The 144,179-nt window shown below is 37.5% G+C and overlaps 2 long non-coding RNA genes across 3 annotated transcripts; one reads left to right on the forward strand and one right to left on the reverse strand.

Moving 5' to 3' along the window:
* The first annotated feature begins 12,208 nt into the window (after nucleotides 1–12,208).
* Nucleotides 12,209–57,180, forward strand: LOC125102575 (uncharacterized). Of its 2 annotated transcripts, none has more exons than XR_007128155.1 (3): nucleotides 12,209–12,321; nucleotides 22,110–22,219; nucleotides 57,026–57,180. It is a non-coding gene; the product is annotated as an uncharacterized LOC125102575 (long non-coding RNA). The 2 variants fall into 2 exon arrangements; XR_007128154.1 differs by lacking the exon at nucleotides 57,026–57,180 and adding an exon at nucleotides 23,103–23,894.
* A 21,125-nt stretch (nucleotides 57,181–78,305) lies between these two features.
* On the reverse strand, nucleotides 78,306–90,103 carry LOC125102576 (uncharacterized). The gene is made up of 3 exons (XR_007128156.1): nucleotides 90,021–90,103; nucleotides 81,984–82,081; nucleotides 78,306–78,412 (listed from the first exon to the last, which is right to left on the reverse strand). It is a non-coding gene; the product is annotated as an uncharacterized LOC125102576 (long non-coding RNA).
* Between the last annotated feature and the right edge of the window lie 54,076 nt (nucleotides 90,104–144,179).

The following is a 144,179-nucleotide window of genomic DNA, read 5'->3' on the forward strand; positions in this document are numbered from 1 at the left end:
AAAATAGTACCTGTCAGTGTTTATAAAGTCATTAGGTTCTAACATTATTCCAAATAAATTTTAGGTGACAAAATACTGCAAAACAGTCCTAGTAAAGAGAAGAAAAACATTAACTGATCTACTTGGTTGTTCTTGTTAAGTAAAAAATACAGAATTATTCTGATTAAGAAGTGGTCCAAAAAAAAAAAAAAAAAAAAAAAAAGAAGTGGTCCATGATTCCTACAATAAAATCTACAATACTAATGTCCAACGCTAGGACTGTGTAAAATTCTAGGAAGTTGGAAGTTCCTGTTTTCCTCCCTTCTTGAGGCCAGTGCAACTACTAACTGCAAACCCTAGCAGAGCAGCTGCTGCCTTCCTCCCCACTACCCACCCATTGCCCATAACACATACCAGCAGCCAGAGAGAGACCAAAGAGACATGTGCCACTTTGTGAAAAAGCACTTTGAAATATTTCACTTTGTGAAATAGCACTGCCAGAGGAAAAAAGAACAAGACATAAGAAGACTGAAATTCAACATGACAAAAGACATAACCACCATGATTTTCAAATTAAGAATTTAAGAATTTAAGAAAAAGAATTTAAGAAATTTAAGAAAAAGATGAAACCCCCCTTTTCTTAATCTCTTGGGCCACTAACTAGGCTCCCAGAAGGACAAATATCTAAAAACAAATATCTTCAGGGAAAAGTTAAGGGTCTTCAGCGCAGATCACAAAGGATAATTGGTTTCAGAAGAAGGAAAAATGGAATTTCTCTGAGCTGAAGAAAAACCTGAGTCTCCTAATTAAAAGAGCTCAGCAAATCCTGTAAATGTTTGACATACATTTAACCACATCCTAGTAGAGTTATCAATTTTTTTTATGAATGATTCAAATTTTCAAAAATGAAGGAAAAAACCTTAAAATCTCCTAGGCAGAGAGTACCTGACTCCTACAATACAAAGTAAAACACCCAAATCAGAACATATACTTCAAGATAGGAGAAGATGAAAAGCCGAGGAAACAACAGTGGGAGTGGGAGAACATATTTATGTTATATAACAATATAATTACACATATATATCTCAATATAGTAATTACATTGGAAGACAAATAATAGTAAGCCACTAAAAGTATTAGGTATTCTCATTAAAACTTAGGAGTTAGGTCTCACATATGCAAGTGTATCCCTTTCTAAAATACATGCCATGGTGGTGGTACTGAGTTAACACCACATTCATGGACTTATTATAATACTGTATAATGTTATCCTTCATCCACTGTTGGGATCTGTACACTCTGAACCATTAGCCTTTAGAAAATCTGAAGGTATTAATTTCATTCCAGAACATGCCAAAATGGATAGTCAATGAAGGAAAGACAAACCTCAAAGGCACATGGGTGGCTCAGTTGGTTAAGCATCTGCCTTTGGCTTGGGTCATCACCTCCTGGGATGGAGCCCCATGTCAGGGTCCCTGCTCAGCAGGGAGCCTGCTTCTTCCTCACCCGTCTGCTCTTGCTCTCTCTCTCACACACTCTCTCTCAAATAAATAAAATCTTAAAAAAAAAAAGGATAAACCTCAATTTCTCTATATTCTCTATGTCTCAGATTAAGTGCATCTTTTCCTTGGTATGAAAATGAGATATCATTGCAATACACATTGTATTATTATTGACCATTTGGAATGTATGTTGGCCCTGGATATACCTCTCCTTTTAAAAGACAAGGGGGGAAATGGTGGAACAAATAAAAATATCTGGTAGTATACAATAAAAAGATGAGCATGTCACAGAAAACCGAAGTATGTGTATGTCATACATTTTTTATGTATGACCTCAATTTTTTAAAAATGTAAATGACTTCAAAAAGAAAGGAGGCTAAAGATTAATTGATCGGGGGAAAAAAAGTCTAAAACTGAAAGGCTATTTTTCTGAAAGGCAGAAGAGCTGGATGAGATAAAGATTTTAAGAACACAAAAATCACAGTCATTGAATTTAAAGTAAATGTCTTAGAAGCACTAAAGATCAGAACCAACAATGCAGAAAATCTAATTGGAAAAAGCTTTAGAATTTTACCTACAGTGCAGAAAGAATAATGAAGAGATTAAAAAAAAATCGTAAGAGAAAATAGTAGATATATAGGAAAGTGACTCATCAGTACATATAAACAGAATTACTACAGATGGGAAAAGAACAAATGGAAGCAAAATAGTACAAAAAGTTGTAATACAAGAAAATTTCCCTAAACTTACAGAAAACACATATAAATCTACATATTTAAAAGTACTCATCATAATTAAAGCAAAAACAATGAATAAAGGCCAACATCTGAACTTTTTTTTTTCACTTTTAAGAATAAATAATTCTTGGTAAATTTTTCACTTTTAAGAATAAATAATGATTCATATATACCAAATGAGGAAAAAAAAACCCTAGATTTCATATACAAAGTTTCAAAAAAAGGAGAATCAAGCCATCTTCATTAAAGAGTGAGACACAATGGAGCAATGTCTACAAAACTTTGGGTGAAAAAAGTTGAACCCAGAGATCTATACTTAATCCTGCTAGCATTCATGAAGTCAACAGAAATGTATTCTTCAGTAATGCCATGGACTCAAAAAATATTTTACTACATACACCAAAATCAATTTCCAGTATATTAAAAAAATGTACAACAATGAAATTTAAAAAGTACTAGAAGAAAATATTAGTTGTTATTCTCATTTCATGATAAGAAAAACTTTTTAAGCATAAATACAAAGGCAGAAAACATAATTAAAGAGGATAATAGATTTTGCTTGCAAAAATTAACTTGAACACATAAATATCCAAAGCCAAAAGCATATAAACAGAAAAAAATTAAGCCCTGGTGTAAGATAGCTAGAGGGCTATCATTCTTAATATAATAGGAAATTTCTCACAGTAGTGTGAAGAATAACTCAATTTGAAAAAATAGGCACAAAATATGATCAATTAAATCACTAAAAGAAAATTTAAATTAATGCACTAAACATGAAAAAATAGAAATAATCAGCCATGCTTTTATACACACACACACACACACACACACACGGGCAATTTTTTTTTTTTATTGGCAATGTTGACTAGAGTAGTGGGAAATGAACACTTTCATACACTATTTCATATAATACAATGTAACACAACTTTCCTAGAGAGCTTTTAGGCAACATATGCTATTATCTTTAAAATATGTGCAGACTTTAACAGAAATTCCAATTTCAGAAAATCACCCAGCAATAGTTATTGTGGTCCGAAGTGTAATCACCAAAAATGACCAACGGTACTTGATTGTTTCACATGCTTCCAGAAAATGGAATACCATGCAGCTACTAAAGATGTAGAAGAATACCTAAGCCCATGATTATTTTTAATAAATACTCAGCAAATTAATAAGCAAATGACTGATTCAGTGAAAAACAGAATACAGTTTCATTTACAGAATACTAATTTCATTAAAATTATCAATATATGTATAGAATATACATTGAAAAAGCAATTTAAATATCCAGCCAAAATATTTATCATGACTATCTTTGAATGATGAAGTTATTGGTGATTTTGTGATCTTCATTATACTTCCACAAAAATTTTCATGATTATAGTAAGTATGCATTAGCTGATATAAGAGAAAAAAGTAAAAAATTTTATGTAAAGTACTGAGCACAAAGTAAGAAATCGATAAATTACAGGTATTTTTAAGCATTAAAGTGATTTCTCTCTTTAATGAAAAGGAGCTCATCAGGGTGCCTGGGTAGCTCAGTTGGTTAAGTGTCTGCCTTTGGCTCAGCTCATGATCTTAGGGTTCCAGGACTGCTCAGCAGGGAGTCCGCTTCTTCCTCTCCCTCTACCCCCCCCTCTGCTTGAGCTCTCTCTCTCTCAAATGAATAAACAAAATAAAATTTAAAAAAAAGAAAAAAAGAAAAGCAGCTCCTCAAATCTAAAGATGAAGACTATATTATAAAAAATATTTAGTGAGAATCTACCTTATATTAAACCTTATATTACTATTTTAGAGTCCTTTCTCTCTGGTATAGACTTATCACATTATATATAAGATAGTGCCTAGTGTGTTTGAAACCACTATTACAGAGTTTCTCAAGAATTTGGATGCCAGTACATTTTGGGGGATATTTGCAGGGCATAGTACAATACCTTTGGTTCATAATCCACAGGGGTGATCAAAAAATATTATTTTAAAAGAATATAAATTTATCACAGTCATATGATGGCACAGGAATTGATTTTTATATAAATTATTACCTTAAACTAACAGAAATGAAGCCTTTATTATTAAAAAATTTCTTTAGGCTATTAACCAGAGATGAGGAGAAAGTGAAGAGAACATCTTTGCTTTCCATCAACAGCTGAACACCCTTAAAATTCATGCTTTCTATGTACTACGACCATTTCTTCCCTATACAGACACTATTTATTTTCAGGGTAGGCATGCAATCATACTATTCAAGTGTGTTCTGAGGGTTATAATCCAACTTCCTAGGCAGAACTGGTATAAAAATAATTAGTTTTACAGAGCAAGGAATATCTACTACTAAAATTATATGGTGGCAATAATAGTAATCACAGTGATCACAAACGCAAGCATACATCAGACCCAACATAAAACATAAAGTCAGCCCCACCTTGACAGATTTATCTAAACTTTATAGACAAGACAAATGAAAAGGAAGAGTAAGGAAAAATTATAAGTGGGAACTGAATATCCATCACAGAAAAATATCTGGAAATAGGTACATGTGGTTAAAATAAACAGATAATGATCTTTCAGTACCATAAAAACATCCCTTATCTTCCTTATTCGTGAACTCATACCATTACATCAAAACTGATATAATCTGTGTTCTTCCATTCAAGGTTGAAGTCTGTATATGCTGTACTGCTAGCCTGGAGACATTTCAGGAACTGGGGGAATGTCAGACAGGATGAATGCATCTGTCATGAAAGGAAGAAAAATCCCAGTCTCTCCCCGTCTCTTGAGTTTTAAAGTGGATTTCTTCATTCAACTGTGCTTGAAACATCATTACTGTACATACTGCATTATCCTATAATGTGTATATTTACAAATAAACACTTCAACCAACATGTAACCCATGACCTAAAACAATGACATACAAACACAAAGGTGGTTGGTTTTTTTTTTTTTAAGATTTCATTTATTCATTTGAAAGAGAGAAAGACAGAGACAGAGAGAGCACAAGCAGGGGGAGAGGCAGAGGGAGAAGGAGAAGCAGACTCCCTGCTCAGCTGGGAGCCTGACATGGGCTTGATCCCAGGACCTGAAGATCATGACCTGAGCTGAAGGCAGACGCTTAACTATCTGGGCCACCCAGGCACCCCTAAACACAAAATTTTTAAAGTAACAATCAAAATGTCAATCTGTATAGGCATTTCACATAAACTTAAGAATAGATGCATTCATTTTTCTACGTAAATTATGATCTGTGATCATTTTATGAAAACAAAGTTTATGAAAAGCATTTTTTAAACAAATTCAAGAAACCTTAAAGTACTTTTATAATATTAATCCCAAGCAATGTGATTTTATCAAGCCTGAGGTAGGTGTTACTATCTATAATCATCCCTCAATTTTTAGATAAAAATGTAATATCACTGTAATATATTATCCCTTTTCTGTGTACCTAAATGAGTTATAATTTTCCAAATTACATACCTTTGGATAACACAAAAGGTTTTGTATTTGTAAGGAATTTTTTGCAATGGTAAAAATTAAATCAACACTAAACATTAAAGAACATCTGAATTTCAACTATAAAAATAAAACATATATGCATTCAATAAAAAACAGAAAAGAAATATCCCTCCAACTCTAATTGTTAATATATGAGTAATAGAATTATAGCCGGTTTGTTCTCTTCTCCAAAGTTAATCTGCTGTCATCTTACTGTTTTGTGAGTAGCAATAAGAATAACAATAATAATAATTCAAGTAATTCGGAACAATTTGTAAGGAGAGATAAAATAGGTAGAGGCCTCAGTAAGACAGTTGAAAAGAATCTCAAATTCATTTATCTCAAAACAAGGAAGATAAAATTTGATGCCATGCGGTCTGAGAATATTTTAATCAATGCAACAACATACAAAGTAGAAGTAGGTGGTATGTTTATTAGAAAGATAACTCCTTATTTTAATTGTTTCAGAAGTTCCAGCCAATACAACAAAGCTGGAAACTCTTCACTTTTTCAAAAAAGACAAAGTGATCACTAATTTTAAATATTTTGGTGTTCTCTCCAGATAGCATAAGAAAATGAACTGGAAAATTATTAGAACTATTTAAATTATTTAATACAAATACTTGAATTCCAATAGCTTTCATATAGTCTTATGAAATAATTTAAAAACAAGATAGAAAAAGATCCCACTAACAGAATGATATATAAAACTAACAAGAAATTCCCAGAATTTATATAAAGAAAACTATGAAACTTTATTGGGAGAGGTAGATAAGACATAGACAAATGGATACACATAACCATGTTCTTGAATGAAAAATACATTACAAAGATTACAAATCTCCCTAAATTAATGTACAAACTTAGAACTTCACCAAATGATTTTGAAACTTAGCTGAGAGATCAAATGACCCAGAAAAAAACAGCCAGGACTAATTTGAACACAAAAATAATCAGCGGAAGTAGAAATTATCAGATATTAAAGCATATTAACAAATTCTAATAAAATTAAAAGCAAATTAGTGAAATATCCCAAAAGGTTCTAAATTACCTATTATTACTGGAAGTATTCAACTAAGAGATGTAATGGAAACAGTATAATAAAGAGAATCTTCTTAATTGGGCCAAAGCTGTTCTACGTCATTTTCAGTTTCCTTCAATGTTATATTCTGTGCCTCCATGCATGAACAATGATACATCAGATACCTCTGAAATACACAGCATTTTGTAGTTAGAATTTCATAGTTTACCAGACAGTATTATAGTCATAGTAAGTACGTAACTGCTGAGCCTGCCTGCCTGTAACTCAGGTGCCCCAACATAGCATAAAATGCAACCTACACATCTTCAGAGGGTACCCACCCAGTAAGAGCATGTATCCCCTTCATGGCTCCCATCACTTCTATATTATAGCCCAGGGTTCCCTTATTGCACATAAATATATTGGTAAGAGGGTTGGAGTCAAGCCTCCCAAGTTTAATCCAGCTCCTTCATGACTGAATGTTGTGTTAGGAAGGAGCTGAAGCAAACCCTTTCTGAAGCACGGAATCAGCATAGTCATGGGGCAGCTGCAGGTGCTAAGATGCTGGCCACCCTCACAGTGAAGCATCTTTAAGGGTACTGCCCAAGCCCCTTCTATTAGTTTGTTCAGTTCTGTCCTCTAATTGGTATGGGTCAGCAGCAATAGCAACTGCAATGAAAAACATAAGCTCTGTGGAGGTGAGATCCTGCCATACCATAAAGCTGTTCCTGAAGACTGTGCCAAGCACAAAATGGCAAAATTCTGTCCCCTGCTCTGGAGCCAGTGTTGGTGCTGATACAGAGCTCACCGGCACATACCCAGTGTCATCTCAGAAACTTAGCCCTCACCTTACCAGACTAAAGCACAAGGTGCTATACTATCAGTGTTAGCCCTTCAGTTTACTTCCCAGACATATTTGGGGGTCCAAGCCCATTCCCAAAGTCCTGGATCCAGACACCCTCTGTCATCTTCCACCTCAGAGTTCCAAAGCCTCACTTTCTCTAGTTTCCCAGATGAGCAGAGCTTCATTCTAGGTCTAGAAACTTCTTTCTCCCAGAATAGTCAGGGCTTCTCCCTTCGTGTGGCTACAAAATGTCCTCCACCTACCCTCCTAAAGGAGTCAGTGCTCCATGAAACCAGCAGGATTGTAAATTCCCAATTTCACTGTGACACAGAAGCACTTTTCTCACTGAAGAAAATAAAACTGATGCAAATTTCATCTCTGGGAGAATTTCCATTCTCATCTCCCACAAATCCCACCATACTATACCATTCCAGGTGACCCTATCACAAATTCAAATTCCGGGACCCTGACCTCAATCTACTGAATCAAACACTTAAAGAAAGAGTCTAGGACTAGACATTAGTTAAAAGTATCTGTGGAGGGACGCCTAGGTGGCTCAGTCGGTTAAGCAGCTGCCTTCGGCTCAGGTCATGATCCCAGGGCCCTGGGATCGAGTTCCGCATCAGGCTCCTTTCTCAGCGGGGAGCCTGCCTCTCTCTCTCTGCCTCAGCCTGCCTCTCTGCCTACTTGTGATATCTGCCTGTCAAATAAATAAATAAAATCTTAAAAAAAAATGTCTCTGTGGAATTTAGATATTAAAGTTTGAGAATCACCACTCTGGGCTTTAATTACTTTACCTTTACTTCTTTCCCATTTCCTCAGCATAAAACAATACTACACAGTTTTCATTATACTTTCTATTTCTGTGGCCCAGCAAGAACATCTTATCCAACTTGAAAGAAGAGGATGGAATAGAAAGGCAAACAGAAATGACAGCAGTGGTGATGGATATAACTATCAGAAAGAGAAACAGCAAATTGTAGAGATTCCTTTTCATACAAAAAAAAGTTAGCAACAAGTTGAAAGAAGAGAAGATGTATCCAGAAACCATAGAGGCACACTAACATCTTCTGCATCATTCCCTTCACTCTCACAAACAAAGAAAAAAACTGCATCTCCTGCTCCTGCCTCCATGCACAGTCTTTTCGCTGACGACTCTGCTTAGCAGGTTAGGCCAAGTGCTGTTTCACATTCTGCTTCAACAATGAACAAAACAGACAAGGTCACATCATTATGGAAGTCACTTATCTAATAGGGGACATCAGCACTAAAGAAGCAAACGCACTTAATTTTTAAAAGGGCAATAACTTCTAAAAGGAAAAGAGGAGATATGATAAGAGGGAATAATGGGATGGTACAAGAGAAGGCCTCCATGAAGAAGTGACATTTAAACATTGTTGTTAGACTGCTGAACTATGCAGGGAATGGGGAGGCAGGGGCTCCAGGTATTAGGGAAGAGTGACGCAGGCAGAAAGTAAATCAAGTGCAAAGGCCCTGAGGTGGAAATAAGCTTAGTATCTTAGGTGGACAGAGTAGTTGAAGAAAATGCACAAGGGGAAAGAATGAAGAGTCAATTTGAATAAATACTCAGAGATCAAATCATGCACGGCCTTAAGGCCACTGTCAAGCTACTTGGTTTTATTTTTATGTACCACTGGAAGTCATTAACAAGTTTTAAGCCAGAATAGTTCATCTTTTTTAGAGATCACTCCAATTGCTATGTGAAAAATGGATGGAGGTAGCCAAGGAAGGAAATAAGATGAGCATTATAGGCAAGAGATGATGGTTGGTTGGTTGGTTGCTTTTTATAAGGGTATTTTCTTTTGTGAAACCTGGGAAGAGAGATAGTACCAATTACTAAATGGAAGTAGAACATGTTTGAGAGATGGCACTCAGGGGTTCAGTCTTGAATGCATTATATGTGAGATACTTGCATAAAATATGAAAAATGCAGGCAGTGTAATATAAGCATCAGGAGCATGGAACTATGAACTGAGCTGGATAATAAGAATTTGAGATATTTGCCTAGAAATGGTATTGAAAACTATAAAAACACATAGGATGACCCAAGAAGAGTGCATAGTGAAAGGAAGGAAGGAAGGAAGCAAGCAAGCAAGCTAAATATATATATATATATATATATATATATATATATATACATATATATATATATGTAAGTAATTAAGACTGAGATGAAGCATGGATCCTTGGTAACTCCAACAACACAAGTCTGTGAACAAATAGCCACGTCTATTTAACTAGTCCCAGAGAACTAATATCAGTGAGCAATGCCAACTCCATCAACCAGATGAGAAGACTGAGAGCCCCCACTGTAGGACAAACTCTAAACCCTTCAGTTACATGTCCCATACTATCAACAGATGTAATTACAGCTCTATGTGCATCATAGTCCAATAAATGTGGCTCAAGAAGTTACTAGTTACTATCATGTATCAGACATTATAACAGGCCACTTGCACACATTAGGAGAAGTCAGGGTTCTGGAAAATAATGACTAAGTACAGAGCCCAAAGTTTAAAAAAGATCTATAATCTTGGTGCCAGGCAGCAGCACACCAACCTTGAGAAACAAAGACAGCAGGGGATGCCAGACTCCAAATCTCTCTCTGTTCAATGCGTAGAAGACAGAGTCCTCCCATTTCCTACTCAACTAAAAAAGATCCCAGGGTTCTCTGGAAACCTCAAGAAGAAAATGCTAGATTTTGGCTGATAGGATAGAAGGGTACTCAAATGAGATATTATAATAGATGTAGCCAGATCAGATAGAGTGAGTCATATGAGTTAAATATATATAACAAGTGTTAAATAAGCTTATTCAGTAGGGTACAACCTAAAAATAGTCTTTTTTCCCTCCTTACTGTTGTCTTTCAATCTGTTCTTCACATCTTCCATCCCTGTTGGTGGGTTACAGTGGAGACAAGCTTCTATTTTACAAACAGCCTCCTAATAACCAGGGCTAACATGCAGGAGGTAAGACAGAACCATTTAAAACCACCTGTCAGGATAAGGTCACCACATCAGGGAGAACTTATATGGGATGTACTGAAACAGAAAGCCAGGATCATGCCTTTGAAGGTAACAAACCCCTTCAAATAAATCTTTTATTCTGATCAGTCTAGCCCACAGATTTTCTTTTTATATGTGGCCCTTGTGTCTCTGTGGCTTTGGCCACTACTTAGCAAGTCATTCTCGTTAGAATATTTGCGATCTTGTCACCTATTATCTTTAGCATTGAGGATCCATCCAAGACTCTTAAGCAACAAGATTGTAACCCATTAAACAAATCCTTTGTCATAAATGATATCATCCCCATTTTCCAAATGAGAAAACAGAAGCTCAGAGAGACTAAGTGACTTGTCCAAGATGCAAAGAGGCAGAGCGAGATTTGTTCCAAGTCCTGTCCAGCCCCTAATTTTAATTATACTACAATGATACATGTTTGAGAAATCAAGCCAGATGTAAGTTAGAATCTACCCACCATATTAGTTAATCTGTACATAACAAATTAGTGATTTTTTTTCAACCTGGGCATGGACTAAAACTACTTTTTAAAACTATAGATGCCAAAATCCCAATCCCAACACTCTGATTCAAAAGTCTGTGATAGAGTTTATTAACTCTATCTATCTATCTATCTATCTATCTCTCTATATATATATGTATCTATATTCATTTTTTTAATGGAAGCCCCTGGGTTAAACTCTCAGCTTTTATTTAAAATGTTATTTGAAGTTGTCTTAGAGCCTACTGGAACTCCTAGTGAATAAACCTGTTAAGAAATCTATAAACCTAGGAATGGAAGCAAATAAAGGATATTTGTTTCAAGTAAAGTGAAGAAGCAAATTATACTGTTGAAGTACATGTCACTCAGGCACACAAAGAATAAGGAGGGTTCCTTCTATGAGCAAATTACAAAGCCAGCACAGAGGCAAGTAAAGCAGTGATTATCAACTAACTTGACATCTGCCTGAATTCTGTCTGAATCTGATCAAAGTATATATAGCACAGGTAAATTCCTAATTTACCTTGCTCATAACTTCATCTCTTCAAAAACATTGGAAAAACCAGGATTTCTTAATTAAAATGGCATCTGTTAACATCCCCTAATGCTGCCTCTCCTAATTTTTCACTAAAGTACTTATAAACACGGAGGAAAAGATGAAAACCCACCACTATCTAAAAGTTAGAACTCACAGACAACTTAAAACAAACATCTGGAAAGAATCTCCACAAAGCACAGGAAAGATTAATCACTTTGCCCTCAAATGGAAGAATGAGTAGTGACTGCCATTTCTCACCAGAGAAGAGGTGTTTCTGCACTAATCATTGCCAGCTGCCATTACCATCCTGGAATAAGTTCATCTGAAAATAAGATACACACTCACACTTTTACCTGAACAGAAGATTGTTATGGGTTGAACTGTGTGCCCCTCAAAATTCATATGCTGAAATCCTAACCCCTTCACAATGTTACAAACTTTCTTTAAACAGGATCATTACAGATGTAATAAGTTAAGATGAGGTCATAATGGAGTAGTGTGGGTCCAATCCCACATCACTAGAGATCTTGAAAGAAAGAAAGAAAGAAAGAAAGAAAGAAAGAAAGAAAGAAAGAAAGAAGACTATGTGAAAAGATAGGCATGGGAAGGATGCCATGGGAAGATGGAGAACTAGAATGATGCATCTACAAGTCAAGGAACACCAAAGATTGTCAGAAAACCACCAGAAGGTAGGAACAGTTTCGAAAGAAAGGATTCCACTACAGACTGCAGAGAGAAGATAGTCTACCAATACCTTAGGACTTGGGAATTCCAGCCCCTACAACAAGACAATAAATTTCTGTTGTTCTAAGCTACCTAGATTGTGGTATTTTGTTGCATCAGTCCTGGGAAACTAATACACAAATGTCTGCAGATATTTCTTAGTGAGCCTGATGAAGAGTTTGTAATAACATCACAGTGTAGGAAATTCAAAGTAATATTTGTTTTAATTAAAGCAGGATAAAAATCTAACTGGAAACAAGAATGAATATCTAGGTCTTTCACTGAGTGAAAACCGAGAAACTATTTGCATTCATTTTGCAATGCTCATTCCTAAAAAGTCAATGTCTAGAATAATATTGCAGCATTTTTAAATTCCTAAATTAAACATACTAGAATAAAAATTTAGCAATTAGCCTTTGTCTGATTTGTGCCTGTATTAAATGGTCTTCAAAATCTCTAATGCATTAAGCATGAGTGGTGCTCTAATGCAATCTTAAACAACCTCATGAGACAATATATATGTATATGTAACCACATGAATCTTGAGGAAGGTTAACCAAACTTTTCCTTTGGATATCAAGTCTATGATTTATTTTATTCCATCCAGTAATGAAGTTGAGCAAGGGATAATTAGTAGTGTGGAAGATTTCAGCAATCACTTTTTCAAAGGAAGAAAATAAAATTCAGAAATAGGAAATGACTATTACAACACACTGAACAGTAACATTCCTTTTTAGTAGTATATAAAAACATGTACATCATTAACCCATGCTATGATAACATTTCAATGAATTGAACTCGTTTCTTTGGACTAACCTTTCAAGATTATGAACTGCCCGTTATCAGTTTAATGGCTTTTTAAAATATATAATTACATACGCTTATAATATGTATAATGACAGAGTTCAAATGTTATCAGTTTAGTCTTTTTTTGCTCTCCTATTTACTGAATGGCAGAAAAGAAACTCTAATGTTTTCAAATAAAAAACTGCAAATGGCAATTTCACTCTTTACAGTAAATGAATTCATACAAGTTAAAACTCATTACACTACAAAAAACTAATATATAACATACTTCAGTGAAATTGGTTGTGTTCTAAGATACCACCTCCCAGCACTCCCACTAGCCTATGCCCAATCCAGCCAGCCAGCCAGCCTACAAAGTCAGCCTAGGTCCATGTGTCTGGAAAAACCGTGGCCTATACCTGATCCAGAAGTCCTACCAAAATGTCATGGTTTAGAGCACACCCAGCTGGCTGCACATGATTTAGTCACCCTGCCAAGGCATACCCAGGGTTGCACACCTATGACCCCCTACCCCAGACAAACTTACCTGCTCCAGTTCTTACCATCCTGCCAAGGAGGCAATGGCATGATTTACTCTAAGACCTCCTGGCCATTGCGTGCTCCAGCTCCAGCCATTCTGCCAAACCCACCCCAGGCACATGCAGTCTACACAGCAGATGCTCCTATACAGGGTCACTGCTTCAATACTAGAAGAGGGAGCTGTTCCACTTAACTTATAGAAATAAACACAAAATGTCAAACAAAATTAGGAGACAGCGAAATATGTTCCACATAAAAGAGAAAGATGCCGTGGGAAGATGGAGAACTAGAATGATGCATCTACAATTCAAGGAACACCAAATTTTATCAGAAAACCACCAGAAGGTAAGAACAGGAAAGAAAGGATTCTGCTACAGACTGCAGAGAGAAGATAGTCTACCAATACCTTAGGACTTGGGAATTCCAGCCCCTACAAAAAGACAATAAATTTCTCTTGTTCTAAGACAAAACAACATAACCCTAGAAAAGAAAAGAAAAGAAAAATAACCCTAATTAGGAAAGATAAGTAATTTACCTGATAAAGAGTTCAAAGTAAGTCATAAAAGATGCTCACTGAACTTGGGAACAAAACAGATAAACACAGTAAGAATTTCAGCAAGAGTTTAACAAATTAAAAAAAGAAGAAGAAGAAGAATCTGAGCTAAAGAATATAATAACTGAAATAAAAAACACACTAGAAGGAATCAACACCAGATTGGATGTTAGAGCCTGGGTGGCTCAGTCACTTGGGCATCCAACTCTTGATTTTGGCTTGGATCAGTCTCAGGGTCATGGGATCAAGCCCTGCATGAGGCTCCATGCTCAGTGGGGAGTCTGCTTGAGATTCTTTCCTTCTCCCTCTGCCCCTCCTCCCATTCATGCACATGCTCACTCTCTCTCTTTCTCTAAAATAGATAAGTAAATATTTTTTTAAAAGAACAGAAAAAAATTTTTAAAAATGAGGATAAGTTAAAGGACCTCTGGGACAACATCAAGCATACCAACATTTCTAATCAACGGGAGGAAACAAATACCCAGTTCCAAGAAGTACAGAGTCCTAAACAAGATACACCTAAAGAGATCCATACAAAAACATTACAATTATAATGAAAGATAAAGAATAAAATGAAAGATAAATAGGACCTTAAAGGCAGCAAGTGAAAAACAGTCATGCCCACTGGACATCTCATAAGCTTATGAGTCGATTTTTCAGCAAAAATTTTTCAGACCAAGCTGTACCTGGGTGGCTAAACATCTGCCTTCTGCTCAAATCATGATCCCAGGGTCCTGGAATCAAGCTCTGCATTGTGCTCCCTGTTCAGCAAGAAGCCTGCTTCTCCCTGTCCCACCCCCCTTGCTTGCGTTCCCTCTCTCACTGTCTCTCTCTGTCAAATAAATAAATAAAATCTTTTTAAAAAAATTTTTTTCAGGCCAACAAGGTTATATTTAAAGTGCTAAAAGGTAAAAACTGACAACCAAGAATACTCTACCTGGCAAGGTTATCATTCAGAATTGAAGGAGAAATAAAGAGTTTCCAAAAATGCAAAAAACTAAAGGAGTTCACCACCACTAAACTGGTTTACAAGAAATGTTAAAGGGTCTTCCTTAACCATAAAAAAAAGGCCATAACTGAAAATAAGGAAATATGTGAAAAAGAAAATCTCACTGGTAATGTTGTGGAAGTTCTGAGGCAACCAAGAAACTCAAGCGGCACGTGGAAAGCTGGGAGGACACAGTTTTATTAACGTCGGCGGGCTCAGCAGGATCACTCCTACAGTCTGAGCACCCGGCCTTTGCTGGGACAGATATTTGTAGGCAAACTAGGGATTTTTCGCGGTTTCTCACAGCTGATTGGCTTGGGGGTCACACAGCAGTTCTTAAAGCTATGTGGAAGTGACTTCATGGAGAAGTGGCAAGTTATCCTCAGTGGTTCCTCATTTCAGTGAGGTGGCCATTTTGGGCTTTTCCGCCTCAGTAATGGCAAATGTATAGTAAAGGCAGTGGATCAGACAATTAAAAAGCTAGAATGAAAATTAAAAGAAAAAAATGCTGAAATCGACTATAACTACAATAAGTAGTTAAGGATAGCCAAAATAAAAAGATGTACAATATGACATGACAAATGTAAAATGTGGAGGAGGAGAGTAAAAATGTAGTGCTTTCGGAACACAGCCAAACTTAAGTGACTATCAGCTTAAAACAGGTTGATAAATGTGAAACCAATGGTAACCACAAACCAAACCTACAACAGATACACAAAAGAATAGGGAAAAGAACCCAAACATCATGCTAAAGAAAACTATCAAACATAAGAAAAGAGACCAAGAGTAGAAGAAAGGAAAGAGAAGAACTACAAAAACAACCAGAAAACAATTAACAAAATGGCAGTGTGTACCTACTAATAACTACTTTAAATGTAAATGGACTAAATGCTCGCATCAAGAGACACTAGGTGGCTGAACAGATTAAAAAAAACAAAAACTAAAACTAAAACTCAAACAAAAAAACAAGGCCTATCTACTTGCTGCCTACAAAAGACTCACTTCAGATTTAAGGGCATACACAGACTGAAAGTGAAGGCATGAAAAAAATCATTCCATGCAAATAGAAACAAAAAGGGAACTGGAAAAACAATACTCCTATCAGACAAAACAGACTATAACAAAAGACAAAGGAGGGCATTACATAACAATAAAAAGATCAACCAAACAAGAAGATATAGCATTCATAAACATGTATGCACCCAACATAGGAGCACCTAAATAAAGCAAATAGTAAGAGATATAAAGAAAGAAACTGACAATACAATGAGTAGGGAACTTTATACCCCACTTACAGCAATGGTTAACTCATCTAAACAGAAAATCAATAAGGAAACACTGGCCTTAAATAACACATCAGACCAGATGGACTTAATATATGTATACAAAACGTTTTGTCCAAAAACTGAAGAATACACATTTTTTTCAAGTATACATGGAGCATCCTCTAGGATAGATTAGAAATTGGGCCACAAAACAAGTCTCAATAAGTTTAAGACTGAAATCACATCAAGCATCTTTTGCAACTACAAAGATATGAAACTAGAAGTCAATTATAAGAGGAATTTCAGAAAAAAACACAAACACAAGGGGACTAAACACCATTTTACCAAACAGTCAATGGGTCAATGAAGAAATCAAAGAGGAAATAAAAAATACCTTAAGACAAATGAAAATGAAAATATAACTTTCCAAAATCTGTGGAACACAGCAAAAGTATTCTAAGAAAGAAGTTCATAGCAATATAGGTCTGCTTTAAGCAGCAAGAAAAATCCCAAATAAAGAATCTAACTGTACACCTAAAGGAATGAGAAAAAGAAGAATAAACAAAAATCCAAAGTTGGAGGAAGTCTATTCAACAAACGGTGCTGGAAAAACTGGACAGCTACATGCAAAAGAATAAAATTGGACTGCTATTTTATACCATATACAAAAATAAATTCAAAATGAATTGAAGACATGAAGACCTGAAACCATAAAACTCTTAGAGAAAACATAAGCTGTAAGCTCTATGACACCAGTCTTAGCAATATTTTTTAGAACTGGTCAGGTCACATCAAGCAAGAGCACCAAAAGCTAAGATAAACAAAAGGGATTACATCAAATTAAAAATCTATTGCACAGGGACAGCTGGGTGGCTCAGTTGGTTAAGTGGCTGCCTTTGGCTCGGGTCATGATCCTGGAGTCCTGGGATAGAGTCCCACATCTGGCTCCTTGCTCGGCAGGGAGCCTGCTTCTCCCTCTGCCTTGGCCTGCCGCTCTGTCTGCCTGTGCTCGCTCTCTCTCTCTCTCACTCTCACTCTCTCTCTGACAAATAAATAAATAAAATCTTAAAAAAAAAAACTATTGCACAGCAAGGGAAATTATCAACAAAACAAAAGTTTAACCTACTCAATGGAAGAAGATATTTGCAAATCATACATTTGATAAGGGGTTAATACAAAAAATACATAAAGAACTTACACAACTTAATATCAAAAAAACTAAACAATCTGATTTTTGAAAAATGGGCAGACAACTTGAACAGACATTTTTCTGAAGATCTACAGATGACCAAAAGACACACGGAAAGGTGTTCAACATCACTAATCATCAGGAAAATGCAAATCAAAACCACAATGAAATACCATGGTACATCTGTCAGGTATAACTGGCTATTACCAAAAAGTCAAAAAATAACAAGTGTTGGCAAGGATATGAAGGAAAGGCTACCTTCATACATTATTGGTGGGAATATAAATTGGTGTATTCTCTATGGAAAGGAATATGTAGGTTCCTCAAAAAATTAAAAATAGAACTACCATATGATCCAACAATTCCACTACTAGGTACTTACCCAAAAAATACAAAAACACTAATTTGAAGGGATAGATGCACCCTTACACTTATTACAGCATTATTTACAGTAGCCAAATTATGGAAGTAGCCCAAGTGTCCCTTGATAGATAAAGAAGATGGGGTGTGTGTGTGTATGATCAAATATTACTCAGTCACAAAAAGGAATGAAATCTTGCCATCTGCAGTAATGTGGATGGATCTAGAGAGTATTATGCTGAGTGAAAGAAGTCAAATACTGTATGATTTCACCTGCATGTGGAATCTAAAAAACAAAATAATCAAAACAGAAACAGACTCATAGATACATGAAACAAATTTGGTTATCAGAGGGGGAATGGGTTGGGGGACAGAGGTGGGCAGGCAAAATAGATGAAAAGGATTAAGAAATACATACTTCTAGTCAAAAAATAAGTAAGTCATAGGGATATAAAATACAGCATAGGGAACACAGTCAATAATGTAATAATAAATTTGTATGGTGACAGATTGTAGTAACTAGACCTATTGTGAGGATCATTTTATAATGTATAAAAACATCAAATCACTATGGCATGCACCTGAAACTAATAGGATATATGTCAATTATACTTCAATAAAAACATACTGCACAAAGTTATGAGGAAGAGGTCAAATTTACTTTTCTCATTAAAAATGAAGAGAAACAAAACATAAGACTGGTATCTTGGTATCTACATTATGATGGCTTTACTGTCACTCATATCAGGATTAAGATTATTGAAATATAATTTCAAGAATATTTCAATTAAGGTATTCTTCAAATATTTTAAATATTACTTGGAAGCTACATGTCATTACTAGTCATTTTCTTGACTAGGAGCCTGTGATGATAAGTTTTATCCACATCTGTCATGTGCTGTTTAAAGCCTACCAGGACTCAGCTCTAAGCCTTGGTTTGTCTTTATTCGTGGAATGTTTGTATCTCTCTGAAAAATCCCTACTCACCTCTTTCAGGATTTAGTACAAACATCACCTCCATGTAAACTTTCCATGTTTATTTCTTATCTAAGAGCTCCCCGTTAAGGAATGAATAAAATAAGTTGTAAATTATAGAAAGAGTGGAACATTACACAATTGTTCAAGTGAATAGCGTCAAGTATATCATGAATAAATTTCAAAACCCAATGTCAAAGCAAAACAAATTTCTATGTATTTTTAAGTACCCAAACAATAGTATCTACTTCATTCACATATACTTGCATTTATAAACAGTAAAAAATATGCATTGGGATGATATACATCAACTTCACAAATGTCATGACCCCTACAGAAAAAGGAAGGAGTATGAGAGCATGTATGAAGCTTTAGCTATGGTTGCAAAGTTTTTATTAAGAGTGGAATAATGATGATAAAGATGAGGAGGAGAAGAAAAGGGAAGAAAAAAGAGAGGGAAAGCAGAGGGAGAACAGAGGTGAGAGATGGGAGGTAGGAGAGGAAGAAAGAAGAAGGGAGGGAAAATGAGGAAGCAAAGGGGGACAAATTGTTAATATATGTTTAATTTCAATGGTGTATACATAAGTGTCTGTAATATTTTCTCTATTTTTTATTATGATTTGAATATTGTTATTTAAAATTTTAATCGTAATGTAAAAAATAACTGTAATCCCTCTGTTAAATTTCAGGAGAAAAAATCTTTACATGTACAGTGGTAATATTTAATAGTTTCCACTAATTTTATCCAATATATACTGACAATGGCATCATAAAAATTATCAAAACATGCACTGTGTTTATTTCTTATGTGTTTGGTTTTCATAGCAATCTCTGTGTGATAGGAACCTGGGATATCTTTGGCTACATGATTCCAACATCTCAGTCTAATGAATAAGATAAAAGTAGAATGCAGCAGAATATGTAGATCAAAAGGTGAAGGGAAAATCTCGGGTAACAATAAATAGGAAGGTAGATAATTAAGTGTGTGGATGGATGGATGGATGAACAGATGGATGAATGGACAGAACAAATTTAAGGGAAAAATTCACATTCTGTTATAAAGATGCCTAGAAATTATTTTCACCTGAGACATATATATAGACTGTCATCATTTGTTAAATGACTTAATGTATAAAGCCTATATATCATAAAATCATTTTATCAAGAAAAATATGAATTCTCTGTAGTATTGACAAATCATTCATTCATTCTTTCATTTAGTCATGACTATTGCCTACTAAAAACTTAATCATTGATTAGTTTGAACACAGTTTCCAAATGCGGAAGTTGATTTTATTCAAGTGATTTAATGAAGATTTATTCTACCCGATGGAGATGTTATTTGGGGAAAAAAATTTCTATATTGTTTTACTGAAGAAGTTTACTCTCCTCAGGTGTTAGCGTACTGAATGAGAAGGATACTCTTCCTAAACATTTTTATATGCTCCATTAACAAGGTCTCTAAATGACAATAATAATATCCATCAAAATAAACTTAAATGGACAGACTAAGCTTTTATTTGGGAACTATTCATCAGTCAACCACTATATGCTAGTCACTGTTAGAAACTCAACTAAAAAAAATGAAGCCAATCCTTTCCCTAGAGAACTTTACTGTCATTTTCACCAAATCTAAATTAATGGAATTTCCTTTTTTCCCTTCATACTAGAAGTCAATAGTTAGATTAAATAGATAATTGAATTGTTTACAAAATAACTACATCAACACAAATATCTTTGCCCTCAAAAGAGTGTCTATACCACAGAAGTTCTCAACTTTGGCTGTACGCTGAAATCATTTGTGGGACACTGAATAACATATATAAAAAGCCTGGATCCCACCCTCAGAGTTTCTGATTTAATTGTTCTTAGGTGCAACATGGGCACTAGGGTAAGGAAGTTCCCACATGCCAAGGCTGCCTAGTGGCAGGCCCTCCTGCCTGAGGGCATAGCCTTCCATAACCATGGGGCTAAATGCAAAGAATGTTAAAAAAAAATTTTAAATGAGAATATTCACTAGATATAATGTATTTAGCTATGTTTCACCCTTTCTTTTTCACATCAACTCTAAAATAAGAGCTGTTCTTTTCATTTTAATCCTCAGATACAATAACAATTCCAGAATTATAAACTTTCAACACATTTGTCCTTTCATTAACTCATCCAATCAATCCAACATCCTAAAAACCTAGAAACTTCAAACCTCTCCCTCTTCTACAAAGAATCCAGCATTTCTTCTTTCCTCAAGAGAGCTACGCAGTTAATTATAAAAACTGCTTTCTTCCTTTAGCATTTTCATATGCCAAACTGTGAAGAAGTAAGATGGTGCATGTTTCAAACTGCCTCTAGCTATAAAGGGGAGAAAAAAAGTGAAATAGGCCTTGTTAAGGGCTTAAAAGGCTTGAAAAATTCACACAATAAGCCACAGTTCTTTGATTTCCACTTTCCTCTATAGGAATGAATATTAGGTACAATAGTAAGTATGTCAAGGTCATATTTACCTAAGTCTAATGAAGCAAAGCATAAATTTCAAATTGTTAACCAATTGCAGGGAATGAGTGGATCTTTTTTTCTCCAGAAGGCAAGTAATTAAAATGGAAAAATGTGTTTAGTGTTAAAAAGAAACTAGAATGTTACTATATTAGATAAGGGAGCAGTCCATGACCACATAATGTCATTAAAGTGATCGGAAATTATGTGGTCCCGTAAATTGCTTTATTTCCCTCAGCAGAATATTAATTTCAGGTGAGTAATTTAAATTGCATTAGCAGTGGACTCCTTAAGATGACACTTCATTTAGTCTTGAAAGTTGCTGCTGTTTAAGATATCCCCCCAGCCTGCCATTTCACACTGGTGCTAACTTGTGCCAGATTGTATATTGTTTTTCCAAAATACCATGGGGGTGTCAAATGCTTTATTGCAAACCTGCTGCTTTATGGGAATATGCAATGTAAATAAACCAGAGAGACACTTCTGTAAATTGCCCTATTTTAGATGGAAAATGTTTCAATTAGATGTATGAAATCAACTGACAGTTTTATGAGCCAAATCATTTTGGAAATATCCTTCACATACACTGGATATCATCGTATTTTCAGAGACCATATGGTATAAAGTAGATCCACAAGCTCTTCAAGGACAGGCAAACTTAAACTCATCATGAATCTTGATTCCAGTACCTGTGTCCCTTTCGCTATCAAATATCCAGGTAAGACAATTTTCAAAGTTGCTACTTTGGTGAAAAGTATCAAAAAAAGTTTAATTATATGTCATGGCTATTTTCTTATAAAAACAAGGTAAATGCATATCCCTCTATACTTCTATGGACCACAAATCTAGTAATTCAAATAGAGACAGACCATGAGAACCTGGGCTAAATAGATAACAAGGGCTACAGGGTAAAGGATGAGTTTGTATAACTGCTGCTTTGTGAGGACCCTTGAACATCAATTTATGACATGAATCATCTTTTGTGTGAAAACAAAATTTTCATGAATGGCTGAATGACATATTTAAAAGGTTCAAGATACTTTAACCTAGTATCAAATATATTATACAATTGAAATTTACCTTTGACCTCCCAAGCCCTCCTTGAAAAAAGGAAATGTTATAAATCGGATACCAAGTCATTGGTTCAATCCCTCCTCTCTAACAGATAACTCTTCCTCTTCCACGCCTTCTTTTCTATTATTAAAGAAGGTTTACAACTGCCTTCAGAGAAATATAATGTTTTTTTTTAACAGCACCAGGTCTTTGCTTTCTCAATCAAAAATCCTGTAATTTGCTTTCCTTTTCCCCTATAAATTTCCTTTTCTATTCAGCAACACCTCTCTCTTAACGCTTGTACCTGAACTCCTGGATTTGCTATCTGGCTGCTGCTTTCCTTGCCCAACCGCTCTCTTCTTCTAAGCTATACCCATGCTGTTCAACTCAGCTGCCATGCTACTTCACTGTCCCTGACTGTTGGATGCCTCCTGAATCAACTTCATATTCCAAGGCCATCTTCCAAGTAAGGAATTTCAGGTTGTGGATTCACCACAGCCAACGACTGATTTGGCTGAACACTTCTCTCTCATTCTCATTTTCTACAGGATGGAAGAGATTTTCTCTCTAAAAACCCTAGCTTTTGGAAAGAAGAAAAATGCAGCCTTCCCAGAAGACCACCTGCAGGAGTAACCCTTCTAAACTTATTTTACCATGCTTCACGTTTACTTCCCTGAGAATTATCCCTGCCACCACTATGAAACCACTGAGCTACATGAGGTAGCAAAGCTGCCTGCCACCCAAGGGGTGATAAAGGGTCAAAACACATTCTCTAACACACTCAAGAGGAGAGATTTGAAAACTCAAATAAGTGATGACAAAGAAAGATTTCAGTTATACATCAGGAGACCAATATCCAAGCAAATTACATATAGCTATCTGAAACCATCCTTAAATTATGGATAATCCAAAGTCAGTTTCTGTTAAAAATACAAGAAAAAAAATAATCTAAAAAAAAGAACACATTCTCTTTCTTATGAAGGGGATCAGAATATGCCCCCCACATATGGCACTTTGGCATGATTATTTTGAGCTGAAGTCAATTAAGAAAGAACAGATACAAGAACTCTCTGCCTCCCCCTTTCTGCCTAAAAACAGGGTATAAACTTTCCTTTGTAAAGATGTCCCCCACCTTTCCCTTACAAGAAGACATGACTCATTATGGTGACAGCACTGACTTAAACCTGGATAAACAAACCTTCCTCAAATAACCCTTGCCTTTCATTAGTTTCCTCCATATGCCTTCCCACAATTTACTATGCCTAGAATCTCAAATCCCTTTTCCTTTGTCTTATCACTTTTCCACAATTCATCACCCTGTATATTAAAATGGTATATAAGTCCTGGGCCTAATCATGTTTCTAGAGTTTTTACTTCTTTTCTGTGACACTCCTGTATGCATGCATAACAACCTTTTTTTTTTTTTCACATGAAATTTTCATTTGTTGTTTAATCCACAAGCTTCATTCACTGAACTTTAGAGGGTATGAGAAAAGCTTCTTCCCTTTCCTACACTTATAGTAATCATAATTACAATCATATTTTTTAATCCTTCATCAAAAACTAGCAAAATGCTCCAGAAACCTGGCATTTTTCTTTTATAATAATGAAATGATGCAAGAAAATGGAAGGAAAACATGAATAATTTTAAAACTGCCTTTGCTATGACATCTTTACTGTACTTTCTACCATGTGTATGTTGCTTTTATGATGCTTCTTTAAAAAAAATGTAGAGATAAGGACTACTCTAAATGAAAAAGTTTTTAGCCCCAACTCTTGATAAATATCATCTGGGTCATAGGTCACCGTTGTCTTGACACACTGTGTAGTAAACAGCAGCAGGAACCTAATGACTGATGTTCTACTCGCAGGGGCTGAGGAGCTGACAGAAGTAACACCACTTAGTCTCTGAGGAACTAAAGGCAATTTATAGGCTTATTTAATTTAGGCTATGTTGAAATGACATTATAAAGTTGTAGGGGAACAGACTGTCACCTTATCACGACAAATATGGAAAACAAGGCTCCAAAAGAACAGAGGAACTCAGTTATATGCCAGAAGAGAAGAAGCTACTGCTTTAATATGCACCCCAAGCTGACAGAGTAAACTGTCAAGTCAGCCTTCATTTCGACATGAATCTCCCTTGCCCTTTATATATAATGCCTTTAGCCCGAGGTGATACCTAAAGTGATATGTGCTCACCCCTTCAAATATGGTCAGTCTATAACCAAGCTTTCAGAAAATTATTTTCCCAACAGAATACAGCTTCTTTTCCCAGGACATCTTCTAATTCTTAAAAATCATCAGGTTTAGACACAAAAATATGTGTGCTCCTTAGGGATCCTACTTGATAGAGCAGAAATGTTTAATTTGGGGGGGGATAAAGTAAACATAACATAAAATTTACCATTTCTTATTTTTGAGTGTTGAGTGGCATTATATACGTTCACACTGTTGTGCAACCGTCACCACTATCCAAATCCAGAAATTTTTCATCTTCTCAAAATGAAATGCTGTACCCATCAAACAATAATTCCCCATCCTCCTCCTCCCAACAGTCCTTGGTAACCATTATTCTACTTATTTTCTCTATGAAATTGACTATTCTAGCTCATACAAATTGAATCATAAATATTTGTTTTTATATCACTAATGTCCTCAAGTTTCCTCCATTTTGCAGCATGTAAAAGAATTTAATTTCCTGTTAAGGCTAATAATATTCCATCATATGTATATATGCCACATTATGTTTATCCATTCATCCGTTAATTAATCGATCCCAGGATCCTGAGATCATGACCTGAGATAAAGGCAGACACTTAGTTAACCAACTGAGCCATCCAGGTGCCCCAATATACCAGTCTTTAAATAGACATATGCTTTCTGTTTCTTAGGTAAAAATATAGAGGTGGAAGGGTGGACCATAGTAAGCATATGTTAAATTTAAAAAAAAAATGGTTCAACTATTTCTCAAAGTGGGATACATTACTACACTTTACACTACACCAGCAATGTACAAGAGTCTCAGTTCTTCCACAATATTGTCAGCACTTAGTATAGTCAGTCTTAAATTTTAGCCATCCTAGTGTATTATACTATCTCATTGTGGTTTAATTTGCATTTCTCTGGGACTAATAATGCTGAGTGAGTGTCTTTTCATGTACTCATTTTCCATCTGCAAATCTTCTTCAGGGAAGTACCTGTTGAAATCTTTTGTGAATTGTTTGGATAGGTTATTTCTCTTCTTATCATTAAGTTGTAAGAATAATGCATGGTTTTTACGGCCATATGACATATATCATAAAATGGACATATGTCATATATTGTCAGACTAGTTTTACAAGTATTTTCTACCAGTCTGTAGCTCAACTTTTCATTTTAACAGTGTCTTTTAAAGAGCAAATGTCTGAACATTGATGAAATCCAATGTATTGATTTTTTTCTTCTGTAGCTTGTGCTTTTTGTGTTATAGTTAAGAAATCTGCTAAACCCAAGGCTGCTAATATTTTCCATTTTCTCTTATGCATAATTAATAAATTATTTTTAAAATTTATATAAATAAGATACACCAAAACAGGAGGAAGATCTTAGCTATCCAAACCCTACCTCAAATTAGTGCTACAGAATCTCCATCCTTAAACTCCCTATCCCTGATGGTCCTGTTGGCCTAAACAACTGCACTCTGAAGAAGGCTGACAATTTCATACATTCACGAAGTCTAAGAATGGGCTAACAGAAATTGGTGTCTTCAATAAAAATTTTCCTTCAGTAATACCTCTTCCATCAGCCCATCTTTCACCCAAACTTGTTCTTCTTTTTCAAAGACTGTCATCATTGTGTATAACTACTTTACTATTTAATGACTTCCTTCCTCAGGACAGCAGAACTAGAAAGTCCATTGACTCAAACTGCAAAGAAGTTTCTTGGGGAAGAGAAACTCATAATTCAACAATTTTAGTCAAAAAGTCAGAAATGTGTAATTCATTAACTAACAAATCTTTACAAATAGGAAGTAGAGTTAATCACTGAATCCAAAAGAATCAAATCAATTTGCCATCTTAATCTTAAAATACTGAATGGAAGCCACATGGAATAAAATAAAACTTTTACTTATATCTTTATTCCAAAGGACCAGTATTATTTAATAATTAATAAAAACATCCAAACATGACTGGGTGCCTTTGCAGTTCTAAAGGGTAATATTCAAACAAGTATGAAAGTTTCCTTCCTTCTTTGAAATTAATTCTCATTCTCATTATCACTGTCTTTTCAATAACCCCTGGCAATAAGTAAAAAATAGGCCTTTAAGCTAGTTTAGACAATAGTGACCAATTTATTATAAGAAAATACGGGTATCACATAGAGCCCAAGACAGACATAGAATGTTATTGATACCCAAGGCTCTTACCCTTTATATCTCTACCTCAGGCTATATGATTTCACACATCAGCTTCTCTTAGAATGTCCATTTCTTCACTAAATACATTTCTCTGATTCAGCATGTACACTGCAGATGATGTCTGCCTGACAACTGTTTACTTATCTTTAAGTCAACTGACCAACCTATGGTGTTTTGGTATCTCTCAATCCCAGTTCTTAATTAGTAGGAGAAAGTACCCAATTGGTTCAGCTTTGTTCATCTAAAGTAACTATGACCTAGAAGACAGGATCACAAGATACATACCTGACCAACAGAGCCCTTCCCTGTGTGTAAGGGGTAGGGAGGAGAGAGTTCTCCTTTGATGAGCAGATGATGAACTGAGGAAATATCACATAATGTGTCCACTACACACATGAATAAATAGAATTATAAAGTAGAAGTTTGAATGTTTCTAGGGATCAATAATTAATCTAGAGATGAGGGCTTCTAGATATCCATAATTAATGAGTATTAAAAAACTTGAAGCACTATTCATGTACTCTTGGTGGTTTCATCCTTTAATTATACCAAAAGATGTTATATATAGGATACAAAAATAATGACCACACCATAACTGGGTAAATATTGGTTTTCCTAGCTATTGACTTACAAAGACAACCAGAAAATTTAAAATATTCTAGAAATGTTGGCAAGATAAGACTTCAAAGGAATTCAGCAGGGGACTTCTGGTTTCACTTCTGACATGCAAAATCTTGAAAGTGGTCACTCTCATCCTTTCAACAATAAAAAAATTGAACAAACTAAAAATGAGTAATTTTTCTTGGACCCTTCAGAGAACTACAGTTACAGAGAAAAACCACCCCAAAACCCAGAGTAACAGGCATATCCAAAGATATAAAGCAACTGAGATCTATTCCTAGATCAGAAGCCACTGAAACTACAAATGGCTAGGAGTACTTACATGGTAATTCTGAAGAATTGCTGGAGACTCAATGTGGACTAGTGGGAGAATAAGAAAGTCCCCACACTTTCATAGGCTTTCTCTCTAGGAATCCATATGCCCCCACAGTAAGGATTCAAGAAAGATCCCCTCTTGGCTTGGGCAGTTAGAGAGGAGGAATAACTACAATGCCTTCTTTATAAAATAGACCTGTTCTCTAAGGAAAAGGGCTTTTCATAACTCATTTCTAATACCTTATCCCATTGAGGAAAATCAAATGCCTCTTCACCCCAGGCCTTCCAGCCAGTTCAAGCCTTCCTCTTTCACGTGGTTGGGGGGGGGGTTGGGTGGGGAACAAGCCATGGTTAATAGGGGTCAGGACTTCAAGGATATAGACTGGAAACATCTAATTCTGAGATGGGGTAGTGGACAAGTTCTGCTTTATACAAGAAAAACAGTGTAAGACCCCAAGACATACATCTTCAAAAAGACTGAGTTTACAGAATGCTCCCTTTACACAGACCTTACCACCATCACAAAAGGGCTCCAATAATAGCAGTGGATTATAGGTGAAAAAAAATAAAACTATGAAACTCAGACTATCTGAGGAGTTCTTAGGAAAACCTAAACACAACAGGAGAGACAAAAATGAGGACACATCCAGTTTTCAAGAGAAAAATTATATGCCAAAAACAAGGAAAGAATGTACACTGACAAGCAAAGCAATCATCAGGATTAAATTCAGAAGGCATGCATGTGTTGGAATTTTTAGACAGGAAATTTTAAATAACCATGATTAATATGAAAGGGGACTAATAGAAAAATTAGACAACATGCAAGAACACATGGGTAATGTAAGCAAAAAGACTGAAATTTAAAAAGGATCTAAAGGAAATTCTAAAAATGAAAAATAACACAGTAACTGAAATGAAAAACACCTTCAGTGACTTCAATGTAAACTTTAAATGACTGAGAAAAGAATTAGAGAACTTGAAGATAGGTTAACAGAAACTTCCCAAACTGAAATACAAAAAGAAAAGAAGAAAATGACAAGACACAAAAGAATCAGAGGACAGTATCAAAGATATAATATATGCATAATTTAAATACCTGAAGGAAAAAAAAGAGAACAAAGCAGAAAAATATTTGAGGTAATGATAGCTGAGAACTTTCAAAAATTTAATGACAGACACCAAACCACAGATACAGGAGGCTGAGAGAACACCAAGCAGGATAAATGCCACAAAAAAAAAAGGATACCTCAGCATATCATATTCCAACTACAGAAAACCAAAGCCAAAGAGAAAATCTTGATGGAAACCAGAAGGAATGGGGGAAAGGGTGTCTTAACCTACAGAGTAATAAAGGATAAGAATTACAATAGGCTTCTGTCAGAAGCCAGCAAGTAAAAGTAAAGTAGAATGAGTTAAAGTGTTCAAAGAAAACCACAAATCTAGAATTCCATATCCAGCAAAATTATCCTACAAAAGTAAAAAAGACATAAAGAATTTCTCAAACAAAAAGTGAAGAAATTTGTCATAAGCAGACCAGCCCTAAAAGAAAAGATAAAAGAAGTTATTCAGGCATGAAAAAATGACGTGTCAATATCTACATAAAGAAAAGAAGCATCTTAGAGAAGAAATGAATGAAAGTAAAATCAAATCTTTTATTTTTCCTTTAACTTAATTGACCTATAAGATCTCTTTCTTTAAAGCAATAATAGTGAGGGAGGAGCAAGATGGCAGAGGAGTAAGAAACATAAATATCATCAGGTCCCAGCTGTTCAGCTAGATAGTTATCAAACCATTCTGAACAGCTACAAACTCAACAGGAGACAGAAGAAAATAAAAGCAATTATAGGAAAAGAAAATCAACCACTTTCTGGAGGGTTGGACATGGGGAGAAGTAAATCTGAGGCAACATAGGAGAAGATAGACTGTTGGGGAAGGGGTCAGCTCCCAGCAAGTAGATAGAGCAGCAGCACAAAATCGGAAGATCAGCAAGAACATCCAGCCAAGACCAAGTTCACTTATTAATGAGAACTGCAGAACTCCAGAGCTATGGGAAAGCAACACATAGAACTCAAGGCTTTTTCCCCATGATCCTTTATTCTTTCAAATTTAAAATTATTTTATTTTATTTTTTCTTATTCTATTTTTTTAATTTCTCTTTTTTCCTATTTTAATGTTTTTAACTATTTTATCTTATCAATACCTTTTTAAAAATCATCAATTTTCATTGTTATACTCATATTTTATCCCTTCATTGTATTTAACCTTATTTCATGGTATACATATAGGGTTTTTTTTTTCTCTTTAAAATTGTGGGATACAATTTCTTCCAAGAGAGCAAAATATACCCTAAATCTAACACATGGATTTGTTCTAGTCTCCAGCCTGATAACATTCTTTCCTCTTTTTTTTCTTTTCTTTCTTCAACCAACTTCTTACCTTATCAATTCTTTCTTTAGAATTTTTAAAATTTTCATCTTCACAGTCATATTTCATCCTTTCATCATGTTTACCCATATATATATATATATATATATATATGTATATATGTTTTTCTTTCTTTGAAATTTTGGGAGGTAGTTTCTTCTGACAGACCAAAATACACCCAAAATCAAGTGTGGGGCTCTGTTCTATTTACCAGTCTAATAAACATTTTATACACGCATACTTTTTTTCACACATTCTTCTCCCCCCAGTTCTGTGTCTCTTCTGATTTGGTTAGTGTAAATTTCTCTGGTGTATATTTTCATTGCTCCCCTTTTAGTATTTTCTTCTCTCATTCATCTATTATTATCTAGATAAAATGATAAGGTGGAAAAACTCACCACAAAAAAAAGAACAACAGGCAATACCAGTGGCTAGGGACCTAATCAATACAGACATTAGTAATATGTCAGAACTAGAGTTCAGAATGGCAATTATGAAGGTGCTAGCTGGGCTTAAAAAAAGCATGGACAATACTAGAGAATCCCTTTCTGGAGAAATAAAAGAATAAAAATCCAACCAAGTTGACATTTACAAAAGCTAATATTGATGTACAATCAAAAATGGAGGCTCTTAGTGCTAGGATAAATGAGGCAGAAGAGAGAATCAGTGATATAGAAGACCAAATAATAGAAAATAAAGAAGCTCAGCAAAAAAGAGAAAAAAACTACTGGACCATGAAGGAAGAATTCGAGAGAGAAGTGATACCAGAAGACAAAACAATATTAGAATAACTGGGATCCCAGAAGAAGGGGGGTAGGAGCAGAAGGTATATTGGAGGAAATTATACCAGAGAATTTCCCTGATTTGGTGACGGGAACAAGCATCAAAATCCAGGAGGCACAGAGAACCCCCCCAAAATGAATAAAATAGGTCCACAATGCATCATCTAATAGTAAAACTTACAAGTCTCAGTGACAAAGAGAAAATCCTGAAAGTAGCTCGGACAAGAGGTCTGTAACATACAATGGTAGAAAGATTAGCAGCTGACCTATCCACAGAGACCCAGTAGGCCAGAAAGGACCGGCATGATATATTCAGAGTATTAAATGAGAAAAATATGCAGCCAAGAATACTATATCAAGCTAGAGTGTCACTGAAAATAGAAGGAGACATAGAAAGCTCCAAGGACAAACAAAAACTAAAAGTATTTGCAAACACCAAACCAGCCCTACAGGAAATATTGAAAGGGGTCCTCCAAGCAAAGAGAGAGCCTAAAAGTTACAGACCAGAAAGGAACAGAGACAACATACAGTAACAGTCACCTTACAGGCAATACAATGGCACTAAATTTATATCTTTCAAGAGTTACCCTAAATGTAAATGGGTTAAATGCCCCAATCCAAAGACACAGGGTATCAGAATGGATTTTTTTAAAAAGACCCATTGATATGCTGTCTACAAGAAGCTAATTTTAGACCCAAAGACACTTCCATATTTAAAGAGAGGGGATGGAAAAAAATTTACCATGCTAATAGACATCCAAAGAAAGCTGGGGTGGCAATCTTTATAACAGACAAATTACATTTTAAGCCAAAGACTATAATAAGAGATGAGGAAGGACACTATATCATATTCAAAGGGTCTGTCCAACAAGATCTAACAATTGTAAATATCTATACCCCTAATGGGAGCAGCCAATCATATAAACCAATTAATAACAAAATCAAAGAAACACATCGACAATAATACAATAACAGTAGGGGACTTTAACATCCCCCCTCCCTAAAATAGACAGATCATCTAAGCAAAAGATCACAAAGAAACAAAGACTTTAAATGACTCACTGGACCAGATGGACAGGCAAATATATTTGGAACATTCCATTCCAAAGCAACAGAATACATAATCTTCTCTACTGCACATGGAACATTCTCCAGAATAGATCACATCCTGGGTCATAAATCAGGTCTCAAACAGTACCAAAATATTGGGATCATTCCCTGCATATTTTCAGACCAAAATGCTTTGAAACTAACACTCAACCACAAGAGGAAAGTTGGAAAGAACTCAAATACATGGAGGCTAAAGAGCATCCTACTACAGAATGAATGGGTCAACCAGGAAATTTAAGAAGAATTGAAAAAATTCATGGAAACAAATGAAAATGAAAACACAACTGTTCCAAATCTTTAGGATACAGCAAAAGTGGTCCTGAGAGGAAAGTATATAGCAAAACAACCCTTTCTCAAGAAACAAGAAAGGTCTCAAGTATACATCCTAACCTTCCACCTAAAGGAGCTGGAGAAAGAAAAACAAAGGAAGCCTAAACACAGCAGGAGAAGAGAAATCATAAAGATCAGAGCAGAAATCAATGAAACAGAAACCAAAAGAACAGTGGAACACATCAACAAAACTAGAAGCTGGCTCTTTGAAAGAATTAATAAGATTCATAAACCCCTGGCCACACTTATCAGAAAGAAAAGAGAAAGGATACAAATTAAAAATAATGAATGAAAGAGGAGAGATCACAACCAACACTAAAGAAATTCAAACAATTATAAGACCATATTATGAGCAACTATACACCAGCAAATTTGACAATCTGAAAGAAATGGATGCATTCCTAGAGAGACATATAAACTACCACAACTGAACCAGGAAGAAATAGAAAACCTGAAGAGACCCATAATCAGTAAGGAGATTGAAGCAGTCATCAAAACTCTCCCAACAAATAAGAGCCCAGGGCCAGACGGCTTCCCAGGGGAATTCTACCAAACATTTAAAGAAGAATTAATACCTACTCTCTTGAAACTGCTCCAAAAAATAGAAATGGATGGAAAACTTCCAAAATCATTTTATGAGGCCTCCATTTTTTGATGGTTCGATTCCAAAACAAGACAAAAAGCCTATAAAAAAAGAAGAATTAGAGTCCAATATCCTTGATGAAACCAGATGCAACAATTTTTCACCAAAATACTAGCCAACAGGATCCAACAGTACATTATATGATTATTCACCATGACCAAGTGGGATTTATTTCTGGACTGCAAGGCTGCTTCAACATCCACAAATCAATCAATGAGATAAAACACATTAATAAAAGAAAGAACAAAAACCATATGATACTCTCAATAGATGCTAAAAAAGCATTTGACAAAGTATGGTATCCTTTCTTGATAAAAACTCTTCAAAGTATAGGGATAGAGGCTACATACCTCAATATCGTCAAAGCCATCTATGAAAAAACCACCGCGAATATCATTCTCAATGGGGAAAAACTGAGAGTTTTTCCCAAGATCAGGAACACAGCAGGGCTGTCCACGATCACCACTGCTATTCAACATAGTACTAGGAGTCCTAGCTTCAGCAATCAAACAATAAAAGAAATAAAAGGCATCGAAATTGGCAAAGAAGAACTCAAACTCTCACTCTTTACAGATGATATGATACTTTATGTGGAAAACCAAAAAGACTCCACTCCAAAACTGCTAGAACTTGTACAGGAATTTTGTAAAATGTCAGAATACAAAATCAATGCACAGAAATCAGTTGCATTTCTATACACCAACAGCAAGACAGAAGAAAGAGAAATTAAGGAGTCAATCCCATCTACAATTGCACCCAAAACCGTAAGATACCTAGGAATAAACCTAACCAAAGAGGCAAAGAATCTGTACTCAGAAATCTACAAAGTACTCATGAAAGAAATTGAGGAAGACACAAAGAAATGGAAAAGCATTCCATGCTCATAGATTTGAAGAACAAATATTGTGAAAATGTCCATGCTACCTAAAGCAATCTATACATTTATGCAACCCTTATCAAAATACCATCAATTTTTTCAAAGAAATGGAACAAATAATCCTAAAATTTATATGGAACCAGAAAAAACCCTGAATAGCCAGAGGAATGTTGAAAAAGAAAGCCAAAGTTGGTAGCATCACAATTCTGGACCTCAAGCTCTATTACAAAGCTGTCATCATCAAGACAGGATGGTACTGGCACAGAAACAGACACATAGATCAATGGAACAGAATAGAGAGCCCAGAAATAGACCCTCAACTCTATGGTCAACTCATCTTCGACAAAGCAGGAAAGAATGTCCAATGGAAAAAAGACAGCTTCTTCAACAAATGGTGTTGGGAAAATTGGACGGCCACATGCAGAACAATGAAACTGGACCATTTCCTTACACCATACATGAAAATAGACTCAAAATGGATGAAGGACCTCAATGTGAGAAAGGAATCCATCAAAATCCTTGAGGAGAACATAGGCAGCAACCTCTTTGACTTCAGCCACAGCAGTTTCTTCCTAGGAACATCGCCAAAGTCAAGGGAAGCAAGGGCAAAAATGAACTATTGGGATTTCATCAAGATCAAATGCTTTTGCACAGCAAAGGAAACAGTCAACAAAACCAAAAGACAACAGACAGAATGGGAGAAGATATTTGCAAATGATATATCAGATAAAGGCCTATCATCAAAAATCTATAAAGAGCTTAGCAAACTCAACACCCAAAGAACAAATAATCCAATCAAGAAATGGGCAGAAGATATGAACAGATATTTCTGCAAGGAAGACATCCAAATGGTCAACAGACACATGGAAAAGGGCTCAACATTACCGCCATCAGGGAAATACAAATCAAAACCACAGTGAGATACCAGTCAGAATGGCTAAAACTAACAAGTCAGGAAATAGCAGATGTTGGCGAGGATGCACAGAAAAGGGAACCCTCCTACACTGTTGGTGGGAATGCAAGCTGGTGCAGCCACTCTAGAAAACAGTATGGAGATTCCTCAAAAAGTTGAAAATAGAGCTACCCTATAACCCAGCAATCGTACTACTGGGTATTTACCCTAAAGATACAAACATAGTGATCCAAAGGGGCACGTGCACCCGAATGTTTATAGCAGCAATGTCTACAATAACCAAACTATGGAAAGAACCTAGATGTCCATCAACAAATGAACGGATAAAGAAGATGTGGTATATATATATACAATGGAATACTGTGTAGCCATCAAAAAAACTTGCCATTTGCAACAACGTAGATGGAACTAGAGGGTATTATGCTGAGTGAAATAAGTCATTCAGAGAAAGACAATTATCATATGATCTCTCTAATATGAGGAATTTGAGAGTCAGGGCGGAGGGTTGTAGGGGATAGGGAGGGAAAAAATGAACAAGATGGGATCGGGAGGGAGACAAACCATAAGAGATTCTTAATCTCACAAAACAAACTGAGGGTTGCTGGGGGTTAGGGGGGTAGGGAGAGGGTGGCTGGGTTATGGACATTGGGGAGGGTATGTGCTATGTTGAGTGCTGTGAAATGTGTAAGCCTGATGATTCACAGACCTGTATCCCTAGGGCAAATACTACATTATATGTTAATTTTTAAAAAGCAATAACAGTGTACTGATTATTGGTTTTAACATATGAATAAATGAAATGAATGACAGCAATGCCACAACAGAAGGAATTAAGAATACTCTGTTAAAAGGTAACTATAGGGGCGCCTGGGTGGCTCAGTGGGTTAAGCCTCTGCCTTCGGCTCAGGTCATGATCTCAGGGTCCTGGGATCGAGCCCCGCATCGGGCTCTCTGCTCAGCGGGGAGCCTGCTTCCCTCTCTCTCTCTCTCTCTCTGCCTGCCTCTCTGTCTACTTGTGATCTCTCTCTGTCAAATAAATAAATAAAATCTTTAAAAAAAAAATAAATAAAATAAATAAAAGGTAACTATACTCCATACAAAATGGTGGTGTTATTTGAAGATAGATTTTGATCAGTTTAAACATATGTACTATAAACCATAAGATAGGCACTAAAGTTTTTTAAAATAAATTACTGACATGCTAAAAGAAATAAAATGAAATTATATAAAATGCTCAATTAAAACCAGAAAATGAAATTAAATTAAAAAATGAAAAGTTAAAAAATAAATAAATAAATAGAATAAGACCAGAAAATGCAGGAAAAAGAGGGAGGGAGAGGAAACAGAAAAATGCAAAGAAAATAGTTACAATCATGATAGATATTAATCCAACTATACTAATAATCATTTCAAATGTGAATAGTTTGACTAGATATTCATCTAGATATTCATTCTCTTACCTGCTGATTGAACTGAAAAAAATTTTAAAAGGGTTATATGGCAAATATTTATACCAACTCTGCAACTTTTCTGTAGATTTTTAAATATTCTAAAGTATTTTGTTTATTCAAAAATTAAAAGATTTTAAAAAGAAACCCAGATAAAACCAAGAGTCCATCATCTTAGATACTTTTAAATCCTCCTCCCAAAATACACTGCATTAAAAACCAATAATTTTGAGTTCATCGGCAAATGGAGGTTTAAAGATGGTGTTGTACAGAACAGCACCGTCCAAGAAAACTTTTTGTAAAGACAAAAATGTTCTGTATCTATGCAGTCCAATATAGTAACCACTAACCACATGTGGATATTGACCATCTGAAATTTAGCTAATGTGACTGAGGAATTAATTTTTTTAATTTTCTCAATAATTAATTAAATTTTAAACTTATATGGGCACATGTGCCTAGGGACCAGCACATAAGCATAAGTCTCTTATACAAATCAAATGCAACTCTTCATTTACACAAGCAACTTACTCTCCTATCTAGTTCTAGTATCTGTTTTCTCATATTTTATAGGTTCTAATATTTCAAGTTGGAATTCAGTGACATCATACATTTCAAAAAGTTTTTGTCAGTCTCTACCAGCTTATCTATATAAGTATAATTTTGTAAGTATGGTATCCAAAGAGCAAAAAATAAAATTAATCCCAATTTTAGAAACACCTAATTTTCCCCAAATTATAGACTTTATTTTCCTAGATACTCTCCAAGACCAACTTTCAGCTCAAAAACTGTCTATGAACTGGGGCGCCTGGGTGGCTCAGTGGGTTAAGCCTCTGCCTTCGGCTCAGGTCATGATCCCAGGGTCCTGGGATCGAGCCCCACATCGGGCTCTCTGCTCAGTGGGAAGCCTGCTTCCTCCTCTCTCTCTCTGCCTGACTCTCTGCCTACTTGTGATCTCGCTCTCTGTCAAGTAAATAAATAAAATCTTTAAAAAAAAAAAACCGTCTATGAACTAAACTGTTTGCAGAGTGGATTCTGAGTATTATCACATCTTTAAAGCCTATACCATAGTACTACTAGTTTTCAGTTAAAACAGAACCTCTTGGTCAAAAGCTGCTGAAATGGGGTAATCCAAATTTCCACTAAATTATCTCCCTAGAGGCACCTAGTTGGCTCAATCATTAAGCGTCTTCCTTTGGCTCAGGTCATGATCTCAGGGTCCTGGGATCAAACCCTCCATCATGCTCCCTGCTCAGCAGGAAGCCTGTTCTCCCTCTTCACTCCCCCTGCTAATGTTCCCTCTCTCGCTGTGTCTCTGTCAATTATTAATTAAAATATTAAAAACAAACAAATAAATCATCTCCCTGAAGGAGAGACAACGACTATGCTCAGTAGCACTGAAAGCTAGGACCAACTTCATGGAAGAATCTTCATTAGTCATCAGGTCAATGGACTAACGGACTAGACTGGGAAATACAGGTTGTCTTACATCAACTTAGCCATTAGAAATGGGCAATTTATCTGCCTGAAACAGTGATAAAAGGCTATTTGTTCTCCAAGCATCATCTTCTACTTCATGAAACAAGATCTTTATCTACCTGAAAATTGGAGAACTATTCCTCTACCTCAAAGGAGTACTTGCTGAGGTAACTCCAGTGAATACTTGTCTTTCTCTGCATGCTAAGAAGCCGAATTTTTCAACAAGAAATTTGGCCACAAATGAAAACCCTATAGGTGACACTGACCCCAAGAAGTACTATCTCCAGGAGGCAGAAGCCAGGAAAGCTCTGGTGACACACAGTGGATGGTCTTACCCAATTCAGCTTCAGGTGATGTGGGAAAAGAAATTTCTATATAACAGACACACTCAATGTCATTGCATCATTGTCAGAAAGGGAATATCTACCCACTCACTTCAGATGACGGTCCCTGGCATCAAATGGAAAATGAATTAGAAGTACAGAAACTGTATTGACCACAGACTTGATCAAAAAGAAGATGATTTGAAACTCATAAAAATGACAAGAGAGAAAGCAATAAAAGTATGATAGATGTGGAGCTCAATCAATGAGGAACAATTAAGAATTAGTTTTCCCCAAGCTGTAACTAGAAAACCTATAACAGAAATAGTCAGAGACAGAATTGAAGAAAACTTGTCTAATCTGATAAAAGATCTTATAACTTAGTATAAAAGCCCAATAATTTTCAAGCAACTCTCAACCAATAAGCCAAATATCTACTATTTTGTTAACGTGCCCAATTAACAGCCTAAAACAAAGTCCATAAAGCTCTACACAGAAATAACAAACAAAATGTCTTCTCTACCAAGGAATATCAGTCTGGCCTGAGGTTTTTCCCTTTAAAACACTTAGTAACCAAACAATGTCATTTTTAGGGAGAAAAAGCTATAACCCAAAACTATAACTCTGCCAAGATGTCATTCACATGTGAAGATAGTAAAAAGATATCTTCAGATACAGAGGGGATTTATATGTTCAGAAAACATACCACTATCATACCATTATTTTTTAAAAGATCAAGGGCAGTTACACTGGTAGAACACTTTCCTTCACTTTCACATTCCCATCTCAAACTACAAAAACCATATTCCTGCTTTAGCTCAATACCATCTTTCCAGGGAAGGCTGTGGGACAATTCATTTTGCCTCAAAGCAATAAATGGGCTCTGACCATTCTCTCTGATCTTCCTCTCTGACTCTGCTTTAACTGCCTGATTATGTGGCACATGCTCTCCTCTTCCTCTTGGACTCAAGTGGTAGACCGCCAGTATGAACCTCCAGGCTTGGGCAAAGAATGCATGCAGTACATCTGTGCTTGCGACTGAATGGATAAATTCATTTCTGGGAGATAACCTCAGCATTTTCAGCTATAATACTGTTGTAAATAAGATTTTGACTTTGGGCATTGATTCTATCCTCTTTGCAGAGAATACTCCTGTAAAGTTGGGACTAAAAAAATTAACAATTGGTACGCTCTTTGCGGCTTGAGTTTCCAGTGTGATTTAGGTTTGGACTATCAAATACACTCAGCAAAGATGTGAAAAAGCACTAGTGTTGCAGAAGCCATCTTCTCCAGCTGCTGCTGCTATTTCTGCTAACAAGCATAATCATGGAAGTTCTTGGTTTTTCTGCGGGTAGCATTTGCAGTCCAGTCCCTAGCTGGACATGGGCCCTCCATTTTGCTGGCACATTGTGTAACAAGTGAGATCTAGTTGTATAGTTAGCAGCAAGAAAAGCAGTTTCCTGATCATGGCCATGAGAGGATCACTCTGGAGCTGCATGCTTCCTGATCATAACAGAGGGAGAAGCTTCCTAGGTTGCCAGATTCTGGACAATAGCCTAGGAGCTCCTCTCTTATGCTCAACGCAGAATCTGCTTCTTCAGTCTTTCTGATAATTTCACAAATTATTTACCACATTATAATTTTTTCCTGCTGAAACTAGCAGGAATAGATTCATTTTTCTACCACTGAATTCCCTAGAACTAAACTCTAACCAATACAGCCAAAAAGCCATGTACTTTAGACATTACTGATCCCACTTGGCTCCCTGTGTCTGTTATCAATTCTTTAGAACTTGGGAGAGAAAAAGATGGAAGGTTAGGCTCTCCTAAACCTCCAAAGGCAGTCAACTACGAATGACATCAAAACTAAAAACTTAACATTTCAAACAATGTTGTTGCATAAAAGAACTGATAGTAAACACTAAAATCAAATCATTGACTATACAAAATTATTATAAACATGATAACAAAATGAGGTAAAAATCTCAAAAACATTACATAAAATATATGTGATATAAGAAGTATTAATTATTAAATCTAACCATTCATATGACCTTCAACTCAAGATAAAATTGATAAAAATCAGAAATTTAATAATGGGTGAAAAATAAAAGTGACATAGAGACATTAAAAAATACTATACAATTCTTACCAAAATAAAGATTTGAAATGTAGCTGGAAAGTTGTCTTTAAAAACACAGTGAATATCTTGTATGTCTCCTAATCATTAAAGGAAAAAAAATGAAATAAATAAAACAAAGGCCATCTATAGAAAAAGTCACAAAAGTAAGAAAATATTAGCCATAGTAAGGAAAAGTAAATCATAAAATAAGATGATAACAGATCAAACACTTCAGATCACAAATGTGAAAAGTATAAATTTCTCAATTAAATAATAAAGCCACTATATACTGCTTACAAAAGAAACAATAAAATTAGAATGATTAAAATGGGTTAAAAATAAAAGCCTTATGGGAAATATGTCAAATTCAAACCAAAACAAAAAAACGGAAACAGAAACAAAAAACACCAGGAACAGCATATGAATCTTAGACGAAGTCACATTTAAGGTTCAAATTAAATAGGCAGAAATGGTCATTTAAAAATCTAACCCACGAGAAGGGGATATATACTTTCTTTCTTTTTTTTTTTTAACTGTGGATATGTATTTGGTAGCAGCTCGTTAGCATTTACTTTTTTTTTTTTAATTTAAATTTTGTTAGTTAACATACAGTTCAATATTGGTTTCAGGAACAGAATTTAGTGATTTGTCACCTACATACAAACACCCAGTGCTCATGACAACAGGTGCCCTCCTTAATATCCATCATCCATCTAGCCCATCCCCTGCCCACTTCCCTCCATCAACTCTCAGTTTGTTCTCTGTCATTAAGAGTCACTTATGGCTCATTTCCCTCTTTCTTTGTTACTGTCCTTTGATAAGACACATTCAATAAAAACTAAGAAGTACCAGGAGAAACGTAGGCACACAATCATTTGTGAAGCTCATAAAATCAAGTTCTGGCAGACCATATTACTGTTAACATAAAAAACACAGACATTTTAAATAATACATAGAGGGAAAAAGAATATTTGTTCCTTGTAAAAAGAGAATAAACTTTCTAAAAATATCAATTCCTGGTTATAGTGTAAAAAGAAAGATACCTTTTTTTGAAAAAAGTTGACAACTTGTGTTAAGAATACTAAAATGCTTGTAATTCTACGTCCAAAGACTTTACACAAATAAAGGCAATTTTAGATACAGAGATATGCGTAAAGTTACCATTTGAGTGCTAACTATGTCCCAGGCCTTATGAGGGGAGTTTTACATATGTTTATATGCAGCAATGATATAAATAATAAAAATAGGGAATGAAGAATTTTTGCTAACATGGAACAATCACATAATGTAGGAGGATGCCAAACTAAGTAACAAGAATGTGAGTTTTTGTGTACCCATATGTATCCATAAAAATAGCATGATCAACTGTGGCAATGTTGACGGTATAGTTTAGTACTCTAACTAGGAGTTGACTTGAGAAAACCTATTAGCTCGTTATGAAGAAGAAAGAAATGGCAGTTCAGCAGAAAATTTAATAAAGCCAGAATATCACCATGACTTGTTTCTATCATACAAGGGACTGTTAACAATTATGGCCAAGACAATTAAAATTTATGTAACAGGCCAATCAGAAACACTGAAAAGGAAGAACTATATGATGTTTGAATGTATATGAGAGGGGAAAAACTACCCAAACTGGTTGAAACTGATTAAAGTATTAAACTATCATACCTCAGAGAAGAATTATTAGTACAAGACAAAAATGAATAAAGGCTTACTTGGAAAACACAAAATCTACAAGGTTTATCATGAGATAAGCACACATATACTGTTTTTGTAAAATCCAAAATGAAAAAGAATCATCATCAGTAAATTAAGAGAGTAAATTGAGAGAGTAGGATTATACTGAGAAGAATCCACATCAAAATTGACTAGTGTCATTTAAAACTCTTGCCTTCGGCAGCTCCTCTATGAAATTTGAAATTTTGTTTTGAAATAACAAAAACTCATGCATGCTTGCAATTTGCTGTTCACTATGTTAAGTCCAACACATCTGTTTAATTCTTTCATCAACTCTATGTAGTAGATCTGACTAGCATTTCCCTTTCACAGATGATGCAACTACAGCTTAGAGAAAATTTTTTAGTTGTCCAACTAGAAGATGTGAAGCCAGAACTTTCAACTCAGGTCCATCTAACTCTAAGCCCCTGCCTTTAACCATTATGCAATTTCTTTGCATCAGTGTTTCTTTACTGTAACCGCCTTTTGCACAACACTTCAATTAACTCAAATCCAAATTAATCATAAAATGTTAAGAGCAAATATGGAGATAAAGCTAGAAATTATGCTTCCCTAAATTCTCTTCCCTGTTTGTTTCCAGACTGGAGCTGGCTTAAAGAAGAACTTTTTCAAGCAGACAGTGGAAGTGAGGTTTAGCTGAAAGCCACTGTGGTGAAATGCAAGGATAGACTGCTACAGAGTTAGCAGGAGGTTCCAGTTTGCCCTGGCTGTCCTCAGTCCCCCATACACTTTCCCTCAACAGCAGCCCCAGGCCCATCCACAGGTCTTTGACAGTGGACACAGGGAGGCATTAGCTACCCAGAGTTCTGGCTCTCCATAGGTTCTTCCATGACCTTTCCCTTCCCAGTCTTACTCTGGCAGCTGGATGTCTTTGGATTTTCATATTAACTGGTTGATGATTTTTATTTTCTGATCCTTCAATTTCCTTTTTGGACCCTCTCTTTTCCAGCTCCTCCCACAGTTCTGTAAGTTCTAACTCTTAATAAATCGCTTCTCTCACATTCCATAATGGTTCTGCTTCTATCACTGAAGCTTAACTAATTATAAAAAATACATAACTTTTAAATATAAACTTATTAGAATATTTTAAATTAAATGTATTTTCAAAGACAAAATATTAAGCATGCAGGTATAAATCCTAATAAACAATCTTTGACTGAGGAATAAGAAAATGCTAAGAAAGGTTAAGTTAGGGGCACCTAGGTGGCTCAGTCGTTAAGCATCTGCCTTTCACTCAGGTCATGATCCCAGGGTCCTGGGATCGAGCCCCAAATTGGGCTCCCTGTGGGGATCCTGCTTCTCCCTCTCCCACTCCCCTTGTCTGTGTTACCTCTCTTGCTGTCTCTCTGTCAAATAAATAAAATCTTTTAAAAAATAAATTAAAAATAAATTTAAAAAAGGATTCGTACATCCTATCTTTTATTTATGTCAAAGCACAAAAAAATATTCTGATAGTGTTGACACTGAATTTCATTTCACTAATAATATGTTTCTTCCCAGAGATAAGAAAATAAGTCATATTTTGGGGCGCCTGGGTGGCTCAGTGGGTTAAAGCCGCTGCCTTCGGCTCGGGTCATGTTCCCAGGGTCCTGGGATCGAGCCCCACGTCGGGCTCTCTGCTCACCAGGGAGCCTGCTTCCTCCTCTCTCTCTCTGCCTGCCTCTCTGCCTACTTGTGATCTCTGTCTGTGAAATGAATAAATAAAATCTTTAAAAAAAAAAAAAGAAAATAAGTCATATTTTAATTAACAGGAACAAATGAAAAATAATTCATATATTTATGGATTTCTTACTGTCTTAGTCCACTTGAGCTGTTAAAACAAAATACCATAGATTATGTGGCTTCAACAACAATAATTTATTTCTCACAGTTCTGGGGGCTGGGAAGTCCAAGATCAAGGTGCCCACAGGTTCAGTGTCTGCCCAATTCCTGGTTAACAGAAGGCTGTCTTCTTACCTTGCCCTCACGCGGCAGAAGGAATAACAGAGATCTCTGCCATCTCTCTTATAAGTACATTAACCCATTCGTGAGGGCTCTATCTCCCAAATTTGGCCCATACTTCCTAATACCATCATACTGCAGGTTAGGATTCCAATAATATGAATTTGCAGAGTACATAGACATTTAGTCCCTAACACTTACTATCTACAAAGGTATGATATGCCCAAGGATAGGACATAAGAACAGCTTACATTTGAGGCCCCTGGCTGGCTCAGTTCATTAAGCTGCTGTCTTTGGCTCAAGACACGATCTCTGGGTCTTGGGATTGAGCCCCACATTGGGTTTCCTGCTCTGCAGGGAGTCTGCTTCTCTATCTCTCTCTCTCCCCCTCTGTCCTTCGCATCGTCTGTTCTCTCTCTCTCTCAATCTCTCTCTCTAATAAATAAATAAAAATATTTTTTAAAAAATTTTTTAAATAAAAAATAAATTTTAAAAAAGAACATCCTAGTTTTGTATGAGACCCAAAAATAAAGGCTGTACTTACTTAATTTGTTACTAAATGAAAACTATATAGATTAAAGTTACATCAGGACACTATTACCAAGGCACCATGTCATTTTTCCAGATAAAATACCTACTCCCAGGGTGCTGGGGTGGCTCACGCAGCTAAGCATCTGACTCTTGATTTCAGCTCAGGTCATGATCTTGAGGTTGTGAGATTGAGGCCCCCTGCCCCACCCCAGCCTCTGCACTGGGTGTGCAGAGATTCCTGCTTAAGATTCTCTCTCTCTCCTTCTGTCTCTACCCCACCCCCCAAACAAATAAAATCTACCCCCAAATATTCAGATGAAATAATATACCTAATTGTATACCTAGCAGTAAAAGATTTACATATGATCAGGACTGTGCTATAAAGCCCATCGTATGTAGCCTTGGTGTGTAAGTATGTGTATGGATCTTTAGTTGGGGAGCTGGTAAAGGTCAATTAAATTAAAAGTTATCTCAACAAATCAGTCAGTATGCTCTGGTTGCAAGGAAGAGACTAACTCAAATAGGTTTTTTAAAAAAAAAGTCATATGGGGGCATTTATTGGCTCATAGAACTTAAGAGTCAAAGGACAAGGATGATTTTGAACACTCCTAGATCTAAGGGCTGAAACCATGTCTCCAGGACCCAGTCTCTCCCCAGTCCTTTTCTGCTTCCCTCTGTGTTCTTTCCACCTCCAGGAATCCACTCCTGTCACTGTGACAACAGAGAGGACAAAATGGCTGTCAGCAGCCTCAGATTTACACATTCTTTTCTTCTCAACCAAAGCAGAAAAGAAGGGCTTCTCTTACCCAAGAAACTGGACAAAAGTGCTAGACCCTGATTCCACTGGCTCAAACTGGGTCATATACCTATTCCTAAATTGATGCCTGTGGCCCGAAGGATATAAGCTATACTGATTGGCTCAAGCTACCTGCCAAACTCAGCCACACCCAGACAGCATTAAAAATTAAAATAACAATAACAACAACAAAAATAATAATAATTAAAGGAATGGGGGCTTGCCAGATTCACAATAATGTTCACTACTGTTAGATTTCCCATTTGAAAAACCATGTGGGAAATGAACTGAGATAAAGAAATGAATTTGGGGAACCATCACCCAGCTTCGCTTTTTTAAAATCTTGGTAACTGCTAAATACTCTGTTTCTCTTTAGCCGTGCAGCACACACTATAACTTCAACCCAGTTGTCTATGAAGTTGGGAAACAATCTCCCAGAAAAATCTACTATTACTCAAAGAATTCTGACTAGATCTGGCCTTGCTGAATGTCCTTAAAATTTTCAACTTTTACAAATTCTTGTACTAACCCACAAATTTCCAATCATTCTTCTTGACAGATCAGTATTTGTGACAGAAACTATTCTTAATTTTTATTAAAAATCTCATTTGCCAGTAGCCTCATATATTTTTAAAATGTCTAGCCTAATTTCCTCAAATCTGCACATATCCCATATTTTTCTTGGCTATAACTAGTCACTAAGACTTATTAGCAAAGGAATTCTCCAAGAAACTCTAAAATACAAGTCAGCACAGATTTTTGTTTTCATGTTTTTCTTGACTCTCAGAAAAGGTATTTGTTTTTTCCTCCCAGAATAAGCCACCACCTTAAGTTTCCTCTTTTCACCCTTTGGAAATAGCTATTATTGTTAGAAGGGAGCATTAGTATAAATTCTTGAAGTAACACATCAGAAAAACTAGGTTGAGTTTAGGCGGTCTCTCAATTCTATGACTCGCAGCAAAACTTCTAAACATCAGGAGAAAAGCAAGTTAAAACAAACCCTTTACCAGCTGCTACATGTGAGGTGGATCAATAACACTAACTGACAACTTTTCATATGAAATTCAAGCAGTCTGAAGTTTCCTTTTTCTATTCCCTGAATATCTGTTCCTCTACTTCAAAGGACCGTCTGCTGCAGAGCAAGGAGAGGTGGTTCATACACAACAGCACCCGTCTTCTGTTTAAATCGTAACATCCGGCAGTTCTGGAGCTGCCAGGCAATGATAAAAGGGCACAGGGCTTTGATTGTTTATACTTCAATAGCAAAGGCAGAGGAGCACTGTGAATAAGGGCACAAGCTTAGTAGACAAGCATTGCTGGGTTCCAGCTGCAGCTCTGCCCCCTACCTCTCCTGTGTGTGACCTTGAACAAATTACTTAACTCTCTGAGCTCTTCCTTTTCTCATCTGTAAAATTAATATTATAATAACAATATTTCTCTTTCTTGGTTGGTAGGAGAATTAAGTGAGTATCCACTATAAAGTGCTTAACCAAAAACTTGCACTTTAAAATAACAGCTAACACTTACTGAGCATTTATTATGTGCCAGGTATAAAAAGCATTCGATTCATCTATTTATCCATTTAACGAATATCTGTGAGTATTTACTATGTACCAGGTACTGTTCTAAACACTAGGATATCAATGACCAAAAAATAGATTCCTTCCTGTAGTTTAATACTTCTTAAATAGCTATTAATATTATAATACAATTAATAAGCATAATACATCTAATATATAAAAACAATAATAATCAAAACAAAATAAAATTCCTCAAAGTTAATGATATGATAAAAACTTGCCTAAAGTCCTGAAGAGCTGCTGGCCTCTGCAAACACTTCAGGGATAATGGCCCAATGAAGTCAGCCAAGCAAACTTGAGGAAACAGAGACTCTCCTGCACCAGGGGTTCTGATATCATTTCACAGTTGAGTTCCTTCTGACTGGAGATAAATGAAAATGAAAGCAGTATGAAGATTTTCTGCAATGCTGAAATGCTACTAATGTTCTGAAGATCTAAGAAAATAGAGTAGACTATTCATCTTTCTCGGTTCCTACAAGAGTTTTAGGATAGTCACTGCTCTCCCAAAATTTCAAATATCAGCGAAGGGCCATTTAGCAATATGCTAAGATTGAAGTGACATGTCGAGCAAAACCGTGATTTCAGTTTCTATTCACTGGTATCTGCCCCTTTCACACACAAAGTTAGATTTTCATATCTGGACAGCATTCCTGTTCTTGACCTGAATTTAAAATATTTTACATATATATATATATATGTATGTATGTATATATAAAATTTTTAATAATATTGTTTTGGTCTTTTACATTTTAAGTAATTTCTACATCCAACATGGGGCTCAAACTTACAACCCTGACATTAAGAGTCACATGCTCTACAGACAAAGCCAGCCAGGTTCCCCATGAATGTATCCTGAGTATCAATCATCCAAATCATAAAGATCAGTTTCATTTAAAGCAAAGTCACCATCCATTGTGTTAATCTCTATCAGTCATTAGCTAGAAAAGAGAAAAAAAAGAAATTTCACTTGAAAAAAACAATGGGACCATGTCCATCAGGGCTAAAGGAGGATACGAAAGGTGTTGGGCAAGCCATCAGGAAAATACAAATCAAAACCACAATGAGATAGTACTTCACAACCACCAATGTGACTATACTCAAAAACCAAGATAAAAACAAGTATTGGTGAGAATGTGGAGGAACTGGAAGTCTCACACATTGCTGGTGGAAATTTAAAATGGTGCAGCTGCTTTGGAAAATGGTCTGCCAGTTCATCAAAAGAGTTAGTAAACTTAGAGTTACCATAGGACCTAGCAATTCCACTCCTAGGTATATACCTAAGAGAAATGAAACCACATGTCCACACAAAAACCTGTACATGAATGTTCATAGTAACATGATTCATAATAGCCAAACAGTGGAAACAACCCGTGTGACCTCCAGCTGATGAATGTGTAAACCAAATAGAACATCCATACAATAGAATATTACTTAACAGTAGAAAGGAATGAAATAGGGACAGATGCCATAACGTGGATGAACTTCAAAAACATTCTGCTAAGTGAAATGAGGCAGTCCAAAAAGATTACACATTGTATGACTGCATTTATATGAAATGGTCAGAATATGGAAAATCCATACAGACAAAGTAGATTACTGCTTGCCCAGAGCTGGAAGGACGAAGAATGGGGAATGACTATTAATTGGTACAGCATTTCTCTTTGAGGTGAAGAAAATGTCCTAAAATTAGAAAGGGATAGTGGTTGCAGAACTCTGTGAATACACTAAAAACCACTGAAATGTACATAAGTTATATCTCAATAAAGCCATTTTTAAAAGTACTGACACTGCAGAAAGAATAAATTGCCTTTACCCAAAATACTACTCTTTTTGTTGTTACTCAGTATTTCGCTCCATGGTATGATTGCACAGACTTGGGGGAGAGCTCACTGTCCCTGAAATATCTCTTTTCCTTGCCCTACTCCTACTTCACTACCTTGTGAAATTATACCTTATTAACTTCATTGAACCTTCAGCTTAAATCTTTGCTTCTAACAAATATTCACAATAGATCAAGGAAAGATTTCTCATTGAACCTTATCAATCATGTGCTGTTTAGCGTGAATGAGTTTGGCAAATCTTCTGCTGACAGAGGGATTTGGTTGAGGAACAGAATGATAAAGTGCTAAGGGATGGAGGAGAGGAGTCAAGATGGCAGAGAAGTAGCAAGCTGAGATGACATCAGGTAGCAGGAGATCAGCTAGATAGCTTATCAAACCATTGCGAACACCTACAAATCTAACAGGAGATCAAAGAGAAGAAGTGCAACAATTCTAGAAACAGAAAATCAACAACTTTCTGAAAGGTAGGACCAGTGGAGAAGTAAATCTAAAGTGATGGGAAGATAGACCACGGGGGGAGGGGCCAACTCCAGCAAGCGGCAGAACAACGGAGCACAAAATCTGAACTTTTAAAAGTCTGCTCCACTGAGGGACATCACTCCAGAAGCTAAACCAGGGTGAAGCCCACGTGGGGTCAATGCAACCCCAGGTCCCACGGGGTCACAGAAGGATGGGGTGTCTGAGTGTCACAGAGCGCACAGGTATTAGAGCAGGGAAACCAGCTACAGAGACAGGGCCAAGGAGTGAGCACTCAACTCGGTGTTACCTTGAACCAGTCACAGGTTGGGTGAGATCGAAGGGCGGCCGGAGGCCAAGGAGATGGGAGTGATTGAGCGCTTTTCTCCAAGCATGGCCAGAGGCCAGGGAGATGGGAATGATTGAGTGCTTTTCTCTGAGGGCACACTGAAGAGTGGGCCCTGAGCTCTCGGCTCCTCCAGGCTGGAGATTGGGAGGCCGCCATCTTCATTCCAATCCTCCGGAACTCTACGGAACTCTACGGAAAGCATTCAGGGAACAAAAGCTCCCAAAAGAGAACCAGAGCGGATTATTAGCCTGGCCCCTGGTAAGGGCGGTGCAATTCCGCCTCGGGCAAAGAGACTTGAGAACAGGCCCCTCCCCCAGAAGATCAACAAGAAATCCAGCCAAGACCAAGCTCACTTACCAAGGAGAACAGCTGAATTCCAGAGGAGGAGAAAGCAAAGCATGGAATTCATGGCTTTCGCCCCATAATTCTTTAGTCTTGCAGTTAATTAAATTTTTTTATTTTATTTTTTTTCTTCTGCTAAATTCTTTTTAACTTTTACCCTTTCCTCTTTTAACATATTTAACTAGTTTATCTTAACAATACCTTTCATTAAAAAAAATAATAATAATCTTCTGTGAACCTTCATTATTATAGCCCTATTTTAACCATCATTGTATCTAACTTTATTTTGTGTGTATACATAGGGTTTTTTCTTCTAAAAAATTTGGGGTACAACTTCTTCTAATAGATCAAAATATACCCTAAATCTAGCTCTGAGCTTGTTCTAGTCTCCAGCCCAAGCAAATTCTCAACGCCTTCTTTTTCGTTATTCTCCCAACCAACTTATTTTATCAACTCCTTTTTTAGAAATTAAAAAAAAAATTTTTTTTTCATCTTTATAGGCATATTCCATCCCTTCATTGTGTTTACCCTTATATATGTTTTTCATTCTTTAAAATTTTGGGAGGTAGTTTCTTCTAAGAGACCAAAATACTCCCAAAATTAAGTGGGTGACCCTGTTCTAGACACCAGTTTAATATATATACATATGTTTTCCTTTTTATATTTTTTCTTAATTAGTTTTTCTTTTTTAATTTTTTTTTCTGAACTTTTTCTTATCCCTTTTTTTCCTCCCACAACTTGGGGTCTCTTCTGATTTGGTTAAAGCACATTCTCCTGGGGTTTCTGCCACCCTTTTAGTATTTTATTTGTGCCTTCATATATTCTTATCTGGACAAAATGACAAGACGGGAAAACCCACCACAAAAAAAAAAAAAAAAAAAAAGAACCAGAGGCAGTACCAAAGGCTAGGGACCTAATCAATAAAACATTGGTAATATGTCAGATCTAGAGTTCAGAATGATGATTTTCAAGGCTCTAGCTGGGCTCAAAAAAGGCATGGAAGATATTAGAGAAACCCTCTCTGGAGATATAAAAGCCCTTTCTGGAGAAATAAAAGAATTAAAATCTAACCAAGTTGAAATCAAAAAAGCTACTAATGAGGTGCAATCAAAAATGGAGGCTCTGGGGTGCCTGGGTGGCTCAGTGGGTTAAGCCGCTGCCTTCGGCTCAGGTCATGATCCCAGGTCCTGGGTTCGAGCCCCACATCGGGCTTTCTGCTCAGCGGGGAGCCTGCTTCCTCCTCTCTCTCTGCCTGCCTCTCTGCCTACTTGTGATTTCTCTCTGTCAAATAAATAAATAAAATCTTTAAAAAAAAATGGAGGCTCTCACTGCTAGGATAAAGGAGGCAGAAGAAAGAATTAGTGATATAGAAGACCAAATGACAGAGAATAAAGAAGCTGAGCAAAAGAGGGACAAACAGCTACTGGACCACGAGGGGAGAATTCGAGAGATAAGTGACACCATAAGACGAAACAACATTAGAATAATTGGGATTCCAGAAGAAGAAGAAAGAGAGAGGGGAGCAGAAGGTATATTGGGGAGAATTATTGTAGAAAATTTCCCTAATATGGCAAAGGGAACAAGCATCAAACTCCAGGAGGTGCAGAGAACCCCCCCTCAAAATCAGTAAGAATAGGTCCACACCCTGTCACCTAATGGTAAAATTTACAATTCTTTGCAACAAAGAGAAAATCCTGAAAGCAGCCCGGGAAAAGAAGTCTGTAACATACAATGGTAAAAATATTAGATTGGCAGTGGACTTATCCACAGAGATCTGGCAGGCCAGAAAGAACTGGCATGATATATTCAGAGCACTAAATGAGAAAAACATGCAGCCAAGAATACTATATCCAGCTAGGCTATCATTGAAAATAGAAGGAAAGATAAAAAGCTTCCAGGACAAACAAAAGCTAAAAGAATTTGCAAACACCAAACCAGCTCTACAGGAAATATTGAAAGGGGTCCTCTAAGCAAAGAGAGAACCTAAAAGTAGTAGACAAGAAAGGAACAGAGACAATCTACAGTAACAGTCACCTTAGAGGCCATACAATGGCACTAAATTCATATCTCTCAATAGTTACCCTGAATGTTAACGGGCTAAATGCCCCAATCAAAACACACAGGGTTACAGAATGGATAAAAAAACAAAACCCATCAATATGTTGCCTATAAGAAACACATTTTAGACCCAAAGACACCTCCAGATTAAAAGTGAGGGGGTGGTAAACAATTTACCATGCCAATGGACATCAGAAGAAAGCTGGGGTAGCAATCCTTATATCAGAAAATTAAACTTTAAGCCAAAGACTATAATAAGAGATGAGGAAGGACACTATATCATACTCAAAGGGTCTGTCCAACAAGAAGACCTAACAATTTTAAATATCTATGCCCCTAACATGGGAACAGTCAACTATATAAACCAACTAATAACAAAATCAAAGAAACACATCGACAATAATACACTAATAGTAGGGGACTTTACCACTCCCCTCACTGAAATGGACAGATCATCCAAGCAAAAGAACAACAAGGAAATAAAGGCCTTAAATGACACACTGGACCAGATGGACATACAGATATATTCAGAACATTCCATCCCAAAGCAACAGAATACACTCTTCTCTAGTGCACATGGAACATTCTCCAGAATAGATCACATCCTGGGTCATAAATCAGATCTCAACCGGTATCAAAAGATTGGGATCATTCCCTGCATATTTTCAGACCGCAATGCTCTGAAGCTAGAACTCAATCACAAGAGGAAATTTGGAAGGAACCCAAATACATGGAGACTAAACAGCATCCTTCTAAAGAATGAATGGGTCAACCAGGAAATTAAAGAAGAATTGAAAAAATTCATGCAAACAAATGATAATGAAAACACAACGGTTCAAAATCTTTGGGACACAGCAAAGGCAGTCCTGAGAGGAAAATATATAGCGATATAAGCCTTCCTCAAGAAACAAGAAAGGTCTCAAATACACAACCTAACCCTACACCTAAAGGAGCTGGAGAAAGAACAAGAAAGAAAGCCTAAACACAGCAGGAGAAGAGAAATCATAAAGATCAGAGCAGAAATCAATGAAATGGAAACCAAAAAAACAATAGAACACAACAATGAAACTAGGAGCTGGTTCTTTGAAAGAATTAATAAGATTCATAAACCCCTGGCCAGAATTATCAAAGAGAAAAGAGAAAGGACCCAAATTAATAAAATCATGAATGAAGGAGGAGAGATCACAACCAAAACCAAAGAAATACAAACAATTATAAGAACATACTATGAGCAACTCTACGCCAACAAATTTGACAATCTGGAAGAAATGGATGCATTCCTACCACAACTGAACCCAAAAGAAATAGAAAACCTGAACAGACCCATAACCAGTAAGGAGACTGAAACAGTCATCAAAAATCTCCAAACAAACAAAAGCCCAGGGCCAGACGGCTTCCCGGGGGAATTCTACCAAACATTGAAAGAAGAATTAATTCCTATTCTCCTGAAACTGCTCCAAAAAATAGAAATGGATGGAAAACTTCCAAACTCATTTTATGAGGCCAGCATCACCTTGATCCCAAAACCAGACAAGGATCCCATCAAAAAAGAGAATTACAGACCAATATTCTTGATGAACACAGATGTGAAAATTCTCACCAAAATTCTAGCCAATAGGATCCAACAGTACATTACAAGGATTATTCACCACGACCAAGTGGGATTTATTCCAGGGCTGCAAGGTTCGTTCAACATCCACAAATCAATCAATGTGATACAACACATTAATAAAAGAAAGAACAAGAACCATATGATACTCTCAATACATGCTGAAAAAGCATTTGACAAAGTACAGCATCCCTTCCTGATCAAAACTCTTCAAAATGTAGGGATAGAGGGTACATACCTCAATATTATCAAAGCCATCTATGAAAAACCCACCGCAAATATCATTCTCGATGGAGAAAAACTGAAAGCTTTTCCGCTAAGGTCAGGAACACGGCAGGGATGTCCGTTATCACCACTGCTATTCAACATAGTACTAGAAGTCCTAGCCTCAGCAATCAGACAACAAAAGGAAATTAAAGGCATCCATATCGGCAAAGAAGAAGTCAAACTATCACTCTTTGCAGATTATATGATACTTTATGTGGAAAACCAAAAAGGCTCCACTCCAAAACTGCTAGAACTTGTACAGGAATTCTGTAAAGTGTCAGGATATAAAATCAATGCACAGAAATCAGTTGCATTTCTTTACACCAAGAACAAGACAGAAGAAGAGCAATTAAGGAGTCAATCCCATTTTCAATTGCACCCAAAACCATAACATACCTAGGAATAAACCTAACCAAAGAGGCAAAGAATCTATACTCAGAAAACTATAAAGTACTCATGAAAGAAATTGAGGAAGACACAAAGAAATGGAAAAATGTTCCATGCTCCTGGATTGGAAGAATAAATATTGTGAAAATGTCCATGCTACCTAAAGCAATCTACACATTTAATACAATCCCTATCAAAATCCCATCCGTTTTTTTCAAAGAAATGGAACAAATAATCCTAAAATTTATATGGAACCAGAAAAGACCTCGAATAGCCAAAGGAATATTGAAAAAGAAAGCCAAAGTTGGTAGCATCACAATTCTGGACCTCAAGCTCTATTACAAAGCTGTCATCATCAAGACAGGATGGTACTGGCACAGAAACAGACACATAGATCAATGGAACAGAATAGAGAGCCCAGAAATAGACTCTCAACTCTATGGTCAACTCATCTTCGACAAAGCAGGAAAGAATGTCCAATGGAAAAAAGACAGCTTCTTCAACAAATGGTGTTGGGAAAATTGGACGGCCACATGCAGAACAATGAAACTGGACCATTTCCTTACACCATACATGAAAATAGACTCAAAATGGATGAAGGACCTCAATGTGAGAAAGGAATCCATCAAAATCCTTGAGGAGAACATAGGCAGCAACCTCTTTGACTTCAGCCACAGCAGTTTCTTCCTAGGAACATCGCCAAAGTCAAGGGAAGCAAGGGCAAAAATGAACTATTGGGATTTCATCAAGATCAAATGCTTTTGCACAGCAAAGGAAACAGTCAACAAAACCAAAAGACAACTGACAGAATGGGAGAAGATATTTGAATACAACTTATCAGATAAAGGGCTAGTATCCAATATCTATAAAGAGCTTAGCAAACTCAACAACCAAAGAACAAATAATCAAATCAAGAAATGGGCAGAGGACATGAACAGACATTTCTGCAAAGAAGACATCCAGATGGCCAACAGACACATGAAAAAGTGCTCAACATTACTCAGCATCAGGGAAATACAAATCAAAACCACAATGAGATACCATCTCACACCAGTCAGAATGGCTAAAATTAACAAGTCAGGAAACGACAGATGCTAGCGGGGATGTGGAGAAAGGGGAACCCTCCTACACTGTGGTGAGAATGCAAGCTGGTGCAGCCTCTCTGGAAAACAGTATGGAGGTTCCTCAAAAAGTTGAAAATAGAGCTACCCTATGACCCAGCAATTGCACTACTGGGTATTTACCCTAAAGATACAAACGTAGTGATCCGAAGGGGCACGTGCACCCACATATTTATAGCAGCAATGTCCACAATAGCCAAACTATAGAAAGAACCTAGATGTCCATCAACAGATGAATGGATAAAGAAGAAATGGTATATATATACAATGGAATACTATACAGCCATCAAGAGAAATGAAATCTTGCCATTTGTGACAACGTGGATGGAACTAGAGGGTATTATGCTTAGCAAAATAAGTCAATTGGAGAAAGACAACTATCATATGATCTCCCTGATATGAGGAATTGGAGAAGCAACGTGGGGGGTTTGGGGGTTAGGAAAAGAATAAATGAAACAAGATGGGATTGGCGGGGAGACAGACCATCAGAGACTCTTAATCTCACAAAACAAACTGAGGGTTGCTGGGGGGAAGGGGGTCGGGAGAGGGTGGTGGGGTTATGGACATTGGGGAGGGTATGTGCTATGGTGAATGCTGTGAAGTGTGTAAACCTGGTGATTCAAAGACCTGTACCTCTACATTATATGTTTATAAAAAAACTAAAAAATTATAAAAAAAAAAAAAGAATGCTAGCAATATAGAAAAGAGTAGCCTGGGGCAGATAAAAGGTATGTGAGAATGATATCATTATACATTAGTAAAAATAGCACATTTAAAAAAAAAAAGTACTAAGGGATGAAGGAATAGGGCAAAGAGAAAAGGTTAGGGACATGCAAATTTTCATCTCAGTATTTTAGTACCACTGATCTACTGCCTACCTGTCTTTGCTAATGCCCCGACCTGTTTCCTCTTTTTCTTCCTTTTCTCATCTACCAATCCATAAAACCTCTGCACCTTGCAGAGCCTAACTGAAAGGCCACTTATACCAGAAGCTAAGATTGCATAAAATTACTACTCATTTTTTTATTTCTTCTGGTTTTGGTCCATATCTTTATTGATTTTCACTTGAAATTACTTTGAAATTTTTTCATTCTGCTTCACATATATTGGTTTCTCACCCTAGTATAAAAAAATAGTTCTGTAACTTTTCTATGTCATAGATAGTAGATAGACTTTCTTTAGAGGATCAATTCCAGTGGAAAATCAGGAGCTATCTGAAAAGGACTCCAAATCATGTCCACCCTCAGTAAGGAGTACATTGCAATCAATTAGCTAAGTTTGCATTGAGCATGGGAGTGGGTAAAGAATAGGCATGTTATCCCTGACAGCTATCACCGCTTGTAGAAACCCTTGTTATTTGATATTTCCCTCTACCTTATAATCAGACATGATTTAATTACACAGTAGAAAAACTTTCTTCATTGTTTCATACGAGTACAGGTTGACTTGCTAGCAAAATCCTTTGCTAATAATCCTAATATTCTATACTCAAAAATACTCTGTGATACCACAATATTTCATCTTTCCATACTATCTAGGTGTCTTAGATCTTTTGACTTCCATTAACAAGAAAAATAAATTTAAATATATCTATAACATACTGTATAGCAGACAATTGGATTGTTGGTTGTCTACCTAAAACTCCATCACTTTCATCCTTTCTTCCAGAAATAATAATGCTGTTCTATTCGCCATCCTTCTCCACAAGTCTCCATGATTAAAGGAATGCTGATGCCACTGCGAAACAAAGAGTTGAAGTCAGTTTGAAAGAAGCCAATCAAAAAAAAAATTAAAAATTAAAAATTAAAAAAAAGAAGAAGCCAATCATGACAATCCTATTCCCCTGCCTGGTATTGGTTTAAGCCAGGAATGTGATGCAGTTCTGATGAGGTAAAGTCTCCTGATGAGGGGTGTCTGGGAAAGCCTTTTCTACTTTTCAAGACTCACAGAAATAGATATTCTTTCTCTGGATATTGCTGTGTCTAGATACTGTCCCCAGAACTGCTATAGACATCATGCTGTGGGTCTGAAAACAAGGCTTACCCAAAATGAGAGTGAAACAGAATAAATGACAAAGAGGCAGAGCCAAAGCCCTAACAACCTGTACAAGGAGCGTTCCCTACCAATGGACTTCTTGTTAAAAGAAGTAATGATCCCAGTACTTTTTAAACCCACTGAAACTCAATAATACTTCACCCAAAATAATATATACTCATTCTAAATGATAGCTGTACCTACATATTTGACAGCACAGACATAAAATTTCGGTAATCAAAATAATCTTTTCCAGGTATGTGCGTGTAATTTTAAATGTTCTTTCTAAGAATTCTATAAAGTAGCTCTTTTATAGGAATTATCATCTTCAATTAAAATATAAAGTAATTGAGATCCAGACATGCCAGAGATCACACAACTGGAGTATATTATTCATTTATTTCTCTAAGCCATCTGGCCTGGGTCTAAGAGTGACATTGCTGAGCAATATAATTAATTGTTCCATCCAAGAAAAACTTTGTGCCAGACATCAGTCTAAGGACTGGTGATATGCCTGAAAAAACCTTGATCTCATGGAGCTCTTAGTTTGTAGGGAAGAAATATCATAGAAAGCTACTGGGGAAAAAATATTACACAATTAAAATTCTATTAAGTCCTGCAAAGGAAACAGACTTAAAAATTTTTAAGAGAATATGAAAAGGTATTACAGAAACCTAATCTGGATCTAGATATCAGCGTGGTCTTCCTCGAGCAGCTGAGCTTAATACTAAGATATGAAGGAAAAAGGAACAGTATATGAGTATACGCAAAGCCCTAAGTCAAGAAGGGGTTTGTGTGTCTCCAGGCAGAGAGAAGGCCCATCTTCAGGAACATCATGTTCGTGAAGATGTAGACAGACCATGGGACAAAGTGATAGGGTCAGGAGTGTTAGGAAGAACAGGAAGCCATTACAGAGTTTTAATTAAGTAAGTGGTAGGATCTTCTTTATACTTATAAAGATTTGGAGGATGGATTAATGAGAGGCAAAACTGGAAGGTATAGATGTCATTATTGCCATACAGGCAAGAAATGATGGCGGTTTAGACAAACCTAATTAATTTCTCTTTCTCTTTCCTGTTTCTGCCACACAAATCCTCCTGCGCTCTAAAGTAGTGTGTATCTCCTATCTGGGTAACAGCACAGTCTACAAACCTTTACAGCATTGGGATTCAATTGCCTTTCAACCCAAGATAAGTGCGCAAAAGTCACAGGGAAACATTTCCCTGGGGCCTGAAGCATGAGTCACAAAAGTGGATGACTTGAGTGACAGGCCGCACTGTGCCAGTGTTGAGAAAGTGTTTTTATAAGTTAATTTTTTTAAAGATTTTATTTATTTGACAGACAGAGATTACAAGTAGGCAGAGAGGCAGGCAGAGAGAGAGGAGGAGCAGGATTCCTGTGGAGCAAAGAGCCCGATGCAGGGGGACCTGAGGATCTCAGGACCCTGAGATCATGACCTCAGCGGAAGGCAGAGGCTTTAACCCACTGAGCCACCTAGATGCCCCTTTATAAGTTAATTTTCACGAGTTTGTGATGCTGGTTCACTCTCGCACAGGCCTCCTGCCGGGGCCTATCACCCCTGGGTGTGAGAGTGGCCCTGCTGAGCAACACAATTTGTTCTTTTGTCAAAGATAAGCCAATTACCAAGTGTACAACTAAGTAGCTGAATGGACTTAAGTCGCTAATAAGTACAGGACTGTTAAATACAAACAGGTTAAATGTTGAGAAACAACCATTACGAAGGGCAGTTCTAGTTCCAGAACAGACCTGCGGCCCCTCTCTTTAACAATTACACGGCAAATTCAGTTCGATACCAAGGACACTAGTGTGGCGATCAAAAGACGGTGCGAGCAGCAGAGATGATTCACCCCTCTCCCCGTGGACAGTCCCAAAGGTCCCCACGGTTGCACTCAAGCCTGGGCGGGGTGGGCGCCACGCCTCCGCCACGGCAGCTGCAAAAAGGACCAGAGGCCAGTGTGGTCCCCGTACCACGCACAGAGAGAAAGGCAGGTGTGTGTACTCACCTGTGACTTCCCTCCCGGCAAGGAGCCCGTGGCCAGGAAAGCTTCCCACGCCGTCTGGCTGGGCCACGGGACCCGTGCTCGGGAAGAGCCGTCGCCGTCGTCGCCCTGCGTTGTCCTGTGGGACCTGAAGAGAAGCCCTGGTGGCCAGTGTCGCCGCCGGCAGCACCTGGCCTGCTTCGTGTAGCTCCGCCTGGACGCGGAAGCCCATGGTCCTGAAAGCCCAGCGGGAGCCCAGAACGTTGCTGCCGCCCCTCCCGCCGGACGGCCCCTAGTGCCGGTGAGCACCGCGTGGGGGAGGTGGGGCGCTCTGTAGTCCCGCCGACCTGGGCGGCTGTGCGGCCCCGGAGGGAGGGAGGTGGGGCGGGAGAAGGAGTATGGCTGCCCGCAAGAGCCAGGACAGCCCAGGGAGGTTACTTCTCTGGAAGTCACCTGGTCCATCCAAAATTGTTACTATTTCGGGTAATTTCATCTTGAAGACACGTGTGAGATGATGCTAGACGGGAAGTTTTAAAACTTTGGAAAGCTATGTAATTGCTTAACGTAAGAGAGCAATAATTAGAAATTAAATGAAAATATACAAAATGCATCATTATGTTCTGGAAAGGTCATGGAAGACGTTCTCATCATGCTAATGGATAGATGCATGTATTAAAATCATCAGTTCAAGGATATGCACTGTGTCTGACAAAATTAATCCTGTAGGACTAAGTTGGCCTCAAGGGGTTGTATATCATGTTCATATAATGAACAAAACACGAGTCTGAATCATGACTGAAGATTAAAACTAAGAGGAAAGTAGAATAGAAATGTCACTGTAGTACATATCAATCTCCTCTGTCTCCTGATCCAAAAGTTTGTTGGACTTAAACGATTCAGTCATTTTATCCAGAGATGATGATGGCAATAACAGGACTAACATAAAAGAAAACATATCTCATGAACTAGATAATGTTCTTCCCAAGTACCATCCCCTGGAAAAGTAGAAGCAATACTAAATAAAAATACCTATGGAATAGACCATGAAGTAAGGAATATTGCAGCAGATTCAGAGTTAAACACAGTTACATGACAAGAAAAGCAAGAATAAAATTACCAGTTTGATAATTCAATTGCCAACTCACATTTAAAATGTCTTAAGTGATATCTCAGGAAATGTTAGTTGACCTTATATCTTTAAACTAGAAATTCTTTTTAAGGTATCATTTTAAATTGTGTAAATATACCAATAGGAACACTCTTCTGTTTGTAAATAGAGCCTGTCATTTTTTTGTTGAGATCTTATCATGATACAACCAGAAGAAATAGAAAATGATCCTTTAGCTAGTACTCTAAATACCTCTGGCTGGAAGGGCCTACGTGGCTCAGTTGACTGGGATTGAGTCCCTGCTCGCACTCTCTGCTCAAAGGGAGCCTGCTTCTGCCTCTTCTCCCTGCTAGTGCTCTCTCTTTCTTTCTCTCAAATAAATAAAATCTTTTTAAAAAAATACCTCTGGCCTAACTAAATGTGAATGGTATAATGTCTGAAAGGTAGGATAGTGTTTCTAGAGATGGTGTAGCAGTTTATCCAAGGCTAAGAATAAGCCTGCAAAGAATACAGATAGAGTTTGGAATAACTGCAAAGGAATAACTTAACAATTCTGGAAGAACAATATATTATTTAACTTTTCAAGCTGGCCTTGATCCTCTACGAATATGATATTTGAAATGATTATTACTAACATTGATATACCAAATAAGGTTTCTAATTTTTCTGTGAAAATTTCCTTTCAAGAAGCCAAGAGCAGATGTTTTACCTGTGAAGGCAACATCAAAGGAAGGTGTATATAAAAAGAAAACAAAATTTTAAATGTGTTCTTTCAATCTAAAGTAAAACTTTGAAATAAACCAGAGTTGTGTTTTGATGGGGAAGAAATTAGAGCAACATCAGTTCCACTGAACCACAAAAAAAAAAAAAAAAAAAAAAAAGCAGTACATTAAGTACCTCCAACTAAAGGATGCTGTTTACTAATGAGGACCTGAACTACCTTATCATTAAAAAAAATTTTCTTACATGTAATAATCTCTTAATGAAATTGTCACAGATTTTTTGTTTGAAGTAAGTTAATTTTCTACTAAACTTAGCAAGTCTTTATCTTTCTATCATATTTTATGTATTTACTTTCTGGTGTCAAACTGTCCTGGTTTTGAATTCTAACACTCACTTATTGTATGATATTGAGTATAGTTAATCTGTCTCCCCCCGTGTTTCCTCATTTTTAAAATGGGAATAGTAATATCTCTATAGGGATGCCTGGGTGGCTCAATTGCTTAAGCATCTGCCTTCAGCTCAGGTCATGATCCCAGGGTTCTGGGATCAAGTACTGTGTCAGGCTTCTTGCTCAGTAAAAGTCTGCTTGTCCCTCTGCCTACGCCTCCCCCTGCTTGTGCTGCTCGCTCTTGCTCTCTCTCTCTCTCTCTCTGAGAAATAAATAAATAAAATCTTTGAAAAGAATAACAATAAATAAATTCGGCTGGCATTTATCATGTTAGTGTTACAGTGTTTTCAGCTTTTTTTTTAAATTGTTACTACTTTAGATCAGGCAATAATTTAGTGAGCAAGTACAAAGTATGATTTCATTCATTTGCTTCAATAAATATTCTAAGTACTTCCCACAAAAATTGTCACCATTACTATCATCCTATATTTCTTATTTTATGTGAGGATATGGTTTTCTCTAATCCAAAACAGCTATCAATACATTGTGTTACAAATTACTGAGAATCAGAACTCTGTCCCTCTTCTCTGCATAAAAGCAGTTGTTACCGGATTAATCAACAGATGATTACTAATAACCCCAGCTCTTATATATTTTTATTTTTTATCTTTTTAAGAAACTGCTTCTTTTCCATCAACCTTATTTCCATTTTCTTTGCCTTTCTAGAAGAGCAACTTAAGACCACTTGGTGGTTGTTCCTATCTATTCAGTGGCCTGAGCATTGGGAGCTGCAAACCAGTCTTCAGTGGCAAGCCGAGTGCTCCAGTCTTCAGTGGGAACCACTGAATAGGCCCAGAGGGTACCTGTCTTCCTTCATACCAGTCTGTGACCTCGGGTTGAGTAGCAGTGAACTTAGGAGCTGAAGCAGTCCATTCACCCTGATAATATTTAAAGCACAATTAAACATAAGCATGAATAACTGGGAGAGATATCAATTTCATTTTGTCTATAATCAAGTCTTGCCCACAAATTGAAGGTCAATTAATTCTTGTCTACAATGTCAAAACTGCAAACAATCTTATATTATCATAAAGACATGTTTCTACAAGGGAGAGAGTGTAAGTCAATAACAGAATAGCTATGCTTAAATCTTGCCTGTTTTTAAGGAGGAACATTAACATAAGAAATCAAACCTGCAATTCACCAAGAAGGACGTGGTCTATATTGTCAAAGGTATTTATTACCTATAAGTGGGTCTGTAATTTTTCCTCTCTAAAAAACAAAAGCATGGATTATATTTAGATAAAATCTGACATTAATAAACAAAGAAATTGGCAAGGATTGGAACACACCACCTTAAGTCTTTGAATAATTCAAAAGACATAAAACCTTCCATAAATAACTTAAATCCTTAAAACGGCTATAGAATATGAGGAGGCATAGGGAAACAAAATACAAGGCAGATAATCTTCCTTTATAAAGCTGACAAATATAAACATGTCACAAATCCACCAATCCTCTGCCTCACTTCTCAAAATTCTACCTCAGACAACCATATTTCAAAATCCTTTTTTTTTTAAGAATTTATTTATTTATTTGACAGAGAAAGGGAGAGAGATTAGGCAGAGAGAGAGGGGGAAGCAGGCTCCCTGCTGAATAGAGAGCCCAATGCGGGGCTCAATCCCAGGACCCTGAGACCTTGACCTGAGCCTAAGGCAGAGGCTTAACCCACTGAGCCACCCAGGCGCCCCCAAATCCATTCTTATTGCTCAGTTTGATGGAGCTTTCCACATAGTTTTATTTTACCAGATTTTTTACAGGGTTTTAGGATTGAATTTGATAAAATCACAAGTGGATGCTTCTGATTTTTGTTTCACATGTCAATCACTAACTCGTTTGGTTTTTGTGGTTTTATTTTGTTTTCTATTACTTCTGTTTTATTTGCTACCTAAAAGTCTTTGTCAAAGCAAAAAGGTGATTTCCACATTTCTAGGATACTACGTGTATCAAAACATTTTTTAACTTATCAAACTTGACAGGATATACGAAATTTCTCCTTAAGCGACAATCAGGGACTGTGATAAGAGCAGGTAACCAATATATGTTAAAGCCTCTTTGTTCCTCTTAGTTTTCCCCACCCTCTAATCTCATTAATCTAACCTTGGGTAATATTGGTTCTGGTTTGTTTGTTTGTTTGTTTGTTTGTTTGTTTGTTTTTCCTAAGATGAAAATAAAGCATATTGTCTTTTAATATTTAGTCCAAAGCATCCATCCTAAGAGGATATAAGCAGAGATAGTTTAACATTAAATTATCTAGATTGCTGGTTTTCAGGGAGGAAATGTGGCTAAAGTCTCCATTAATGTTCCTGCATCTTCCTGTAAAGGGGAAGGCCTATAGAGATAAGACCCACTGCAATCACTCTAGGAAATGCCTCCTTTAGTTTCACATCAGTCTTGGTAATCAGTGACCAGTTACGATGAATTCAGAAAGGTGTGCAAAATAAATAAATTATCATCAAGAAGACAATCAGCATTTGCCAGAAATACAGAATGTATTTTGATTGTAGTGGTAAATGTTAAGAAAAATCTCTGTCATATGAACCAAGGGTCTCAACAGCAAACCCAATCCTAATCTCAGCCAACCTTTCTACCTGTCAGCACAAACAATGAAAAATCCAAAACTGAATATGGAGAATTGAATTTCAAACTTCTCTTACAGTTTTATGATATAAAAACTCAAGTAATATTACTACATAGTGTCATGTCTTTCATGACCTCAACTGGCCACATTCTATAATATAGGACAGATGATGGATCTCATAATAAATAACCAGGGAGTTTAAAATCTGTCAAATTCATTGCCCCAGGTACAGAATTTTGCCCCAGATCTTAAAAGCTAAACTCATCCAGTTCAAGGTAGAAGTTCACAGTCTCCTGGGAATAATTCTTGTGTACTAGATGATGTTAATGAAAGAGACAAATTAGGAACTTTATCAAGAACTCTCACCATGAAGACAAGAAATAAAGGGTAATTTATTAAACAATATGTTATTTAATAATAAGATGCAATAAGAAAATAGGTAAAAGAACTTTTTTAAAAAGTGAGAAATGAACTGAATTCTCAATTAGGACTAAATATTAAGAGTTAAAAATACTGAGATAGACATGAGATTTGAGACGTAAAGTCTATGCCAATAGAATAAAAAGGGAGTGCAAAAGAGATAATGGATTTTTTAAAATGTTAATGTAGAAATAGAAAATGTAAAAATATGTAGGATTCAAGTTTAGAAACAGAATTAAGCACTAAAAGAAAAAAGTAAGTAAAACTATAAAAGTAGAATGGGAAATATATTTGAAACAATGAAAATACTATGTTTGAGAATTAGAAAAAAAGTAAGACAAAAAATACAAATACACAATTAAAAGCAGAAATAAAACATTTACAGTCTAATAATAACCAACACTTCTCAAGTGTTTTCAGTTTATTACTATTCCTCTTGATCATGGGCTGTGGCGTAAATTAAAATTTCTATTTCTTTGTGTATATACTATAATCTCAACTTTATGAATGCTCCTCCTGAGTAACCTTTTGGCTTTTAACAATGATTGTCTCCTTTCTAAAATGCGGATGGCAATTATACCTCCTCAAAAGGCTCTCGTAAAACTCAAATGAGTTAATTCCTATAAAAACCTTAGAACAGTGGGGATCCCAGATTCAAGGAGAGGAGACATAGATTCTGTCTCAGTGGAGGAGTGGCAACATCACATTGCAAAAGAGCAGGTGAGGTGGGAGGTGTTGCGACCATCTTTTGAAACATAATCTGCCACAGGAAAAATACAATAAAAACATATAACAATGACTACCAGAGTGAGTGGGTGAAAACAGTGCATGAGATGGAATAAGAGGAAGATGGAATATGTAACTTTACATAGTTAAAAAAAATTTTTTTGGAATCAATTTAAAAAACTATTTTAAGGAAGCGATACTTTCTTTGAAACATGAAACAAATATTGATTAAATGGGCAAATTTTTCCTCGGGACCATTGACTACATTTATGCTCCTTAAGATCCATATCAGAGAACATCAGTTACAGAGAACATCTCACTCCACTTCCAGGCTTATGTTTCCCAACAAAACAACTGAAATTCCACCAAGACATCCTTGCAGGGTTAGGCCATTCTTCTGGAATCACACCACAATTCAAACATTAAGATCACTGTGTGTGATCACACACACACTCATCCTATTATACCTAGTATGCTGCTTATAAGTTATAAGTTGAGGTAAGAAATTAGAATCTCCTAATCATCTTTATAAGATGTCATTCATATTTTTATAAATAATGTCATATATGTTATTTTTAAAATATTATTAAAGTGTCTGATGTATTTGTTTTTTAATATATTTAAGCATCAGACACTTTAATAATATTTTAAAAATAACATATATGACATTATTTATAAAATATGAATGACATCTGGGAAGATGGATGCGTACCTGCCCTTTGCTCAGACACACACACTCATCCTATTATACCTAGTATGCTGCTTATAAGTTATAAGTTGAGGTAAGAAATTAGAATCTCCTAATCATCTTTATAAGATGTCATTATTAACATCTGGGAAGATGGATGCGTACCTTCCCTTTGCTCAGACAAAACTTTAAGAAGATCCCGTTTTAAATTTAAAGATCTCCTAACACATGGTTCTTGATTCAACTATGTAGAACTCAAAGCAATAACTCTAGCCTCCATCTGCCCCCAAAATGTATGAAACAAAACCTCAAATATAAAACCACAACATCTCTCATATTCTTTTGGGTGACAGTGTAGCTGAGGCATGCTATCACTCCCAGGACAGTACTAGCCTCTATTTTCCTATGAAGCTCCTTAATCCTACTCAGTTCAAAAACGAAGGCCCCAGGGAGCCTGGGCAGAGCTGATGAGAGCCTTCTAGGATCCATCTTTGTCTCCTCAAATCCTGCTTCCTGAGGACGTCTGCTAATCCCAGTGCATGGTTAGATCATATGGATTGTTTTGATAGCTGGATTTCTGGGCTATTTTTTCGGTCAAAGATCCGCTCAGTAACTTCCCAAAGATGCTATGGAGCAAGTAAGCAAGTAGAAAAATCAGGTTGAAGTAAGCAGCTGTTACATAACAGAGTATATTACATAGGATCCATCTCCAGAAAAGTCAGTTGGCAATGAAAGAGCACTCTGGCTCTTCCAGTAAGATTTGATGATACCCATGTGCATTCCTGACTCAAGTAACATCACCTTATCCTGATTTCAGAACATAATGAATTATAGTCATTAAACACTGATATAAACCCTGCAAGTTGGTGCAGCTACTTTGGAAAACAGTGTGGAGATTACTCAAAAAAATTAAAAATAGAGCTATCCTATGACCTTGCAATTGCACTACTGGATATTTACCCCAAAGATACAGATGTAGTGAAAAGAAGGGCCATATGAACCTCAATGTTCATAGCAGCAATGGCCACAATCACCAAGCTGTGGAAAGAGCCAAGATGCCCTTCAACAGACAAATGGATAAAGAAGATGTGGTCCATATATACAATGGAGTATTATGCCTCCATCAGAAAGGATGAATACCCAACTTTTGAATCAACATGGACAGGACTGGAGGAGATTATGCTGAGTGAAATAAGTCAAGCAGAGAAAGTCAATTATCACATGGCTTCACTTACTTTGGAGCATAAGGAATAACATGGAGGACATTGGGAGAAGGAGAGGAGAAGTGAGATGGGGAAAATCGGAGGGGGAGACAAACCATGAAAGACTGTGGACTCAGAAACAGACTGAGGGTTGTGGAGGGGAGTGGGGTGGGGGATTGGGTAAGCCTGGTGGTGGGTATTATGGAGGGCACATATTGCATGGAGCACTGGGTGTGGTGCATAAACAATGAATCTTGGAACACTAAAAAAACAAAATTAAATTTAAAAAAATATGTATATATATATATATATACACACCTTACAGTTAAAGTAACCTCCAAAACTATATACCATGTCAATTAGCATACTGAGGAAAAGTTTTTTTGGTTTGTTTTTGTTTTTTGTAGCTCATTAATGGTACTTTCTCAACATAGATGAGGGCAAAAGTCATTAACATATGCAAAACGTGACCATTTAGTAAGGAAAATGATGTGTGGTCTAGGAAATTCCATGCTTTCCTTTGTGGTCACATCCACCACTGAGCTGCCATCCCTTCTATAGTATCTATCTTTTCAAATATTTTCTTTTAAAGGAGATTTCATTATGTCCAATACCTAGGCCAAATCAACCATTGCAGTGTATAATAATTTTCCTATATTTTCTGATAGGTGCATTTCACCATGACAAATACTGCATCTGGTGTTCAGTTACAGCAACTGGAAATGTAACAATTTTTACATCATCTCCCAAACTAATCAGAATGCTTAATGGCTTTTTAAATACACGTGGATGCAAGATCATGAAGTCCCAAAAAGCTCATACAGTAATTTTCCCCTTTTTATTTCTTCTTCTCTTTCTTCTCTTAAAAAAAACTCTCAGAATCAAAGCCAAAGCAATTCCATCAAAGTGCTCTAGAAAAAGAGCCACATTATTACTCATTTGTCAGTCTAAATTATATGCCTCTATCATCCTCCCCACCTTGAAAATAGACTCTTCAATAAACACAAGAGGGAGAAATAAATAGGTTAACCAGGAGAAAGGTCATGCCTTGTCTGTTGTAATACAGTCTGATCACCCCAAGTGATTGATTTCTTAAAAGAATCCATATCTGCGACTCTTATAGACATCCTGCCATCCTACAACCATCTACAAGTAGCTTGCACTTCTAAGGTCATTCAGACTGCTTGAATCCCTGCGGTTCTCTTAGGAAATCCAAGATGTTAAGTAGTTCCACATTTTTTGTGGAGTGAGGTTTTCAGTCCTTTTTTTCCACTCAGGAAAAAAAGAAAAAAGAAAAGCTATGAAAATGGAAGTATTAAATAAGAATGACTTAACAAAACTATGTATTTTTGCAAATCAATACTTTGCCTCCATCCTTAAGGTAAAATCAAGGAAAACTATTTTCATTATTATAATCAATCTATTTCTGTTTCTACTCCTATTTCTCTCTCTCTCTTTCTCTCTCTCTGAAAAATAAAAAAAAAATGTGGTAATGAACATTGAATACACTTGGCCCTTGACCCAGGCAAAACAGAGCTAATTCAAAGGAAACATTGATTATTTTTGACTGCTTTGTATTAAAACAAACAAACAAACAACCATTCAATGACTTCTCCTCCATTCTTGTCTGGTACAGTTTTTCTTCGCTTCCACATAGATGGATTCTTTCTCCTCTTTTCCAGGAAACACCATTATACAGGATTCCTAACACTGTCCTAAAATCAGTGAAAGTAATAAGAATTGGGCTTCTACCACAGCAGCTGTCTGATTTACCTTCTTCCTCAAATAAAACAATATAAGAAAAATAAACCAGAATCAGAGAAAAGTAAAAAATTCACTCACACTATGCTAATTGTTCCCCATCTATTTTGTTTTGATCTTTTTCATAACAGCCACTCTTCACTACCATTGTTACTAACACCACAACTACTGGTGATTATTTATCATAGAAAAACTAAAATTTAGTCCAATGCAATTAACCTTAATTTTCCCTAATAATCTAAGCTCTCTCTTTATGTAACTCAGTCTCTGTTTTTATGACTCCAACAAATCTTCCATGTCCCATTCATCCCTCCCCTCCTCCTCTTCAAGATGGCATCAGGTGAATAGGGAGGGATGTGACATACAAGGCATTAGAGGCTGGGAAAGAGAGCCAGAATTTCACTACTCAGGTAAATATTTAATCATACATATTTTTATTTTTTGGTGTGAGGGATCATTTTTTCTTTTTTGTTGGCTCTAATCACTGAAACCCTTGAACTCACCCATTTGCCTCCAGTCATATAGTATAGAATGCTATGTCTTTAGATTCTACCTCTAAGTACCTGCACAGCTCTCCCCAGAACACACAGATGTTTCCAGATCCCTTTAGTAACCAGCTATCTGAAACTGAGATATCGAACAAACCCAATATGATCAAAACATAACTTCTTAAAAATCCTTCTTTCTTAAACATTTTTTAGATTAAGAATATCTTCTTAACCCTGCCCTTAAGACTCTTTGACACTTAGAAGCAATTCTTCAGTCATTACAACTCACAAACTTTCTAATTTAATAAATTAAGCTATTCTAGATGATAATCAAAACTCAAAACATGACTTTAACTAGCACCTCCTCTCCTCCCCCTTGCTGGGGCCTGAGCTGCCCACTTGCAGTGGGAAAGGAGGGCTGTGGTCCTCCTCCTTCTGTGCTTAATCCTACTCCTCTTCTTCCACGAGCTTAGGAAGGAAAATTTAGAACTCTCCAAGGTTGGGCCCTGAGGAAGAAATGATTAAGGGCAATGGTAGATCCCATTGTTTTCTGCTGAGAAGGTCTTCAGGAAAATGTGTTTAAGACTGACTCTTCTTTACAGGGGAGCTCATGTGCTCCTTAGAGATGGCCTTCACTGAGAACTTCCACTTCTATCCCTTTGACCAATGCCCTTCCTGGTCCCTCAAGTTTCACAGTGTCTCATTCAATTTGGACTCTCACTACTAAACACCCTCAATCCTCCCAACTCTGGGCAAGACCTTGTTCCACATGGGCTACCAGGGGAAACATATATGCTTTGTCCCAACAAGCTCTAGAAGAGCTGGTCAGTTCTCACACTGCCACCTCTACCTTGCTGTCATAGACAGGCACAGTTCTTTACAAAACCCAAGTGCTGGGAATGCATTTCAAACTCTGAGTGGTCCCATTAAAGCCCCTCTCAAACTGAGCCTTAAGTGAAAATGATAGGAACACCTCTCCCTTCACAGACACATGCATGCATGCATACATATACACATCCCTTTCCCCCTCAACACTCTCTTTATATACACTGCCTCTACCTTTTCCTAGTCTTGATGTAGATAAGGACCCCTAGATGAGAGGCTATGAGATGTAAAATTTGGTATTTTCCATTTCTTTTATAAATTCAGTATATGGTAATCTAGAAACTCATTTTAGAATTTTACATAATTTCTATTTGTGTGAGTCCCAAAACCTGAATTGTGCTTCCTTTTATACATCTAACTATTGTTCCTTTGACTTATGTCATCCCCCACGTGTTATGGCATTGAACAAAAGCTGATTTTCTCCTAAATTCTTATAGTCTTCCTAATAAATTCAGAGAAGCTGGCCATACACTCGCATATTCTTGGGCTGCTTCCCATACTATTTGATTGAACCGAAGTAAAGCTCCTCCACATCAAAGTTTAGAGAAAAAGAGGGAGGAAATCAGACATCCTGTTAACTGACTTTCCCATTTCCCTGTCTTCCTGTCTATGATCCACCAGGATCAGAAGGGGGGGATGCTTTTCTCTAGTTCTTTCTGAGGGTCTGTGGCTGTCTTCTCATACCCTTTCATTAAGACTTCCAGGGGCGCCTGGGTGGCTCAGTGGGTTAAAGCCGCTGCCTTCGGCTCAGGTCATGATCCCAGGGTCTTGGGATCGAGCCCCGCATCGGGCTCTCTGCTCGGCAAGGGAGCCTGCTTCCCTTCCTCTCTCTCTGCCTGCCTCTCTGCCTACTTGTGATCTCTGTCTGTCAAATAAATAAATAAAATCTTTAAAAAAAAAAAAGACTTCCAGGCATTTTTACCTGGGAACAAAGCCATAATATTTCTGCCAGGAATTTTGTAATAAGCAGCAAACCTATTGAAGCAAATGTTCTCTATTACATGTATTGACACTAAGATTGCCTGAAATTTTGCCCTTATAAAATCATGAAGCTTTTTTTTCTTCCTTTTTTAATTGCTAAAGTAGGAAATATGACAACCTCTATAGTTAAATCCAAATGTGGCTTATTACCAGAATCACATAGGGAGAACTTTAAAATACTGATTCCTGGGGCACCTGGGTGGCCCAGTAGGTTAAGAACTCTGCCTTCAGCTCAGGTCATGATCTCAGGGTCCTGGGATCAAGCCCCACATCAGGCTCTTTGCTCGGCAGGGAATCTGCTTCCCCCTCTCTCTCTGCCTGCCTCTCCGCGTACTTGTGATCTCTCTGTCTGTCAAATAAATAAAATCCTTAAATAAATAAATAAATAAATAAATAAATAAATAAATAAAATACTGATTCCTGTCCTCCCACCTCTCACCAAGAGATCACTGGGACAGAATTTCTAAGGCTGGGGTTGGGGATCTTATCTCCCACCACCCATGATTCTGAGAGTCAACCATGCTTGGCAACTACTATTTTCTATTAAAACTGAAGTCTCTATAGGGGTTATAAACTACTCTACAGAGAAGAAATATTAGGTATACACAATGAGAATCCTCCGTAAGACTTTCAATTTTAATCTCCTCCACATTTCCAGCAATTTCCAGAATATGAGGATTCATGGACATTTCTAAAGTTTTGCTACTGATCAGTAATCAACATAAGCCTATTAATCAAGCCTTAATTTTTGGAAAGCCTAACACATACTACTCTACAGTAGTTTACACAGTACTTTCATAATAAAAATTGGAATTGATTTTAGGGTGAAATTTTTTTATTGCCTTGCTTTCATCTGTAGGACGGTCATAGAAAGCATTAATAGATTTTTATATACATTTTCTAAAATGCTAAAGGAACAAAAGCTGAATAGCTCTTTGACAAATATATATATATATATATATATATATGCATATATATATGCATATATATATATATATATATATATATATATAAATGATTCTCACATGGTAAGAGAATTCAAAATCCTCTTGATGTCCAAGGGATGTATAATATGTGAATGGAATACACCCAACGTTTTTAATGCCTAAGCCTCACAACTAAGTCAGAAAGAAGAGGATGTTATTATCAAGAAGCTTTTGAGGATGAGAGTCTTCAGTGAACCTATTCCAAAATACACTTGCTGCTTTTACACAATGACACAAAAAGAGACTTGGGATAAAAATTTAAAAGACTTCTATCTTAAGAAGTTACACCCCCTCATGCTAGCCTCTTTTGAACAAATAAACTTGAATAGTTCAGATACAACTCAAAAATTCCTAAATCATAATCTGAAGATGGTTTTAACATCAGTTGTTCCTGCAAATAACAATAGGGGGAACTTTTGTTGTCTCTATATATAGTCATTGTTTCTGCTATGGCTTATGCTTCAAAATTTAGAAGGCAAATAAAAAATATTTAGAGGAAAAAAATAGAGAAAACAGACTGTATCATGTTTACTCCCACATTAAGGGAAGCTACTATTACCTTTCCCAGAGTTAAATATATTATACCCTGGGGTTTTAAGAAACTACTTACAAAGAAATTAATTCTAATTCTATAGTTATATGGAATAGTGATTTCCCAACTTATGTGAGAAACAAATCCCTTTACCAATCTAAAATCAAGGGGAAGTAATCAGAAGTTTTGTTTTAGGTGTTCTCCCTAAAATAACATTTTTAATCTCTTTTATGCCCGTTTTTCTTGCAAGTCTTTTGAGATCAATTACATTAGTAAATGTTTCGGCTCGCCAACAATCTCAGAGCATTTGTAGCTGTATCTTCATAAGAACCATCTTGTAGCTCACAAGCTCAGTTCTGGAATATTTTATTTTATCTGGACACAGTAGATCTCTCAGAGACTGATAGCATTTCTCATAGATGTTACCTAATGGGTTTAACACTGTGCCTCAGCAAATGCATATTTGAGTTAACCTGTACTTTAAACAGTTTAATTGGAACTTAATTGCTGGATTTCTCTTTCCTAAAAAGTTGTCCTTAATGGAATTCATACAGCAGTGGAGTTAAATGAGGTGATTCTAAATATTTGTCAGGAGTCATAGCTACTTTATTGAGGACCTACCGGGATTTTTTTACTATGACATTTGCCTTTACATCCATTACCATAAAATAAAGTAAATAGACAGATAGCTTTTTTAGGTTATCAATTCCATCACATTATCAAAAATGGTCTCCAAGATGGTATTCCCTACTCCTACCAGGGGGTACACAGGCAATCCATGTGAGTTGAGAAGAAAATATTAACATTTCTATTTATTTTTTCATAAAAAAAATTAAGCTTTATCAACTTTCTAGCACTTAATATTCAGAAAAACATTCACTTTCTCATCCATCCATGTATCAGATAGTTGGTCACAAATAGGAGATAAGGTACCTCGAGGGAAAAGAATTGTTTCCCAATGTCAAGAGATTAAAAATAGAGTCACACCTGTATGCTTGCCTATAGTGTAGCAGACAGAGTAGACTTGAAGTGTGATTAGCTATGTAGATTTATCGATTTTTTTTCTAGTTTTATCAAAAGAACTCTTTAAAACTAGACAGTAGTTTAAAAATACTCCTGCAGGGGTGCCTGGGTGGCTCAGTCAGTTAAGTGGCTGCCTTTGGCTCGGGTCATGATCCCAAGGTCCTGGGATCAAGCCTACATTGGGCTCCCTGCTTGGTGGGGAGCCTGCTTCTCCCTTCCCCTCTGCTGCTCCCCCTGCTTGTGCTCTTACAGTCTCTCTCACACACACAAAATTAAAAAAAATTTCATTTTAAAAATAAATTTTTTAAAAACTAAAAAAAAAAAAAAAGTAAAATTACTTCTACAAAGACCACAGCTTGAATACAATACTAACAATGTAAACATGGGTGAACAATAAATGGCAGAGTGGATACTATTCCTTACATGAGTTTTTCATTATAGAATGCAAACAAATAATTATAATCTGGCTACCAAAAAGAAATTGAATTTATCACAAATGGTATTTAAAATATGGATTTACATTTACTATGATTAGTAATTGCCCCATTTTAACTCTCTGTAAGTGCCATAAACTATCAACAAATTATACCATCATTGATTGACAAGATATTTAAAATAATTTATTTATTTATGCTTAGCTTACTTTGTATTTCTGTGTGCATTTTTAAATGCACATAATATAGTGGTAAAATGGTGAATATATTTAATATATAAGCAAGTAAATATATATAAAGATATTCGAGGAATGTATTCTAAAAATATTTTACCAACAAATGTATTACTAAAATAGTTTACAGACCATTGACCTACAAAATGGCAGGAAGAAAAGATACAGTAGAAAATATCAAGCAACCCATAAATAAGGTGTGTAGATATAGATATAGATATATTGATATAGATATAGTTGGGATATATTTTACTGTTTTTATACTTATTCTGAATACAAGTGTGCTTTATGTTTTGGGAATACATAACAAGCTAAAAATAATAAGTCCCACACTGAAGATTTGACTTAGAGAGAGATTAAAATTCCTAAATATCCCCTTTATCTTCCTTTCTTCACCATATATTTTCATTGCCCAATTCAAACTAAAGAAGGAATCACTCCTGAGATGTTTTTAAAAAAAAAAAGAAAAAAACCCCAGAACTTGAGCAGCAATACAATTAGGTTCTCCCCTGTTTCTGGTTTAAGGAAAGCCACACTTACTTAATCCCAGATTAAAATATGCCCTGAGGAACTATGGAAGTATTAGCAGGAAACTATCTCTGTGCTAATTTTACAAGCTAAGCTTGAAATTCGGGCCCAGCCCTTGATGCCCTCTGTGGAGTGAAGGAGTTGTCACTAATATAAGCACTTCCAAGGAAGGTTGAGATAATGGCTGCCATCACCTGAGAGCAGCAGAAGGAAAAAAGAAGGTAGAACTAAAAGAAAAATAAGAATCTTGGAACACTGAAAAAAAAAATAATAAAATTAAGATGTTAAAAAAAAAAGAACTTAAAGATCAAGGACTTTGGCTCTAGAAATAACAAAAACTCATTGTGATTATAATAAAATCCAAAACAAGACACCTATGAGCCACTTACCACCCAATCAAATGTCTCATTCTTTTATAGAAGTTAAAATATTCTCAGTGAGTTGACCTTTTCACTTTACTATGAGTTTCCCTAAGGGTAAGTCTTTAGTAGAAATAATTTGATTGAGGGTTCCTACTCCAAGGGTGGCAAAAACCTAGCTTTCCCTTGCATATGAAAGCTGCCTTTTCTTGTCTCCTATAATTTTAAAAGGTATTTTAAAAATGTTCCTGAGATCAGACTTTATGTGCAACATGTCACAAGAGAATGAATATTTATGATTAAATTGCTCTTCTAAAACGTATCATAAAATCAGGTTTATAGTAAATGTTCTTCAGACCATTAGCTACCATAATTCTCTAGTCCTTTTCTTAGCTGTTTTATTAATAGTGTACAATCCTCATTACTACTGTTACTTGTTAAACACAGAGCCATCCGCTATAAGCCAGATTCTCATCTTGCTCCCTGTTTTACAAAATACTTACAATAAATAGTTTCAAGACCCATCTGTCTAGGATCCTTGAGGACCTTCCCTCCTAGGAGCAAGGGAAAGAGGCTCAACTATCTCTTCGGGACTTTTTGATTACTAGAGCTTAGTAAGTCTCAAAACTCACTTTGGAGTTATAATTCATTTGGGGGGAAAAATATTTTTAATGAACTAATCTCCTGGTAACTTGCTGTGCAGAAGAGAAAAAAATAAAAAGGAAATTGACATTCAGAAAGGACAGAGAAAGACTGGAGGAGGAAAACCCAGAAACAAAAGAGAGGCCGTTTCCTTCATGCATTATTACTTTTGATGTCAGTGTCACCTTCCTTACAAAGTCCAGTTAGTAAAACTGACAGCAGTGGGTATGTTTTACTTTCAGACTCAGTCGTGTGCTATCAAGAGTAAATGGAGGCACCTTCTAGAGGTCTCTGACAATCCCAGAGGAAATCTTCCTGCTTCCTCACCGAAGCCCAGAGAGGGAGGCTCATGGCAGTTCAGCTGAACCAGATTGCTTATGTGATGAGGATGGACAGCAGGAGGAGAGCGAAGGGATTCTGCACAATGGATGGCGAATAATCAAAGAGAAGACAGATAGCAGGAACTTTAAGGACTCAAGGGACACCATCTGAAGCAAAATGACATTGATATCAACATCTAGGAAATGATAGAGGCAGATAAATTGCTCAGGCAAGAAAAAAAGAGATAGGATGACCCAGTTTAAGCAAAAAGTAATTTGCTAATCACAAGTTAAAGAAATAACACAATAGGCTCCTCTCTCATTCACACGCAGCAGGTAGGGCCGTTATCCAGACAAAGCGGTAGACAGGAAAGGAGCTCCACTCAAATGTAGCTGGTGCTCAAACCACAGAGGGCTTCTTTGGAACAAGAGCTCACCCCAAAGAAAAATTGGCAGCCAGTGCCACCTGCAGAGGAAAGATATATCTTCTGCAGGCACCAGCTCTCCAAAGCTGACAGGCTGATATATTCTGCTGAATAAATCGAAAAACTTTCAAGTGGTCTAAAAAAGGTAGTCTGAAGTAGACGGCACTGCAGGGATCCAATCAAGTTAAGAATGTCAGGAGCCTGTGGCAACATCCACACCAGGAGAAAAGGCCCCCAAACTCTGAGTTAAGTGCAAATGAGAAAATATCATGGTGTGTTTTGTTCCTTTGTGTGAGTATATTTTGGAATTTTTTCTTCCCATGGTTGTATGTTGTGATTTTTTTAAAAAGATTCGAAATTGAACATTGCTCTTTTCATATATGGAGAAAAGCAGACACAGAAAATACATATTCACGATGCACATATCGGGTGCATTACTTTTTCCTGAATTTTTTCTTCAGCTTTCCGACTCCACCTGGAACTGACTTTCCTTTCCTCCAGGCTCTGCTCAAGCCCCGCCTCCTTCGTAAATCTTTCCCGAATGAATCTTGCATTGATCTCTCTTCTCCCTCAACTCGTAATTTGCTTATTGCTTGAACCATTCAATGCAGAGCTTAATTAAATACTGTCTTACCTTCTAATTGCTTCCTCTGGGTAAATGTCACCTCCCCAACAAAACTACAAGATCTCTGAAAGCAGGGTTATGTCCAACACATATATTCTATTCCCTCAGCTAAGCCAAACATCCATACTGAGGGTTTGTCTTCTATCATCTAATTCGAGTAGTGTGAGAAAGGCCTCCTTACTCAAAAATATCTCCCTCCTTCTGTGTTTATTTTCTTTGAGCCAAGTATTAATTTCTCACCCTGAGGTTCCTAGGATGATTTATACATTACACTGTTCCATAATGAAATGCGACGGTAACCCTTGGGACTCCCAAGACCTGGATTTTACTCCTAACTCAGTCGCTTCCTGATGACGCAATCTTGGCAAGTTATTTATATCTTCAGTGGTTTGTTCATCTACAAAATGCAGAAATAACATTCTACTCATGATTGTATGACAACTAAAAGAAAAGATATACGTGATATTTAGTCCATAGTACCCGCTTAGTAAGCATTAGCTTTGTTAGCAATAATAGTAACAGTAAGTGCTGAGAGGTAAATAGTGGACGGTCTGAGATTTAACCCTAACTGCAGTCTGACAACTGATCCTGCTGGTTCCAGGCTACCAGAGGTCACTACACCGCTGAGTCAGAGACAATGGACTTTGCTGATCACAAAGCAGCAAGAAGCCTAAGCATTCTGTTCACATAGCTTCTACTCACTCCTCAAGTTCCATGAGCTTTGGGTCATCATCCAGAAACTCAGCCTAGGAAACTCAAATCTCTTACAATGGGCTGCAAACGAACTTACCCAACCTTTGCTCTGGATGGGGAATATTATCCTTTCTATAATCAGTCTTCAGGCCTACCCTCTGCTCTGGAGGGAAACACTATCTTCCAAGGCAGTTTGCTGTACAAACATCCCTAAAAAAAAATAAATAAATAAGCCGGGACCAAGGCTGTCAGTGCCATCGTTCTCAGTGTGTACAGGAAACAAGCAATCCATGCAGAACTGTCTCCCAACAAAAGTTACCCCCTACTAGCAAGGACCTTACAATCTGTAGGAAAAGAGAGAAGTACATTTAAATACTGAAGGGGAGGGAAATAGGTACTATTCAGAAAACCACTGGATACAAAAAAAGCATGCAATAAACAAAATACCATGTAGCTTTACAAAAGTGTGGAGCCATGTATCAACTAACATGAAAAATATTTCTGATACATTGTTAAAGGAAGTGGATCTGAAAGATAAGCATATAGTCTCCTCCCATTAACATTTTCAGGTAAATCATTATATGGTATAGTGTCAGTGCTCAGCAAGTACATTTATTTATATAAAACATTAAATTCATAACACATGATATTTTTAAATACAGGTGTCCCCCACTTTGCAAAAGTTCGCATCACACCCCCTCACTTTTCAGGAAAGCCCTGCATTAGTACCTTTTTTCACTAGCTAAAAGTGTTCCTTTTGCAGAGTGCCACTAGAGACAGCGTTCACCCGCACCCCGAAGGGCAGATTGGCGCCGCCAAGCTCTTCCCCCAGGAACTACAGGCAGCATTTCAGCATCAAGCCCCCTTAGCGATTAATTGTCAGTGAGTCTCTGTCCTTTACCTTGACCTTGGTTGTGCATCCTAGCAAGATGGGTCCAAAGGTACCAGAAAAGCCTAAGAGAGGTTATATTTGGGGTCTGGGAACACTCAAGAATTTTTCTACATAAATTAACGGTAATTGCTTCTTCTCTTTACACCATTTAGGTTTTTGAAAATTTTCATATGGATGCTCTACTTTTGGATAGCAGGGGAAACTTATATTTTCCTGGAAGGATATAAGGTTGGTCACACACTCCAACTTAAGAGCTGGGCATCAGAAGTTATCTAAAAAAGATAGGGAATCCAGGCAGGCTTCCTAGAGGAAGTAATGATTGAGTAGACTTTTAATTAGATATAAAAAGAAGAAAATTCAGTAAAGACAGATGTGAACACACTAAAGTCAGGTTAGCTTGATGTATCCATGAAACTATAACACTGCCTGTGGTTTGATGTAGCTGGTATGAAAGACGAATGTGAAAAAATAGTCGAAAGCGGGTCTAAAGATGTAGCCATGGACCAGATTAAAACAGCAACCACTAATGTGCACTAAAAGGTCAGGAGATCGAAGACAGACCTTACCTATTTCAGAGTTCTGCCTAGTAGATCAGGCCCCTTTCAAAAAGCCAGGTTCAATGCTGTGCATATGCTGCTGCTTGCCGAAAGAGGATTTGAACTTAGAGTCTCTCCACTTCTCTTCATCCCTGGGCTACATTCATGGATCAAACTAGTATAGGATATCTTCACCTGGATTACCTTGGGCACCTCAGATTTGTCATGTCCAAAATGTATACATCATCCCTTCTTCCCCCATATACCTACTCCTTTTTCCAAGTTTCCTTCTCAGGGACTGACACTGCCATCCCTCTTGTACCCCACACCAAAACCCACTTCTCCCTGCATTCTCTTTACCACCATTCCCCTCCCTGCCTTCTCCCCTCCCCCACCACAGCCCAGTCAGACATATTTTCTTTCTGTTACATCCACAAACTCTTAGTTCAGCCCCTTGCCATGACTCTCTGGATGCCTATAGCAGCCTCTTGCCAGGTCCCTACGATGTATGTCCTACACAGCCACCGAGATGGAAGTGTTACCGTGCTCATGCTCACTGGTAACTACAAGGTAGAGTTCACATTCCTTCTCGTGGGATATGAACCCATTCATGAGCTGACATGTTCTGCTTCTCCAGCTTTGCCCTGCCTGCCACCCTAGGGGCACTCTGCCTTCCCACATCATAAACTACAGAAGTTCCTCAGAAAGTATCACATCCTTCCATTCCTTCTAATCTTCTCACAGGCTACAGCCTCCACCCAGAAAGTTCTGTCTCTCCTCCCAGCACCCCTAGTCCTTACCTTAGCCATCTGGGAAACTATTTGTTATCCTTCAAGGTCCAGAGGAAGCTTCTTCTGGGCAGTTAAGTGCTTCTTCCTGTGCAAGTAACTAGTGTTGCATGGAGCTTTCAGCCCATTCGATACAAATACAGCAACTGACACATTGCTTTATTTCTTTATTTCTCACTTTGATATAAATATTTACTAGTTTGGGAAATCCTGGAAGGCAGGGAAAATATCTTACTCTTTGCATTTTTAATGCTTACCACATGATGGATACCTTACAAATGTTGGTTAAATGATTGGCTGGTTGGATAAATGGATAGATGGATGGTTTCTGGTTATTTGTCTATATTAGCACAACTGAAACTATTAAAAGAATTTTTCCAATAGAAGAGACATGTTGTCTTAATCTCAGCTCATCTAGGGCTTTAATCTCTTTTTAAATACATGCACATGCATACACACACACATACATAAGAAATTGCTTAAATGAAGGTCTTGTTATAGGAAATACGCTAACTATTCACTGAAGCCAAATATATTCACTAAATGTAATAATTATTTAAAGAACATTTAGTGGGGCACCTGGGTGTCTCAGTAGGTTAAGCCTCTGCCTTGGGCTCAGGTCATGATCCCAGCATCCTGGGATCGAGTCCCACATCGGGCTCTCTGCTTCCTCCTCTCTCTCCGCCTGCCTCTCTGCCTACTTGTGAATCTGTCTCTGTCAAATAAATAAATAAAATCTTTAAATAAATAAATAAATAATAAAGAACATTTAGCCAAGTTTGTCTATTTATTGCATGTTCATTAAAAGCCTTATTTATCTTATCTTCCTATGATGTGTGTATTGTTATTCCCTCTTTATAGATGACAGAACTGCCTATTAGAGCATGTGAAGACACGTGGTTAGGAAAACTAATGCAGACTGGGACATTAAGCCACGAATACCTAATTTAAAGTCAATGCTACTGAAATCAAATCATCAAAACTTACATTGGGAAAAAACAGCATAACGGATGTTACTTTCTCTTACATAATTATAAACAGTATCAGTATTTTCTTGTACATGTTAAAGATAGGATTTAACCAACAGCTCCACCATGAGTACAGCTGGAAAGCAACAGCAGAACTGGTCAATACAAAAATTCATTTTATACCACATAGTTTACACTGGTCCATTTATAGTTTGTTTTAAAAAAAAAAGAGTTTGCCAACAATAATCTGTAATTATTTATGCAATGAATATGAATAAGACAGCAATGTTTCTGTTTCAGGCCATGTTCTTTAAATTGTTTTCAACAACAACACTCCTAGCAGGTTAGAGAACAGAATTCTCAGTAAATATTGTCATAAGTGTTTCTAGAAATGATTTCTTTTCTAGAAATGAAATGATTTCTTTTGTTTTTTTTCTTCCCCTAATGAGAATGAAGAGTACGAATGAACTGGAACTTAGCTACACTGTGGAGAATATTTTGTATGGAATTTGGTTTGCTTAGTTTTGTTTCACATAACTGCTTAGAGTATTAAGAAACCCTAGAAGCTCAAAATAAGAAAAAACAAATACAGCTTACCTTTAATGACACTGTGGTAGACAGTCTCCAGGGTGATCCAGATTCCTGCCTCCTAGTGTTCACACTCTTGTATAGTTCCCTCCACCCTCACGGTTGATCTGTGGGACCAACTGAATACAGAAGTTATAATATGTGACTTACAAAACTAGGTCATAAAAGATATTTTGGTTCCTCTATCCTGCTTTCCCTTCTCTCCATTCCCTCTCACTCTGGGGGAAGCTAACTTCCATGACATGAGCCGAACCCACCTGCCTCTCAAGCAACCCTATGGAAAGGTCCACATCATGAGAAACTGAGGCGTCCCGCCAAGAGCCAGCGAGGAACTGAGGCTTCTGGCCAATACTGTATGAATGAGCCATCATGGAAGTGACCTTCCAGCCTGTCAACTTCCAGATGATGGTAGCCCTTCTCAACCATATGAGAGACTGTGAATCGAAGTCATCCAGATTAGCTGCTCCCAAATCCTGACTCTCAGAATCTGTGGGAAAAAAAATAAATGTTTGTTTTTTTCAGTTGCTAAGCATTGCGGTTAATTTGTCACCTGGTAATGAGTACATGACAAAGACACTACCTAAAAGTCCACACACTTCTTGAATCCCATTGCCCAAAAATGTAGCTTCCCAACCACAATTTGATAAGTGTTGGTATAGAAAACACAGTCTTTCTTCCAGCTAGCCATGCATCCTGTTAAAAATTAGGAAAAAAGGCAGAGGTGCACAGATAACTAGGAGATACACAGCAGCCTGTAGGAGACTCTGACATGGGCAGCCTCCAATAAACCACACCTCCCAGAAGTCACACCCATGTAAAGTTTCCTCCTGTGTGGACCTACCGACCTGACTCACATTGGCCAATGGCATATTAGCAAGCATGATGCAAGCAGAGGCTCACACACTGAGTCTCATCCTCTTGGCTCACTACCTTTTAAGAACCTAGCTGCCATTCTGTAAGGAAGTCCCAGTGATCCTGCTGGAGAGAGAGACCATGTGAAGAACCAAAGTGTCGCAGCCAAGCTTCTGGCTGACTGCAGCTGCATGAGTGATACCAGCCAACACTATGTGCAGCAAAAGAAGCCACACAGAACCATAAGAGAGAACCAATGTTGTTTCAAGCCATCAAATTTGGAGGTATTTTGCTACCTAAAACAGATAAATGAAACACAGTCTTAGCACATACAAAGTAATTTACCTGAAAACATAGTGCAAACTATAAACTATTTTCTAAATAAAGGAATTTTTAATTCTGCCACACAATAGCAAATCTTCTGTCCTTGATTTCAACCAGATATGGCAATTGACTTATACAACTGAATCACACAATTAAAATTTCTTATAATAGAAAGGGTATATCTTACAGATCACAGTAATTAGCTATTCTTTTTTTTTTTTTAAGAGTTTATTTATTTGACAGAGAGACAGCAAGAGAAGAAACACAGGCAGGGGGAGTGGGAGATGGAGAAGCAGGCCTCCCGCTGAGCAGGGAGCCAGATGTGGAGCTTGATCCCAGGACCCTGAGATCATGAACTGAGCCAAAGGCAGATATTTAATGACTGAGTCACCCAGGTGCCCTAGTACTTAACTATTCTTATACTGTATCTAATGTTTGGTTTTTTCCCTAAAATAACATTTCTTCTTTTTTTCTTACAGATCTTATTTATTTATTTGAGAGAGAGAGAAAGAAAGAGTGCATGCATAAGCCAGGGGGTGGAAGGGAGAGGGAAAGGGAGAATCAGACTTCCCCGAGCAGGGAGCCCAACATGGGGCTTGATCATGACCGGAGCCACAGGCAGATGCTTAAATGGCTGAGCCACCCAGGTGCCCCAAACATCATTTCTTAAACTGTGACATGAGGACCATGGATTGACATCGGGGACCACATGAAACAGGTGCCAAATTTTTTGTCTTTAATTTTTTTCTAGATACATTTGTGATAAATGTCAAATAAGACTTGTGATGTATATTCTATTTATAGCAAACTAAGTTATTAAAGCAGTGTTGACTCCAGATAATGTAGCATAGTAGTGTACTATCTGTACTGTACATGGTCACTTAATTTATATCCATTATTGTTTTCTTGCTAAGATATATAGAATAATTTTCCTTTAGAAAGAATAAAAGAGATCTTAAACTACCTTATTTTTGTAGACATAGGATTTTCAGAAATTGTTTAATGGAACTTAGATGTAAAATACCAAAGAAAATGAAGTATGATAAATTTTTTATATTTTTTTATTTTACTTCTATAATTGAACATAAATTAAAAACAAAAATCTCAGTGCTTTATTAAAAGGTCTTTTCCAATGAAAACGTGAAGCCAACAAAATTCAAAGAGTATCTTATGTCCATCATGATACATTAGACCACGTAAATCTTCATAAAAAGACTGGATTTAAAAAGGCTGGAATTTTACTAACTCTTGGATTTGTCCCAACACAAAAGTCTTGTCTTGAAGAATTTGAAAAGGCGCTACACCTGACAGAAAAGATCTCATTGAAATCATGTGTTCTGTTTTGTGACTTGGAGCCGAAAAGTGATAATGAAGCAGTGTCCTTGTAAAATAATGTCCCTGACTCCATGAAGCAGGTCATGAATTATAGGTAACTCTGCCATTTCCCTACACTTGAATGAAACCATCCGGAGTTCTCAGTGTAGCTAAAAATCTCAGGTTCTTACATTAATATACACTGATTTTTGTGAGGTTTGGGGGGGATGTTGTAAAGACCATCTTTATTTTTTTTTAAAGATTTTACTTGTTTATTTGACAGAGAGAGATCACAAGTAGGCAGAGAGGCAGGCAGAGAGAGAGAGAGAGGGAAGCAGGCTCCCTGATGAGCAGGAGCCCGATGCGGGACTCAATCCCAGGACCCTGAGATCATGACCTGAGCCAAAGGCAGAGGCTTAGCCCACTGAGCCACCCAGGCACCCCAGACCATCTTTAAAATAGGAAAATGTTTTGGGGTGCCTTGGTGGCTCAGTCAATTAAATGTCTCACTCTTGATCTCAGCTCAGGTCTTGATCTCAGGGTTGTGAGTTTAAGCCCTTAAAAAAATAAGAAAATGTTTCTTTATCAAGAAAATATCTGTCTTGAGAAAAATCATGAGAATCTTTCAGAGATGCAAAGCCACAAATCTTAGTGCCCTTCCTTAAAGAAAGGAGCTCCACATATCACCAGGGTTCATTGCTTCCAATAGCATTATTCCCTGGTATCAAAGACTGCCACCACCCATGAAAAAATTCACAGGAGTCTTTCTGAAAATCATTAACATGCACAGTCGAGGCCTTTACTATGTAAAAGTTCACCAACATTCAAGAGGATATAGTGGAAAGAAGCCAACCGAAGTTGATTTCAGTTTCATATTGATCACTTACTAATAGGTGGTCTTGAGCAACTTCTCTAACCCTTCTGAGACTCGACTTTTCCCATCTGTAAACTGATAATAATATCTATCCAGGGGTGTCTGGGTGACTCAGTCAGTTAAACATCTGCCTTTGGCTTGGATCATGATCCCAGGGTCCTGGGATCAAGCCCCACGTCAAGCTCTTTCCTCAGTGGGGAGTCTTTTTCTCTGCCTGCCACTCCCCCTGCTTATGCTCTCTCTCTCTGTGTGTCAAGTAAGTTAAAAAAAAAAAAAAAACTTAAAGAAAACACCTATTAAAAGTGCATGCTAAAGATTAAATATGATAACATTTAAATACAGGAACTATAGAAAATGTTTCTGGTACTCAGTAAGTTTTGGGTTGCTTTAAACTGAATAAAGATCTCAAAACTTCTCTTGTTCTGTCTTCTAAGGCCCCAACTCTCAATTTCCCTAGTGGGCTAAGAGCTTTTTTCCCTTAAACCTCATCACCATTACTTGCAGTTCTCCAGGACTGGCAAAACCAAGTTTCTCCTAGATCCACCACCCAAGAGGGACCCCTTTCTCAAGGTCAGCCTGTAGCTGCCCTGACAGAGCCACCAGGGGCAGCCTCTCTCCCCACCCAGATCTGGGCACTATGTCCTCTCACACACCTAAACTCTTAGCTGCTCTCTCAAGGTTTAGAAGAAAGCCCATCCACTTAATAACGCAGTTTTTCTCTGAGCTGCGTACAGCTGTCTTCTCTGATGAGCAGCACTGCTCCAACTCAACATCTGTCATTTTAATTTTTAGTCAGTTAGCATCTGACATCCACTAATCTAACCACCCTCTACACATATGGATATTGGGTTAAGATAGCAGATGACAAGTACAATACTCAATTGAACCCTAATTTACTTTGATGTTTTAAGCTAATTCATCACTCCATCTGAAGATTTTACAACTCACCATTTGACCATCGAGTAATTCTATTATTTTTAACTAACATTAGTTAGTTAAAAATAGTGTTTTACATTTACAGTTAGTGTTTTACATTTCAAACATTTTTAAATAGGTAATTTGAACTTCACAGAAATTCTGTGTGGTAGATAAGCCAGATATTATTAGTTCCTTTTTTTTTTTTTTTTTTTTTTTTTTAGCTGAGGGACAGAAAATTTCAGTCAACTGGCTAAAAACTACTTGGTTAATCCACTGTCAAATAAACTAGATCCTAGGTCTTGTGGTTTAAAATCCATGTCTTGGGCACCTGGGTGGCTCAGTGGGTTAAGCCGCTGCCTTCGGCTCAGGTCATGATCTCAGGGTCCTGGGATCGAGTCCCACATCGGGCTCTCTGCTCAGCAGGAAGCCTGCTTCCCTCTCTCTCTCTCTCTCTCTGCCTGCCTCTCCGTCTACTTGTGATCTCTCTCTGTCAAATAAATAAATAAAATCTTTAAAAAAAATAAAATAAAATAAAATAAAATCCATGTCTTTCCTGCTACACTATGCTGTCTCCTAGTGTCGCTGAGTATTTATTATCTTTTATCTAACTGGTAATAGAAATAGTCAAAACAAAATGAAGCCTCTGAAATTAGCCACAGGATATGTGTATCAAATCAAGTGATTAAAGAAAGCAAAGCTGTACCAAGAAATGCTTTCTTTAATTTGTATATAAAATGTTATATTTCTTATAAAAGCAGAAATGTAAAACAGAATTATTTTCAGGTTATAAAAATTACATGTGATAATTAGAGAAAATATTGAAAATGTAAATGGGAAATAAAAAATCACCTGAGTGCAATTTTGTTTGTACTAAGTATGTCTTGAGCATTTTGAGTATGGGAATAATACTTAGGCTTATGTGATTTCTGGAACTGGGGTATACTTCGAACATCCAGTTGATGGGCTCTATGTAGGATGTGAGCAAAATAGAGATGTCAAGAATATCTCAGGATTCTGGTGCAATGGGAAAGAGAAGGTGAGCAGTAGGTTTAACAGGAAGAAGTCTTAAATCCTGTTTTGGATGTTTTATGGTTGTTGTATCTGTTGGTCATCTATGTGGACTCTCCAGTGGGCAACTGAATGTATGAGCTTAGAACACATGGGCAAGTTGGGGCATAGGACAGAAACGTAGATGTATTATACGCCCCACTGTCTCAGTGCAAGAATGCATCTTGAAGTTTGTCTCAAACCATGCCTATATGATTTAAGTAGCTGAACAATCAGCAGTTACTTCAGTCATTTAAGAAGGTTAATTTCGATCAACTCATTTAAATTAGTTGACTATGTGCCTGAAAGTATTAATTCGATAGCGCTACACTTGACCAAGCTGGGTAGAATTTATACAAAGGAAGCCATTTGCCTTCTTAATAAAAATTTGTTTAATGATTATTATAAGAAAATTTCCCAGGCATCACTCAATCCCACTTGCTTTGTTAGTTTGGATTTTTTAATTTTTGTTGTGTTGTTTGGGAATTGAGTACATCTTCGTTTCTTTGTATTTATGAGGCTCAGATAGGTTTTCAGACACACAAAACAATTTTGTTCTATTTTTATTTTCAAATTATCAATTTTAAGTAGTAGCAATTGCAAAATCTTCAGCTGCATGGTTTGATATTAATTCAAAATAATTTCTGAATAAAAAGTACTTTTATCCTCTCAAGCCTGCACCAATAATGGCTGAATCAAACACCTATGTCGGGGGGAGGGGGTCACTTCATGTCTCTAACACTGATTCCTAGATCACCAAGCAACCTTCTGATTATGTTAGCTTCCTATCTTGTGCCAGTAAGAATATGCTAGTCTGCATAAGTTACAATTCTCATAGAATTGATTGCATTGGTCTTCTGAAATACAATACATACATACATACAAAATGAAACTTTTCACATGAGAAGCCAAGAAGCAAAAGAGATGTAATAAGATTTGGAAGAAACATAATAAAAGGAAAAACTTAAGAGAAAACAGATTCACACGGATAGCCAGTGACTTCACCCATTAGAAATAAGGGCAGGGGAGCACCTGGGTGGCTCAGTGCGTTAAAGCCTCCGCCTTCGGCTCAGGTCATGATCCCAGGGTCCTGGGATCCAGCCCCGCATCGGGCTCCCTGCTCAGCGGGGAGTCTGCTTCCCCCTCTCTCTCTGCCTGCCTTCTGCCTACTTGTGATCTCTGTCTGTCAAATAAATAAAATCTTTAAAAAAAAGAAAGAAAGAAAGAAAGAAAGAAAGAAAGAAAGAAAGAAAGAAAGGAAGAAAGAACGCAGGGATTCAACAGCTGATAGTGATGCTGGAGAAACAAACTGAGGGTTTTGGAGGGGAGGGGGCTGGAGGATTGGGTGAACCTGGTGGTGGGTATTAAGGAAGACTCGCATTGCATGGAGAGCACTGGGTGTGGTGCATAAATAATGAATTTTGGAACACTGAAAAAAAAATAAAATAAAACAAAATTTAAAAAAAAAAAAAGAAAGAAAGAGGGATGGCAGTGAAGCACGGCAGAAGAAAAAGAGAAAATTAAATAACTTTAAAGCCTAAAGGGATGCCTGCCGCATGGACACCTGTCCTACTAAACTTAGGTGAACGTCTTCGAAGAAATGATGCATTGTTGATGTGGGTTAATAATTATCTCCCTGAACCACATTGGTCCTTGACAGTGTCAGGGTACCAAATGGTGTAGTAGACTAGTCCAAGAGGCACAGGAAGAGATTGCTATGCCCCCAGCACAGTCTATGACAAGCTAGGCTATTGATGATACAGTACTACTGAGTCCACAACAATGTCTTTCTAGTGGGCACTTTACGATAGGCACGATGCTAAGAACTTCCCATACATTTTCTCATTTACGTCTCAAACATTCTTGCAGATAAATTTCACCACCCCGTTACCCCTATGGCAGCAGAGTCCGTGAAAGATGAATGGTCTGAATGGCATACACAAAAGCAACATAGCAGAGCTGCTTTAGGCAGCCCTCTACTGGGTACCAGTGGTAGAAAACCAATTTGAACAAGCTTAAGAAGCAAGAGAAAGTAGGCTTGATTCAGGCAAGCCAAGTGTGTGCACATGCGTGTAGCTGTTACAAGGACACTGGCACCAGGACTGGAAAGCTGCGGGACTTCTGCCACTCCGCCCTGCTTTTCTCCCTGGGTTGGCTCAGTTGCCTCGTTCTTCAAAGGGGCTTCCTCCTCACCACAAGGAACAGGGCCGCTGGGCAGCTTCTAGCTCATGTCTCCCAACTTCACCCCCTGAGAGAGATGCCCTCTTGCTAAACACGGACCACCTAACTAGCTGGGGGTGGGCTGCCCTGACTAGCTTAGCTCTCCTGGCTTCTCTAACCTCCGCATTCATCATGGCCAGCGGCGCAGGGGTGCAGCACACACACCGTTCCCTGGGGGGTCCCGGCGCCAGGGACCTCCACAGGTCATGGGCATTACACTGTCCTCAGAAATGAAATGACTTGTCAGACAAAGAGAAGATGCAACACATGAAAGGAAAAGAAATGAAACTTCACCACAGAATTTCAGAAGTTTAGTTCCAGAACATTCATGACGGATTAATTACCAGTTTGCCTGCATCACGTGGTACCGGAACCCAGAAAATGAAATGCTTTGGAATGTTCACATTCTCATTTACCTACACCTGGGAAGCAACACCTCCATACATAAAATAATCCTCTTCCCCAAGTATTCAGAAATAAACAGCAGAAGTGTTAACCTTTGGAGTTCCGGTCCCCTTTAAGGATTTCATGGAATCTGTGGGCGACTGGCCCTGAGCTTATTTAAAGCTCTGAATCCACCCAACTCTGCCACGCCGCAAGCCGCATTTCCGCTTCGCCGGCTGATGCCTGTCAGAGTCTGCCAATAGGGGGCGCTTCAGGGAGACTGCAACGGAGGAGGAGGAAGAGGAATCTCCCGTTGGCTTCCAGTCACCTTGTGGTTCCTGGGAGCCGCACACCACGCAATGCGTTGTGACCCCAGCAGAGGCAGTTTGTTTAGGAAACTGAGTCTAACGAAGAGATTCCAGCACTCTCAGAACCAACCTCTTTCTGCCCCCTCCGAGAGCGGACACCAGCTTCCGCTGTTCCCCTAACAGGACAGAATCCCAGCACCACGTGGACCGTGGCTCCTCCAGCCTCTGCCCTCTTTTACTCCAACTCTAGGAGTAGCAGCTGCTTCCTGAAATTAGCTGCTTCTCTTATAACTCAGAATGTCTTTTTGCCTTTTCAATTACCGTGTTGATAATTTTACACTTAGCAGTCTTCGTAATTCTCTCTAATAAAATAGCTGGTGTGATTGCTGTCTCCTAAATAGATAGTTACGACCATATTCCTAGAAATAAGCTCATATTAGGTCCTTACTCCCCATTTTGCATAAAAATTTTAACATGTTCATCAATACACTAAAATTAATTTACAGCCACTTATAGAATCCATGAAGGCAAAATTAAGAATCTCAGTCCAATGCAGGACATGTTCCATAATGGTGCTTAGAAAATAATTTGAAAGTTCCCTGGGTTCAGGCTACCACTCACTAGGAAGTCCCAACAGTTTTATAAGTAAATGCACGTACCTGTGTTGTGTGCTGTTTCCTGAAAGGTGGCCTTGGCATTTCAAGTGAGACATCACAGTAGAAGACTGTATATTCACCAGTGAAAGATAGTTAATAAATCATGATCTTGAAGGAGAATTTCACAGTCTTGAGGACCTTCATTTTGATGATAGTCTATTCTCTGAATAGTTTTAGAAAACTGATTTTTTTTTCAAGTCTATTCTTGTAATGTTTTTCAACCTTTATGTTGGCAGGTTCCAATGAATCAAGTTCCCTTGGGTTTAAGTAGACTCAAGGTAAAAGCTGATATTAAGATCTAGAAAATTGCAGGGCTGGAGTCATGTGAGAAGTGTCATCTCTTTCCTCTAATAGAGAGAACTCCAAGATGAAATGCAGATTCTCCAGGAAGTGGGCAAGATGATCTCCTGAGGAACAGAAAGAACTTTTAGAGCTCCTATTTGTAGCTATGCTTTATCTAACACTTTTAAATTTCTATTTTTGTGCATGTTTTATAATGCACATAATATCAGTTGGATAAAAACATGTGAACATTTTATAAATAAAAATAAATACCTATACTCTGAGTACATGTTCAAAGCTTTTTTAATAATAAAGGTCCACTTTCAAAATATTTTGGAAAACACTGCTTTAGTGGTAAAGAACTATGTTTTGGAGCAAGTTGCAACAACATTTAGCTGCAGGCCAAGTCAGATCCATGATCTGTTTTTGTCAGAAAGTGAAGGGAGAAAATCTGTGACAGGGACTGTATATGACCCACAAAGACTAAAATATGTACTGATTTCCCTTTACGGAAAATGTTTGCAAACCTCAACTTTGGAGCAAGCCCATTTGAAACACCTCTAAAATTCTTTGAAAGGGTAAGAGAGGGATCCTTTCTCAACTTACCAATGAAAGTAGTACAAATGAGAAGGGATGGTGGAAGTAAGTTCATAGACTCATGCTTGTGGCCCAACTATAGAATTATTAAATATGTAATTATTAACAATTATTTGAATAGGGATGAAAAGTCAAAAGTAGAGGGAGTAACAGTGAAGGCACTGAATAACTTCTCTAAAGATGATGGAAGCATCATGGTATTGGGATGGTATTGGTATTTGGGATGGTATTACCGACCATCCCAAAGAGTCTGACAATGAAACGGTTTTCATTTTATGAAAAAAAAAAAAAGCAAGTAAGAAAAGAGTTTTATATCAGTGTATATGACTATAAAATTTCATAACAACTGATGTTCAAAGGTGATTCTGAACCGTCAAAATTAGGATAGGTTATTTATAGTATCTCTTCATTAAGGATTCTGAAATACATTTTAGTAACATTTATAGCAGAGAAAAATCACTGAAATAAATAATCCTGAACTTAATAGTTTATTTCACATCCAAAAAAACTAGGCTACACAGAATGACTTGATGCCCAGTTGACCAATTCTTCATAATATAAAGATGAAAACAGAAGCTTTAAGCCAAAAAGTGCAGAGAGCCAATTCATTGAAGATGCCCCTTAGTACCTGTTAATGAAGAAGAGGAAATTAAAATATAAAGTAATTAGGCTACCTATGTTAGGGGCAATAAGGCTTTCCAGTAGGCCTAATTAACTGTAATATGTTCATTCTGTTCCATTTCAGGCTCCACCAAATATGCTATTCACAGTGCCTGAAATCTGGAAGCTGGGAATATATCTGTCCTTTGACCACTGGATTGAATAGAATTAACCTTTTCAAATTTAAATATAAATGTCTAATAAAAAGCATACACCTACCACAGTCTGTGACTGCCAGGAAGGAAAAGTTTTATTGCTCACTGAAGCACCATTTTAGAACAGCTTGCACACAGGGATTGTGTCTGGGGCAGACATTGCTACCATTGTTGACTACCAGTATCCATTCCACATCTTCCTGTCACACAGAATTTCAGTTTTGTTTGCAGTCACTGTGTACACAACTAAAAATATCTCCAAGCAAAGACTGGCCATGGAACCCAGAACCTGCCAATGAGAAAATGCAAAGCTTGCAAGCAGAAGACATTGGTCCTTCCACCTCCTTTTTTCAAGGCTGCAGATAGGTATGGAGGAGCAGCAACCACTTGCCACCATTAAAAACAGGAGCCACCAGCTTAAAGCCCCATGAAGGAGAGCAAGCCTGGGACAGGCAGCATTAGTGAGGAGCTGAGCCAGTTCCAGGCTGTCTCTCTCTGGCCTTGTTGTTATGTGAAAAAAGAAAACCCCTTAGTTTTTTAAGCTATTGCTGACAAGTGTTCTGTTAATCTCAGCTAAGGCAGCCCTAACTTTTAGAATGTGTTATTATGATTATCAAATTACAGTGCTAAGTACTATAAAAACACTGTCTAACTTGATTTTTTCAAGAGCTCTATGATGAGGAAACTATTATCATCCATTTTACAGGGATTTTAAGTAACTTACCCAAGATGACCCAGCTAGTAAATAGCAGAACTCAAATTCATATCCAGATCTAATGGTCTCTATTGCTTCTTGCACGATGCCAAACCCAGTGCATTATACGGAGATGGTTAGCAGATAATGGCTTTGTTTAAAGATGTTTGCATAACCCACAGCCACAGAAGCTAGAGAGAATGTCACTCTCCTGGTCAGAGAGCACATTTATTTTATTGCTCCAAGATAAAAAGTCTTCCTGCTTTCCTTAGAGGAGATTTGTTTGTATTCCAAGGTTAAAAAAAAGAATGTCTTCCTTGGGGGCAAAGATTGGGCAGGTTTGCCAACAGCCCCTTCTAAGCTTATAGGATTTAAAAGATCTCAGGGTTCCTCATCTGTGACCAATAGCCCTGTGTGCACAGTATCCCTTGGGTCCTTGTCTTGGAACCTCTCATTCTGTGACCATACTGGAGAACCATCTACAGGAAGATGGGTCTCTAGGCTGAGGCATCAGAAACCAGGAAGCATTGATCACCTACCTCATGGTCCCAAGGACCATTTAGTTCCTACATAATTGAAATCCAGAAGGACCAAACATCTTCAGGTAACAGAAAGCACCCCAGGTCTTCAGACTGTGAAGAAAGTAAAGAGCAACTAACAAAAAGTTATGAACCCTCCTGTGAAAGCCATCAATTAAGGTATGCAAGAGAAGAACCTGCCCTTTTCATCTCCATTTCTAGGGAACTCTTCTATAGGAAATGTATCTGTGCTCTAAGGTCCAAACGACTGACACAAGCCTTCTCTAGAGTATCAAAAATAGTTACAAAAATGAATGTCCATGGTATGCAAAGCATAGGAATAACATCTGGTGGGAGGTTGGCTGAAGTTTATCACAGAGCACTACCCTCAAAGAGAAAACCTTTTGCTCTGTTGTAAGAGCCCGAGGGGATAGGGGTCAGAGAGAACTGATACATCTATCTAATGAGTACAGGTTTACTGCCAGGCAGCAGGTAACCTAAAAGTGTCCCTCTAAGGAAGACAAGAAAGGATCAGAGAAAAATCTTCAGATACAACCACAAAACAATAAAATGGCAAAAATATAAAAAAAAAAAAAAACCTACCCATGGAATTTGGGGCTCAAGGGAAACTGATGTAAGCATTAAGCTGATGCATAAACTGTCTAAACACATTTGGGCTTCTTCTCTCTTCACCAAAAGAATCTATGGAAATGTGGCCATTCGAAGTAGGAACCACAGTGGTCTTTGTGGCTTAGGGCCCACTTGACCACTTGCCAGTAGATAGGAGATATTTTAAATTAGGTAATACCTCCTTTTAGCCCTAAAGAATGATGTTGAAAGAATTAAGAACTTCACATTCAAGCGCCTCATACTATTTTCTTTAAGATGTAATTATGCCAAAGAAGTAGTTTTCAATCATATTGGAATTTGTCACACTCTTGAATTTTAGAATTTTGGCAGCACACGTGAAGGAATTAAATATCAAAATCATCATCAAAGTTACTAACAATAACATGGAAATCACTACTGTAATATAACATCTCATGGTTTCCATAAAAGCTTCCCTAGGTATGGCTTCATTCATTCTCTTGCAGTCTTACTGTAAGGTTTTCTGTATGGCTGTTTGAATATAGCTGTCTTGTCCCCTGACCTCTAATATCCTCAGGGTGCAAAAGATCTCACATGTTCCAATAAACCCTCTTTCTTCAGTGCCAATCTTATATAGACCACACTGTATCAGGCAACCCATTTGCTCTCTTACATCTCACGGAGTTACGGAGTTCTGAAGGACAGTATCCAGTTGTAGCAAAGACAAAAATGTTATACTCTGATAAAATGTTGTGTCGTGTAATTTGGTAAAGGAATATGGTATATGCCTGCCTAGCACTCCAGATGAGAACCTCTGTCCTCGGGGCCCTGGACAGCGAATCAAGTTTACTAAACACCCATTGTGCACAGAACATGATGTTCCAGGCACAATGGAGCAAGATGACAGATATTTTTAAATGATCCCTGCTATCAGATATAACGTACTTTGGAAAACAGGACATGTGTGAAATACTAAAGAACACATCTATAAATAATACCATTATAAGAGCCAATCAGTGCAGTGGCTATAAAGCTCAGTCCACAATCCAGGTGCACAAAAGACATTAAATAAACTAAATTTAAGCCCAAATATCCAGCCTACTGAGTTCTCCTTCCCTTCAGAATACACAAAAGTTATATGTGTAAAAGGACCATGGTAGGTGGGAACTCCCTCTCACCCCCTGCTCCCCACCTGGTCCTGGTTCATCCATCTTCACCAATCACTGATGAGATCTGGCTGAGATCATCCCTTCATTGGAACATGAGAGTCTTAGGCAAGGCTAGAAGGCCCTGTGCTCAGAGTGAAGGCTCTCTGTGTGAACTGTACAGCCTTCAAGAAAACTCTCTACTCACTCAGAGAGTTTGTTTCCATGGAATAGTGCCAAGACCCACACTGGCTGTGACCCACCAACCTCTCTCCCCTTCCTTATCACAGGGAAGACCCTCTCTCTCTTGACTTCCCTCTTTCCTTCTCTCCTCTATACTTATCTTTTTTCTTGGACACCCAGAATTACCTCAAATACAACACTTATTCTATTATTATACACTACAACCAAACTAACAATTAGGTGGTATTTGTTATGTGCCAGACACTGTTCCAGTGCTTTATTATATTTATTGTATTTATTCGTTTAATCTTTACATAAACTTCTATAGTACTATAGTTATCACCATCTCACGGTTGAGAAAATTAAGGTATGTAGAGGTGACTTTGTCCAAGGTCAAATAACTGGTAAAACTGGCTGATTGCTAGTTTTGACCTTTAGTACAGTTAAGAAGAGCCATTGACCTCAAGAACCTTCTGTTTTTCTATATAAACCTATTTGCACAGTGTTGTGGAAGCTTTCTCATAGAATACAAACCACAGACAAAGATAGGACATGAATATGTTCTAGTCCCCCCTCGCCTTTTTTAAACCATAAATTAGAGTCAGCCATATTTTAAACACCAGATGAAAAACTTAACAGTTTTCTTATGATAGTTTTTTAAACTTGGAGTAGGGTCAGATTTGAATACTATTTGGGCTTAAAAGGTTTCATTCAATTGCTCAAAAACAAGGAACATTTGACTCTTGGAATTTATTACTCAATTTTATCTGGATGTTCGATAGCTGGATACTATCCTGTGGCAATGAGTCCTAGCAATATCAATTTGTGGTTTTATAGGAAGCAGGGTCAAGACTGTTTAGATCACAAATCCTCAAGCCTGACCCCAGATTCACCATCCACAGGAAATTTCAAATAACCCTCAGGTGAAAAACAATCTCCTGGACTCCCAAAAAGTACTCTTTTGAGGGCTCCTGCCCTTTTGGGATAGAGGAAAGGTGAAAATAATGATCTCTCTCTCTCTCTCTCCATCTGTCTAAGGAGTTTTAAAAGTTAAAGCTAAATCAGGATACTCTTGATAGTGTATTCCCAGAAAGTGAGATTTCTGGGACATCTGGCATTTGTTCCCATCTAAATGAACACTGTGAAAAACCAAGACTTATTTTTCTCCTGACAATTCATCCGCCGCGATCAAAAGTGAAAATGATATAAATTTCTTGTGTCATATTTTTCTTATTCCCAATAGTAACCATTATGAAGCAGCCTTCATTTTTAAAGGGGAAGTACAAAGTCTGATGGGTATTTCAAGAAGAAAAAACAACAATTGATTCACTCTATCAAAGCTTGTCATGTAACAGCTGAGCCCTGGCACTACCAACAACAAACAACAAACGTGCCAAAGACAGCAAGATGCATTAGGGAGATAAAACACAGCTTCTTTCGTGCCAGAGCACCACTTGAACGGATGAAGAGAGGGCATGAATGCTGCTTGAAGAAGGTGGGTACTGAGAAGGGGCTGGTGACAACACGACACTGGGCAGTAATTGAGAATGTCAGTCTCATTGCAGACCTCTGCGACGGGGCAGCTGCGAAGTGTCTTTTGACATTGCCACTTGGAGCCAAGTCATCTTTCTCATTAGGCTGTTTAAATGCCACCTGGCCATGCTGAGAAATCTTCTGCAACACAAAGAAGAATGTCAGTATTCCCCCAAAGAAAGGTAGAGCAAAAAGCTAAACAAAGGCAATGTTAACACAATGCAAAACTCTAACCTGCCACGGGTACATTATCTATCCTTCGGAGTTGCCACAGACCATGGTAGCTTAATCTGAAAACCTAACTGCCAATTATAGAATGATTTGGCAGTTTCTCCCTTCCATCGTTGCTGGAAGAATTATTCATGTGTCGAAGCTAACTATGCCCATGACTGAACTCTGAATGTCATCTTTGAAACTCAAATCAAGAATTTGGTGGCTGGCCTCTCAGTTCCCAGATGTAGGGCAGTCAGAATATGTTTCAATGCATCTTCAATCTATTACCATAAAACATCCAGAAACCTTCCCAGAAAAGATAGTCAGAGAAGATTTTTGTGAACTACTGGAAGGTTACTTACCACAAAGTCTCTGACTCGATCTCTATCTACTTCTTTGGTACCTCCCCTCGCTATTCTAATAAGGGAGCAGAGAAGAGACCAAAAAATTAAGAGTTCAGATAAAATAAGGTTGAGGTGATTGCTGTTAATGCATCTTCTGACAGTGAAAAGCAAGGAAATGCTAATCACTTAACAATTAGCCATGTTGTTCCCTTAATTAGAAGTGTACTGCATTAAGGAGAAACTTGACCGAATAATTTGCTACTTGATTGAGATGATTATCAACCCTAGAAAGACCACTGGGGCACAACTTAGGGAGATCTGTAAATACATGCCAGACCTTTGTTGCTAATATCACTGTGGACAACAGCTCTCAAGTGTGGTCTGCAGACCCACTAGGAGTCCTCAAGATCTTCTCAGAGGAAATATTAGGTCAAAACTATTTTCATAATAATAAGAAGCAGCTTTTGCCTTTTCTACTGGGTTGAGATTGCACTTATAGTACAAAAGCAATGTGAGTTCATGAGTAAACTTACTGCCTTGAGTCAGTCATTGCATTCTTCTGTACCTAAGAGTGGGATGAAAGGGTTGTTTCACTTAAGAGTGTCCTTGACGAATCAGTGAAAAGCATTAATTTTTAAAATTAATTCTCAGTTCATAAATTCACTTCTTCTTACACTTTCATGTGACAAAATATACATAAAACCCTTCTGCTCTATACAAAAGTGCAGTGGTTGTCTCAAGGAAAAACACTTACGTGATTGTTTGAGTTGTGAGGTGAACTAGCTGGCCGGGCATTTAGTCAATAGAGAATGATAAATCATTCACTCATTCAATTAATACCTCCTGAGTTCGATGTTCTTCTTAGTGAGAATTAAGCGTAATCGCCATCAACTCCCTTTCAAAGTTGAATTATACATTAACAAGTTTCCAATCCTTTCTAAATAATATTGATATAAAATTCATATTCTGTACAATTCATAAATTTTAAATACACAATTCAGTGGTTTTTAGCATGTTCACAGAAGTGTGCATCTATCACCATAACCAGTGTTAAAACATTTTTATCACCTTAAGAAACCATGGCAATCCTTAGCAGTCTTTCCCCATTTCTCCCCAACATACCCAGTTCTAAGCAATCACTAATCTAGCTTTCATCTTTATAGATTTGACTATTCTGGGCATTTCATAAATCATACATTATGTGGTCTTTTGTGACTGGCCTCTTAGCATGTTTTTGAGGTCCACCTATGTTGTACCATGTAATCTTCATTTCTTTTCATTACCAAATAATACTCCATTGCATGGATATACCACATTGTATTTTTCCTTCATCGATTGATGGAGATTCAAGTCGTTTCCACATTTTGGCTATTATGCTAACAATATGCTGCTATGAAATTTTATATACAATTTTTTGTGGGGGTTACATTTTTGTTTCTCTTGGGTGAATATAGAAGTACAATTGCTGGGCTATATGATAACTCTTTCTTTAACTTTTTGAGGAACTGCCAGACTGTATTCCAAAGCAGCCAGGAAATTAAAAACTCAGCACTAATGCATTCACTCATTTAGGAAACATTATGTCCAGTTCCATGTTCTATATGTTACAGATGTAATGGCAACCAAAACAGAGTCTCTGCCATAATGGAGATTATAACCTGGCAGAGAAGATAGACAAAATCATAATTTTTGGGCTAAATATAATGATAAGGAAAGTACAGGATATAAACGGCCAGATAATCGAGGGACCTAACCTGTTTAGATGCCTGGTAAGATCTCCTGAGGAAGAAATTTTTTTGCTGAGACTCAAGTGAAGGGATAATCAGACCTAACTTGGCAAAGAAGGAGGAAAGTGTTTGGTACAAAGGAGCAAAGTCATGTAAAACCCTAGAGGTAAGGAAGGAGTATATTTTGTTTGAGAAACCAAGAGAAATTCACTGTGATTGCAAAGTGTATAGTGTGCAAGATAAACGAGGGTAAAGATTGAGTCTGGGGAAATAGAGACCACTGAAGGGTTTTTAATAGAGCAGTAATGTGATTAGATTTGTGTTCCTAAAGAACACTCTTGTTTCTATCTGGAGACTGGATTGGAGGAAAGCGAACTAGAAGCTTCAAACCAGTCCAGAGCATATAAAGAAAGGGTGCCCAGAAGTTATGGTGGCCCAGACTACAATGATGGCAGTGGACCTGAAGGAAATGGAATGGAATCAAGAAACATTAGAGAGTAGAATCAGTAGGACTTGATGATTGATTGCAAATGGAGAGCAAGAAACAGGAAGGAGTCAAGTAGATTTTCTATTCAGGTACTGGGTGAATGGTAATGCCATTTACAAAGATGGTGGTAACACAGGAAATATGACAAATCATGATCACAGCTCAATGCACAAAGAAGGAACATTTCCCATGCACTCACTTCATGCAAGGCACTGGGGCTAGAGCTTGAATATAGAACTAAGTAAAATACATATGCTCTAGACAGATAACAATCCCTCCAAATATGTCTGCATTCTTATTCCCGAAACCTCCAATATGCTACCTTACATTGTGTGAAGGAAAGAGTTAACATAGCAATTCTAAATGTCTATCCTTGAAAAGACCTCCTTGCAAGATTAGCCCTTGGCTAACCTCTGGGAATTTAGATTTTGGAGTGTTCCCACCATTAACTGGTAGGAACAGCTCACTGTGCCTAAAATGTTTGTGCAAGCAATATGTTTTGTGTTGAACATCTGCATTCCTTCTAGGAATCTGGAATTCTGGCACACAGCAGACAAAGTATGCCTACATAACCAGCTCCAATAAAGACCCCAGGCACTGAGTCCCTAATGAACTTCTCTGGTTAGCAACATTTTACATGTGCTGTCAGAACTCATTGTCGAAGGAAGGAAACACATGCTATGTGATTCCATTGAGAGAGGACCCTTGAAAGCTTGCACCTGTTTTCCCTCAGAATTTGCCCCATGTGCCTTCTCCCTTGGTTGACTTGGCTTTGTTTCATTGTTGTTGTGACTGGTGTTTGTGCTCTGATAAATTGTAGCTGTGAATATTATTATATGTTGAGTTCTTTGCATCCTCTCAGCAAAGCACCACACCAGAGGGTGGTCCTGGGGAGCCCAAACACACATAGCAAAAGTGATTTTGCAGATGTGATCAAAAGCTTTGAGATGAGGATTATCTGAGTGGGCCCAGTGTAATGAAGCAAAGGTCAGAGTGAAGATGCAGGAATGGGCCATGAGTCAAGGGAGGCAGGCAGCCTCCAGAAGCTACATAAGAATGTAGACTCTTCCAAAAAACCTCCAGAAGGTTTTAGCCTAGTGAAATTAATTTCAGACACTGACCTCCAGCACTGTAAGATAGTAAATTTGTGCTGTTTGGAGCCAATACATGTGTGGTAATTTGTTATGGCAATACTAGGAAACTAATATAGATGACCTGAGGGACCATGAAATTTTGTGACTGAGACAAATACATATACACACAAACTTCCCAAACATTTTAATCACAGTCTTTAACTACTGCATACTATCCAGTTTGCCACAACTATTCCCTTTTCCAAGTGTAATGACAGCATTTACGAATTATCAGAAAGTAAAGGCTTTCCAAGCTACCCAGAGAAGGGTCCTTGTTGTGTTGTTCTGTGTTTCCATCCTAACTTAGAGGGAGATTTTCACATCAAGAGTCCTTGATGTCCTGCACATGAAAGAGGAGTCCTTAAATTCCTTGCAGCAGGAACCCACTGAGGTGGCACCAAATTTGACTTCCATCTACAAAAAGAAAAGCAATGGCATCCACATCATAAATCTGAAGAGAACCTGGGAGAAGTTTCTGTTGGCAGCTCAGGCCATTGAAAGCCCCGTTGATCTGAGTGTCACAGGCTCCAGGAATACTGGCCAGCTGGCTGTGATGAAGTTTGGGCTGTCATTGGAGCCACTCCTATTGCTGGCCACTTCACAACTAGGACATTCACTAACCAGATCCTGGAAGCCTTCTAGAAGCTGAGACTTCTGGTGATTACCAATCCCAGGGTTGATCACCAGCCTCTCACAGAGGCAACTTATGTTAACCTGCCTACATTGTTCTATGCAACACAGAGAAGAGTCTGATGGATGTTGCCATCCCATACAACAATAAGGAGCTCACTCAGCTGGTCTGATGTGGTGGATGCTGGCCCAGGAATTTCTGCACATGCATGGCACATTCTCATGTGAACACCCACAAAGGTCACACTTGATCTCTCCTTCTACAGAAATCCTGAAAAGATTGAAAAGGAAGAGTAAGCTGCTGTTGAAAATGCTGTGACCAAGGAGGAATTTCAGGGTGAAAGGATTACCGCAGGTCCCAGATTTATTGCCACACAACCCAAGGTTGCAGACTGGTATGAAGGAGGGCAGGTGCCCTCTGTGACTATTCAGTGGTTCCCACTGAAGACTGGAGCACTCAGCTTGCCACTGAAGACTGGTCTGTAGCTCCCAGTGCTCAGGCCACTCGAATGAGAAGGAACAACCACCGAATGGCTCTAAGCTGTTCTTCCACAGACTCTTAAATGAAAACTGGAAATAAGATTGACAGAAAGTAACATTTCTAAAAAGAGAAAGAAAAAAAGGAGAGAAGGAAGGAAGGCAGGAAAAGAGAAAGGAATTCAAGGGACAGCTTGTTATATATTAAGAAAAGTAAAATAAAACTCTCCTACTGGATATTTTTCAACTCTTGTCACATATAACAACACTATGCAATATGTAAAGTTAAATGACAAGCTGGTTTACCAAATCATGAACCAGAATACATTTTATACAGGTTTTAATGCTTGCTTTAAACCTTTTTTTTGAGGGGTGCCTGGGTGGCTCAGTGGGTTAAAGCCTCTGCGTTCGGCTCAGGTCCTGATCTTAGGGTCCGGGGATCAAGCCCCGCATCGGGCTCTCTGCTCAGCGAGGAGCCTGCTTCCCCCTCTCTCTCTGCCTGCCTTTCCGCCAACTTGTGATCTCTCTCTCTGTCAAATAAATAAATAAAATCTTTAAAAAAAAAAAAATTTTGAGGGGGTGGGAAAAAATACTAGCTGGAAGTTGATCAGGTTAGAAAACTCTGGTAGGCTTTCTTGATAAAAACTAGAAGGTAATATGATGTTAATTATTGTGAGACAGAGTTAATTGATGTACTGGTCAATAATACATATAAAAGGGGCGCCTGGGTGGCTCAGTGGGTTAAAGCCTCTGCCTTCGGCTCAGGTCATGGTCCCAGGGTCCTGGGATCGAGCCCCGTATCAGGCTCTCTGCTCAGTGGGGAGCCTGCTTCCTCCTCTCTCTCTCTCTCTCTCTCTGCCTGCCTCTCCACCTACTTGTGATCTCTCTCTCTCTGTCAAATAAATAAAATCTTAAAAAAAAAAAAAACTAGAAGGTAACATGATGTTAATTATTGTGAGACAGAGTTAATTGATGTACTGGTCAATAATACATATAAAAGGGGCGCCTGGGTGGCTCAGTGGGTTAAAGCCTCTGCCTTCGGCTCAGGTCATGGTCCCAGGGTCCTGGGATCGAGGCCCGCATCAGGCTCTCTGCTCAGCGGGGAGCCTGCTTCCTCCTCTCTCTCTGACTGTCTCTCTGCCTACTTGTGATCTCTCTCTCTGTCAAATAAATAAATAAAATAAAAAAAAAATACATATAAAATAAGCTTTCTACTACCAAGAAAACAGGTGTCTGTTTGATGGAAAGGCAAAGTTAGACAATACAACTGCCTTTAATTTCACAGTCTGTGATTCTTCATAAAACTTTTAAAGATCAATTATGTCCTATCAATGTTAGATCCAAGCCAAACTAAGTGATTTATGTACAAATACCCTCACACATGGAGTGATTGTTGATTGAGTAACTTATCTTTATTAAACATGAACTCAAGAGATTATATTAGGAAGCAATTTAAACTTATGACTTTCTACACACTTTTTAATTCACCTCCACTTTCTTTTTAAAAAATATACCCCTTAAATAACTGGAGGACAAGAGATACTGCTTTTTTTTTTTTTAGAAGTAAATTAAACACAGTAGTTTAATGCGGTGATTCAGATGTGTCTATAAAATTTAGGTGATATTATATTTAATGCAGTTTTTCAGGTAAGAGCTTTCAGTGGTGTTGCACGTCAACAAAAATTCCAGTCCCTGAGAGCTCACTTCACTATTAATTATATAAACACTCATATGGTATTCACTACTACATTAAAGACACAGTGCTCAGCAAAGATGAATAAAGAACAGCCTCTGATCTCAAGCAGTTCATAGGCTAATGGTGGAGATTGACACATGAACAGATCATACTATAGACAGGATGGAATATTACCGAGATAGAAATATGCAATACACAGGCACCTAATCGAGCCTAGTGGTAACAAGAGAAACATGCTAGAATCAGGACACTTACTATGAACATGAGTTATGTGGGCCGCAGCAAATGGGATTGAGTCAGTAAAGACTAAAAGAGAATAAAACCTTTTATTTAGCAAGTTGTTAGCAGGTGGTTTGTTTCTCTGACAGCTACAGATCTAAGTTTGATGTGAGTAATAGGTGAAGTGCCATAACAGAGTATGCATGTGATTAGGGGAAAAGATATTTAAAACGCATTCTTGTTTTAATAGTACTATTTTTTTAAGATTTTATTTATTTATTTGACAGAGAGAGATCACAAGTAGACGGAGAGGCAGGCAGAGAGAGAGAGAGAGGGAAGCAGGCTTCTTGCTGAGCAGAGAGCCCTTAAAAAAAAAAAAGGAGAATCCTAAATTTTCTTTTGCTATATTTCTTTCTTAGATTAAGCACTGACAAAGAAAATCCCTTGGAAATAATATTAAATCCAGGAAGAATCTGGGAAAATACCCACATGCAGCCTCACACACCAACAGTATTACTAAATCTTTGTTGTCCCCCAGTTCTCATGTCATCCTGAGCTGTAAATGAGTTGAGTGTATCTGCAGAATCCACCCTGTGGAGACAATTGGATTACTAGGAAGGTATTCCTGGAGCAGACTGCAGCAATAATAAACTAACCCACTCATCGCCCTTGAATACCTAGAACTTAAAAGAAAACTCAAAGCTCACATAATAACTGGACTCAGTAATCCTACCATGAAAAATGGCAATAATGGATTGTATAACTGGCTTATGAATGAATATATTTTTTTTTAAAGATTTTATTTATTTATTTGACAGAGAGAGATCACAAGTAGACGGAGAGGCAGGCAGAGAGAGAGAGAGGGAAGCAGGCTCCCTGCTGAGCAGAGAGCCGGATGCGGGACTCGATCCCAGGACCCTGAGATCACGACCCGAGCCGAAGGCAGCGGCTTAACCCACTGAGCCACCCAGGCGCCCCTGAATGAATATATTAATAGACTAAGTAGAACTAACTATATGCTTTCTAGTCATTTATATTCTCAATAACCAATAAGAGAAAAAAGGAAACCATATCCCTATTCAGTATTTTCTCCAGTAAAGTGCCAAGTACAATACTGAGAACAATGCAGGCCTAGAATCTAAAGTGATCATGCTTTACAAGATCTCAGTGTACTTTCAGTTTCTTCAACTCATCTGCTGAAACTACGTGAAGCAAAGAGGACTATCTTAATGTTTCGGGTGCAACTCCTCTAACAGAATGTATTTTGAGAAAGAAAAGCTTAAAGACATGAAAAAAAATGAATCCTCTCTTTGTAGAAGATGTAATTTCAAGTTAAATGTAAACTCAGCAAGTCAAAACTTGCATTTCACAATTGCATTTACAACCATTAAATAACAGTCCAGTTTTTTGCTAAAACAAGTTGTTATGGATCACATAGAGACAGAGCTTTAGATATAAAAGTGCAACAAATTTCATTTTACTTATTAAGCAGCTACCTAAAAAAGAAAAAATATTATCTCCTCTGTGCCAAACACTGAAATTCCCAGGAATACAAAATACCATATGGAAAGTGTTATACGTGAAATATGAACAAAGAATGGGGAATGCAGAGACAGCTTCACAGACGAAGAATTCTCACAAAAGAAGAATCTAAGCCTTGAAGATTGAAGTTCACCAAGCAAAGATGGAGAGGAAGGAAATCTGGGGTCCAGGAGTCAATCAAGGCACTGAGGCATGGAAGACACGGGAGTGTGGGGGGAACTCATCTAGTCTGGTGCTAGGGTACGAGTGCATGGCTAAAAATGGCAGGAGAATAGTTAGGACACGCAGGGAATGATTGTGGGCTGCACTGAAAATAAGCAAGAGAATGAGATGCAGGAAAGTGTGAGTAGAAGGACGACTCAGGAGCCATGCAATACCCTGGAAGCAGAGACACAATTAAGAGGCTACACTACTTGGGGCGCCTGGGTGGCTCAGTGGGTTAAAGCCTCTGCCTTCAGCTCGGGTCATGATCTCAGGGTCCTGGGATCGAGCCCCATATCGGGCTCTCTGAGCAGCAGGGAGCCTGCTTCTCCCTCTCTCTCTCTCTCTCTGCCTGCCTCTCTGCCTGCTGTGATCTCTGTCAAATAAATAAATAAAATCTTAAAAAAATAAATAAATAAATAATAAAACTTAAAAAAAGAGAGAGAGAGACTACACTTCTTGTGCTGGTGAGAGCCGATGGAGACTTTCACCAAGACAGTGGGAAGAGAGAGAGAAGGAAATGGACCTGAGAGACACACCAGAGACAGAATAAAAAAGAAGTGAAGGCTGAGTATATAGGGAGAGGAAGACAAACGTGATAATATCGAAGCCTAGAATAATGCTATTTAATAGAGAAAGGGAACTCAGCAGGGTAGAGCTACAAGGAAAAATAATGCATTCTGGCTTTTTCTGCATCTGGTGTGCACTGCCTACAGGACTTCCAAGCAGAGATGTTCAATGTATCATTTGGGGGTGGGACTTTAGAGGAGAGGAGCTGAGTATAAATGATTATCAAATTTGTGAGAGGCTAAAGTCTTAGAGGCTGGAAACTTTGCCTTTGACTGCCTTGTTCCTAGTGCATATTATCTAGCATATCGTAGGACTCGATAAACTTTTATTATGTAATTCTATTTCTGAAGGAATGAGAATAAGAAGGGAAAGATATTAAAAAGAGAACCTTATAAATACACTTGGGGCACAATTATATGTGAAGACAGGGAAAAGTAGAGATTGCAAAAATAAGAACAAGAAAATATCAGAGGGAAGGAAGAAACCCAGGAAAGAGACATGTCTTAGAAGCCAAGAGAGCAACAATAATGTGTAGGGAACAAAACAAAGAGACCTAGTGTAAAGGCTGGTAACAAATTACAAAGAAGAAAGCTGACACCGAAATGCAAATTAATTTATTTCTAAAACATACTTAACCTATGTAGGCAGATCATCTGCTATAAACTATCTTTAGGGACTACAACATTTTAGTCTGGTTATTAGTTAGCATTTACATTTGTCAATGCTTCAAAAATATTCTTTATATTTAACATTATAAACATGCAAAGATGGTTTCATTTAATCCATTTAGTTAGTAAGACAACTGGGACCTAGAGAGACATGTAACATCCTAGAGTTCCCACAAAACAGAAATCGCACAAAACTGAAAACTCTATTGTTCAACAATTTGTTACACATCCCTTCATTACATTTTCGATGACAAGAGTCTTCGACCTAAACTATTGGTAAAAGCTTATCAGAGAGGCAGTCCCACTCCCTCTTGATGTAAGCACCCTCTCAACTGATAATTTCCCAATACCTTCTTCTCTGGGGATTCAGATACTTTCTCTCACATCTGTTTCTGATCTTCAAGGGGCCATTGCATTTGCTGGAAATACTTCTCCAAAATGTAGAATCTCTAGCCAGAAACTAGACTTAATCAAGTAAGTATCCAGAGAAAGAAAAAACAAAACCAGAAATCAACAGCAAGAAAAACACTCGGTAGGCAACCACAGGCAATTTTAGCTCCAAGAATCATAGAAACCAATGGGTTCAAAATTTTTACAAATCATCTAGACCAAAAGATCCCAAACTTTACTGCTTATTGGAATCCCCTGGGGAATTATTTATTTATCAGTGCTTCTCAGTTTTTTCCCAACCCATTCGCATCAGAGCGTAAAGAGCTTCAAGGTGCATCACACAAACGCACAGATTTAAAGAAAGATAAATGTTACTGTTTGTTAATTTGGTTAGTTGTACCAAAATCAACTTAGAGTCCATTAAAAATAGAATAAATTTGGGGCACCTGGGTGGCTCGGTAGCTTAAGCATTCGCCTTCAGCTCAGGACAGGATCTCAGGGTCCTGGGGTTGAGCCCTGAGTTGGGCTCCCTGCTCAGTGGGGGAACCTGCTTCTCCCTTATCCTCTCCCTCTGCCCTTCCCCCAGCTCATGTTCTTTATTTCTCTCTCTCTCTCAAATAATTGAAATCTTAAAAAAAAAAAAATAAGAAAGAAAGAAAAGAAAAGAAAGAAAGAGAAAAGCAAAGCAAAGCATAAACTCTCCTGGATGATACCGGGCAGGTGGGTAGGGAAGAGAATATATTTCCAAGGATGGAGAAATGGAATTTCTGACTCATGAACTTTGGAGAAAGTGCTAAGCCAGTGTGATATGGTACTTCCAGGGTCTCTGTGGAGTGTGACCTGTGGTTGGGCAGCTAAGTCTGCCTATGTCAGCAGTAAAGTATTAAAATGTGTGCAGCCACACATCACTCATGTCCTCCAGTTGAGTTTCCGTGGGGGGCGGGAGGGAGAGACTGATAATCTCCCCAAGTGTCTAATTCCTGTGTTTTCCTTTCAATATACTTGAATTTGGGAGGACAAGAAAAAAAGGTTTACTTGTTGGTCCCCTAAAATCCGTCTTCTTTTTCCATCTAGGCTTTACCTGGGTCACAAGTTTCTCTGTGTTTACAAGAATGTATGCGTTGCAATATAAATTGATCCTCCAAAGTTTTAGCTCCAACCACACCTTCTTGAGGCTGTCCTGACCCTCTAGATTGGACAGAAGTAACTTTTCCTCTGATACCCATTTGGAGTCTTCCACTTATTCCTTGCTAAATTTATTTCCATTTCATATACATAGATGCATTTCCCAGAAGTGACTGTAAGCTTTTTAGAGGGAAGAAGTATTATATTTCTCCTTTTGGTCTTTTGGTTGCTTTCTTAGTGCCATGCACAGAGGAGGCAATCAATGATTGTGGATGCCCAAGTGGTCCTCCCAAGAAGTTCTGAGAGCCACAATTGAAATGGTTTGTGAGTCACATTAATCTCGCGGTCTACAAATAACTAACCTCTCCTCTCTTCCAATTTGATCCTAGCAGGATACAAAGCTTATTGCTGTGAATTCCTGCCTCTCTACAGAGCTGTTCTGCTACTATAAGTTAGGTGCCAGTGTGCCCTTGAAGCACTTCTTCTGTCCATTTCACTTACAATCATATCCCTTCAATTCACCACACATCAAGGGCGCTGGCATCCTGGTGTCATCCATTCTCATTGCACTATTGGCCAAGCGTCATGGAATTGTGATAAGCTTGGCATGAATGCCTATGGAAGGTCTCTTGTTTCCAAACCTCTTCACTAAACACCATTTGATGTGAAATAAAGCAAGCAGGTGTGGCAATGAACTCTTCCCTAAAGCCAAAAGAATATTGGCTGCTAAGAGGTCCAAATGTCACACCCATCCCATAAATAGAGCAAATTTTGCTTTGTTGACCTTTGCATTCTTTAAAGGCTGAGCTCTCTTCTCCGCTAGAAAAATCTGTTAGAAAATTGCCTCTCGGAGCCAACTATAAAAACCAAATGTTTCTGTACAGTGTGGGCCTAGGAGGGAAGTGTTAAATAATTCCAACTTTTTAAATACGTTCCTAATATTTTTTCTTGTTTTGTTCAGGGAGGGGGATTAGGCATAGACCCTTTTAGCTGAACTGCAAAGGCATCAGGACATAGTCCATAATTGAAGACATCCAATAAAGCTGACAAGCAAAGGTGCTAATGGAGACTTGGGATTAAATAAGCTGGTGGAGTCAGAAATATCGAGATCCGGATGCAAAGTAAACATTCAGGTTGGGATGCAGGTTGAGGCTAATAGGGACATGGGCTCAGGGCAGCAGAGTTCACCAAAAAGCCAGGATAATCAGAGGCCAGTGTCAGAGAGGACAGAGCCTCTCCTTAGGGCCCAGAGCTTGGAAGGGAAAGGCAAATTGGCGGGGATGCCCTTCTCACCTTGACCACTCAACGTAGCTAAAGCTAGCCTCAAATATGTACACCAACATTTAGATAGCAATGCTTCTCAAATGTTTAATGTCAATAGGAATCTTTTTTTGAGATTCAGATTTGGATGCTGTTAAGTCAGAACAGGGCCCAGGAATCTGCATTTCTAATAAGCCGCTGCTGCCGTTGGTCTGCAGACCACACCCTGAGTATCCCCAACAGGCCAGATACTGCTTTCTGCTCTTCACCTATGTTTACCCATTTCATTCTCATGACAGGTACCATGATTATCATCTCTCTCATCCCAGAGGACACAAAGAGATCATAAATGTGCCCCAATTTTCATCGCTAGTAAATGGCCGAGTAGGATTTGAACCCAGGCGGCCTAATCCCGGAGTCTGGGCTGTTGTAACCACCAAGATACCCTGCTCCTCCGAGGCCAGGTAGTGCAGACCTCTCTCAGCATCCCTGAGTAGAACTAGCACTGAGCTGAGTCAGGGTGCCCCACCAGAGCTAGGTCATTGTACCCATCACTTCAGTGTCCAACTTATTCCAACAGGGAGAGCAAGGGACTTTAATACTATTCACTCAGTTGAATAAGAGTCATGCGAGCGGCAGCATGCCCACTATCGGCTTGTCGCACAAAATGGTGTGTGTTTGCATAGACCTTCTCCCATCATTTATTTATGGTATCATTCCTACCTGAATCTGTCCCAATTGAAAATAGACGGCAGATTAGGACCATGAACAATATACATGGATTTACTCTCATTTTTTCCCCCAAGAGAATCTGGCTCAACTTCCTCATCTAGGTTGTATCTCACCAGCCTCTGCACAGTGTTGCTTGTCTTTGTGAGGCACAGAAATGCTGGCATCTCCCGTGGATTAAAATAACTGTAAAAACCCTGATTTGAAAGGGCCTCTGGGCCCTCTGCCTGGCGGCTCTGGCAGCTAAAGATTAGAATTCTATTGAATTACAATCTACCGTGGTCAGAGGCAGCCGTGGCTAGGGAGGGAGGGAGCACCGGGCTTTTCGCCCGACAGCGCAGCTGCCCTGAGCGTCTGCAGGGCTTCCCAGCAGCTCTCCAGCTTTCAGCAGCCGCAGCCTCAACCCGCCAGCCGCCAGCCGAGGCTCCTTCTCAGAAATGGCAACCCTCCCTCCTCAGGGAGGCTTAGCTCCTCCATGTGTTCCCCAAACCCCAGAGAGGCTCATCTCAATGCAACAGACACATGCAGGCAGAGGGACAAGAGGAGGGCGGCAAGAAATTGTGAAATGACGCCGCACGCCGCCCTGGAGAGGGAGAGTAGGAAATGAATATAATATTCCCTTATAAAGTAGAAACAAAAATTGCTCCCCTGGGCACCTGGGTGGCTCAGTGGGTTAAGCCTCTGCCTTCAGCTCAGGTCATGATCTCAGGGTCCTGGGATCGAGTCCCACATCGGGCTCTCTGCTCCGCAGGGAGCCTGCTTCCTCCTCTCTCTCTCTCTCTGCTTGCCTCTCTGTCCACTTGTGATCTCTCTCTGTCAAATAAATAAAATCTTTTAAAAAAAAATTGCTCCCCTCCCCCTTACTTGAAAAGATGTCCCTTCTTTAACATTTATTGAATTTTTTTCCTGATAAATTTCCATCTTGGGCACAAAGTAATAACATGCAGAATAGGCAGGAAGCTTAAGTGTGGAAAATGGCATGTGACTCCAGTCACTGTTAGCAAAAATATGTAGTGATTTGCCATCTTTTGTGATGCTATCAGTTTCATAAAAAGGAAGGCAACGTTCCTATAATGATACATTTTTTAAAGATACATTTAGATTTTTGAGGTAAATTAAACTATTATATGTATAATAAGTATGTTCAGCCTATGAAGTATATTATTATAAAGCTTAGAGAATATCCAATTCATATCTCTGCCAAATGCCAATATAAAGTGCTTTTTACTTATCATAATTGATTCTTTCAGGATAAGTGGATGTAAATATATGTATACACGTTTGGATAATACAAATATTTTCCAATTAACTAAGAATTTGAAATGCAATAAAAATTTTACATGGTTTTCTTTTTAGATTTTCTTTTAATTTTAATTCATTAGCCAGGGTAGCGGGATAGCAAATATTTAATTCACAAATCAAATCAGATGTGCAGAGAAAATGTAATTTTTTGATTTGTAATTAATCAGCCTTCCTCTCAAGCTGGTTGGCAAGGGAAAAAAAGTAAACTACATGTCCAATCTGTTTATTTCATATCTGATCCTGTAGTTTAAACAGTATCTTTTAGTATGACTCCGTTTCTTTTGGACAAAAGTGCTTCTCAGAGGCTTTCCTTCCTTCTGCTTCTCTCCTTGAGTTTGCCTGTCAAGCTTGGGGGTGAAGCAAGACATGGGATCTCTCGGCTTTAGGGCTAGTTGTCATTCTTAGAGCCATAATGAGTCTTTGCATCACATCATATGCTGGGCCCTTTCGTGTCAAGGACCAGGATATCTCTTCACTGACTGGACATTGTTTGACCTTCTGTCATTTAAAAACGACGCCGTGTATGTATAAGTTGTAGTTTATTTGCTTCTAGGTCAGGGCCTCGTAGTGTTCCCGCAGTGATTCAGCTTCAGCTCAGTTGGCAAGAGTAGTTAGACTCCTTTGAGGTTTAAACTGAACTTCCCAGACATTTTACTAAGTGAAAAGACAAATACTGCATGATTCCACTTGTATGCGATACCTAAAATAGTCGAACTCACAGAAGCATAGAACACAGTAGTGGTTGCCAGAGGGTTAGGGAAAATGGGGAGTTGTTAATCAGTGGGTATAAAGATGCAGCTGCATGATCAGTAAGTTCTGGAGATCTGTGGTACAACATGGTACCTGTAGTAAACAATACTGTATTGTATGCTTCAACTTTACTAAGAGGGCAGATCTCATGTCAAGTGTTCTTCTCACACACACACATACACACACAAAACAAAAAGACACAAGGATACTTTGGGAGGCAAAGGTTGTATTTATTACCTTAATTACGGTAATGGTTTCAGGGAGGTACACAGACGTCCAAACTCATCAAATTGTATACATTAAATAAGTACAATTTTTTTGTATATCAGTTATACCTTGAGAAAGGCTTAAGGAAAGTAAAATAAGTAAGTTGGTCCTCCCATTGACCTCAGCTCGGATGGTCCACTCTATAGCTCTTGCCCTGGCCCTCTTCTCAGCCGCTGGTATATTCAGCTATGCCATATGGAAGCCAAGAGTAAATTGGGAAATTAGAACTTGAGAGATTGAAATCTCCAGAATCCAAAGAGAAAAACCCAAGGAACGGAAATCAGAGCACATACCTGATCAACTTCCATTTTTCTCACCTCTTGTCTTCCTCTTCCACAAATCCCCTAAGTTTTGCTTTGAAAACATTTCTGTTAGTCTTGCCCTTCTACCATCAAGCAACAATCTATCATTGATGAAAATGTTAAAATATGACAGAATTCTATGCACAGGGGTCTTTCATATTTGGTTATTAGACATTTTATAGGAAGTGATAGATTTTATGAAAATGGTTTTCCCTGCATCTCAAGATTTACTTGAAAGTCCCACTTTGCATATTAAAAATTGGCCATTATCTTACTCTTTCTCTGTGTTATTTGTGATGAACACTACATTCCTCATATAGACAACTTGGCCTTGGGAAAAGATCTAGTCTTCAGAACTTGGAAGAAGATCTAGTCTTCAATTAAACAAAAGAAAAGAGCATATTTCTAAAATGTAAAAAAAAAAAATCCCATTAATTTGCTCAAGGCAAACTTAGATTGGATTTGGAAATTAGTGAGCTATCCTCTACATCTCTGCTATCTTAAGTGATTATTGTTAGCTTATTACATTTAAGACACATTTAGAACCAGCCACTTGGCGGAGAATGATGTATCTAAAAGAAAGATTAAAAGAAAGAAAAGTTTTCCAGAGAAATGTACTCTTTGTCTTTGGGACTTAACTATTATATGAAATAAAAATAATATAAACAGGGGTCTTCCAACCCTTGTGGCAAAGAGCCACAAGAGGGCCAATTAAAACTACCCTACTTCTCCTAGCCCTCTGCTACAGGCAGACTGGGCCCCCACCCCCACAAATTCCAACATTAAAATCCTAATCCCCAGTATGAAGATATTAGAAGGTAGTGTCTTTACAAGGTGATTAGGTCATGAGGTGGCGCCCTCACAAACTGGACTTAGTGCCCTTATAAAAGAGATCCCAGAGAGCTCTCTACCCCCTTCTGCCATGTGAGGACACAGTGAAAAGTTAACTGTCCATTACCAGAAGTAGGTCTTCACCAGACATTAAATCTGCCAGTGCCTCAATCTTAGACTTCCCAGCCCCCAGAGGACTGAAAAATAAATTTCTGTTGTTTTTAAGTCAGCCGGTCTATGATACTATGTTATAACATCTCAAAAGCCTAAGACAACCTCCTCAGGTTGAGTCTCTGAGAAAATCTCGGACTATAGAAGTTCCTCTGCTCCACATCCCACCAGGGGGATTCACACAGCATCCATCCACTTTCTTTTAATTAAAGGCAGCTTTCCTCCAGTTCTGTGAAACATCAAGACCAAGATCATGAAGGTAATGTAATTATCAGTGTACCTTATAGAATGACTCTTTTCTAGAGCTTTGTCATTGTAGTGGCTTTTCAAACAAAAAGTACAGTAGGAAATATATAACTTTGGATAATCTAACATCCCAGGCATAAAACTGCATCATTAGAAGTTTCTGTTTTGCCTGGAAGAGCTCATTCACATTAAGCTGTTGAAGAGTATAACAGAGACTCCTGGGGCCCATAATATATTTTTCTTCTCTTCTGGGCATCCAGCTAAACTACATTTTAAACTCTCGCAGTTTGGCTAAGACCATGTGACTCACTTTTGGCCAACAGTATGAGTGAGACAAATATATATTATTCTGTGTCTATATAGCCTAAACGAGACTAATCCAGCAGTCAGCAAGCTATAGTCTAGTTGCTAAACCAGCCCACCATATGTTTTTGTAAATAAAGTTTTATTGGAACAAAGCTATAGCTACAGCTGTTTTTCTATTATCACAACAAATCTGAGTAATTGCAACAAAACCAAAATATTACAAAACACAAAATATTATCACAAAATGCAAAATATTAACTATCCTGTTGTTTACAGAAAGTCTGTGAAGCCTGCTCTAGTCCCTCCCTCTTCCTGCTATGCAGTAACTTTAGAGTCCATGTTTGAAGATATTGGTCCCACAGTATAAAAGAAGTCTGAATTCTTGAATTACAGAATATAACAAAGCTCATCCTACCCCACTGGACTGGATGATAAGTGATAAATGAGTTTTTATCATGCAATGCCACAGAGATTTTGGATTATCTCTTGCAACCACTAGCATCACTTTCCCTGGAAGACCCAAAGGCGATCATGAATTTGCCTGTGTGCTTTTGGTCAACCCTTGACATGCAAACTGGCAATATGTCATTTTATAATGGAATCACTCAAAATATCTTCCTTATCAATGCCTGTGACACTACACTAACTCACATAATTTTTAACTGCACAGGATCCAAGCTAGCAGATGACCATAGAAAAGATCTCTGTGTTCTCTACCTGGAAAAGTAAAAATTCTGCTGGTTTAGGATAAAATTAAGAGGGCAGGTGACTCTCAAACTCTCTAGGTATCAATGTGGATTCCTAGTCCCCACACATTGAACAAGATTGTGGAAGGGCATAGCTCCTAACAGGAGGACTTCTTAATACATTTACTGGAGGTAGTTTACCTGGAAAGCCACACATGGGAAAGACGTTAATCACCGCAACCCACTGTCTCCCACACGAGACTCAGTTACGATATACAAGGATAAGCCCTTTGCAAATGTTACTTATGGATTTCCCTAGTCAAAGCAATACCTGTTCTTTTTCAACACAGTAAGAATTTCCAAGATTTTTAGTCACATCATCCGATATATGCTTGAAAACTACAATTTAGATCCTAAGGGTAGAAGAGAGAGCATCTTAATCAAGACCCAGAGATTTCTTGACTCGGAAAACATGAAGAGTAGACCATAAAATGACTCTAAGACCTTCATTATCTCATTTCTGTGCAGCAGCTGTAGCTGGAAAAAACACAAGATTGCTTTCAATGGAGCCAAGTAACTCTTCTGACTGTGGGGCATCGATAAGAGGTTAGCCTTGAGAATGAGTTCTCACTAGGACCAGTATGTCTTGATGATGAGAATAAACTTCTTTCTATAAGCCAGTGCCAGGGAAGTCAGAAGGGTGAAACAAAGCAGTCAGGAGGATAAGCACATTTCAGATTTTAAGTTATCCCTTATTGGGTGGTTTTGGATAAAGAAAAAAAAAGAAAGAAAAACAACAGGAAAGATGGCAAAACAAATATAAAATTATGCAATTCAAAAAAGGAGGAAAAGATTCCAGTTGTTCCACAGCCCAGACTACTGAAGACTATTAAATTATCGACAAAAATCTCCCCAAGCCTGTTTTTCAGCAAGCATGGGAAGCTAGGTACATATCATCACCTTCAAATTGTGGCTTAAGTGCTAATCTAAGCATATTGGTTTTTAACCAGAATTGTACTTGTGAAAGGACATATAAACATTCATTCCAGGTACAAATGTCCTCATAGGAAATCTCTTTAAAATGTATTTCTTTGTACAGAACATATATAGAGAAAAGTAATATTTTATCTAGACAAGTTTTTATGATAGTTATTCTCAGAAGAAACCATTTATTATCTTTTAATCTTTTTTATTGAAGTATGATACACATACATTATATTAGTTTCAGGTGTACAACATAATGATCTTCTATCTGCTATTTGTGTATATTGTGAAATGATCACCACAATGATCTAGCTATTATTTTTTAATCTTACAAGGAGACTGGTCATAAATCATGACACTGCAAAAAACAGACAAGTAAACAAGCACTTTATATCAAAGTATACCCCCCTGGTCCCCCTCCACCCTTACAAGCATCACTTCCCTCTGTTACATAAGGAGAAAAGAGGTAGGTTTTCTGTGAGTCCTTCCTGTACTGCCTGCTCCACAGTGACTCTCACCGTCAGCATCTGTCTCTGACACTTAGAACAGCAGAGTGGACCTGCCTGGTGCCTCCCGGGTCCCTGGGATTGAGGTTATTCCTTTGTTATATCTCTGGAGAGCTTATGTGGGGGCAAGTCACATTTCTCTTTACCTCATTTTATCCTTAACAACTCTACCACACCCAGCTATATGGGAGTACTCAACTTCATTCGGGTTGAAGAAATTAAAGAGAATTATTCATTGGAGAAAACTGAAACTGTATAGTAAATACGGCTTTTCTGATAGTCCAAAGGATAAAAGCCTGGAGAAATAAACCTTCCTGGGACTCCTTGCTTGGTCACTTCCCACTCATAACCTTTCTCTGCTCTTCTGAGGTCTGCATGTTTCCACCTTCCTTCCATGCCTCTCCCAACCCTGTATGCTGTTGGAGACCACCTCATGGCAAATCCCACTGTATGCCCACAAGTACTGTTTTCAAAACAGATTCGTCTCTTTTTTTTTCACACACTTCCCCAAATCGGATTAATTTGACCTGGAATAAAATTTTGGAGGGTTTCAGCCATGTGATCAGTGGTGGTATTTGACACTCTATATTTAAAGAATAGGCCTGAACAATGAGGTATAACATAACACTGATACTCCAAAGACCTCTGGGACAGAGAACACTTCAAGTCTCTTGCCCTTCAAAATTTCTCCACCAGGTACTTTTGATCACATCTTTTGATTTTCCTAGCCATTGAAATATTTGCTTACCTACACACACAAATAGATACACAATCACAATCATATAGAGACTTCAACAGGTAAGCATTAATTCTCCAAGAAAGTACATGCTAAACAGTGTTGCCGTTTTGTAAAAGTCTTTCCTCGTTTCTTTGTAACTTCCTTTCCCTGATGTCAAATTATATCTGCTCCGACCTGCTGAGAATATAAAATAGCCATGGCTCAGCTATCTTTCCCTTAATAGCTGCTACTTAATAGCACAATGACTGGCCTTGGGTAAATTTCCAAGTTTGGAGGCAACAAGATAGCTGGACCTGATTCACCTTCTCTTGCCTTCCAGTTAAAGTTGCTAAAGACTCAAAGTTGTAAGAACATTGAAATAAAGAATATCAATGAAGAAATTATCCAGTTTGGGAAATAAGTTATCTCCAAATACAAAGCAAATGAATGGATTTCAGAAATGATTAGCACACAAGTCATGTCTAAAGCACATCCATATTGTGGAGATAAGAGGTGAAAAAAACACTTCCATTACCCTTAATTTATACATTTGAAACTGTAATTATAACCCAGATAGCTGAGAGTCACTCCCCACCGCTCCCATTGTACAAAGAAGCTCTTTACCCAAAGGAACTTGAATATCAGTGTCTCTTTACATCCATTCAGGAGACCACAGCTCCCAATAATATAATACAGGGCAGGGGTGCAGCACTTCCTCATCTGTGACACCAAGAGTGAAGCTCTGGTGGTCAAGAACCATAATTCATTGCATTGGTTGGCAATCAGGATGAAGACAGTATAGTTTAGCAGCGAAGATTATTAACACTAGGGTCAGAGAGATGTGAGTTCTAGCCCCGACTCTTCCTCTTACTAGCTGTGTGACGTTGGGAAAATAACTTCAGCTTCCTGAGTCCTTTGTAAAAAGTGGACAATACCTCTATGATTGTTTTTGAAGAAAAAATGAGTTAATTTAAGAACTTGTCACAGTGTCTGCCACATGGTAAGCATTTAATAAATAGTATTCAAGAGCAGATAGAGTATGAAATAGTTTAAGACACAGGGTTGAGAGCCCAAGCTTCCCTTCCAGCAGGTGTGATTAGGTTCAGCTAGTTATGACTAAATTCTGGCCAATAGTGAGCAAAAATAATGTGAGCTGCATATGGATCATGTACTTAAGGAGAAGTCCTCCTCTTTCCCTTTTCCTTTCTGCTGGATGAAATGCAGACATGGTCATGAGCCATTTTGAATCATACAGGTTAGGGCAACACACTAGAGACCATGAATTAACAAGACCTCTCTCCTCCTGCTCCAACTTAGAGTGATTATATTCTAGATCTGATCCACAGCTGTCATTGTGAGACTGCCTGCATTTCTCTTTTTAGGTGATTCTTTTTGTTCCCAAATGTCACATTCCTATCTTATTTCATTCCCTCATTTTGTTTCAGTGAAGAAAAATACATGAAAAGCAAACTTTCTATGTCTCTGCATTCTCAAAATGGTTTTCTGTTCATGTTGAGGGATAGTTTAGCTAGGTATAGAAGTTGAGGTTGAAATTCATTTTAGGGCATTTTTTTTAACATTATACTCCACTGCTTTCAAGAATCCAATATTTTCCTTGGGAAGTCATATATTCACTTAATTTAGCATTCAATAATTCTCTTTCATTTGAAGAATCAGTCATTCTTTAGGTGTGAGAAACTACAGGTTGTATTCCATTAATAATTTTCTTCTTTGAATCTTTCTGTTCTCTCTTCCTGGAAGGCCTATTATCACATGTTGACATATCTGGAATTATTCTGTATGTCTCTGAAACTTAACTCCTATTTTCCCTTTATCATTTTATTTTATACTATGCTGTTTCTTTAATTTTTTTCTTCCAGTTCTTCTATTGAAATTCTATATTTATAAACACAATTATATTTACCAAGAATTCTTTATTGTCTGTAAATATGGATACATTTTTTTTAACTATCAAATTGTGCCAAAGTCTTTGTATGGACTATCTTATTATTTCCCAAAATCATTCTCTGTGGAATAATGAACAAATATTATTATTTTACAGATAAGAAAAAGAAGTATAGCAAAATTACATTAATCATAAAAGATCATTTTTTCAGATCATAAAACAAGCAAACTTAAGTGATAGAATTAGGATTCCCACTCAACTAGTCTGACTTTAGAATTAACAAATTTAATGACCATGTTATACTACTCTTTTTTTTTAAAGATTTTATTTATTTATTTGACAGAGAGATCACAAGCAGGCAGAGAGGCAGGCAGAGAGAGGAGGAAGCAGGCTCCCCGCTGAGCAGAGAACCCGATGTGGGGCTCGATCCCAGGACTCGGAGATCATGACCTGAGCTGAAGGCAGCGGCTTAACCCACTGAGCCACCCAGGCGCCCCGACTACTCTTATTTTCTTCAGATAGATTACAATAGTCTGAATAATGAACCCCCAAAGATTTCCACATCTTAGTGCTGCAAATCCCTGAGTGTGTTACATTTCATGGCAAAAGGGACATTATAGATGTGATTAAGTCAGGGACCTTGAAATGGGGAGATTATCCTGGATTATCCAGGTAAGCCCAATGTAATCACAGTCCTTGAAAAATGAAAGAGGGAGGCAGAAGAGTCTAAGAAGAAGCAGAGATCCAATCATGCATTGCTGGCTTTGAAGATAGAGGAAATGGACATAAGCCAGGGAATGCAGGAAGCCTCCAAAAGCTAGAAGGGGCAATGAAATATATTGTCCTCTAGAGCTTCCAAAAGGAATGCAGCTGTATGAACCTATTTTGGACTTCTGAATTCCAAAACTTTAAGACAGTAAATTTGTGTTGCCTTAAAATGCTTATTCTGTGGTAATTTAATACAAAAGTGATAGGAAATTAATACATAGATCTTGCACATTTTGGTTAGAGTTATTCCTGGATGTTCTAAGCTTTTTGGGTATCTTATTTTTAAAGATTTTATTTGTTTGTTTATTTATTTGTTTATTTGAGAGAGAGAGTGCACACATATGTGGAAGCAAGGGGAGAGGCAGAGGGAGAGGGAATCCCAAGCAGATTTCCCACTGAATGTGGAACAGCCGCAGGGCAATCTCACAACCCCTGGATCACCACCTGAGCCATAACCAAGAGTTAGACACCCGAACAACTGGGCCACCCTGGGACTCCACTTTTTGGCTATTTTAAAGGATATCCTTTCATCAATTACATTGATGAAAATTCCATTTCTAAATGTTGACATCTTTGAAGTATATTGATTTTTGTGTGTTGACTGAATAACAAGCCATCTTCCTTAATTCTTTTAAAAGTCCTAATGGTTTTGGTTAAAAATTTTATTATGAAATCTTAATGTCAGAGTTCCCAGGTGGCTTAGTTGGTTAAGCATCCAACTCTTGATTTCAGCTCAGGTCATGATCTCAGGTTTGTAGTCTGCACTGGGTGCAGAGCCTTTCTGTCTGTTCCTGTCCCCCAGTCCCCGGCTCCTGCATACACTCTCTCTCTCTCTTAAAAAAAAAAAAAAAAAAAAAAAAAGTAATGTCTGAAATTACTCATTTTTCCCCACATTTTTTGTGTGTATCTCTGATCTATTTCTCAATTATTTCTTGTTCTATTTATTGCATCACCTGAAAAATATTAACAGTGATAGTTTCTGATTTTAATGTCAATGCTCATGATATTTCAAATTTAAGTATATTTGATGGACTTGAATTTTTAACACATTATTAAGGCTACTTGTGCTTATGTTTAGAAATAAAACAGATCTTTAATTTCCTCTTTTTGTGGTATCCTTATTCAGTTTTCTTATTGATATACAAGTCTTGCAGTATTGGTAAGCCCTCCATCCTTTCATATAAAATAACTGTTTCCTTATTTTAAATAGAAATAGCTCTTAAATTCTTCTGGCCAGGTACTTTTTATATGGATAAATTTCTAACTACCTTATCAATATTTCTATCAGGAAATATTTCTAATAAGAGTTTCTAATTTCTAATAAGAGTTATCAGCTCTTATAAATTCAGATGGGTAGCATATTTCCTTGAAAACACTCTATTTCCTATAGATTTTGTTTCTTAGCATAGCAATGTACATATGGTGATTGACTAGCTTCAGAAAAAAATCCCAACATTTTGTCTATTTAATCTGATTTAAAACTGATCAGTCTGACTAAACATAAAATAGTTTCTTGGTTCTGTGATCACCACAGACAGAAGAATTAACATTTAATCATGCCATATTAGTCTAGTCCAAAGTTGCAAAGTTATATAACCAGCCTACAATAAATATATTTGGAGTGGGAATTTAATAATTAAAAGCAAATAAAAATAACACTTAAAATAATACTTTTTTCAGAATTACTTTTTTGTAATACAAAAAAGAATATTATAAAATATTTTTCAGAAGGACAAAGACCTTGATTTTTCCTTTAAAGTGAGAAGTATATCTTTTTAACCAGTATTTTTATATTTAAACACTAGTAATACAAGTTCCACAGCTCTACATAACATCGACTTTTTCAGGTCTTGCTTTCTAAACTATAAGCATCTTAATGTCAAGAAGTCCCAATGCTTAGAAAGGTGTCTAGAGCAAAGCACAGAGGATAAAAATCAATTGAATGAATGAAAAAAAAAAAGCATGGAGATCACAAATACAAGTAGCATTTCCTCATTATTTTGCCAAGTCCTATTAAATACAAATAGCTTTGATAAAATAATCCATTCTCTCAAGTATTTTAAGAGTCTAAATTTAAGACTACATTTTTGGCATTATTTTCATTACAAAAATACACATTCGAAGAAAACTTTTAACTTAAAATTTCGTTATTTCAAAACTCACTTGTAATTAAGAAAATTTTGTTTATTTGAGAAGTACTAAGCAAACAGAAAATGTGATTTTTGCCAATTTAAGTGAGACATGATTTCACATACTCTAATACCCAAGATCTCTTTTAGTGATTGCATGTAGTAATTACTTTTGGTGTTAAAAATCAATACATTTTACATGACCACAAAGAAATCACAAGTGTAAATAACTTGGATGTGCATGTATGTAAGTGTATTGTCCATGAATTCCTCAAAAACAAAAATCATACTTCATGCACCATTCTTGTCCCCAGCCCTAGTACCTTGTCTGAAAAAATGGATGGGAAACCAGAAGTAAGGAAAATGTAGGAAAGGAGGGCAAACAGCAGAAACACATGAAGATAACATGTAGCAGTGTCTGGCCCATAGTACATAATAAATATTTAATGCATGGAAAATAAATGAATTTTAAAAAAGAAATGGGAAAAAATGGGATGAAGTGAAAGGGTAGGTAGCTGGGTATTTATTGTGAGAATTTTACCAACGAATAAAATGCATGACTTTTTATAATAGTGCCAGAGAAATGTTAAACTATTTTATTGTTCATGTTTTGCTTTTATAAAGACCTATGAAAGAAAACACTTGGCAAGGAATTAAATGCTATTCCAGAAGGAAGTGTCTTAAAACACTTACAAAATAAAATTTTATGTTGTTTTAATTAAGACCAAGGAAAAAGACATCATAAAGCTATTCTTTAGTGTCTCAAAGATAATCTGCAAGCTCAGAAATTTATGAAAACCTCAGGAACTCATGAGTAATGAGTTCTCAAAATTAAAAGAGAGATGTTTTGTTTATTTAAGTGGAACTTGGAAAGTATGTTTTATTCCCATGATTCCTTGGAAAGCGTGTTTACCAACTTACAGTTCTCTCTTTAAAACATATGTAAGCTGAATTACAATAGATTCGTGACAGGAAAGGGGTAGAGAGAGGATGCTCCAAAGTATAATTTTTGGTTTCTATTTATTGAAATGATACCTTGGCTCATGGCCAATTCAAACATATTTTTGAATAAACAATTCCATAAAAAAGTTAAATTTAAATGAGATTTAACTTTGGCATTAACTTGCTTTATGAGTTTCAATATGGCACAGATTACTCTTCTATGTTGTTCTTAAAGGTAGGGTAAACCCATTAAAAATATTTGGATACAGAAGGAAACTAGTCATTCTTGTCCACAACTGCAGTAAGAATTTTGTTGATATAAATAATTTTTATGACATGTGACATAAATTTATATGTACTTTATGTCATATAAATATTTGTATATATTCATATATATTTATATCATATAAATTTAAGTGTCTTCAGGTATAAATGATTTTATCAGTTTGTTTTCATCATGCTCAATTGAAGGCATGAATTTCCTAATTTTTTTTTTAACCAGTTCTATCCTCTCTAGGCCTAAACTCTTACAGATTGGCAAACCCAATGGTTTTTCCTTTCTCAATCCACCAAGCCCTGTCAATTCTATCTCTGGCAATTCTCCAGCTCCTTCTCTCCATTCCAATTGCCTTAACTGAGGCATCCTCATCACTCCAAACATTACCACAAACTCCAATCTTATCTCCCTAAACCTATCAATCCACCCTTCACATGCAGCCTAAGTGGGTTTTGAGAAAACAAGCTCTTGTTAATACCTTCTTACTTAAAACTCTTGGTGGTTTCCTGTGGCCACAACTGGAATAGGAAAACCTCCCAACCCTGGCTTACAAGGCCTTTTTCAATCCAGATATTACCCAACTTTCCAAGCTCATCTCCTGCCTCTTCTGTCCCATAAGCCCACTTACAGCCATACTGTCAGCCTTCTGAACACTGCAAATCTCCTCATACCTACCTGCCTTGGAAGGCTCTTATTGCCCACTCCTATTTGGTAGACTTTTATTATTCAAGCTCCAAATTCAACTCTTACTTTCTCTGTAAAATCCTATTAAATCCTCCCTCTGATCATCCCTGAATGCTCTCCTTCCTCAAGTGGAAAATATCACATAGTGTTATTTATTTTTATTATTATTTCTTTACTTGGTGCCTTATTCCACCCACTCTCCCACGACGCCTTGGAATGAAAGCATTTCAAGTTCAGAGACCAGGCCTTATTCATCTTTGTACTTTGAGGCTTAACAAAATGTGTAGTACATAGCGGTGATTCCATAAACATCTGCTGTTGAGTACTTCTAACTCTTATTTATGTGTAACAGGGGGTGGGGAAATGAGGGTAACTTAAAGCTACTATTAAAACAAAACCAACATCTCCTTCAAAATATCCAGGGGTAGATTACCTCTGATTTCTTCAGGCACTCTCTTCCCCAATGGGCTAAATATTAAAACAGTGGCTCATGACAGCTGCCAGACAGGGAAAGGAAACGGAAGGAGAGGCTTGAGTCTTGGAGCAAGACAAATGCAGAGGAGCTAGAGAGGAAGGAGGCCTGGAAAGGACCAGGTCTACCTAATTTACCAACATCAGCTCCTGGAACCAAATTACTCCTCTCCTCCCAAACCTCACCCTCTCCAACAACAATCACCCACTGTCTAATTTCTGAACTTCCCTGAGGAGTAAAGACTTCCCTTAATTCTTATTGAACATCCCTTTAGTTAATGCAAAATTCTACCAGAGTCACCCATAAATGAAAATGGTGAGCTGTTCTTCGTCTTCCGAGCCCACATTACTTTAAAAACAAAAATAAAAACCATGTTTCAATAACAAGAAGATCCAAGACAACATAAATAACAGGCACTGATTGAGGGGAGAGCAGGATTTACAATTTGCTTTCTTTCAAGTTGGAACTCATTACTTGGTGGGAGACTGAGATAGGTCAACCTCAGTAATCTGAGAAAGTTTTAATATAAAAATGTTGTACTAGATTCTCTTCTTGCTATGTCAAATTCACACACACACACACACACACACACACATTCTCACTGCCCATCTTAGTCCATTCAAGTTGCCATAACCAAATGCCATGGACTGGGTGGTTTAAGCAACACGGTCTCACAGCTCTGAAGGCTGGAATGTCCACAATCAAGGTGCTGATGAGGTAGGTTCTTTCTACAGCCTCTCTTTCTTATCTTACACATCTCATAATGTGCTTACATGTCCTCTTCTTTGTGTGCACAGAGAGAGAGAAAGAAAGAGACAGTTATCCTTCTGGTGTCTCGTCTTACCAGGGCATTACTGCCACCACGAGGGCCCCACCATCTTGACCTCATCTAACTCCAGTTACCTCCCAAGGCACCCTCTTTAAATACCATCACATTGAGGTTTAAGGTTTCAAAAAGGACTGAACACATATATTCAGTCCATCACAGCCCCAGATCTACAAAATAAATAGCGTTTAATACCTTGCATGACTTGAGCTCTAGGCATCATCTATTCTACACTGGGAAGCATTGCCACTGGTCATACAACTTCCTCAGTTTACAGTTATATAATAAAAGGTTGACATTATCCACAGTTCTTTTTTTTTCTCTTTTTTTTCATTTAATTTTATTTTTTCAGTGTTCCAAGATTCATTGTTTATGCATCACACCCTCCAGTGCTCCATGCAATATGTGCCCTCCTTAATTCCCACCACGAGGCTCTCCCAACCCGCCACCCCCCTTCCCTCCAAAACCCTCAGTTTGTTTTTCAGAGTTCACATCTTAATAGGACAACCACCCCTTTGTTTTTAACTGCTAACCAAGTGGAATAAAAAGACTTAAATGCAAATGTAATAAAGAACTTATAAAAGTGACATGTGAAAGAACAAGAATGAACTAGAGTATAGAGATAAATGACTGCATTTAAATTCATGACAGGTGCAGATATATGACACATATATTGCAATGAAGAGAATGCAAAAATAACTCTCATATTGATGGTCACTTGGTTTTCAACATGGTTGCCAAGATGTTCTACAGAGAACCAATAATCTCTTCCACAAATGCTAGAACAAGTGGTTGTTCACATTTAAAGAAATGAAATTGGATCCCTATCTCACACAAGACACAGAACTAACTCCAAGTAAATCATAGATATAAATGTGAGAAATAGTACTATAAAACTTAAGAAGAAAATATCTCAGCAAGACATTGTCACCTTGGGTTTGGCAATGGCTTCTTAAATATGACACCGACAGCACAAATGACAAAAGAAAAAGATAAACTGGAATTCAACAAAATTTACACCACAAGATCCAGTGTATGGATCCAGTAATGGTGTGTACTTAGAAAAAAAGAAACCAAGTGCCTTTACAATTTAAAACATGGAGGAACTTTGAAAAGATTAAACCAAGGAAGAAAAGCCAGTCACAAAAGACCACATATTATCTTACTTCATTTGCATAAAATATCCAGGGCATTCAAACCCATACAGTCAGAAACTAGATTGATGGTTGATTAAGTTGGGACTTCCTCTGGGAATGGTGAAAAGATCACAGTTCTTTTTTATCTTATATCATCTTCCTTTCACTTACTATTGCTTGTTGGACTTGTCACACTACCACCAGCACAGAGGTTTTCTTCAAATTAAACAATACAACTCCTGATTTCTAGTCACCAGCATAGTCTAGCTACCCCTATTTGTTCATGATTACCAGCATGTTGGTTGAACTAGTTCAAATGATGCCTCAGTGGCAATTTCTACCCTGGAAAGGAGAAAACAAATATTTGTAAAAACTCTTCAAGCAGGTATGTAAAAAGTCCACTGAGGTATACAGGTGTCATTTTCTTTAGTGTCATACAAATGCATAGTACCCACAGCTGTTAAAACACAAGGTGTCAAAACACTCTGACATGAAACAAAATTGATTGTTACAGAGATTCTATAGGGATCATATTCTTATTAATATTTTAATGGAAGTTTTAAATTCCCTAAAGCAGAAAGGTGATTTTGTTCAGTTTATTTTCAGAAAGGGGGAAAAAAAAATTCTTAACTCCCGTAACCAGCTTAGAAGAGACAAAATGGAAGGAAAATTGGTGAAAACAGGGAGGAACAGAAGTGCAGCCCTTTGAACTAAGCAGAGGAACAAATCCTATAGTACTGCAACATAAAAAGAAAAATCCATCATTGACAAAAGAGACTGTCTGAGGACACTGGTCTCCTTTGAAAGTCTGCAGAAGCAGTTCAGAATAACAATGATGGCCACTGCAATGACTACAATTTGTGCATTATAAATGGTATGTTTTTAATAAGTTCTTACATATCTCTTTGTTAGAAAGATCATACTCCCCAGGTCATTTTTCATGTTCTTCTCCCTGAACATAGCCTCCTTTTTCTAGCAGAACAGCAATACCCATATTAATGGTGTAAAATGGATCTGAGTAAAAAACAAATTGTGTGATGTAGCTGTAATAGCTCTGTCCCTGTCAACTGAACTGCAATTGACCTTGGAGGGAAGGTTAGGTGTTACACCCTAAGGACATTCTTTCAAGCTGAAAAAACGCTGACTGTGGAGGTGACAACACACTAAGGGAGATAGAAGGAATGACAGCTGTTTGTTTTACCAACATAGGTGCTAGGGAATTCACGGTTCAAATGGTAATGCCAGCCTCTTGAGGTACTCATGAGCCATAGAGCGGCTTCTCCTTGACCACAAACCATCCCTATTATACAATGAGAGGAAACCATCTTTTTTTCCACAAGCTTTGCAACTAGAAGTGACTGTGACAGTTCTTCAACATATAATATATGTGTCCAAATGTGTGTTGTTTTTCAGTGGAGTCCACTATAAGCTTTATAGGTTTGTTCTATTGGAGATAATCATTATCCAAATCACTTCAGGATAAAATGGGGCAAAGCATTCCAAGTAGAGGTGACAGCAAGTGAGACACAGTTAGTGGGTTTTTTTTTTTAAGGTTTTATTTATTTATTTATTTACTTATTTATCCCAGAGAGACAGAGAGAGAGAGCACAAGCAGGGGCAAAGGGAAAAGCAGGCTCTCTGCTGAGCAAGAAGCCTGCTACGGGACTTGATCCCAGGAACCCAGGATCATGACCTGAGCCAAAGGCAGACACTTAACCCACTGAGACACCCAGGCGCCCCCACAGTTAGTGTTTAGAGCACCCAGGCCAATGGAAGCAGAGTGTCAGGGGAGATTTGCTAGGAAACGCAGGCATTGTGGCAGCAGTGGCCACAGTGCACCTTACTGGGCTTGATAGGTCATAAAATAGAGTTTAGAACTTAGTTTCAGTTTGATGGAAAGATATCAAAAATCTTAACCAAAGGAGTAATAAGGTACATTTAAAATTCACTCTGGCTGCTATGGAAAGAACAGATCACGGAAAGGGAAGGGTAGAAAAAAAGGCAAGAATAGAAACAGAAAAACTATTTGCTAGAAGGTAGTTAAGGTCCTGGTAGCTTCTAGTTGGGGGCAATGATGGAGATGGTGGGGAGTGATTAGACCGAGTTTTTAATTTTTATGTGATTGGGACGAAAAGGAAAAGTAGATATGAAAAAGAGTAAAGGGTATAAAACAATAAATCCTTTGTTACTCTTTCAAACATTGAAGATGTGAGATTAGGAGGCTCTGATTCTTGCATTTCTTTACAAATGTTTGCCTCTTCTTAAAGAAATATGAAGAAAAAATAAAGAAGAATTGTGCTATCTTAAGTTTAAAGGTAGTATACTTTAGCTCCGTTCTTCTAAAATTCAGGGTATTCATTTTTTCATTTATTTCATAATTATTTATTGGCCACTTCCTTATTGTATGTAGAATGCCATGCTAAGTAATAGAAATTCAAAGATAGATAAGATACAGTACAGTTCAGCGCAGTGTCAAAACCACAAAATTGTTATACAGTTCAGAAGTAGAAGCACACATAAACTCTTAAGTATCACTTCCTGGGAGTATCTACCACCTCCGGTCACATTATATCCCCCAAATACGTTATTTTTCTTCATGCAATCAATCTATATACATTGTAGTAAGAGACCAAAATATGTGAACGATGGGGTTAGGTTTGGTGCGATCTCACAGTTGGTATGAGAAAGAAACAATTATGGGGCCTCAGGGAAGGTGTGGGCAGCTCCATTCCAACAGCCAGGGAGGTATGTCTTTAAAGAATCCACTATTTTTCTAACAAGCCTTCAGTGTCTTCTTTAAAACTGAGGTATTAACACCCACCAAATACCTCCAGAGGTTGTTCAATGGGTCATCTCATCTTTTCTATTTCTATAAGATCATCCTACAATATTCCAATTATAGAATTTACATAATTTACCTCCTCTCATAAATCTCAATAATCATTCCTTTCATTATTATGTCGTAGCTTGACTCTTCCACTTAAAGAAAGTTTTAAAAGGGGAAGATTAAAGTTTGAGCCTTGTGCATTTCCACATTAGCTATCTTTGCCCACGTACATTTTAATTCCGTAATGGAGTTCCAATATTATATATCTTTTGTGCCATTAGATTTCAAGTTCCTCAAGGCAGGACTTTGATTAATTAAAATATAGCTATGGTACCTATATCTAGAAGGCTTAATATATATTAAATAATAATCATTTCAATATCAGAACAAATTAAAGGAAAATCCAAACTATTAACATTGTACCTTAGGATAAATTCTCTATGTAAACAGAAATATTGCATTTACCTATCTCCTTATGTGCATCTTAAAAATATTACCATATTCTTCCCCAAAAATCAGATGTTTAAAAATTTAGTTTTTGGAGACCTCCACTTCTAAGCAAGATGAAGTAATGGCCTGCCTGAAACAATCTAAAACAAAAGCACATAAAATAAAGGAAGTCAAGTTTTAAGACACTGCATGAGGAATGAAGAGCTGTGGCCCCTGAGGAAACAAATGAAGAGAGCCCTACAGTTGCCCAGCTTACTACTTGAAGGAGTTTCCAGGCCTGGGCACAGGAAGGAGGAACTTAAGCAGAGTTGAGGAGACATGGTTGAGATTCCAGGGAGACTGAAGAGGCAAGAGCTCATAAAAGAGTATCAGATAGGAGAGAGCTACATGAAGAGAGAAATCCAGAAAACTCAAGTCATTCTTGAGTATTTAGCTGAGTACTGATCAGCACTCAGTATGTGAGGAAACTACCCAAATCCAGGGAAAGAACTATCTGAAATAATTAAAGGGAACAATGCCAGGTGTTTGCCCAGAACTGGAAGGAGGGTCTATTCACAGCAGCCAGACTTTAAAACGTCATAATGCATGAAGCATTGGGTAGAATATTCAGGAGGTCTTGCCTCAGTGGTGGGGAATAATTAGTCCTAGACTGATCATTACCCCAGATCCACCTAACAAATCATAAAAATAAGATGAAAGGATCAAATCGATTCTAAGCCAATTAACTGTATCCTAGAACAAAGCTCAAGAAGACTTACAGAAACATAAAAAATATCCAACACTAACAAGATAAAATTCACAATGGCTGACATTCAATCCAAGATTATCAGTCATGCAAAGAAGCAAGGAAGTACAACGCATAATGAGGAGAATCAGTTGAGTCAGAACTGACACAGATGTTAGAATTATTAGACAGCAACATTGGAACAGTTGTTGTAACTATTCCATATGTCCCAAAAGTTAAATATAGACATTGAAAATCCAAAATAAGATCCTTGTCTGGGTGCCTGAGTGGCTCAGGCAGTTATGCATCCAACTCTTGATTTCAGCACAGGTCATGATCTCATGGTCTTGAGATCAAGCCCCACATCTGGCTCTGTGCTCAGCACAGAGTCTGCTTGAGATTTTCTTTCTCCTTCTCTCTCTGCCCCTCCCTGCACTTGCACACACTCCCCCTCTAAATAAATACACTTTAAAAATCTTTGAAAATATCCATATCAAACTTCCAAAGTTGAAAACTACAATGCTGGCATTGAAAAATAAACAGGATGGGATTAAAAGCAGATTACATTGCAGAAGAAAAGGTCAGTGAACTTAGAGATACAATACAAAATGAAATACAGATAGGAAAAAAAATTTTAAATAAAAAGTGAGTCCGTGATTTCAGACAATTTCAAGTGACCTAGTATTTGTATAATTGGAGTTCCCAAACAACGGAATAGTAAGGGAAAAGCAGAAAATATATTTGAAGAAATTATGGCTGAAATTTTCCAAATTTGATGACAATTAGACCCACAGATTCAGAATCTCGACAAACTTTAAGCACAAAAAACTTGGGGAAAAAAACTACAGTAAGGTATATCATAATCAAATTGCTCAAAACCAATGTTAAAGAGAGAACCTTAAAAGCAGCTAAAAGAAAAATACACATTACTTATAAGGGAACAAAAATAAGGAGAATAGCACAATTCTCTTCTTTGAAAGAGACAAGGAAATTCAAGTACAAACCACAAACTAGGAGTAATTAATTGCAAAGCCGAGCTCTGATACAGAACTTATATCTCTATTACATTGAAAAGATAACTCTTAAAACTCAATAATAAGAAAACAAACAACTGAGTGAAAGAAGACAAATAGTTTATTTTAAAATGGTAAAAGATTTTAACAGACACGTCACCAAAGAAAATACATAGATGACAATTAAGTACATGCAACAATGTTTGATATCATTAGTCACAGGTAAAGGCAAGCTAAAACGACAACTGTTTACCACCACCATGAGAATGTCTAAAATTAAAAGCCAGGGGGCACCTGGGTGGCTTAGTTGGTTAGGCACCTGCCTTTAGCTTAGGTCATGGTCCCAGGGTCCTGGGATGGAGCCCTGCACAGGGCTCTCTGCTCTGCAAAGACACTGCTTCTCCATCTCCCTCTGCTTCTCCCACTGTTTGTGCTCTCGCTCTCTCTCTCTCTCTCTCTCAAATAAATAAATAAAAGCTTCTAAAAAATAAACTAAATTAAAAAGATTGGCCAGGCCAAGTCTTTGCTTATAAGCATGTAAAGGAACTGGAAGTCTCTATTACCATGCTACTTGTGGTAATATGAAATGGTAGAGCATTTTGGAAACAGTCTGGTACTTTATTAAAAAGTTAAATATACATACACCACATAGTTCAGCCATTTTACTCCTAGGTATTTTCCCAAGAGAAAAGAAAGCATATGTTCATACAAAGACTCATACATAAATGTTCATATCAGCTTTGTTTGCAATTGCAGAAGCCAGATACAACCAAATTTCCATCAACAGGTGAATAGGTAAACAAATTTTTGTACACCCATACAACAGAATACTACTTAGGAGTAAGAAAGGATTGGAGTAAGAGAGAGTAAGGAGTAAGAAAGAATTGGAATATCGATAAATGCGACAACCGAGATGGTTTTCAAATAGTTATTCTGAGTGAAAGAAGACAAATAGATTACATTTATGTAAGCTTTAGAAAATGCTAATTTATCTATAGTGACAATACAGCATAGTGGTTATCTGGTAACTGAGGTCTGGCAGGAAAGGAGGGAGGATTTCAAGGGTGCATAAGGAAATTCTTAGAGGTAATAGAAATGTTCACTACTTTTTTTGCATTGATACTTCCACTGGTCCATGAAATGTCAAAACTTGCCAAAATATACACTACAGATATGTGCAGTTTATTGTATATCCCTTATACCTCCAAAAAGCTGTGGACATTTAAATATAAAAATAAAAGAAAATTATCTTTTAAAAATGGATATTTTTTCTGAGCAGTTTTGGGTTCATAGTGATATGAAGCAGAAAGCACAGAGATTTCTCATATACTCCCTGCTCCAACATGCACAACCTCCCTCATTATCAACATCCCCCACCAGAATGGTACATTTATTACAATCAATGAACCTACACCCACTCATTATAATCATCCAACACTCTAGTTTACATTACTTTTCATGACTGGCATTATACATCCTATGGGTTTAGACAAATGTGTGATGACAAGCATCCGTCATCATGGGATCACACAAAATAGCTTCACTGTCCGAAAAACTACCTTGAAAATGAGTTTCTTATTTAACTGCTTTTAACACATTAATTTTTAATGTGTATTGTATGTGATAATGTTATAAACTAACATTTTTATCTTTTTTATTAACTCAACTGCCTTTTGGAAAATGACTGAGTGATCAAAGAATATATATCCTGGGAGACTTGGAAATTCATTTTTTTTTTTTTAAGATTTTATTTATTTATTTGACAGAGAGAGACCACAAGCAGGCAGAGAGGCAAGCAGAGAGAGAGGAGGAAGCAGGCTCCCGCCGAGCAGAGAGCCCGATGCGGGGCTCGATCCCAGGATTCTGAGATCATGACCTGAGCCGAAGGCAGCGGCTTAACCCACTGAGCCACCCAGGCGCCCCTGGAAATTCATTTTTAAACAATATACGATTAAGCACATTTATGTAAAACTTTATTGCCAGAGTTCAGGAGTTCATGTTTCTTTTTAAGAATTCTGGCATTGCTTGGTTGATCTCCTGCATGCTTTAGGCTTTTTGACTCATTCTTGATGCGAAAGATTTCATACTGAGACTCCCTGGTGGACACAATAATGAAGGTTGTTTAGTTGATTTTTTTTTCAAACTTTACCACCGCACTGACCCCCAAGTATTAAATCTCAGCATGAAGACGTTTCTAAGTTACATTTATACAACATAGTCATCCATAACACTTCAGGGATTTTATATAATGGTGTCAAGGTTATCTTCTCTTAGCCACTGTAGTTTTTCATAATCACTGGGCCCTAACATTATGGCTACTGCTTATAAAAACAGTTTTAAAGGATTTTTCTTATCAAGGTTATGTCCAACATGAATATAAGTGCAAATCTTCCTGTGCCATTATAAAATAAAAATCCTTTATTACCTAATTTTTCCCAGACTAGTTGGATGTATACACACGATGTGTTTGATGGTTTGTGTAATTTTTTAAAATATCACGTTTACCGATATGAGAATTTCAAAAAAAATATTTTAGAGAAAAAGATGTTCCTCTGATCTTTAGGCTACATTTTGATGAATATATTACTAAATTAATTAAATATTAGATTTCATCATGCTATTTATATATGTTAAACAATGATTCTTCATAATCTTCCACCTAATGGAAAGGAAATGAAGGTACTATCTAACAAATATCACACAGCAAATTTAGAAGCACAAACCACAGTAAAATCAGAGGATCCTAGGCTAACACTCAAAAATAGAAAATCACATGTTACATGATACATTTGATTTCTGGTTAGAAATAAGACAACACACCTTTTCAGGAAAACTGAAAATTGTTTTGATGTCCTTGTTTCAGTGTTCTTGTAATGGCATCATTTTTCAAAGTTTGGGTACAAGTCATAAGAGGTAAATAATATGTGCTTTCTATTCTTTGAGGGGGGAAGGGAAACTTTACAAATTTTGGTATGATTAGAGTTGCAGTAGCAGAGGATCCAATGTGGAAGGTCATCTTAGTGACATTGTTTATTTTGCTTGCAAAATAATGTATTTTATGCATTTAGATTTTATCCAACAAGCCAAAGAATGGATTACCACAGAAAACTCCTATTTTGCTTGTCAATGAAACTATTTATTGTTTTCCTGATATGTGGGCTTAGCACATCTAAATATTTTTAAAAAGGGAGTCTAAAGAATTCTGGGTTAAGGTTAATTAAGAAGCAGCACAATGATTTGAGGTCACTCTTTTATTCAGATCCAATTATGTATCAAAGTCTTGGTGTCTTTAAGCACTATACTAGAATGTACTGCTTGATGTTGGTGTTCCTGGTGGTAAAAACTGGGTTCCTAAATATGGCCTGAAAGTAGGAGACTATCAAATGGCATAAGGTACAAGGAAAGTTAGATAAATTTTATTGCATAAGAAATCTAGAAGTCAAAAATCACTACCTATAAATTTGCTTATCAGGCTGTTTAACTGACAGCGATGTGTAGGACACTTTATAGGGAAAGATACGAAAGGTTTTTGAAAGAAGAGGTTTTCTCAGGATGCTGGAAATTCTTTGATCCCTGAAAGTTAAAGGCTAGAGCAGGAAATACCTGGGAAATGGACATCTTCATAAGAAGAAAACTTGGGAACTGCAATTAAGGAAATAAGTTTAATGCCTGATTTTACCAGCCACTGTTTAATACTAACAATGTTTAACACTAGGAGCTACTATGTACCTAGGGTCCAGGAGGGCAGAGATTAAGCAACTTCTAGTATCAGAACAGGAATGTCAGGAAGATCTTCAGGTCTTGAGAAAGCTCAGATGAAAACACTTCGTATGTGTTCAGACTTCACGAACAGTTAAAAACTTTCAATAATTTGCAATTCACTTACAATAGAGAAACACAAATTATAACTAATGTGAGAAACCATGACACCATAGGTTATTTCAACTTGGAAAAAAATGAAGTTTGATATTTTTAGTACATTGCTGATAGAAGTATAAATTTCTGCAACTTTTGGGCAAAACAATTAGGCAATATGTGTCAAAATTACAAGTGTCCATACCTTTTAACACAGCAATTCCACTTCTGGTAATTTTTCCTATAAATATACTCAAAAGTATGCAAAATGACCTATTCATTTAATAAGTAGTGGTGAGCACCAGCTGCGTGTAAACTTCCATTCTAGGCACTGGGGATAGAGCAGCAAATAGAGGAGAGTCTCATGAAGCTAATGTTGGTTGAGGAGATAGGCTATAAAAAAATAAACACAGATTAGGTCAAGCTGGCATGAAGGAAAAATAGGGTAAAAAGGGTAGGAAGTAATGAGGGAAGGTTGTTATTTTATATAAGGTAAGTAAGGAGGTGACATTTAAATAGAGATCTAAACGAAATGAGGAACGAAATGAGTGGTATAGATACCTATGGGGAGAGTGTTCTAAACACACATCCTCACTTGGAGGTCTGGGTGGCTCAGCCTCCAACTCCAGATTTTGGCTCAGGTTATAATGTCAGAGCTGTGAGATTGAGCCCCATGTCAAGTCCCATAGCCAGCCCCGTGCTCAGCTGGGAGTCTGCTAAAGATTCTCTCTCTCCCTCTGCCCTGCCTCTGTGTACACAAGCACACATATGCATGCACTCTCCCTCTCGTAAATAAATAAATAAATCTTTAAATAAATAAATACACAGTATCATTTGTTAAAAAAAAAAAAAGAAAACAACCTAAATATCATCAATAGGGGATTGATTCAATGAGTTAGATATACAGTATAAAATATATGTTTTATCTATATCTATATATAAACATAGAGAAAAAATGATTAAGAGATTATGGTGGCTGGGTACTGACTTATTTTTCACTGAATCTCTGTTTTGTACCTTTCAAAGTTTGTACCACATGCACATACTTGGTTTCATATATAAAACATCATATGGCATGGTTTATGTTAAATGTCTAAATTTGACTAAGGTAAAAATATTTATCCTGCTTAAAATATTTCTGGGAGTTCTGGGAATCCCAGATGGTAATATTGTATGACATGAAATACCTAGAGAAATTTATACACAAATATATGTCGCATGTGTTACACTAAGAATATTCCTGGACTTTCTGATAAAGACAGGCTCTCAGCAAGAAGGGAAAAAAGTGTACCTTCAGAAAGAGCAATTCAAACCACACAGCATCATCTATGTCACTAAACAGGACTGAATCTCACAGATGCATAGCATCTTGTCAAATTTCTTAAGAATTCATATTACCACTCTCTTGCATGAAGAACATTCTGTATATTTTGCCTGTTCCACATTGGAATGACAAATTGTCAAAAAGCAAAGGCCAAAACTAAAGACAAATTCCAGCCAAAAAACTAGGACAACAAATCAGAACAAATACACTAGCACTGAACTGGGGGGAGGGGAAGCCTCACAAAAACCAGTGCTAAAGTAAACTCAATACATTCAATATCCCTGTCTTCGTCTTGATTTTTTTGGAAAAATATGAATTTATTGGGAAGCCATAGATTTGCTATAGATGGATAGTTATAGAAAAAGACATAGCTTTAATTATAGGAAAAATTCCAGTATTTAACTGATAAAGCTTGCCCGTGTTGACTTACTCTTATCGGGCAGGCACACCACATCCTGACGGCTGTAATCACTGTCCCCAGTTGATGTCATCAACCACTCAGGTGTGAGGATGGCATGTGAGCAGAGGCCGTGCCAGGAGAGGTGCCAGCAGGCACAGTAAATGGACCATGGTGGCTACACACCAATGCATCTAGACGGTCCCCAGCGCCCTTCACCAGTACCTTGCTGCCTCCTTCCTCACTGCCAATAAACTCCAGCTTGAAAAGACTTTGTATTGAACTGCTGTGGTAAGCAGAATTTCTGGGATTCTACTCATTTTACTTAATTATTTTCAAGTCTGTAGTAAATAATTATAAAAAGTACAGATGATTTTGAGGCTAGGGTGGTTGTGATTGGGGGTGGGGAGAGAGGTATCATTTTCCCAAAGTATGTTTGTGCAGTTTGGGATAGCCCTGTCTCCTAAGCTATTCCTTTGTGGTGTTCGACTGTGCTCAACAGTTATATTAAATTTGGACTCAGGAGACACGTGTTTAGAGACGAGTTCAGAATTTTCTGCCTTTACAACATTTCTGGTTTTGTTATATACATAGTCATCCTTTCTTGTGTTTTAGCAAGCAAAACTGTCTTCAAGTAATCAATAGGAGACATACATAGTAACCTTTCATGGGGCACTCCCTGTAATTGACAAGAGTGTCCATGGTATTGGTCTGCTCCTTTTTGCAGAATTTTCTCATCTCAAGCCCCATTGAAAAAAAAAACACCAAAATCAGTCTGAGATATTTCAAAATCATGTTCTTTCTGTTTCTCAGAGCTCAAAGTATAGTTGCATCATACTATTTTCTCTAGCCTGGTAACCACAGAACATAGCCAAGCCAGTGATGTGTTCTAGTACAGATCGAATCCCAAATCCTTTCCAGATGTCAGAGAAATCAATGAATCATGAATGATGTGTATGGCTGTCGACTTGTACATTAATAAATATTGCTTCATAATAACATTAATTGAAACTGCTACCATAGTTTTATTTTGGTGTATTACTTCATAAACATATAACACAGGATTTGCATGTGAAAAGAGAAAGGGGTAAGAGACAACTGACAGTGATGGCGGGGAGTGTGGCTCAGAAGCAAACAGATGAAGTTTTTAAAGGCTCTAAAAACATCCCTTTGCCATCCTGACAGTTTCAGCGATGATATCACCATTATGTTGAATATTCTCACCCTCCAAATTCCTTCCCCGTCTATAGTACACAGCCACCACATCTGTGCACGAGGGACTAAAGATAAGGGGAGCCCTCGTCTTGCTCATCGCTCCTGGAAATGACACCACAGAGAACAGATCTAGCTAGACGGTAGGAGCATCATTGCATCTACAGAGTCCCACAGACTGCTTCAGGATTTAGAAGCCTGTGCTGTTCCGGGCCTTTTTGTTTCCTGCACAGATGTAGGTACACATGGTGAATAACAATAATCCCCACATTGTAAAACTGAAGTTGTAGCTTTTTTTCAGACTGCATTCTGCACAAATCTGTTACTAAGGCAATTGAAGTTTTATATCTTAAAACTCAAGAACACATAGTAGAAGCTCTTTGAGGGAGATCTGATCTTGGGTGCAAACTTTGAGGTCCTAAAAAATGATGCAGGGTATTTATCAATGAAAGTTTATTGGATAAAATTGAAATATATTTGTGGTAAGATCTAAGCATGCTCTCTGTTTATATCAAAGAATTTCTATTGATGATACAGGAAAGGACAATTGAAGAGAAAAGGAAGTGAACTCGTAATGACAATGACTGTGCCTACTGGTGAGATAATTAGCTGAGTAACTGAAGGGTCTACCATGAATGCGACTGCTCTGGACAAAAATACCAGACACGACAGACAGAGCGGCTTTCACAATAAGCTGTTAAGTGTGTACAAGGAATGCAGTAATAAGTAAATTTACTATTTCCAAATAGAGCACAGGAAATTCTGACCATATATGCACCAGCCTGCCTTTACCAATCAGAAACAACATGAGACCAGATACAGAAAAAGAAAAGTACAGGGACCTGGGTCGGAACACAGTTTACACAGGCCCATCATCATTTAAAATCAGTTTATTTCTCTGTGACAAAAAGAGCTCTTCAGATTTTTTTTTTTTTTTAGTACTCTGAATTCCAACAAAACAGTGGTATCTGAGGATGTGGGTGATAGAACCAGGAGAATCTTACCTTATTAGTATGTCATTATCATATATGTATGATATATATATCTATATATATGATATATATAGATACACACACACACACACATACATACATATATATACTCTTCTGGGTTGTGACTCCTGGTTTCTGCCAGAAAAAAAAAAAAACAAAAATATTTTAAGAGTAATCAAAAAATTAAATGGCAAGTACTTTACCTTTCACTTTCTGAGAAGATAAATTTGACTTTCAAAATAAGATAGAGCTGCTCTGACTATCTCACAGAAGGCCATTACGACTTCAAGAATTTTCTGAACAGAGAAGCAGAAGAAAAGCCTTCATAGAGCAAGATGAGCATTCTTGTCCTCCCTGCCCCACCTCCACTACATTCTCTGGGCTTCTCACTTTCCCATCCATGGGAAGTTTTCATTGATTTGTCATTGAGTGCTCCCTAGAGTCCCATGAAAGCATGGAAAATGTGACCATATGTTTCAGCCGTGCCCTTGGTCGTGGGGCTGCTGACACCTTCATTGTCCAGCCTTCAAGATTCTCTAGTACATTTTATGTCTTAGAGACAGAAGTTATTTTAAAGTGATTGACTGAAGCAGAGCTTCTGGAATTAGAACAGGTGTGATTTGCGTACACATCTGTTTGGTCATAAAATATTGGCAAATAAGTGGGATATCCAGGCTCGCAGCTGCTTTCGAAAAGCTGCATGAGGCAGTTAATACCCTTCTAAGACAGAGAGAGTAGGGAATGAAATATTCTCTCACTGCAGACAATAAAAATTAAATTATCTGTGTTTTGCTTCCAATTTATCCTGTATTTCTGAATTTTTAATAAAATTAAGTCATCTAAATTCATCGATTCTAATTTATCCTTTTCTTTTAAAATGCCCCTTTTTGTTTTCTTGTGGAACCCATAGGCAGAGATGTAAATATTTAACAAAATAAACAATTCGAATCACACGTAAACATTCCTGTTTGCTTCCATCATTCTCTTAGAATAAACCTCGGAGGAATAAATATAGTATTTCTTGTTAAGAGTATCCAGAGAACACACACATGGGACCAGGAAGACCATTCCACTGGTATTTCTCTCATCTCTCCTCTGTTGTAAAGATATATATTAATAAATATTGACCAATTTTGACAGGAATATTTAATTAATGTATTTTAGATAGTGAGACCTTTGGATTTTAGTAGGAGTATATTAACACACGCTCAGAGAAAATAAATTTTAGCTCTGCTTCTATAATTCCCCTTACACATTTATACACAAATATTTTCTCTGGTCAGGAAACAAACTACCAAAGGAAAAATCACCCTGACTTTCAAACCAAAATGTAAGCTCTCCTCTCCACAAGGCTGGTATTTCCATTGAGAGAGGTTGCTTATGGCAAGATTTAATATTCATTAGAAAATTGTGCCTTGGAGGTTATTTTCATCTGTTTGTCACCTCCAAGGGAACGTGATACATAAGTCATGTGATTTTAAGTAGCTTAAGGCAAAGAAAAATACCTAGCTATCAGTAGATTTCTCAAATGCTGTTCTTTCCTTAGACCACTATAAATGTTTGTTCCCCAACTGTGGGCTACCTCCCCAGTGGCCATCAAGGCCTTTATTGAGGACTGCCTTGGTGGCTCAGTTAAGTGTCCAACTCTGGATTTCTGCTCAGGTCTTGATCTCGGGGTTGTGAGTTCAAGCCCCACATTGGGCTCCACAGTGGGCATGGAGCTTACTTTAAAAAAAAAAAAAAAAAAAGACCCTCATTGAAATTACCAGGGTAATTCCTTACCAGTTATGAGACATATATAAAGAACTGAGCACGGTGTCACATGTAAGTTAAGCCTAGCAGATGGTATGGGCCAATGCCCAAACAGATCTACTGAAAAACAAGGCCTTTCAGTCATCTCTCAAGGATAAACTAACATGGTTGCCAAGAGGAGAGGAGGCTTTCAGAGCTCACAGATGAGAAGGCAGGAATGCAAAGGCTGGAGAGAAGGTGATCTGCTCACATGCCCACCTAGGGCCTCACACAGGATGAGAATCAAGAACCATCTGAAGACCACCGTCAGTAACTAAGAATTTCCATGTGCATGGGTTCTACTACCATGCTAAATACAACAGGTCCAAAATCATCTTCCTCACAAAAGCTAAATGCAGACAATATTTTTATCTAGTGTCTCTGCTTCCAGTTTCTTTTTCCTCAACCTTTCAGTTATCCCAGTACATCTTCAATTTCCATAAAATATTCTTTCCTCAAGTTCTCTCACTGCTAAGCATCCTCTAAGGATTCCTGTTGCCTTCTGGGTAAGATACATGATATTTCTAGCTAAGACGCTCTGTAATCGATCTCTGCACTACCTACTTCTGACTTCTCCCCAAGACCTGTACTCCATTCTAGAGTACTTATGATTTCATTCTTTTGACATGTCAAGCTTAGTCTCCATTCTAAGATTTTTCCTGAAGTTCCTTTCACATAGAATGCCTTTCCCCTCCTTTCTAGCCAATTCCTGTCCATCTTTTACAAAGCAACTCTTTCAGCATAAACAAGGGAATCTTTCTATAAAATCCTGACTATATTAACCCTCACCTACCTACAGAACTCACTTTGGCCACCCATTCTTATGTGTATGATTTATATTTCTAATTACATTGGTTCTTCCTAGAGAACAGGTACTATTTCTTACATTTTCCCTTAACACTGAGCAGAGCAGGCCCTTACTAAATACTTATAGAAGAATGAACACATGAGTACAGTTTGATCTTACATGGAGTTAAGAGCTAAGAAGAGGTCAGGAGTCTAAGCTGAGTTAGCCATGTAGGGTTCAACGTAGGGTTCAACATGATTCTTGTTGAACCTTACATTACCATTGCCAAATGTCCATGTTAACTCCAAATCCTTAAATATATTGTAAGAGCCAGTTAAATGTAAAATGACTTCACAGAAAAATATGTGAAAACAGAAGTCTCACTGAAGCACGAGTTTCAACCTAACACATTTAAAACCAAGTTTATCCTCCATTTATCAGGATAATATTTCCTGGTATTATATATAGGAGGGAAATAATATTAAAGAATTGCACGTGACCAAAGTAAAAATCCTGGAAGGACAGCAGATGCATAAATTATTTTGTCGAATGCATTTTCATGTCAAAAATTAAACCCTCTAATGTTTATGGGCAATAATTTCTAGTCAAGTCTTCATGATCTGTAAATATGAAAGTAAATAGGTCAGTGATACCTGTAGAATATGAGCTATTTTAAACTTGTCAGTCATTTGAGAAATCAACTGGCAAAATAGTGCTTGATAAAAAAATAACCATGTGTTTAGTTTGTACAGGGTTCTATCCTGTGAGCGTTCTTATTGAATCTTCTCAACAAATCTGGAACTAGATACACTGTTCCCCTTTTACACTTGAGCAAACTGAAGCCAGAGAGGCTAAGTAATGTGCCCAGTCACACAGCCAGTAGATGAAAAATCGGGATATGCCCCTAGGAGTCCAACTGCACATTGGGAATAATCCATGTGTCAGTTTTCTTTGTCCAGGCACGTGCTATTAATAATGGTGTGTGACATCATGATCCATGATGATCCATGGTGGGAAGAGGAATCCTTGCTGAGTGCAGAGGAACAGATTTTGTGTATTTTCAAAATATTAAAATCCTGGCTAGAATCTGTTTTTAAACACTCTTGCTTTATTGTACTTTTCAGCGTCATTCCTGCCTGATTCAACGGATCTAATGGACTTCCAATTCCTTCACCATTTTATGAAGAACTCAGTTAACAAATAGAAAACATCCCTACTGATGTTTTAATCCCTGCTGAAATGTGAGAGGAAAATAGCAGATATAAAAAGAAGAAAAACAAAATCCTTGAAAGGTCTGTTCTCTGTGATAAAGTGTAATACAATAAGCTTCCTCAAGCCAATAGCCTGGAAAGAAAATTTCAGCTATTTAAAGGACCATGTTTGATGTTCAGTTTCTATGTAAAGCTCACAAAAATCGTCTTATACACATTAGAGTGTGACCTTAGGGAAGTTAATTTGTTTGTGGGTCTGTGTCTTCATCTGTCAAGTAAAGAGACAGATGGTTTCTATTTACATCATTTACTCCTTAATGGATATTTGTTTCTTACATTTGCTTTAATTTATAAAGAATTTGAAATAATTGCACAAGCTATAAACATTCCTATAGTACCTAAATGATGATTTAATGAATTGATGGTGAATTTTCTTTTATTGCTTCCCCTTTTATTTAAAAAAACTGAAAAGCTATAAGAAATTGAAAAAAATAGTTCAAAAAAACTGTATATGTACTTCACCTAGATCCACCAGTTGTTAAAGTATTGCCCCATTTGCTTTGTCTAGTTACCTCCCCATCTCTCTCTCTCACGGAGACAGATCCAGTTGGTTTTGTTTTTTTTTTTTAACATTTTAATAAGTTTTTTAAGATTTTATTTATTTATTTGACACAGAGAGAGAGATCACAAGTAGCAGAGAGGCAGGCAGAGAGAGAGGAGGAAGCAGGCTCCCTGTTGAGCAGAGAGCCC

Source organism: Lutra lutra, chromosome 6 (assembly GCF_902655055.1).
Source record: "Lutra lutra chromosome 6, mLutLut1.2, whole genome shotgun sequence".
NCBI classification, from domain to species: domain Eukaryota; kingdom Metazoa; phylum Chordata; class Mammalia; order Carnivora; family Mustelidae; genus Lutra; species Lutra lutra.